The sequence below is a fragment of the Struthio camelus genome, chromosome 18 (assembly GCF_040807025.1).
Source record: "Struthio camelus isolate bStrCam1 chromosome 18, bStrCam1.hap1, whole genome shotgun sequence".
Taxonomy (NCBI): Eukaryota; Metazoa; Chordata; class Aves; order Struthioniformes; family Struthionidae; genus Struthio; species Struthio camelus.
The window spans coordinates 7,894,392-8,000,421 of record NC_090959.1 but is presented as its reverse complement, the minus strand read 5'-3'; the positions used below and the strand labels follow the sequence as shown (position 1 = coordinate 8,000,421).

Below are 106,030 nucleotides of genomic sequence, written 5' to 3'. Positions count from 1 at the left end.
CAATATGGGTAACCACACCTCTCCCATAGCGCTTTCCTACCATCCACTAGGCTCAGCATAAAAAATAGGAGTGGGTTCCTTGTTGCTGCTCGGTTGTAGCAATGTCCCAATACAGGACAGCCTGTCTGGTGGAGAGGATTTGTCTTGGGCAAGAGCTCTGAGAATAAATATTTCAAGGTGGAAAAATGCAAATTGCTTTCAACATCCAACTCCAGGACATACGGACCATGCGAAGGAGCTATTTGAAACCCAGGAGAAAGACACGGGGTCTGTCTGGGCAGATTTGGATCAGCAGGACGAGGCATAGACCTTCCCTCACAGTCGGGGCTAGGACCACGTGCCAGGCTTGGGCCTGCCAGCCTGGCTTTCCAGTCCCCTCTCCTGAGCCCGTGATCCCCAGGGGAGAAGGTCCCTTCTCTTTGCTTTCTGTCTCCATGGATAACACGTTCTCACCTTGAGGGGAGTGGAAATGTCAGCTGGAATGTGGGCTGGAAAAGAAAAAAAAAAGAAAATCTTGAGGCTTGTCCAAACCTACTCATGTTTATATTGGAGCCTGTGAGTGACATCAGAGCAGGGAGAGTATAAACACCAGCAGGACCTACGCGGGGCTTTAAAACCTGCAAACACGCTGCTGCCTCCAAACTGCCTGGGGGGTGATGTGCTGAAGTGTCGGCAGAGAGAGCAGCATGAGACTCCAGCTGGAGAAGCAGCTTCTCTTCTTCTCCCTTCTCTGCACCCTTTCCAAGGTAAGGGAGCTGGGGTCTTGGGGTGCCGTTAGCTCTAGTCAGGGAAGAGTCTGATTCTTGCAAAATGAGGCTCAGGGAGGACTCCAGCATCACAACACGCCAGCTCCGAGCCCTTCGCCCAGTGACTAACGCCTGCTGGCAGAGGGGCTGTATTTATGCAGTCTCACGGAGGCAAAGTAATGCCAGACAGAGACACTTGGATTTAAGCAGCAGGGTCCTAACGTTTGTGGGCCAAATGTGCCTGTTGTGCGCGCCCATGGAGCATGCAGGAATGACAGCAATGTGCTCAGCTTGCCTGGGGCGGTGGTATGCGTCCCCACGAGCGGCAGCTCAGCAGCAAGGGCGTGCGCAGCTCCTTCTGCAGATTCCTTGCTCTGGGCTCGAGTCTCGAGGCAGGGGGCCAAGCAGCTAGCACCAGCGGCAGGATTACTCAGTTCTCCCCCCTGTGATGCTCGTGTAAAGCTGATGCCTCCTACAGGATTTGGGTTGTCCTAGTAACCATTTTCTCTTAGACTCCGCATGAAAGAGTTCCCTGTGCACAGAACAGGAAAGCTGAAAACTTTGGGGTATCTCAGCTGCAAATTCTTTTAATTGCTGCTTGAATCTCCAAGACAGACCTTCTGCAAGCGGAGACATCATGCCAGCTTCATGCCTGTTTGACTCTTTCTAGACAGTTAAGATCTATAACAGGAGACACATTGTCATTTAAAGGCAAGTTAATTACAAGGAGCAGAGGGAAATGGATTAATGGAGTTGGCCTGGCTAATCTTTCTAGAACATCGATCCGTAATAGTAACCTCCCGAAAGATGAAAAAGCAGCTGGCTGCCTGGGTAAGCTGTAACTGAGAAATGATTTCTGCTCCAGGAGCGCTCAGTGCATTTCTAAAGAATCTCCAATGGCCCTTCTAGCTCCAGCCCAATCTCTGTCACCACAGATAGTCCTTCAGTCCCTGCCGTGGCTCTCACGGTGGTTTTTGCCGTGGTAATTAGGCAATTCATTAACAAAACAGGAAGCCACAGACTTTCCAGGCCGTTTTGGATATACTTCATCTTCCATTAGTAGCATTGACATTTCTGTAGGCAGATTAAAAAAAACCATCTAGCCACCTGAACTGCTGCAGATGAGGAAAACAGATGGCACGCCAGTACCCATCTTCTCTGTCCTACTGGTCATATCAGAGTTGATGCTTAAGAAAGAAGGATGGTAGCTAAAACCCGCATGGTCCAGCTGAGTCCATTGATCTCTTGGCAGTCTCAGCAGAGACACCAGTGTCTGGATCAGCATGAGACTGGATTTTTTGGTTGCGCATTTGCTGAATTGCTCTCTAAACTTCACGTGTTGGACCTGCTGCAAGCAAAGTGCGCGTGGCCCCAAGCAGCAGTCCTGCCAGCTGGGAACAGGGGTGCTCAGAGCCAGTCCGCTGCAGTTTGTGTTATACTTACACTGGCTGCCAGTCCAGCACTGGCAAAGAATTCGCTTCCAACACATAGATCCGAAGCATTTGGCTTCGGTCTCTATAGGCAACAGCTCTGTCACTGATCCCTGTCAGATGTGACATGACGAGACCAAAAGTGCTGCCTGCAAAAGCCGTTTGTGCCCAGGGTAATTGGGCATGCAGAATGAGCGGCAGCTATAAATATTTACCTGCCTCGGTGGACTCCTGCAGGGCCCAGCGCTGGCAAAGCAGCCAGCTGAGCAGGCGGGGCACAGACCTGACGAAGTAATTAGTCTAGCTGGGAGGGAAAATTTAGCTCCCAATGTTTGCAAAAGCGCCAGTCAAAACGCTCCTTGCCCAACTGGCCAGACCAGGCAGAGGATGCTGCAGCTGGGGAGAGCCCAGAGGGGGAGGCGTCTGGACCAAAAAGGAAAGCAGTGAGACTTACTTGGCTTTAGTTCTCCCATTGCATGTACCTCACCCTAATTCTTGGCATAAAGACAAGCTATTAAGACCTCTCCTGAGAACAGAGGCGCTGGGCAGGAGCTGTACCCTCACCGTGCACATGCTCCCGTGCGAAGCTGCATCCCGCGGCCGCCGCAGCAGGCTTTCACCCCGCTGCCATCGCCGGGCTGGTTACGGCAGCACGCTCCATCCTTGGGGCTGCTATGACCATTTACCCAGTGCAGGAGCACAACTGCAGCGGCTTTTGCAAGGCTGTGAGGAAGGAAAGAGGAAAATGGACAACGTGAGGAGCTTCTCATCCGTTTGCTAAATGAATGCCAGTACGTGGGATATTCATTTTGCACCTCCATTCTCCTCCTGTTCATTGGGAAGGGCTGTGAATTTAGGTCCTCATCTGCTGGAGGGTTGGGCATCCTGATTCTCCCTGGTTTCTGCAGGGGGCTGAAGGTGCCCATCGTGCTGTGCAGTCAGGCCCTAGGAGGACAGTAGTTTTCCAGGCTGCTTTGCCACATTCCCTTAGACTGAGCCTCTCTCCACCGAAAAACTGCCCCCACCCAGCAACACCTGAGCTTGAGAAAGGAGCTCCTAGAGGTCCCAGCGAAGTAGCAGTGCTTAGCTGGTGGTGACAGAGATGGTTTTGCCTCTGCAGGTGTGTGCCCAGCTGTGCCAGAGGCCCTGCTACTGCCCCTGGGCCCCCCCCCGCTGCCCCCGCGGGTCCCCCCTCGTCCTGGACGGCTGCGGCTGCTGCAAGATCTGCGCACGGCGCCTGGGCGAGCCCTGCGACTTCCTCGCCGTGTGCGACCCGAGCCAGGGCCTCGTCTGCGACTACAGCGCCGCGGGCACGGCGGGAACCTGCAACTGTGAGCACCGCCGCCTCGCCGCCCGCCGAGGCCCCGGGGTGCTCCTGGCGCTCGGCCCGGCCCACATCCCGCTCACGGCCCCGGCTCCAGGCAACCCGAACCGCTGCGGGGCAGCCCTTACGGCCCTGAAAGCAGCTTTATCAGAGCTGATGCGTGTGCAGCCTGGCCTCGGGGCTGCGCTGCCGCTCCGACCAGCTCCCACGCTGCTTGCGTGCTGGGGTTTCGAGGCGGTTTGAGTGGGAAAGGAGGCAGCTGCCAGGGCTGGCAAAGGAAACGTGGGTCCCCAGGGTGCTGCAGGAGCAGCGACGCTGCCCGGGTGCTGCAGTGCGGAGGGTGCGCGTACTGGCTTTGGGGTCGCTGCGGGGGTGGACCCGTGCCAGGCAGTGGTCAGCAAGGGGGATCAGGTGGTGTCCAAGGAAAGGTTCCCTCTGTGAGGACGATGGGACTGAAGGTCTCCTCTCCCACCTCCCGGGGCTCTGGGAGAAGCCTCAGAGAAATTTTTTTTTTTGACCTGAAAGCCCCAAAAGACATGGTCAAAGAGCAGCGGATTTCTCACCAACTGGTGAACTGCTGATTTGGAAAATCATAAAGAGATTAGGAGGGATGCTAAGGAAGGGGAGGAGGGTGGATGATGTGCATGGCTGCACATCAGAAGCAGTAAACTCCAGCCCCTTGGGACCCTTCGCAGCCCATAGGCTGTTGGATGCTGTATCTGAGGCTCCTCTGAGACCGAGAGAGTCGCTATCAGACTCTACCCAGACCGGAGGTGGAGCAAGGCAGGAGGCAACAGTTCCAACAGATGGAGGTGGCAGCTCCCCCTTGGTGCTGGCCACGCGAGTGCCTTCTGGAGTGTCTCCACCCCCTCGGACATCCACACCTCACCAGAACTTTGTCTCTAACTTTGTCCCTGGCTGTTGCTTGCAGTTGAAGACGATGAGGAGGGCTGTGAAGTGAATGGCCGGGTCTATCGAGACGGGGAGGTTTTCCAGCCCAGCTGCAAGCTCCAGTGCCGCTGCCAGGATGGAGGCATCACCTGTGTCCCGCTGTGCCAGGAGGACGTCCGCCTGCCCACCCCGGACTGCCCCTACCCGCGTCGTGTGGAGGTCCCAGGGAAGTGCTGCCAGGAGTGGATCTGCGAGACCCGGGAGCGGCCGCTGCTCCAGGATGCCATGGCAGGTACGGGCAGAGGACGCGGCTGGGGGGGCTCCTGGTGGGCTCTGAGTCCAGGATGCCATGGCAGGTAATGGGCAGAGGACACAGCTGGGGAGCTCCTGGTGGGCTCTGGGTACAGCCGCTTCCCTCTGCACCCCAGATCATGTGCATCAATGGGAGATACTGCATTGCGCAACCAGTGAGGGCTTCCCACCCACCCTCAGATATTTATGACTTGCTTCCCAAACCTGTACCTGGTTAGGCCTGGAGCACCCATCTTGGGCACACGATGCTGGCCTTCAACCACCCTTTCCTCATCTCTTCCCGTACAGCGCCCAGGGCCCCGGGGCTGGCATCCCCAGCCCTACCCTACCCCTGTGAGGAGTGGGGCACAGAGTGGAGTGCTTGCTCGGCCACCTGTGGCATGGGCTTCTCCACTCGTGTGTCCAACCAGAACCGCTACTGCCGGCTGGAGACGCAGAGACGGCTGTGCATGGTCAGGCCCTGCCAGGCTCCGCCAGGAGCATCCCTTGTGGTGAGTGAGGCCTTTGGTGACTGATGCCTCTGGGCAATGGGTTGGACAGAGAAAGGGAAATTCAGGTCAACACAAGAGCCAAGGGACACCCCCAGGTGCCTGTGGAAACCCCGTCACCCTTGTCCCCTCCCCGGCCACAAGCGAACCACATCTCAGGGTCAAAAAAAACATCTCGTGAAACTGCACTCGGGAAACACACCCCAGCTATTGATGGCAGGTGCAGACCTGAATTTTAGGGTCTCTGGATGTCAGAACCCAAGTGCACCGATGGAAACCGCATGGCCCTGAGCCCCACAGATTGGCTTGACATGCCCCTGCGATGGGATGTGTTTATGGCTCCTGAGTGCACCCAACGGGCAGGGCTTTTCTCCCATTTTAATTAGCCTGGTTCAGACCTAGTGTGAACATGGTGCAAAATTGCCTTGCTCCTGTGCCAAGGGAGCTTTCCTGGGCCAGGAGCTTGCAACACCACATGCCCCTGCTCCCACAGACCCAGGGAGCCACCCAGCCAGCCCTTCCACGGTGCCACAGCTCACAGATGCAGCACTCCCATCTCTGTGCCACCATCTGCTCTGCCTTTCCAGAGGGGAAGACGAGGTCGCTTGTAGCCATGCCCACCCCGTTCGCAGCCTGGAGCCAACGCCTCGTCCCAGCAAAGAGTCTGACGCAAGCCCCTGGCACTGTGGTTTCGGTGGAGATGGAGGACATGTCCCCTGGGAAACTAGGGAAGAACTGATGGACCTTGGCTGCAAAGGAGGGTGGAGAATCAAGACCAAGATCCCCGTTTCATCTGGCACCTGCCCCCTCGTGTGCACCCCAGTTTCCCTAGGCAGGGCTACCGGCCAACGAGCAAAGCATCCCTGAGTCTCTTTGTCTGCGCAGCAGCAGCACACCCATATCGCAGCTCGAGACTGTTACTGTAATACGGCCATTGCAGTGATGCTTTGTGGTTAGGGCAATTCCCAAGGCAAGGCTTTGGGAAAGCCCTTTGGTGAAGAGGACAGGGAGGAAGGAATGGGGAGGTGGCTGGGTCAGCTCTCTCCTGCGGTCATGGCCGTGCCGGGAGGGACTCTCTCGAGTGGCCCGTGCCCTTGGGACCAGCCTGCTGGCTCAAGCATGGACAGGGTGGCCACCTGCACGCACACACATGGCTCCCTCAGGTCCCCCTGGCAGCAGATCCAGCCCCACACTGGGCACCATGCCTCGGTTGCTTCCAGGCCTCTCCGGGGGGACATCGAGTGGGCCAGGGACACATCCTGCCCCATTTTCACCCTCTGGACCGTGACTGCTCCTCCTGAGAGGTGGGACGGCAACCTAGGCTCCCCAGGGGACATGCTGCAGAGGGCTGGGGAAACGGGGAAACCCCTGCCTCCGAGCAGGAACCCACTTGAGAAACCAGGAATTGCTCCTTTGCAGGATGGGGGCTGGGATTGGTGGGGTTTTTGGAGAGGGCCAGGTGATGCTGTTCCTCCGCCGCGTGCCACACGCATGGCTCTGCTCTGTGGCTACGCGGGGGCTAAGAGAGAGATCGCCTCAAGCATCAGGTAGACCAGATCCCTCGCGGGACCCGCTCTGCCCGACCCGCAGGTACGGAGCGGGCAGGACGGGCCTCGCACCACAGGTTATCTCCACTTCAGGTTGCACAGCTCCACAGTTTGCATGCACTCAGTTATCCCACAATATTCGCCCAGCAAACAAACAGCCGCGTTTCTGGGCATTGGCAGAGGCGTCCTCCTCATGGCAGCTCCAATTCACCTTCCCTGCATCTCTCCAGAATAAACACAAACCTTCCTGCTCCGCCTGGGCTCCTTCTTTCCAAAGCGCTGGTGGTTTGGCAGGGCATCGGCAAGCCAGGAACTCAGACGCAGGAGACAACGCTCCGCAGCACCAGACATACCACCTAATATCCAAGCACAAACCCTAAAAGCTAAGGCCAAAACAAAGGCAGTAAAAGAGAAAACAAATTGCAAAGATGAGTCGGGGCCGTCTCCCGACAGCCTGGAGCCACTCCGGCTAGGCAAGATCAGCTAAGGAGAGCTACTCTACAGCTCTGCTTTTATTTTCTCACCACGATAATCCTTCAGGGTTATTCAAAAATGAAGTCTAAATGCCCTCTAATGGCCTCTCCTTAAACGTGCAGAGGCTACACGCCTGCCGTGGCTGGATGAGAAGGGCAGCTAGGAGAGAGCAATGTTCTAGGTTGTGCGTCCAGGTGAGAGGTGAACATTTTAGGTTCGTATTCATGGAAAATAAAAATGTGCTCCTCTAGGTGCAGAGCTTGTCTCGGCCTGCCCATGAGGAGGGACCTGCCATCGGGGTCACCATCAGGAGCCCCGCTGCTGGCGGTGAGCATGGCTGCTGGAAGCAAGGCATAAGCTGGGGCTGAACCGCCTGGACGCATCTGCGATTCAGGCAGCTTAAAACGGAATAAGAGAAAAACAGAAGGAATTAAAGTTGAAACACTATTAGAGTATATTATTCTGCATAAATTCGACCCCTTTGCTCTTACCTCGCTGTCACCTCCATCAGTTCTTCTGAAGGGACTGATGAGCCGTAACGGGGCATGTTTCCCCACTTGCTGCCGGGAGGACATGGATCGCAGGGCATGGTGTCATGCAGATGCATCCAGGCTCTTCAGCCTCGGATTGAAAATAAAACCAATCTTGGTGATGGAAAGCCATCACCTTCAGCCATGTCTCTTCAGAAAAAAGGGGGAGACTCGCTGCTCATGCAGGAAGGCACTGTTTACAAAGAGAATTATTTACGGTGATGATCTGGTACTCTGCCCATATGCAAATTATTAATTCAGCTCCATATCAAGGACACTGTGAATCTCTGGCAGCCAGCAAACTGCAGAATGAATGTGGCCCAGTCTGCCACTTTCTTCTTTTTTTTTTTTAACTTCTGTAATGGAAATTCCAAAAAAACAGTGATGTGAGGCTTACGTTAGACTTTAAAACCACAGTGATCATCTGCTGACATGGATAAGCCGTGTTCTGCATACTGAAAATCCTGTTTTGCAGTCAGTTCTCATTTCAGCATGTTGGGACACAGCCACCAGCACCCGGTGATTTCCTGGTAGGGAGAGCACTACGAGGGCTCTCAGCCCCTTATCAAATGCTGCCCAACCGTCTCTGGATGAGGATAAAAATCAGCAGGTCCCGGTTTTTTAAATGGCAACATGAAATTCTTATCTCAGACAGAAATGTCTTAACGTACCTCTTTGCTATAGTTTCCCTTTTGGCTGGAAGATGTCATGTCTCCCTGATTCATTGAACAGGAAACATCTATATAATAAATTAGTGGTTTCAAATAAATGAGAAATATTTTCTCCTAAGAATATAGGCAAGCCATCTCTGGAGATCTGACTGTGAGTCTCACAATATTTGCTGTTCCCTCTAAAGTCCAGCTTCCCTGGAAATGTGGTTATGTGGGAACCATGTTTAACACAGCATCTGATGCAGCAGGTCCTGGTCTTTGCCTGCTGTTTTGGGGCAGTAGGAGATGTCAAACAAATATACCGTTATTTAGAGGATTATGTTTACCTACAAAGCTTAAAAATCAGAAGACAATTCCTGCCTCCCCCCGGAGCATAGCACCGTATCTGCACACATAATGGCATGTGCGTTTGACAGCCCCGGTCCCCAGCCACCGGTGAGCAATAGGTCACTGCTCGTCTCAGAGCAAGCACACGTAATAGCTGTGCCCTGGCTGCTGCGAAAGGTGAAACCGGGAGCTACTACATGCACAAATCCCATATTTCAGGGTTTTCTTTGTGTCAAGCCATTCTCGTGATTGATGATTTTTAAACCCATGGAGTTGGCCTTGCTGAGAAAGGGCTAGCTGAGCCTCTCATTAAGGTCAAGTATTTGCAGGTACCTCCCTGAGCACTAAAGTGTAGCACTGCATAAAATAAAAGCAGATAAAGACACTCGCTTGGTGTCGGTGAGCAGCCTTGAATTGGTTACCTGAAAATCAGTCACCCAGGGGATGTGTTTGACTCCCGTGCAAACTATCCCGGCACCATGGTCTAGCATGGCCCCAAACTCACTGGCAGGGGTACTGCTGCTGCACGAGCCAGGAGCCAGGGCAGAGAGAGCTCCTGGTACAGCCTGGCTCACCGCAGCAGCGCAGCAGAGGGGACGTCCCTGCTGCAGCGCCCTAGGGGACCCCCTGCAGCCCTGGCGAGGGCTCGGCTGCTGGCAGCCAGCTCTGAGCCTGCCGGTGGCCCCCGTTGCGGGAAGAGCTGATCGCCTATGCCGCCGAGCCCAGCTGGCTCTCCTTGGTGAAACAGAGACAAAACCTCCACTGTCACAGACAGAGGGGAAAAAAGGGAAAGAGGAAAGCACCCTTTTGCATCCTCTTCACATCATGCCTGCTGGACGAAGGGGGGTGTTATTTCTTGGTACCAGCGAAACGGGTCCAGGCCAGCAGTGGCAAAACAGCCGTGTCCCTGCTACCAACGGCAAGAGATCCAGAGAGCCAGGCTGGCCAGCGCCCGAGACCTGAAGCCTCACTGCAGCCAGTCCTGCTGCCTCCCTTCCCCTCAGCACATGGAGCAGCCCCCCAGCTCCCTTCCTTCCCATGACAGGAGCGATCTCATCCCAGGCCTTTATTTTTGTGGCAAAGGAAGCGCTGCTTACCCTGCTGAGAAGCTGTGAGCAGTCTGTGATCCTTCCCATGATTACAGCAGTTCTCTTGGCCAGGTGCAATCCCTGCCTCAGTTTCCCCAGTGGCTGATGCTCTGAGGATGAGAGGGACCCATCCCGGTTTGTTCCTCTTGCCTCCACAAAGCAGCTCCACGAGTTCCAGCACAACACCAGGCTGCAGGAGCAACATGCAGCTTGTGGAACCTGCAAGCGTGGAGGTGAAGCAGGGCAGAGCCTGTGCGGGAGGGAGCACTGCTCTCCCGAAGGATGAGTTCCCATTAACCCCTCCTCTGCCTGTGCTACCCTAGGACTGCAGTCCCACCAGAGCCTCTACAAACCTCTAAGGTCAGGAAAACTCTGTACCTCTCCCACCCTATGGAAATAACTTTTAAGCTTCACATCTTAGGGGTAAACTTTTAGCAGCTAGACTTTATCGCATACACCTTTTCCGAGAACTCATCTGCTCTAGCACGTGCTTTTTGGAGGCAACGCACAGATACCCACAATAAGCCACCAAAACCATCCAGTGTCCCAGGCTTTCCTACACTGGCCCCAGCCAGCTGTGCCCTGGCACCCTGGAGCCCCAACACGGTCCAGCAGAGCTGTCTGGCTCTCAGGGCAGCTCTGCAGGACGTGGTGGAGAACCCCACCCTGAGACTGCACACTCTTCCCACGCATAGCTCTAGCTTCACTTCCAGGAAACCACGCGGCCATGCTCCTTCCTGGGCCCAGCCCAGCACCTGAAGTTGTTCTGCTAAGGTCCTTTCCCTTATGACTCATCAGGCTGAACTATCTCTCTGCTGGTTGCTGGCTTTCGTTCTCTTCTTCCCAGAGATAAAGTTATCCCTGGCCTTGTTCACGCTGCAGCACCTTTCACCGATGAAAACGGAGATTCACCTTCCTTAGGGCTGGGAAACTTCGGGTCCTCCTTGAGGTTGCTGGTTTCAGCTCTCGCCCCACCTTTGCAGTATCCGCGCATCTTCTGTGTGATGTCCCCAGCAGCACCGAAGGCAGGAGAGAAAGCCACGCTGTTTCTTGCATTTCCTGCCTCGCAGAGGAGGAAGTGGAAGAGCATTTTTGTCTGTATTTTGGGGCTGTATAAAAGTATGAAGCAATGGCAGGTTGTTGCTCCGTGTCGTAAAGAAGGTGCAGCCGTTGGCACGAGGCATGGTTTACTGCTGTCTGCGCTGAGGCCAAACAGCTGGGCAAACCTGTGCCGGCTGGCACAGCCCTCAGCAAGGGCTGGCTGCTGGAGCGGGGCCAAGGCTTTCGGCAGCAGCTTTTTTGAAGGTTGCTGATCTTTGTCTTCTCCTGCACTCCTTCCTTCAAACGCTCCAGAGAACGCTGGGCATTTCTGGGCTCCGCTGCCTTACAACACAGCAGTTACAGCACAGCACTGGGACAAGGAGAAAAGGTGCAAGGTGCTGGGACTGGAAATAAGAGACCGCTCTGCGGGTGTGATTTTTTCCCAGCTAGTTGCCTCCATTCTCTAAGGACAGAGTGTCTCTCCTCACCTGAAACGGGACAGAGCAAAGCAACAGGGAACAAGCTAAAAAGCTGGTGCTTTGCTCCCCTTCCCGAGACACCTCTCGCCTCTTTAGCCAGCCGGATGCAGAATCACCCTCTTGCATCCTTCCCTGCCCTCTCTCCCGCTCCAGCCAGGCACACTCAGAGTCAGAAACAGCCGGAGCCTGCGCGGCCCCGGCGCCCAGCTCAGAAACACCTGACGCGGGTTGGCAGCAGGCGCCGAGCAGCGGGAGGCATTAGCCATCTAGCCCCTGGGCTCCCGCTCCCTGTCGAGACGGCCCTGGCCAAACATCTCCCCCAAAATACCCGGGAAAACCCGTGCGCCTCTAACCCCCAGGGCAAGCTGGGACCGGGGCCCGGAGCGCCGCGGGCAGCGGCGGCGGCGGCGGGGGGGCCGGAGCCTGGCCCGGGGGTGCGGCGCCCGCCGGGGCCGGCTGTGAGCGCGGCGCTGCCGGCGAGCCCGCCCCCTTCCCCCCGCGCCGTGCCCTGCCCGCCGGGGGCGCGCAGCGCCGAGCACCGCCGCCGCCAGCACCGCCCCGGGCACCGCTCCGCGGCTCCGGGCACCGGGGGCACCGCGCTCCCGGCCACCGCTCCGCGGCTCCGGGCACCGGGGGCACCGCGCTCCCGGCCACTGCTCTGCGGCTCCGGGTACCGCTCCACGGCTCCGGGCACCGGGGGCACCGCGCTCCCGGCCACCGCTCCGCGGCTCCGGGCACCGGGGGCACCGCGCTCCCGGCCACTGCTCCGCGGCTCCGGCCACTGCTCCGCGGCTCCGGGTAACGCTCCACGGCTCCGGGCACCGGGGGCACCGCGCTGCCGGCCACTGCTCCGCGGCTCCGGGTACCGCTCCGCGGCTCCGGGCACCGCTCCGCGGCTCCGGGCACCGGGGGCACCGCGCTCCCGGCCACTGCTCCGCGGCTCCGGGCACCGGGGGCACCGGCGCAGCACCGCCACCCGGCAGCGCGGGGCAGCGCAGGGGCAGCCGAAGCGCGGCGCCGGGAAGAGCCGCCGCTGCCCCCCGGCCCCGGGCTGAGCCCCCATGGCCACGGCTGCGGAGGCTGCCCTGGCCTGGGCTTCGCAGCCGGGCAACGGCAGCGGGGTAGCGTGCCCCGTGAACATGGCCTTCGCCCACCACTTCTTGCCCACCGTCTATCTGGTGGTGATCCCCCTGGGGCTGGTGGGGAACGGGCTGGGCCTGTGGCAGCTGTGGACTGGGCTCCAGCGGAGCCCGCCCAGCACCCTGAGCCTGCTGGTGGGCAACCTGGGCCTGGCCGACCTGCTGTACGTCAGCACGCTGCCCTTCCTGGTGAGCTACTATCTGCAGGGCAGAGTGTGGCTCTTCAGCAAGGCCTGGTGTCGGCTCACCCGGGGACTCTTCCACCTCAACCTCTATGCCAGCATCGGCTTCCTCACCTGCATCAGCGTCCACCGGTACCTGGGCATCGTGCACCCGATGAAGATGCGGGGCAGGTGCCAGTCTCTGACCTCTTCCATGTGGCTCAGCTTGATGGTCTGGGTGTGGGTCATCACGCAGGTAGCTCCTGATTTCGCCTTCAGCAAAATGGACTACACAGGGATGCGGTGCCACGACACAACGGACCACAAGAGCCTGGGCATTTATTTGCCATACACCGCAGCCATCACCGTGACTGGCTTTGTCATCCCCTTCCTCATCATCATCGGATGCTATGGCCATGTGGTTGTGGTGCTCTGCAGGAACGACACTGTGGACTCCAGCCTACGGAGAAGAAGCATCAAACTGGTGATTGTCGTGATGGTCCTCTTCTCGCTCTGCTTCCTGCCCTATCACATATTCAGAAACCTCAACTTGTTGTCTCGAAGCTGGCAACTGCAAGGGTCCTGCACACAGACTTTAAAGAACATTTACATTTCCTACCAGGTGACCCGGGGCCTGGCCAGCTTGAACAGTGCCTTGAACCCCCTGCTCTACATAATGACCAGTGAAGACCGCGTGTCACGCGTGAAGACTCTCCAGCAAAGGGCCAGCCAGTCTCTGCGCTCTCTCTTCAGGAGTGAAGCCAGGCACCGGACAGATGAGAAGAAAATCAACATCATTCTCTCTGAGCGGGAGTTTTCTGACAAGCCCTGAGTTACCCAGCTCAAGATGTGGATTTGAGACAGGACTCTCCCCTTCACCTAAGGAGAAGCAAAGAGAATTAACTGTCTACCTTGCAGGAGTGCTGTAAGGGCAGATTTTGAGGGGAAGTGCTTTGGAAATGGAAATGTTCATAAAAATATCAGATATTAAATATATGACTAAGCTGTGCCAGTTCCTTTGTAAGTTGTTCCTGGGTGACTGAGCTGCTTCAGGATCTGTGTTATCTTCTACAGCCCACCTCCTTTGCAGGAGAAAAAAGTATGTTAGCATTACTCACTCTTTTCTGGAAGAGCATATAGCAGACAACAACAAATTGGCATTTTAAAGTTTCTGGAGGCTGGTGTTCTGTAAGGAGATGACTGCAGAAGTCTGAACGACTGGTGTCAAAAGGCAAATCTCAGGAGACTTTCCAAATCTTCAGGTGGGTGGCTGCACTTTACTCTTGCATCTAGCCTTGCATCATTAGAAACTAGACATGCAAATACACACCTGACGTGTGTGTGTGTGTGTGTGTTAACCTGACCGCAGCTGTCCTAGTAATAGCTGTGGATCAAAGGATTAAATGTGGCCATTAATAATTCAATTTGTGGCCATTAATGATAGCTATCAATAGCAGCTGACACAGTTATTGCGTGAAAAGTTTGACTCTACAGTATCTGAAATTGTGGCAATGATATTTTTTTTAAATAGGCTTGTAGAGAGTACTGATAGGTCCGTGATAGGGCCTTTGTGCATAGTTTTGCTTGTGGCTGTGCGTGCACAAACCTAGATTCATAACAGCTGTGCGTTTGCATATCAGACCTGTGCCTAGTAAGTCTGACTGCACACTAAACTTGGTGGAAATCTCTCCTGATAATTTCATAAAAATGAACAGGCGTTCAGAGTTAGCAGTTTGGCGTGTTTGACCGTGTCCATTAAGCAGTGGGTGGGAAGCCCAGTTTACAAAGTAGCCATGAGTTTCAGCCTTATCCTAGTGAATATTCAGAAATGGGCATCATACACTTCTGCACTTCTGAAATCACTGCTCAAAGGGTAGATGGAGACATCCACTGACCTGAAGACAGTCAGAATGGCAAATGCTTTTTTTTTTTTTTTTAAAGATATGAGTAGATTCTCTGCACACCTTAAACAATACTTGTTTTACGGTCCTCTTCCCAGCCTTGCCCGAAGAGAGGCAATGCTAGTTTGAAGGCTTATGAAGACAAGATTAGAGGGCAAGGGCAGGCTCTGCGCTGTTTCCGGGGCGGGCTATCACCAAGGCCATGGAGGGTCTCTGCCTCTCGGGGAAGCAAAGGCTGCCGAGCTGTGGTTTACTTTTTCCCTCTTGCTATTCTCATCGCTAACAGCTCGAATATTTCATTTCTTGTGAAAAGAGTGATGTAATTTTCAATAATTGTTAAAAGCAGACAATACTGGGAAAGTACCAACACATGAAACCCTGCGCTCTTTGGCACGAAGCCCAGTATTTCTCACCGTCAGCTGCTGCTCGTGGCGCCCCACCTTCGCCGTGCCACAGCGGGAGTCGCAGCTAGCTTACAGACAACGTTAATATGTCTAAAGTGCAAATAAACACTTAATGCTTTCAATCGTGCATCGTCCGGCTTCTTTTAAAGCTTTACAGGAAGACATAAGCCAGCTGGCCTGCAGTCTGGGGCAGGAGGCCTGCCTGCTGCAGCAGGAAGAGACAAGTTGCATAGGGCTCTGCAGAGCAGCAGTTGCAGGGAACGCCGTCCGCCTGTCCGCCTGGCGAGACCGTCCACGGTGAGGCCCCATCCTCCCAGAGAGAAGCAGCGCTGGGCCAGGACGGACCAAGGTAGGTCCTTGAAACGTGCTCGGCGCCTGGCAGGGGTCCAGCAAAGCACTAGGGCATCTCTGAAACTGTCAGCTCTGAACTCATCCAGATGAAATCGAAAGGCAAAGCTTAAATTTACGAATGAGAGGACGTTCTTCTGTCTCTGCAGTAGGGAAGACCTTCAGGACGTCAGGACCTGGTCTGGCCTCTGTTGTTTGCACAGAGTCCCTGGAGCTGGGACCTCCCTGGAGCTTCGCCAGCTCTCTGAACTCTCTCCCTCCTTGCCTGAAGAAATGCTGGTGTTTCTGAAAGCTGCCCAGCTCTCCGTCTTTGTGCGTGGATCTCATCAAAGACACTGCATCTCCCGGCAGATCCGGTGGGCTGGTGGGAGCTGCGGCATCCCATCACTGCTGAGCCCGCACACAGAGGGACTGGCTGGGCACCCCCAGCTCTGCAGGTCTTGGGTTGTTCCCCATGCCTAGACCTGAAGGCAGGCTGGAGGGGGTCTGAGCCAGGAAAGTGGACCCCCCAGTCACCGCTTTGCTTTTTCTGTCCTTGGTCTGCTCAGTGCCTGCTCCTTAGCTGGTGCCACTCACTGTGCCAGGAGCCCCGGTTTCTCCCAGGGGTGGTGAGGGGCAGAGGGGCTGATCCTGACCCAGGTTTCATCCTTAGCTCCAGGCCAGCACAAGCGCAGGCGAAGATTTGGGAAGGCTGTGCCAGGGCCTGGATCGGCACCTATGCTCTCCATGGACTGGCTCTGAGCAAAGTCCTTTCCTCTCGGCCGCAGAGACCTTTTAGTGCTGTCGGGTTTCCTCAGCTGAGTTGCACATCCTCACGGTGCAAAACTGCTCTGCAGGAAAGCGAGCAATTCATTTCACCTCGTGTGGACTCCTGGCTTAGGATGAGACGAATGTTCCTGTCTCCCTCCTTTGTCCATCTGTTATTGGACTTTAAGATATCAAAAACCAGGCGAGGGGAGTCCCACCTGTAACGTCAGCCTTTCAGCGCAGCCCCACAGCCTCTCTGGCGCAGCAAAGTGCAGCAATGGGCTTGTCTGCAAATCAGACCCGAACGGAGAGTTTTAACCACTTTACCCAGATTCAGGTCAACCCCCCAATCAAGCTGGGTAGGAATTCGCCTGTTGACATTGATGGACTGAAGATCAGGCCTGGAAATTTGGCAGCATTTCTTGCTTCATTACATAAAGCCCTCTTCGCTGAAGATTTCTTTCAAATACAGTCGAGACTTGTTACGCTAGCAGAGAACGTCTCAGCTGACAGCCCAGAAAAGCCACCGGGGCAAAATTAACAGGCACGTGTACAGCTGCACACACATGCACCCGCTTTATTTCCCAAAAATGAAAAGCGGTTTTGCTCAGTGTACTAAACACTATGCCAGAAGAAAATATCCCTAATGCCCGACTCTCAGCAGCAGCTAAGTACAGAGGCCTCAACTCTGTTTAATTCTGTGTTTGACTTTGCACAGATCCCCGAAAAGAGACCGAAGCGTAAACGTGCCAGGTTCCTCCGCGCTGCCGCGGCGAGCAGCAATGCGAGGAGGTGAGAGGCTCCGATGGGCAAACGGCGACTCACTGCCATGAGCGGTGCATGCCGCGGGCATGACAGAGGCTCCTTGGCTGGAGCACAGTGGTTGCCAGGCCCCATCCAACAGCTGCTGGCTACGGGGGTAAAACGCTTCAGACCGCTGGAGTAGGAGAATTTGGCTCTGCCAGTATATACAAGTTTCATGGCATGTGACGTACGGCCTCGGGCTTATGTTGGGAGGGAACAACCTAAGAGAGGACAGCACGAAGGTGGGGCTTGGGATGGATGGAGATGAGGGGGAGGAACAGGGCCGGAGCGGGGATTAGCCCGAGCTCGGCGGCAGAGCAGCAGCTTGCTAGCGGGAAGCTCAAGGCTGGATGCTGCGCAGTGTCTCGGTACGGGAACCCCGAGGCCGTCGGTCCCCAGGGCAGCTGGTCTGGCCGTGCCCTTAGAGCAGCCGTAGGAGCTCTCCAGCCCTCGGGGCCAGGGCCTCGTAGGTGGCCGTGTAAAGACCACGCGTAACGCTGGCGAGAGGTGGCGCAACAGAGGGGCTAACCTCCTGATGGCGTTTCCCCCTCTGGCTCCATCCCTGCCGAGGAGGGCTGAAGGTCCTGCGGAGCTCGGACGTCGATACGGCCAGGGGGCAGCGAGCCGTTCCTCTCCGGTTCCGGACCCGCTGGTCCATCGGCCCCGGCTTTCTGCTGCCTCTGCCCTTGCGTCCCTTTGCTTGTTCCCGGCAAAGCCCCTGCCCTCGGCCCTGCGCGCAACGCCTGGTGAAGGACCGTGCGTGGGCTGACGTCCCTCAGGGCTTGTTGGCCTCCACGCAGGGACGGCTGCCCACTCCTGGCGCGCCGGGAGGGAGCGGAGAGGAGGGATTAACCTTTCCTTCCCCACCGCGCGCCTCCAGCCTGGCTCGCCGAGGCTGCGCGTGGCCTCGCGGCAGGTGATTTCGTGCGCTGGGATGGGGAGCGAATGGGCCCCTGCGGGTCGCGGCTCCCTGCTGCGCCGGCGCAGGGGAGCAGGACTTGGTGCCCCTCTTATAGCAGGGTGGGAGACCAAATACGCACCGAAAAGGGATGAGTCACTCAGCAACGAGAGGTCACGGCAGCCTTTAACTCAATGAGCAGCATTTATTTCTCCAGGAAAACAATTTTGCTGTGCAAGTACCTTTGGCTACGGGGAGAACAGACCTGACAGGTTATCACATTTACCGGGGATATCGATTGGGCTGTGAAAGGAATAGCAGATGCAATTATGGCCTGGGGAAATGTGGTGAATGTACCTGGGACTGGGTGCTGCTGGTGAATATCTTACCGAAAGAGAGAATCTGACTCTTCGTTATGTTATGCAGGGTTTTGGCATCTGGGAGACCAGCTGGCTTGCTAAAAAAAGCAAATCACATAAATCGAGTAACATTTAATGCGAACGCGTGAGGCCTTCAGTCTAATATTATTTCTGCAAGCCAAGCAGTTATAAATAGGTGACGGCGCCTAACTTGGGACCTGAGTGGAAGAAGGGCTAAGGAGTTCACCGGCCGCTCGACCGCCACCATGCCGCACCGCTTGCAGCCTAACGCGTGCCTGTATGAGCACAGCGGAGCAACCGTGGCTGCGGCTGCAGACAGGGTTTTGTCCTAGAGCGCGCGGCGGGCCCAGCCTTAATACTGCCGTAGCCAGCGGTGGGGAGAAAGGCCTGGAGGTGCGGAGATGGAGTGGTCCCCAGGGAGATGGGGCTGGGGCAGCTGTTGGAAGGAGGTTCCCGGGGAGGTGGTAACCGCCAGGCAAAGCCCAGGCCCCGGCTGCTGCGTCCGTGGGAGCTGCAGGGCCTCCCCGCGGAGGAGGACACGGCACAGCGCAGGGATGGGCTGGTTCAGGCTGTCCCTCTGGCTCCAGTACCACGCAGAGGACCTCCAAGGACGGGGTATGGATTGACGCCGTCCCGCCCGTCTGCCTTTGCTCTCTGACGCAGCGGTGCCGTTTGGCAGCGGGGAGCGAAGGAGAACGGGATACGACAGCTCCCAGGCATCTTTTTCCAGCGCTGACCACTGTGCAGCCCCCTTGTGCCCCCAGGTCAAGCCCGCTGAGGGTGAGCAGCTCGGCAGCAACGTCTTGCAGCGTCCTATTGCAACCTGAGCCTCATCCGAGCTCGGCCCTTCGCTCGGGCCAGCGAGGCGAAGGGAGCTGCTCCGTCCACGGTGCTGGCCCGGAGCAGAGCTGCGTTGGTGGTGATGCCAGGAGCGAGGCCCTCTCCCTGAACGAAGCATTATTTGGACTTAATTGGTGATAACTGCTGGCTGTGAGTGATACAGGCAGCCTGGTTGTGTGGGAAAATTCCTCTATAAGACAGGGTGCAACTGAGGAAAGCAATGCGCAGAGGGCAACGTGCTGCCCGTGCAGAGAGTCTGGAGGTGACAGGGCGCCCCACAGCAAGCCCCAGGGTTGCACCCCCGGGGGCTGCCGCACAGCTGGGCATGTCTGAAGCCCCGACGGCATGCTCTGTCCCTGGTCGTGTCTGCAATCTGCAGCAGGAGGCTGAAGCCTCCAGGGGATTCCTGGCAGAAAGCCCTTTTCCATGGGCAAAGCAGAAACACGAGTCCCGTCCCGATAGCCACTGCCACAGTGCCCAAAGAGGGGAGGTGGGGTGAACATCTGCCACATTAGCTCCAAAGCCACCTGCCCAGTAGAGAGCCAAATGGCACAAGATGCACAGCGAAGGCCTCCACGGGCTCTGTGGGCTGAACCATTAGGGGGAAGTCTGTGTCAAAACCTGCCTGCTCTTGGGGATGAGCACGACCCAGCTCTAGGCAGCTGGCTTTTGTGGCCACAGCTGGCGGTGGAGGAGACAAATCTCTCAGTAGGTGTGTAGCTATCCCCCCTCCTTGCTATACCTCCAGTTTATAACTCCTCATGCCCAGACTGACCTCGATAGCTTTCTTCAGCCCCAAAGGCAGCAAACTCAGCAGCATGACCATGGGTAGGACTGGAAGGCAAGGGGAGTTTTTATTTTCCTTTCCAGTGCCAGATGGGTGAGAATCACAGGGTGTGCTTCATGGGTGAACCTCAATAACAGACTCAGCCTGGAAATATGGGGCAAAATCCCCTTCCAGAGAGCCGTGGTGGCACATTCAGCAACGGCGGCTGGTGAAGGGCAAGCTTCTGCTCGTGGGGACCTGAGGAAAGGGTTGCGAGAAGTGACACAGCACATGAAATAGTGACGGACTTGCAGTCCCGTCTGTTTAGCACACACTCGCCTCACAAAGCGGTTCAGCCGCCGGGAGAACCTGGACCAAAGGTGCATGGGTATTTGGTGGCTACAAATCACAGACTGTGGGATGGCTGGTAGCTCTCAATCCTCTCATATAAAGGGGACAGCTCAAGTGTGGTTCATAAGCCAGAAATTCAGAAACAGCCAGGCTTTGCCACCTGGGTCTATTTGGAAGGGTCATGCTGGGAATACCCAAATGAGCATCATCTCCTTTTGCTGTTCAGCGCCTCAGCTCCCACCCCAAGAGAGACTTAAATATGAGACTTTAAAGTTAGCTAAACGTTTCTGACCTCAGAGAAGCCTCAAACTCATGTTCCTGTCTAGCTCAGGTGGTTTGCCTGCCTCTAGGCTGCAAAAGCCTAGTTGTAATTTGATTCCCTATAACTGATTCATGGCAGATGTGGAGCCCTGATGCTAGGGACAGCTGTGATTTTTATGCTGCCATTTGCTGTGCTCCAAGGACCCTGCACAGCGACTGAGCATGGCTGGAGAGACAGGGCCAGGGCTGGAACACAGCACAGACAGCTGGGCCAAGCAAAAACAGGAACATCTTTGCATTTGCAATTCAGAGAGGATGTGTCTCATCCCTCCGATTCATCCTTCCAGAGAAAAGACTAGAGAGAAGCAGCTGGAAAATATCTGCACACAAATAAGACTTAGTAGAATTTGCAGTTTTGGAGTAGAGGAAAAAATGTGGCCCCCAACACAGTGCCTCCACTGCAAGATAGAACAGGTATTCCCATTTTATTTTATTCATTCCCCACCAGCAACCTCCTGTGCCCGCAGGTAGGGAGCAGCCTGGGAGAATTTTCACAGGGCAATTCACAACTTCCTCAGCTGGGAAATCGCTTGTGGCCCTGGGACCTGAGCCACTGGGGCTGGCGGTGCTGGCGATGGGGACCAGTCTGTGGAGCACCGCTAGCAGGGAAAGAAAAACTCAACTTGCTGGAATCATACACAGGCAGCATCGAAAGAAGCTGGGACCTGCTGTAATCCAGGCAGGCTGGGAAATGCAGTCAGTTTAGCAGGATGGTGCTTGTTCCCTGGGCTTCAGCTTCAGCTGGCAGAGCAGGAAGAGACAGGCTGATTTTTACTATTGGATGCGCTTTTCCCCAGCTGAGGTTCTGGGGCCTATTTGTTTCCCAGCAACTTATTAGCATCAAAACAAGCCATTTGCTGCCAACTATCTGCTCTGGAAGTGAAGCTCCAGGGGCAGCAGCGGGACTGCTGCGGTCCTGCACCAGGGATTCACCAGCCCTGGCTGAAGGCCTGACTCAAGCCTCAGCCAAAGCCTCTGCTCAGCTCGCCGGCGGGCCTGGGATGCTGCGTCCTTCCTTCAGCCACGCACATGCACACAAACACACGCACGTGTACACACAGGCATGCTGTGCCGGGGCTGGGAGCGGGCTGCGGCTGCGGCCGGGAGGACCGCAGAAATGCTAGCACTGCCTTCCTGCTCCGCTGAGCCCTGTAGGTCCAGGCTGTTCCCTGCCGGCTGCTGGGGGACCTGTTTCTCTGCACTATCAATTCCTGCTCTGCTAGTCCATGCTGTGCATGGGGATCTGGGCATCACGGGGATGAGCTGAGCAGGGTCCTCCCTCCCTGCCCGGGGCTCTGGCCACATGTGGTGCTTCCCAGAGAAAAGAGAAGTTTTTGGAAATTTTTGGTGAAGGAGAACAAGCCCATGTTTCTCCTGGCACCATTGCTAGGTTATTGCACAAGCAGCCACACCAGTGTGAAGCATCTGCATCTCCAGCAGCTCAAATAAGCCTTGCCCAGCACTGCTGGAGCAACCAGTCAGACTGATGCAAAGAGCTGGCAGTACCTTTTGTTTCCTGAATAAACTCGTCATGGCTTTTCTTTCTAGGGCAGAGCAAGCTGAATACTCAGACCGTGCTGCAGACCCATGCTGGGCTGTGCTGGAGCAACGCTGACGGAGCTGATCCCGGCACCAAGGGCTGGGACTCTAAATACAGAAATTGCACGAGGACAGTTGACTCCTGCCCCCTCACCAGCAGATCTGCTGCTCCACGTTAAGGCTGTTCACATCAATGTGGAGTCCGGGGAGACCAACGCGACGTGATGCCTGCAGATCTTCCCTCCTGAGTACAGTCATGAGCTGGAACGCGGTAGCAGGAATGGCAGAGGGTGGTTTACAGCAGCATGGCGGGAGCAAAGCCTTTGGGAAAGGCATCAGCGCACCCCGGGCTCTCGTGCAGCGGTGGGACCGGGGGCTGTACCAGATCAGCTTGTGGAGGCTGCTCCGACGTGTGCAAGCCTCCACGGCCGCAGGGCAGGCTGCACCCAGAGGTGAGCATAACCACCAGGTGACCGTGCAGCAGCCGTGCAGATGAGGCATTCACCTGGGGACACGGGTCTTCAAAGCATAGCCAGAATGACTCCAAATTGGGAATGGTCTAAGGGAGCCCTCCCTTAGGAGCGCTCCCCTCCCTCCGGCCCTTTCGCCTGCGTGGACCCGCAGAGGTGACACTAGCGAGCAGCCCCAGCTCCTGACTCCTGTCGCTCCTGGGCATTCGGCGTCGGTGCTGGCGACACTCGTCCTCAGAGCGAGTGGCCCATGCTGGAAGCCCCAGGAGCTGCTGGCCATGGGGATGTGCAGGGGATTGATAAGAAGGCAGCATGCCACAAGCCCTCAGGAACATTTCTGGGCGGCCCTGAGGCTGTCATCGAGCGGTGAGCGCTGTGTGCCGGCACAAGGGGACAGGGCTCGCCGCCGCATGGGGCACCGCTTTGCATTTGATCTCTTTGCCATCCAGGGGGTTGCAGCCCCATGATGGCACCAAAGCCACTTGGGGCCGCAGCGGAGGCTCCTGGCGGGGGCAGGCGTTCGGGAGCGGATGCCATGTGGGTTATGCTTGTCCCGCTCTGGAATCGTCCGTCATCTCGCAGCGTCCCGTGGAAACCCTCGGCAGCTCAGGGCCTCTCCCGCCTCCCACCGTGCCCGGCAGTCCGGCGGTCCAGGGGAGCAGCTGCCGGTGGGGCGTGCGCCAGGAGAGCCGCACATACTTGCAATTCATTCCCAGAGCCTTTGGCCCCCCACCCTTGACCCTCCTGGCAACCCCGCGGTCTGCGATCCCTCCAGCAGGGAAGTCATTTATAGCACGGCGGCGGAGCGCACCGCGCGGGCGCTCCGGAGCCGCCCCGGCTCTGCATTTGGCCAGGGGCTCGACGTGGCTGTGTTTCTATGGAGAACGGGATGTCCTGGCCGCGACAGCGTGTCTCCAGGCGAACCTTCCAGGGAAGCAAAGGCTTCACAGGCGCTTTCCCAAAGGCTCTGACCTCCGTCCGTCCCCGTCCGGCAGCTCCCAGCAGGGTCAGCTCTCCTCGGCGCCGGCGGCAGCGCCACCGAGCCTCTCGCCCCCAATCTGAATTGAAAAATGCTCAGTCTGAATTTGCTTGTTAGCTCTGATCTAACAGGTTCTCAGCAAATATTCCCACAAGTTATTAAGCAAGGGTTGTTTTTTATTATTATTTTATTTTATTCGATATATGAAAGCCAGAATCCTCAAAACAAATAGATGAACCAATTAAAGCGACTGAGATCGAAAACTTGCTAAAGCAGAGCAGCACCTTTGGTTGCAATCCAGGCAGTTTATGGCAGGTACTTTGTGTCTGGCTGACATTCAGCTGACAGCTTTCCAAGCATATAAAAACCTTATTAGGCTGAAAATAGAGTTTGTGATCATAAAATGTCAAGAGCGCTGCCACTGCTGTCAGCATTTCCAGCCCTGGTGCGCTCCAGGTAGGACGCCCGTCAGCTCGGGCTGCCGGGGGTGCAGAGCTCGGGAGGACGGGGCTGCGTGGCCCCTTGCAGAGGGACCACTTGGCTGGTGGCACCTTCCAGGGGTGGGTGGCCGAGGAGCAGGTCTGCCCGCGTGAGCGCCCTGCCCTGCTCCCTGGGATGGGCTGTGCTGTGCTGCTGCAGCGTCTGTGAGATGCCAAGGCGTCAGGAGGGGGCACAGCCGACGTTTAGCATGGGTGGCCAGGCAAGGTGGGGGGCGACGGTCCTCCAGCGCAAATGCCCTGGGGTTTGATCTCTGCAAGCCTTATCCATGTTGATCGCTCAGAGGCAACCTGCATTTGCAAAGAGTTGATATCCAGCGCTTTATTAATTCACTCGCTGAGTTTCCAGATTGTGGCACAGAGAAAAGTGCCTGCAGCCTCCGAAGACTTGGGGAGAGACACAGCAGGGGAAAGCTGTGAGCTTGCGGGTGAAACTCAGGCAGCTGGCGGGGCATCCTGGGGCACCAGAAATCCCTGCCCTGAGCTAACCCCAGAGCAAATCTCTGCCAGAGCTAGAAGCAAAGAGGGTGGGAGCTGCTGGTAGCCCAGAGCATGGCCTGCAGGACAGAGGCAGGTTAGGCCTGGCTAGCGGCAGGTGGGATATAAGATATTTTACAGGAAGATTAATGCAATCATGGGGCAGAAGCAAATGTTAAGTCTGGGTTCAGCCAGGGACACTGTCTTCAGACAAGGGCATCCCCCGGCCCCTCGAGCGGAGCAGAGGGATCGCTTCCATCCGTCAGCCCCCGAGCAGCTTCACGGCCGGCGCGTGGCGGGGGACACTGGCCCGCAGCGCTTGGAGTTGCAGCCTCCTCTGGGCAGCTGCACTTTTACGATTATTCCTATCTCCGTATCTAATCCCTTTTAGAAATAAACCAATCTTCTGCTTTAATAATATCCTGTGGCATTGTGAGGCTATAATCTTGGTATTAAATGGCATTAAAGCCAGAATAGCTAAAGAAAAACATCTATTTGTTCTTTAAAAATAACCGAAAGAAGCAGAGCATGCCACAATGGGTCTGTGAGCCATTGGGTCGGAGAGCTGCAACACCTCCCTGACAAAATCAGCGCCAGGGACGGCACCTGATGGAGCCAGATCCCAGCCCCGGTTCGAGGGTGCAGTGCAGTCGGCAGCCGGGACGGCCGTGTCGGCGGTGCAGAGCGAGGGTCCCAGCTACGCCGTGCCAGCCCGGCTCGGGGCCACCCCGGCTGCGCTGAGCCCGGGCGCCCGGAGCCACCGCCGCAGCCCACGAGCTGCCGCCGGCCCCCGTGGGCATCCTTGAGTCGGGGACGGCAGATGCCGCCAGGGCAGGGCAGATGCTTCTTTCAGTTCATTAAAACCAGAAAAGCCTTTTAATAGTTTTCCCACCAGCCTAGAATTATTAGATGTGGGCCAGTTAGACACATTAATTGGACACTGCTTTAAACATAGGTGAGGTCTGACTTTGTTTACCAGCCTCCAGGAAGTAGGATGTTTCTCAAAGTTCACCCTAAAATGTCCGAATAAACAAGGAACATTTGTTCCCAGTCACAAGCACCTTGCAACAAAAATACATCACTTAGACTTCTATTTTATTTTCGGAGCTCTTGCTTTCTTTCTGCCTCCCCATGCAATAAAAATGAGACATTTAATCTCATAATGCAACTCCTTGCTGGAAATCAATGATAATGTACATTATCTTGCTGGGTCTGATCCTGCAGATCCTGCATGACCTTATTCAAGAGCAGGAAAGTCAGTGGAAAGCCAAAGGTTGAACTGAGTGAGCCTCACGGTGGGTTCAGTGTGAAATTTCCATCAGAATCCAAAGGGATCGCACTGCACAAAACCTGCTGGACACCATTTCATCCAGATAATGCCCTCGTGCTCACTGCACGCAGAAAAAAGAAATGCATGATCACAGAGGCTGCACAGCATGCTGGTTTCACTATTTTTTTTAATAAAGCCTATGACGCCATCCAAAAGCCGCTGCTGGGTACGTTACTGCCTGCACATTCCTGGGTTTGTTATGATTGGCTTCGTTATTGCAGGGTTTCTCATTGTGAGATTGATCCTGCCACCCTTGTTCCTTCTGAGAAGTACTTACTCCGCAGGGACCTGGGACCTGCATGTGGGGTGGCCCAATGCAAACCCCAAGAGAAGAAACCAGCGAGGTGCCAAGCTCATGTCGGAGTGATCAGCAGCAGTTTCACTATGCCCATTGCTGAATGAGACCCTCTTCTAACACTACGGTGTTGCGGCCTTCCCCTTCTCCAGGAAAACATGTGCCCGAGACTCTTTAACTCCCTGTGCAACCAGAAAAGGTCACAACAAGGGAAAAGCTGAGGGCAGACTATCACAAGACACTGCAAGGTGAAGATTTCTTTTGGGGGGTCAGGAGATGACCAAACCAGGTCAGAACTAGCAGAAACCAAGGCGAGGAAGGGCTGAGAGCCAACTGCACCGAGCGGGTGGAGATGCCCCCGGTCTCCAAACAGCCAAAGGCCCCAAACTTATACCTATCTTCCTCTTTTGTGTCTGGAGAGGATCTGCCCAGGTTTTGCACACCTGAACCTGCACTGGCACGTTAGCCCAAGTGCATGCAGCAGCTGGCTTTAGATAACACACTTGGCCTTAACAATCCAAATACCACCTGGGTTTTCAGGCTTTGACCTGTAGGGCACTGGGGACCCCAGAACCACTCCTAAAAGATGCGTAAAAGGCAACGAGTGGGTGTTTCAAATTGCTCCATGTGGACTCACACATCCACTGGAAAGTTTCCAGGTGACCACCAGCAGGCAAAAGGTTGAAAACCACTGGCCGAAAACGATAGTAGGTAGCCTTTTCAAACAAAAATCAGGAGCATCTCTCACATCCAATTGGAGGGAACAGCCAGGAATAGTTAAGCAAGGGGCCGGAGTAACATGTAGCAGATCATTGTGAAATCTGCTTTCTCTTTAGTAGAACCAATAGGATTTTAATCAGCAGCCCTGTGTCCTCTCTTCAAGGTAGGATTTCATTGCTGACCAGTGGAAAAAATCACCTGCAGTCGACCACCGGCATGTGACATGTATCTTCTCTAGCAGGCGGTCCCGATGCTGCTCTGGGGTCTGAGGTGTGACGAGATCCCAGCACACGTTAGCAGAGCTGCAAATGAGACCAGGGGAACATAAACCAGATACATCCCTCCAGCAGAGGCCTTGCCGCATGATTTAGGAGGCTGCAATCGCTACGGTGTCAAACAGCCTTCCACCGACAGCATTTACTGGCAGTAATGAATGTTGGAGCCCGTATTTTTTCTTCAATAACAACTCTCACTAATGGTGCTGGCACCGAGGCTTCGCAAGGAGGAGGGAAGTGGCAGGTGTCCAGGGCGAAAAAGAGGTCCCACTTATAGCAGGAAAGGACACTGGATCTTTAGCACTGGCCATGGAAACGCAGAAGCCAGGGCTGGCGGAGGCTTCGGGGGGTCAGTGAGCGATCCCCTGCTCCGGGAGGGCATCAGCTGTACCCCGAGCGCTTCTGGCAGACCTCTGCTTATCTTCTTTATAAACCCTCCCAGCAACGGGGCTGCCGCTATCTCCCCAAGCAATCTGTTCCAGTGTTTAACTCCCTGCACGCTTAGAAAGTTTTTGTTATGTCCAACCTAAGTCTCCTTTGCTGCAATTAAAGCCTGAAGTGCCCTGTCCTCTCCACAGGGAGAGCTAAGATGTCGTGAAGAGGGATTAAAGCCTGCTCTTCAGCTGGTTGGTTTGTTTTTTCTCTACCAAAGGAAGGAGAGTTTATTTCTTGAAGGAGATATTATCTCCTGCCACATACAACTCAGAGAATTATATTTCTATTTTTAAAAGTGAAACATATGGGTTACAGGAAAGCTCAGGAAACCAGAAATGAGAAACAGGGCCTTCTGCTCCGTGGGCTTCATCTCCTGTCACGGCTAACTTGACGTGAATAAAACCCACTGCATCTCACAGGTGACCTGAGCCCAGCGGGCCGGGGCAACCAGGCGGTCCCGGGCGGGTGCCACACAGCGCGTCGGCGCAGGGAAAGCCTCCGCTTGCGCGCGCACCGCGACACGTCCCTCGCCGCTGGCGGTGCGAAGCGGCACCTCCCCGCTCGGAGCGGGACGGAGCAGCAGGGGCGAGCGCCTGGGCTGCGGGCGCAGTCGTGGCCTGCGCCAAGCCAAAGGTGCCGCGGGGCGGGCAGCGGAGAGGCGGGCAGGCGACAGCGCCCACGGCACTCCTGCAGCCTGGGAGCCAACGGCCAGAAAGACGCGACGTGGGGCAAAGGGGCTGTTAGTAACGTCACTAGCACGGGACGAAGCGCAGCCCGGCTAGAACGGGCAGCTAAATGAGCGCGGCCACACGCAGAAAGGCCCTTGCGAGAGGCCCTCTTCTCCGCGGCTGCCGAGGTTGCGGGCAGGGGGCTGCCTTTCCTCGCGGTCCTCCCGGAGCTCCAGGATGAGCGGGATGCAGTGGGTCGCCCCAGGCCTGCCTCCCAGCCCCCTCGCCGGGGCCACCCCCTGTGAAGGACGGTGCTGCTGGAGCAGGGCCAGGCTCTTCGCTCCCTCCCGCTCCCCGGGCCCCTGCGAGGAGCGAGCGGAGGCCAGAGCTGCCTGCGCAGCGCCGTGCGCCTCCCCGCCGCTGCCGGCACTGCAGGGCAGTCCGGCCGGGCCCCCCCTGCCCCTGGGAGGCCTGCGGGAAGGGAGCACCGGGCGGCCCGAGCCCTCCTCCCGCCGCCCCGGCTCCCTGCTGCCTGCGGCGGGCTGGGGCCCGCAGCGCCGGGGCCGGGGGCAGGCAGGAGCCGCTGCCCGGTGCCCTGGGGAGCCGGAGCTCGGTGCGCGGCACCCGGCGCAGGCAGGAGCCGGTCTCGCTGCAAGCAGGAGCCGCTGCGCGGTGCGCGGCACCCGGCGCAGGCAGGAGCCGGTCTCGCTGCAAGCAGGAGCCGCTGCGCGGTGCGCGGCACCCGGCGCAGGCAGGAGCCGGTCTCGGTGCAAACAGGAGCCGCTGCCCGGTGCCCTGGGGAGCCGCTGCGCGGTGCGCGGCACCCGGCGCAGGCAGGAGCCGGTCTCGCTGCAAGCAGGACGGGTGCGCGGAGCCGGGGCCGGTGCGCGGTGCGCGCGGGAGGCGGCGCCCGGCGCAAGGGGGAATGGGCGCCCGGTGCGCGCAGGCGGCGGCGCGCGCGGGCGGCGGCGGCGGCGGGCGGCGGCGGCGGCGCGGGGCGATGCGCGGCGGCGGCGGCGGCGGCAGCGCGGCGGGGCCCGCGGGGGGCGGCGGGCGCGGGGCCATGCGGAGCCCGGGCTGAGGCGCCGCGGCCGCCCCTCGCCATGAAGCGGCAGAACCTGCGCACGGCCGCGCTCATCCTCTGCATCTTCTCCTACCTGCTGGTGGGCGCCGCCGTCTTCGATGCGCTGGAGTCGGAGGCGGAGAGCGGCCGCAAGCGGCTGCTGGAGCAGAAGCGCGGCGAGCTGCGGAGGAAGTACCGCTTCTCGGCCGACGACTACCGAGAGCTGGAGCGGCTGGTGCTGCAGGCCGAGCCGCACCGCGCCGGGCGGCAGTGGAAGTTCGCCGGCTCCTTCTACTTCGCCATCACCGTCATCACCACCATCGGTGAGTGCGGGCACCCCGCTGTGCCGCCCTGAAAGCAGCCTCCCCGCATCCCTGCCCCTGCAAATCCCTGCACCCCCAAATCCCCATATCCCCACATCTCTGCACTCCCAATTCCTTGCACCCCTGCATTCCCAAATCCCTGTATCACCACATCTCTATACCCCCAATTCCCTGCACCCCTGCATCCCCAAATCCCTGTATCCCCACATCGCTGCACCCCACACTCCTGAAGCCCCGAAATCCCCCATCCCTGCACCCTCCTTGCCTCCAGGTGCCCCAGGACAGCCCAGAGGGCTTGGCTGCGTGGGAAAGGCAGATCTCGCCCATACAAGGCTGGGGTGTCGCTTCATGCCAGCCCCTGGGCTGACCTGGCAGGACCCCAGGGCTTGGCAGCCTGCGCTGAGAGAGACAATTCGTGGGCAGGCTGGGGGCCACCCCGTTCTGGGGGATTCAGAGGTGCTGCAACGGCTGGACGTGCACGCTGTCCCAGCAAGGCGGCAGCACGCAGAACTTCTGCGAGCGCCTTCATGGCAGGGAGCTGCAGAAGTTGGCTGGGGTGCAAGAGAGCTGAGGTGGGAGCCACGCTCGTGCTCTGCATGGCGTTGTGCCGATGCGTGCACTGCTGTGCAGAGTTCTCCGAGCGGAGCCAGCAAGCTTGGCTGAAGAGCTGGCCAAGAAGCGTTGGCCTCACTGACAGCGCAAAACTCCGGATGTTTTTCTGCACCAGACCTGCTTCAGGGAGCCAGGACAGCCACCACGACACTGAACCTTGCTCTGTCCGCACGGGAACCCTCAGAGAAATGGCTGTGAATTAACCTTGGAAGGGAATGATTGAATTGCATTAAGTTCCCATGTAGGTGCACTTACCCAGACCAAGGCCCAGCCTTGATTTGATTTGCCCTCTTCTATTTTGGAAGAGAATGAAACTAAATTGAATAAGGATTGTTTTAATTCTAGAAGAGATTAGCCACATGGGTGTTTAACATGGTTTAATTAAACCACTTTTATTAATCCATGCGCCTCGAGTGTCCCGTGTGGGCAGGCAGCCCTTGGGAGCCCATGCTTGTGGCAGTCCTTGTACCGTGATTTCAGCGAGCAGATGTGTTTTGGAGGCAGGAACCCTGAGGCCAAATCCTGGCCTTTTCCAGCTAGCGGCTGACTGGCTGCCTCCTTGTCTGTAGGACAGGGATTAGCCCTAAGGAGGGGCTTGGAACGGATAGAATATATCTAGTAGCTGAAAGCACCGTATTTCAGGGCATGGGCAACCAAGGACTGGTGGGATCAACTGCATGGTGTTGTCTGGGGATAAGAGGTGGCACTTGGGCAGCTCCCTGCAGTTGCCTGCAGGTGCAACCCCGGGAAAGCGGTTTGTATGCCCACACTCAAAGTGGTGTGGGGTTTGTGCTGTTGCTAACGCGTGCAGCCAGGAAACGGGGATGGAGTCAGGGCACGTTTAATGCAATACCCCAGCAGTAAGGTAAGACGAATGACTTCAGCAAAAATCCCCATCATCTCATGACAGGTTATGGCTTCATTTACATTATTTTTCAGTTGACTGTGACAAATATGATTGTTAAGCATATCACACACACCGTGCAATAAATATTTCAGCCCAGATGCCATATTTCTTAGACACTGGCACATCAGCTCTCTTTAAATGGGGCTGTGCTCTGTATCTCAGGTTTACCATTAACGTAGCTGTGTTTACTCTTTCTAATTCCCTTTGTCATTCTGAAAGCATCAGTCATACGCTCTTTCAGGAGTCTCTCAGGATAAAACAGCTATTTTTCCACTTACCGCTCTTCTGGATCATTATTTACCTCCTTATTGCTCTCGTATTTTCCCATGTCTTAGGACCTGATAACTGTGATCAGTTATTAGGCTAAGGATCTGATTGGGGATTTTTTTGCCACTGCAGTCTTATTTCTGCTCTGTGTTCTGTGAAATGTGGCATGCAGGAATTAAGTTTATCATTTTTGATTGCCAGGCTTTATAAACACGCACAGCAATTAGAAACTGTTTCCCCCTTGCATTTGCAGTTGTGAGCGTAGCGTATTTGAGGGTAACGCTGTGCTCTGCCTCTTGGCTCTGTCCAATTGAAAGAATTTCCTGGAGTGGGAGGTGTGCTTGAGAGCGCGGGACAACGCATTAATCATCCTCTGCTCTTTCCATCGCTGCATGCTAACAGTTTCCCTAAAAGTCCTGGAAATCCACTGTCAGCAGAGGCAGAGGTGTAGCCAAGTCATAACTTTGAATGAAACCAAGAAATAAAAAGAATGCGTTTTTTCCATGTTCTTCATGCAAAAATCACATGAACACAAGGAAGACGTGAAATGTAAAATAGCCGCTTGCAAAAGGCCACACAGCAGTGCGGGAAAGAGCCTGCTTCACGCCCTGCTGGGTGAGCTGGTGGTGCCTGCGGACACGTTCAGAAAGGAAGTTTCCATCCCTGTAGTTTCTCATATAAAGAAAGGATCGGCTGCCTCCTCCGCTACCCCCACGCAGCGCGATGCTGCATGACTCCCTTGCACTGAGTTAGTTACTCATCCGTTTAGGTCAGAAGCCACCAATTTCACTTAAGCTTATATAATTAAGACAGGTGGGTGCAGAATCACCAAAGTCCGGAAGATTGCAGTGAATACTTCATTACGACTCAGGGTAATTGTGTGAGTCCTTGAGTCACAGCTCTGAAACTCAGAACAAGATGGGGAAATTAAAACTCAGAAAGGGATTTGAGGAGAATGGGAGATGTTCTCTCCTTTTCTCTGGTCTCTAGGACAAGGCTGCTGACAGAGCTGCAGTGGAGTAAATACTTCATTGTGTTTAAAACAGTACAACCTCCCCTCCCCCACAATGAAGATGTTCAGCAGTACTTTATGTCTGTCTCTTCTTGCACTGATGCTGGAAAAGATCAGAAGTTGCTCTGCACAACCTGCTTCTGCAGGGACTGGCCCTGTAGCTCCTGTCCAACAGGCCACGTAACAAACTATCACACAGCTAAGAGTTGAAGATGCATGCTACACGGGAGGGCCAAGGGGGCAAGGGAGGTGACCATGATTCTGCAAGGGCACCTGTGGGAGGGATTGGGTTGGATGGGTGCCTTTGCCACAGGATGACCTATGCTGAAGGTCTCCACATCTTACGCTGCCCTTTTCCTCCCCCCAGGCTGGGAAGTCAGATTACCCTGCAGATCCTGTGCCAGCATGGCCTCGTTGCCCCTGCATTGCTTGTGAGCTGCAGACGGCTTGCAGACCCCAAGTCCAGCTCTAATTTCCATGACCCCATACAGGCTCAAAGACTATTAGGACAGTAACTTTGCTCTCTAGAGACCAAAAGAGGTTCTATCCATATGACACTAAGATCTGCTGTCATCCAAAATGATGTGGCTTCCCGTGGCCCCATTAGCATCAGCTGGAGGACTGCAAATCTGTTCATGATTTATTTTCTTCTATTTTCCCCTCTTCTTCGTCTGCTCCTCTCAGCAGAGGTGGTTACCCGATCCGGGGTAGCATTTCTACATGCAGATATGGGGTTGATGCCTGCCTTTCCTCTTTGCTTTGCAGGCTATGGACATGCTGCCCCGGGCACCGATGCTGGCAAGGTTTTCTGCATGTTCTACGCGATCCTTGGCATCCCCCTCACGCTGGTTATGTTCCAGAGCCTGGGGGAGCGCATGAACACCGTAGTCCGGTTACTGCTCAAGAAGATAAAGAAATGTCTAGGCATGAGGACAACCAACGTCTCCATGGAAAATATGGTCTTAGTCGGCTTTCTCTCTTGCATGGGGACCCTGTGCATCGGCGCAGCAGCTTTCTCTTATTTCGAGGGCTGGACGTTCTTTCACGCCTATTATTACTGCTTCATCACCTTGACCACTATCGGCTTTGGAGACTTTGTGGCTCTGCAGAAGAATGAAGCTTTGCAAAAAAAGCCCCCGTATGTGGCCTTCAGCTTCATGTACATCCTGGTGGGCCTGACTGTCATAGGCGCCTTCCTTAACTTGGTGGTGCTGAGGTTTCTGACGATGAACTCAGAGGATGAGCGGCGGGATGCTGAAGAGAGAGCATCCCTGCGGAGAGCCAGGAACAACATCCACCTGAAACCGAAGGAGGACAACCAGAGCAACAACGCTATTTTTCTCCCTGTTGAGGACAGGACAAGCCAGATGAACCTCATCCCGCTGATCCAGGAAGATGTGGAGAGACAGCGGCGCCAGTCCGCCAACTCGACCACCAAGGTCCCCTCCTTCTGCACATGCCTGTGCTACAGACCTCAGCTGTGCGGCAGTCCTGTGCCCTCCCACCCCGAGACCCTGAGCTGCCACACCAACCCCATCTATTACAACTCAATTTCCTACAAAATCGATGAGGTCTCCCTGAGTACGAGGGGGCAGACCGGCTCTTCCCCGGGGAGCACTTTATCATCCAACAGCCCTCACTGCCGGCAGCACCCCCGCCCGCGCAGGAAATCCATCTAGGAACGCATGCTCCAGGCGGGGTGCGTGCTGAGCCGTATTCAGCTACTCAAGTCATATTTTGATGATAAATTATTAACTGAGAAGTCGGGTCACTCTTACTGCTCTCATTTCTTCTCTTCCACTCCCTTTTCAGCTGGCTTCAGCTCCTGTGGCAGCCCAGCTAGGCACAGGGGCCGGCAGGATCCCTCAAACCCTGTTGATAAATAATCATTCCTTTTTGCAGAGGACTAAGTGAACTGAATTACAACACATTGTTAGTTTTCTTTGCTTTTTTACCCCGAATTGATCCAAGCATTTGGCTCTGGCAAGAGGCCCCCACCCGATGTGGGATCCAGGACAGTTGTGGGTTTGCTTTCAAACCTCCCCACTCCCGAAACCGCAGCATTGCTGCCCCACTCCATGCCTGCCCTTTGCACTAACCTTAACCCTGGGTCACTACCAGCATAGGACTCTAGCAACACAGGCTGAACTACACTTGCTGAGAGTGCTTGCAAACGAAGCCAGTATTAGCGAGCCCTCCAGGGACAAAGATGCTCCAGCAAATTGTCCACCCTGCGTTGGGTGCAGGTAAGGCAGGGCCATGTTTGCAGCCGGGCAGCGAGGAGGGGAATGGGGCAGCCGAATGGCCGTGGGGTGGGCAGTGTGTGGGGCAGATAGGGCAAGGACGGGCCATGGGGCCTGGCACAGCCTGTGGGGGCAGTTTTATAGCACTATATCTCCTGTGACCTGTCTCTCCCCAGATCTAAGTTCAGGGCCTGTGTTTGGCTTAATGCATTTGAAACCACTTGCACTGGGCTCCATATGCTCACTTGCTTATCTCTCCAGCTCCTCTTACTCCTGCTTTTGGCAGGTCTCCCAATCAGGCTGCAGTGCCCCATTCACCGGAGAGCCCTGCATCCCACTTCAGGGTAGGGGTGGCTGAACTCCTGCAGCCAAGCCAAGCCATAGCCCTCCTCTGTAATGAGCCCAGGCTGTGCCAGGGACACAGCACCAGGGAGGTGTCCCTGAGCTATATAAAGCCACCTGCAAAAGGTTTGGCCCCGATTAGATCGTTAGCTAGAATCACCATCTCCTTCACCACCTGCATCTGACCCCCTCCCTGCCTCTGCTACCCCTGGTCGCGCGGGGGCTTGCTGGAGATGGGATGACCCCTCCTCTGTGCGGTGGACCAGGCAGGGGACTGGGCTCTGGGGCGTCCCGAGAGCCTCCTGGCCAAACTGTCCTTCACGGGGCTCCTCCTGCAGGGAGCCCTGGCACGGCACAGCCCTTTCTGGGTGACAACCACAGCCGGGAGCCATCGACGCCGCAGGACCCCTGTAACCGGGACCTCCTCTCGCCCCTCCTGCCCGTTCCTGCAAGCTGCCCCTTCCCCTGCCGAGCTAGAGAGGCTGCTGGCTCCCTGCCTGCCCCGCCGGCAGCCTCCGTCCAGCTCCTCGCTGCTCGGCCTCCCTACAGAGGTGAAGGGGGGAAAACTTTGCAAAAGGTGCAGGTGCCCGAAACCCAGAGGCCTTCGCCCTCCGGTCTGGGCCAGCAGCAGGGGCTCAGGTGGCTCGGGCGCATCCCAGGCAGTTCAGCAGAGGTCCTGCTGTCACCTCTTCTGGGCTCTCCTTCCCCAAATACCTCTCCTCCCTCCTAGAGCTCTTTTTTTGCCCTCTGTTTAGGAGGAGTCTGGCTGGGACGGGCAGGTCTGGCGCGTGGGAGCCGGAGGGGGAGCGTGCCCCGGCCGTGAGTCCCTGTTTCCCGTGGCCCCTTCACCTCCCATGTGGCACGTGCTCATCCTGGACTCTGGCAGCAGGAGAAACTCCCTTTCACTTTTTTCCCTGATAGAGGGATGTTTTCACTCTTAGTTCCACCTAAAGGACCCCCAGATGTTTTTTTTTTCTGGGAGGAAAATCCCCTTTGCCCAGCGGGGAGGGTGTCCAGAGCGCCAGCATTGCGAAGGCCTCACAGCAGGCTTTACCTTTTGCTCTCTATCTTCTTTTTGTTCTGGGAAATTTAATAAAAGGTGAAACTAGCTGGTGGCGGTTGATTGTTTGTGGAGCGATGCGTCTGGGTCCCAAATCCCAGCCCCTGCCCCGGCGGCTCTCCTGCTGCCTGGCCCCCGTTGGACCCCTGCCGGGAGGTGACGACCATGACCCTGTGCGGGAGGTGTTTAAAAATCTCAGTCCTGGCTATTTCCAGGGATGTTTGGGCACCCCAGAGCTGGGAACAGGCTATTTCCCGTCGGGGGTCACGTCTTTGCATCCTCTGCGGAGACCCTGGGCTCGCTTTGTGGTGCTTTGGGCCCCCCCCCCCCCCCCCGAGGCAGCTGTGGGCTTTGATTGCACCCTAAATCTGTGCAGGCTCGTTACAGCTGGGCCTTTCTTGTTCCACTCTAGGAAATGGTGGGGAGAGGGTGCTTTGGGCTTCACAACGGCGATGTCCGAGCAGGTGAATAAAGGGATGGGCAGCAGCTCTGGTCACCGAGACGGCTGGCAGGAAAGGAGAGCAGCGGCGGAGGCGCAGACCCCGGCTGGGGCTGCTGCGTGGCCGGGGCCAGTGAAGGGGGTCCTTCCTAGCGCCACTATTTGGGGAGCCGCTCCCCGGTGCGGCCGCCTCGGCCCTGCCTGCCTCTCCTCGCGCTGGGGGCCAGGCAGGACTGTCACCCGCTCTTGGGGGGCGACGTGGCCGCGGCAGACGGGTCCTTCCCGCCGCCAGGCAGCAGGGGTCTTGCATCAGATGCTTGGTCCTTCCTGGCCTGCACCCGTCCCCTCCTCTGGGGCCAGCGGACGGCTGGCGCAGGGTGGCGAAGGGGCAGAGACGAAGCCCCAGGCTGCTGGTCCCGCGGTTATGGGAGCTGATTGCTGGTGTTGGCGCTGGGGTGGGGGGAGCCGAGGTGGCCCGCGGCGGATTTGCTGAGCGTGGCTCCGTGCACCCCCGAGCGTGCGGAGGGGGAGGACGGCTCCCGGCAGGACACGCAGCGCAGCTGGGCCCACGGGATGCTCCTGGCGCTCAGCGTCACCGGGGCTGCGCGGGCCGAGAGCCCCCTTGCAATGAGGGCAGGAGGACGGGGGGGCACGTCCTGGTGACACCATTGTCCAAGGGAAACGTCCCCTAGAAACTCAAAGCATGACTGTGCTTATTTGCAAGCATCCCCAAAAGAAGGGGAAGCAGTGATACGTACTGTTATTTTGCATTTCTAGTGAACATCTTACACGGAAAGGAAGGGGCAGAGGGCAGGAGCTCCCTGTGACCGATCTCAGGGGAATGGCCTCTCCTTGCCTGGTGTTGTTTTAATGCCCCTGTTATCAGCAGGTCCAGTTGCTTTTGCAGCTTCCTGAGACTATTTAAGCTTCCCTAAAGCAGCATCAGCCAGCAGTGCTGGTCTGTGAGACCTGGGACTTCCCCAGGGCCAGGAGCAGCCAGGAGGGACGGAGATCTCCCCACAGCCATGCTGCGCTCTCTGCAGATGCTCCCAGGTGCTCAGCACCCACATCTCTTTAGGCCAGTGGCCACAGATGCACACCACCTGTGTGAGCCTGGGCTTAAATATATGCAGAAAGTGGGTGGAGAAAGCAAACGTGTAAAACAAAGGTGTAACAATCAGCCCTTTATTGGCTTCTCAGCTCCTCTGCGGTTGGTGTGATTCAGTGCTGACCTCCACCAGGGCAGCTCCAGCTCCCTCCTTCATCGGTGCCTGGCCCGTTCTCCCCAAGCCTTCGAGCCCAAGGTGTGGGTGGGCTTTTGTGCCATTGCACTCAGGTTTGTGTATCGGAGAGGTGTCTCTTCGCTTTCCATATTGAGGCTGATGACTTCTGAGGCCACCTGAACCTGGGGACATCTTCTGAGCAGCCAGGAGAGAGCTGGCACCCTCCTGCCGCTGTGCCGCTTTTGGGGCAGGAAGCAGCTTTTAATTTCCTGCACGAAGGCAAAGCCCCTGAGGCATCACCTGTGGAAAGCTTAAGTCAAGTCCCCGCTTTGGGACCGGAAGCCGGAGCACAAGCACAAGGCAGGGGCTGAGACATCCTTTACCTCCCCCTCGGGCTTTAATGCAGAGCTGTGACGGCAAGCGGCAGGAGCCACTGAACAGAGACGCACGTGAAAGGGCCAGCAGCCTCGCTTGAAGCCGCTCCGGGAGCCGACAGGCGTGACGTCTGCGCCGCCGATGGGGCGGCTGAGGAGCTGACAGCGCAGGAAGGCAAGGCACCTGCTCCGCTCGTATTGCTGCTTTTCCCCAGCCGGAGTTGCTAGGCAGTATTGCCGGGACGGCCACCGTTGCTTAGTGACTGCCTAAGCCTGAGCTTGCTTTCTGCCGAGGGTTTGACAGCGAGAGATGCCGTTCATCTCCCGGTGCCGTGCCGGGCTGCGACCTCCCAGCCGTCCGCGCCGCTGGAGACGGCGTTCCCCACCTCCTCCCTCCCTGCTCCTCGCCGTCTCCCCGCGGAGGCCGGGACCCACGGCAGGGCCTTGCCGGGGCCGCAACCGCGAGGGGAGCAAAGGGCTGGTGGGAAACCAGCGCCTCCGGCGCTGCCCTGGCCCTCCGGCGCGCAAGCTCGGGGCGCGAGAAACTCTTTGAGAAGCCCCCGGGGAGCGTGGATGGGGCCGTCCCCCGCGCGTGCCGCGGGAGAAGGGCTGGTGGCGGCTCCCGAGGGAGCCCCGAGCGTCCCCAGCCCGCAGGTTGGCAGCTCAAGGCCTCCCTGAGCTGACGGTTTCTGCAAGCCGAGCACCCCTCGAAGGGTGGCCTGTCCCGAGCGTCCCCCCAAACCCACGCCAACTTTGAGAGTTCCCCACGTCCCACGCCACGGCTGGCTCTTTGGGCCAGCAGCACGTTCGTCTCCCAGGCTTTCTGTAGCCCAAAGAGTGCCCACGTCAACCTCTGACTGCCAACGTCACCCGCCAAGGACCTGAGGAAGACATCGGCAGGAGACGGCTTCTGGTCTGGGTCCTGAGCTGAGCTCAAGCAAGGAGCAAGTTCAGCTCGGGGTCTGGAGATGCCCACAGCCAAATTATGTCTGGAAATGGCACTGGAAAATGCCGGCTTGAAAGTGGGGTTGATTTTGAGAAGACCCTCGCACAGAGCCCACCGGGAAGGAGTCTGTGCCACCGCGTGGGGCGTGCCAGGCTGACGTCCCAGCGTTCCCTTTAGGGGCGAGGAGAGGTGGATGGGCCAGGCGAAATTTTAGGTTAAGGAGATCCCGGTGGCAGCCCAGAGGCCTAGCAACTCTGCATGAAAAACCCACCACAACTGTAGGAAAAAAAAAAAGGAGTTTTTATTATCACCATTATCAACGTTTTCGTTAGCTTAACACTGAATTGTAAATCACTCGATCATTACATATCGCCTGAATAAAACCTACAGACAGGGGGGAAAAAAAAGCACAGCACGCTCCTCTCCGAACCAGAGCCGCGCAGGTGGCCGGCGGTGGCACGCGCCGCGGCCAAAGCTTCCCCCCAAGGGAGCCGGGGCACCTCGCGGCGCCGGCAGCCCCGGGCCAGCAGGCTGCCTGTCTCCGTTGCCCGTGTTCCCTCGCGCTCCGCAGCAGGAGAGCCCATCGAGCGGCCTCAAAGCCCACCCAAGGTTGCCCAGAAGGTTGCAGAGGCCCAAATTGAGCAAACCGGGGCGCCCGCTCCGACGGAAAGGCAAGAGGAGAGGTAGGAACCCTGCAAAGCCTTACGTTTTCGTGGAGCAGCTGGCGAAGTAAAAAGGCGGCTTAACCCCAGGGGAGCAGATCTCCCTACGGCGTAGGGCCGGCGCGCGTGGGGACGGCGGCTCAGTCCCAGCGCAGAGGCCGGCTCTGCGGCGCGGCGCGGCCCGGGGCGCCCGCGGGCAGCGGGGGACGGAGGTGCGGTGAGCACCTCGGGCGCCTCAGTTTGGAATAAGGCCTCGTATCAAGAGAGGAGGGAAAATGCGTTTGGGAAACGGCGGGCGTAGAGGGAAGCAAAGGGAATCTGGCGCAAAGCTCGCTGAGGGCTCGCGCTCCTGCCTGGCCAGCGCTGAGGTGGCTTCTCCAGCCCCAGCTCCATCTCCTGACCACCTGGATGGGATTCGAGCCTGTGCAGGCTGCCCAGTCCTCGCAAGAAGACTCCTCGGTCCTAGCGGTGACAGGCGTGGACAGACAGACCCTCCCAGTACTCTGAATTCAGGACTGCCACGAAACGTGGCCAGGCCACGTGCATCCTAAGCGCATGGCAGACCATGGCAGCGCTGTGCTAGGGGGCCTGCAGAGCGAGGCGCCGCATCCCCAGGATGGTCTCTCTGCTCAAAATAGGGACCTGACCGCTGCTCTCGCCGTGGTGGTGGGGTGTCCAAGCTCTCCATCCTGCCTGGGGAGGAGGGCAACCCTACGGGGTGCAGCGGCAAGACTGCGTGGTCCCTGGGGCTTCCTCTCTGACACAGGAAGCAAAAAGTGGCTCCATGGGACATCTGCACCTGCTGTGGACAGATGTGTCCACGCTCCCAGACTTTTATTCACCCTCCAAAACTCGCTCTTCTTCCTTCCTCTAAACATAGCCAAAAAAGGACTGCAGGTGCAGGAGATGGAGTCATCACAACAGAGAACAGTGAGCAGCACTGGGTAGAGAATACCAGCCCCAAAGGGGGACTGCTGCAGGATTTTGAAGAGCTAGGCTGGTGTTCAGAGGGATCTGGAGCCCCCACTGGGCAGCTCTCTGATTCTGCGGTGCCTAAGCGGCCCGAAAACCCTAGCCCCTGGGAAGCCCACGGGCTTGCCTTCAGCAGAAGGGGTGCCTTGATTCCTGCCTCGGGTTGTGTTGGCCTCAACCACTGCCCAGCGAGCAGAGCTGGGCAAGCAACCACATCTCAAGCCCACACGAAATGCCCAGCATGCAGCGTAACAGCAAAGGCTGCCTACGGACCCAGCGGAGCAGCGGTCAGCAGCTTCAGTTGCCGTTTTAGTTACTGGAAAGCCAGGAAGGGATACCGGTTGGGCCTTCGCCTCCCTTTGCTGGTGCTTTATAAAGGGCTGGTGCTGGCTCCTCCTCAGCTGCAGCTGCTAAAGTGCAAAGAACCAGGTGCTACAAGAAACTCTCCTCCGGGTGCCTCCTCTGCCAGGCAGAGAGCAGCGACCGCAGGGGAGGGAGGGCAGGAGGGCGCCTGCGCTATGGAAATCCCTCGAGGTTCCCTGGGAAAGAGGCCGATGCCGCTGCTGCGGCGAGCGGCTGGGGCTGGGAAGGAATCGCGGCTGGTTCTGACGTCGGTCACTGAGCGGAGACGAGTCTGACCGGTGCGAGTCTAAGACTCGTTAGCCCCATTTTGAGAGTACCTGCAACCTCCCATGGGAATTATCACACTGGCAGCCCCACGGCTACAGGCCAGCAGCGACGTGCGGTGCTGGAAAGCGTTCAGCAGCCAGGCAGACTGTCGGAGGCATGCCGGGATACCGGCACCGTGCCAGCCTGGCGTCGTGGGACCGGTGCACCTAGGGCAGCGCAGGGTCTCTTTGCCCTGCCACGGTTCAAAAGCGTCCCATCGGCAGTCCTGGCCGGCTGGATCTTCAGTGGACAAAGTGCTCGTACAAGGGAATGAGACGCTGCCGGACAACCAACCGACCCCTTCAGAGGGATTTCACCTCCCTAAGGAAACCTGGCGTTTTCCAGAGCAGTATTTTGTGTTGGGTGCCCCTATATATTCATACAGGCACACACATGTGGGCACCCACAAAAATGCACACATTGGCAGGTGTGCGCAGGGGTAAGCATGGAAAGATTTTCAGTAATTTTCCCCTTCTAAATATTTGGCTCAAATTGAGTAGCTGCAATTCCATTTTAGATGCTCACTCCAGATCTAAATATGTCCCTTTGCATTATTAAAAATTCTATAATGTGTTTTCCTGGAATTATATACCAACAGCACTTTGCATTTACATAGCTCTTTTTATTCTCAAAGCATTTCACAAACAACTGTGGGTTATTGTTTCACTGTTCATCTGGGCTTCTGGCCTGGCTTGGCCAGTGACTCCACTGTCTGCATGGCCAGCAGACCGGCAATCTTGAGAGCCAACCATGGGAAAGAGCATGAGAAATCCACAGGCAATGGACTGGGATGCTGTTTTGAAGCTGTTTTGTTTTTACGCACTGCATTGTATGATAGAGCTGACTTAAAATCCGATATCTTGCTCCTGCCGTTTTGGAAAAGTCTTTAGATGAGGCCAGCATCATCTAACTTTCTGAAGAATGGCCCAGAACAGCCTGCTTTACACATCAGGCCCACGTTATGCTTTGCGAAGGTGCGTTCTCTCTCTACCTTGGGTGGAATTTTCTAATGAAATGCATAAATACCATCTATGAAGTGGACAAAATAACCCACAAAGCCTTGAAACGAGCAGCTCAACCTGCTGGCTCTGAAAAAATGCCCTTTAGCTCGCCCCTGGTCTCCCGAGGAACATAGGCAGCTGTCGGGCTGAACTCGTGCGGCCCCACAACGCAAAGGCTTTTTTGCTTTATCAGGGCTACAGTGGCAGTGGGAAACATTCGCATTGAGTTACAAATACTAAATAGCCTAAGAAAAACAGGGAGATTGAAACAGTCATGAAGTTTATATTGAAACTATTTTAACTCTGCAGTATGAAGTCACCTACAGCTGCTTCATTCTTCACCTAAGAGACGTTTCATGTCAATGGGCATAAATGCTCACAGAGAAGTTTATATGGTGAATATTTCTTACAGGGCAACAGCCCAATCTTCTTTTTTACAATGATTTCCACGTTAACATGGATCTGTTTCAAAAGTGATGTCATTGAGATTGAAGACAATTATAAACCGTATCAACAATATGTACTACAGCCTGCAAGTCACAATCTGTGCACACCAAATGGAGTATATTATTGCTTGTTAGCCTATTAGACTTTCTTTATAAAAAGATTTTTATACAGAGTACAGGATTATGACAAAACTAGCTAAGTAGTTTTCATCTTGAAAATACAACATCAATTTTTTTCAACAAAGGCTTGATTAGTAGCTGAGATTCAATCAACAATAACAAATATTTATTAATAGTTTTACGGTCAGTTTGAATAGAGCTTCCTATAGGACTCTTTTCCGGTGTTTATTTACATATGCCTCTTTTCTTTTGGAAAAAAGTTGATAAAATATAACAAGGAACATATAAATCAAAAGAATGAGTAAACTTCATACCAAGAACATTAAACATTTTTGAAAACACTAAATTATGTTATCTGTTAAAAAACATACATCATTTTGTCTTTAAAGAAAAATATTTTTCCTGTTTTAAAATATTACTAACAGCATGTAATAAACTAACTTAAAATGAGTTTCATAAAAAAGTTGTCTTGCTGTCTAAACATTACTAAACATGCTTAGGTTGAGATTCTGTTAACTGCCTCAACACCTTAAAAATAGCTCCTGTAGAGGAACTTGTGATATTCTGACTCCAGAAGACCTGCAAATTTAGAACAGTACATTGATAAAGGATCCAGTAGCTAGAAACATCAAATATATATCGCTATTCAAATAACTCTGCAATATTCTTTGAAACAATCCATGGCCAAGAAGCGGGGATGCGCTTGGCTAAACAACAAAGACGCGCGGCCCTTGCCCTGCCAGGGGACTCGCGGAGACCCGCGCGCGGGGCCAAGGGGTGCCCGGGGCTGCCCGCCCGGCTCAGCTGCAGGACGCGGCTCCACGACGCGGTCGCCGGACGAGCACCTTGCGCTGTCTCTACGGCAGCCCGGCTGTGACGGGGCAAAGAGAAAGCAACACCGGGAGACTGGGGAAGCAGCACGTTTTTGCCCGAACGTTTTCTGCCCTCCTCGTGTGCCAGGAAACCCCGCCGGGGAGGGACCATTCTGCTCGCAGTGCAGCTGCAGCAGCATTTCCTCACTTTCCACAATATAGCAATGACCGTGTAAGGCCCAGCTCACCACTTCTTCTGCGAGCGCTCCTCCCTCTACTACTAAAGTGTAGTATTTCATGCACAGAGTACAGGGAATCAACCTCGAGCTGGGCAGATGTTCATCTGCCCTCAGTCTCATCCCTCATCATCACTCACAGACCAACAATATTACAATTTTTTTTTTTTTTTTAAGTCCCCCGCTCTTCCTCTCTCTCCCCTTCCCTGACTATAAATAACAGTTAGATTCAGACACAAGAAAAAACTCAGGGCTTGTAAAGGGGACCAAAGTTTAGTTTTCAGCTGCTCGTCGCTTAGCAAACTGCTACTTTTTACTCGATCACACTGCCAATCGAAATAAGCATCAGATCACCTTAGACAGAAACTAAAAAAGGGTAGGTTTTACAAATACAAACTTTTCCAAGCCTGAGACCTGCCTGGGATGCTACACTGGGAGTCTTTAAACTTAGGGACAGCTAGAAGACTTCCTTTTTTTTTATTCTTTTCTTTTTTTAAACTGTAATTTGCCGTGGCGGGTGCAGGAATCACGGGAATGAATGAAGTAAGAATTGAGAGCGGACGCTGCCGTGAAACTTCACTGGCCTCAAACTCCGCGCCCCGCGTGCGCTCCCCGAAGCGTTTCTGCGAGCCTGCCTGCTCGGCCAGCGAGGACCAGCCCGGCTTGCCAGGGCGAGCGGCTTTGCCCCGCGCGGTGCCCAGAGGCTCCAACATTCACTTACTGCAGGAAAACGCCACATGGAGATGACTAGAAGCAAAGCGCGAATCACTGGGCTGCAATCACCAGGCAAAAAAGGCAGAAGAAAACAGCACAGAAGCAGACCGTTAAAACTGCCTCCAAATTCCAGAACTTGGGAACAACGCAAGTAGAAGTGTAACCTTTTTTTAACCTGACAATGACCTTTGAGCGTGATTAAAAACATAGAGAAGATGGTCCTCAATGTTAAATAGTCTTATTTCAACTAAACTGATCATGTTCAAGCTTGCAGAGTTGTTGGAGGGGTAGGACACAAAAAGATATATTATGCTTATTAGGCATAGAGGAATTCAGCTTTTCAATAGACAGTCATTAAAGGAAGTTTTCTGAGGGAATTTTTTTGGCATGTATAGTCTCCTACTCCCCCCGTTAAAGACTATAAAAATGCTGCACTCGTACTTTTGGACATAGGAAAAACATGATTAACTAGATATTACATGTAGATAACGTCCAAGCAAAATACTAATTAAAGTTTTTAACATAAGACAGAACCCCTGTTACTCAGTTACTAGGTTTGGAATGTATCTGTAGTTCTCCACAGTCCTTTTAAAGACAGAGTTATTAAAAGATCCAGTGCTACAAACCACTAAATCTACCTAATCTATTCTAGTTCATACACATATTGTACAATATTGCCTAGTACTCACTACATACCAAGAGGAAAAAATGCTGACTGGAATTACAGTAAATGTGCTTTTCTTTTTAAATAAGAAAAAAAAGAGAGAGCGCCACAACATAGTTTGACCAGCATGCAATAAACTTTCTTCAGTTAATATATAGAAACTGCCTAATACGATTAGAAAAAATAATTAGTGAGAGGCCAGAGACATATTTGATCAAGGAAATTAAGAGCTTTAACTGAAATGTTGAAGCTTTTGCCACTTAAAAAAAATCTTCACTCTATGTCCCTTCTCCTCCTTTCCTCCCCTTTATATTATACCATTTTGTTTTACAGAGACTATTATAAGGCCTATTCTATTTGCACCTATCCTGTAATTTATCTCAAAATAATTTAAAACGCCATAGACAAGCTAGGACCAAAAAGCAACTTTTACCATCCACTCAACACTTACGCTTTTATTCTAACAAAGCTGAGGTCCACACGCAGAAACGAGTGGTCAGTATGCCTCGATGTCAGGTGGTCAAGGTTCTGCTAACTCCTACATGTGACATGGGACCTTGACTTTTAAATCACCAAGTAAAACATCCCCAAAAGCTTATTTTGAGACAGCAGTCATCGAATCCTCATTAAAAATTATGATAAAATTAGCAGAAAAGGCCTATCAACAGGGAATCTCTGAAGATTCTCCATTCTTTTGGATAATAAGTGTTTTCAACCAAAAGGTTTTAACTGTTTAGCACGTGATTTAGCACGTGACTCTGTTGACAACAGCTGCCACAGCTCGGCAGCTCAGAGAACGTGCTTTACTGGGTTACCAGACACGACTTGCTTACAGTTAGCGTTGCATTTAAATTAACAAAATATACATGCTGTGACCATCGTGTCTTCCGATTCCTCAACCACTACCGCTCCATACTTGGGGGATAGCTTCTCCTCTTTCAGGACACTTGACAATGCTTGTACTACTGAGAACTAAAGCAACCTCCCTTGCTTCCTGCAAGGAGGGTTATATGCTCTCCAGCACCCTCTTTGTCAGGTGATAACCTGAGGTTTCTCTCTTCTCCACCCCCAGAAATCTCAATCTCCTTTCCTGTAGCAGAATACATCAGTCCCGCTTCAGTCCATAGCACAACAGGAAAGGCAGCATCTCCAGAAGATATGTACCGGTACAAAGGAGATGGATGAAAAGCAGGAGATAGAAGACATCGCGACTCAAGGATGCACAGCGACAAGTAAGGGAGTCAGTAAATCGCAGAACGTTGTATCTGACAGTATAATCTGCATCTCAAGCTGCAAGTCTGATGTTCAACTCCCACTTCTGGTATTTTTTTCTCAGCAAAATTGCAGCTAATGAGCCTGCTAAACTCGAACTCCGCTCAAATTGCCTGGTCTAAGTAGGCTCTACTTATTCTCCCACCTAGTATGCTTCATCAGCAGTGTTAGACAAGTAACGCAGAAAAGACACTTGCTGGTAATTTGGCACAGTTTGAAAACATAGCAACAACAGTTTTACAGTTAACATGATTCAGCGGTGTGGAATTTTATAATAGAGAAAGAGTTGCAGTTTTCTTTCTTTCTTTCTTTCAAGAACAAAGATCTTATAAAAAACATTATGCTTCCTCTTAAACTTTCTGCTCCTGCTCTTTTTAGGTCAGGTACTGGCTTCTGAATTTTTCAGGTGCTACCAGAAGGAATCCGTATTAGAAATGTGTAAGATACAAAGCTAAGAAAAAATGCCTTCCTTGCTCCCCCCACATTCTTTAAAATGCTGCAACTTTCCAGAGTTAATACTGATCTGAAACAAGGGTCCAAGAATGACAGCGAGAGAAGTGAAACAAGAGGTGTACGTCTAATTTGACAACTAGGACTCATGCCCCATGGCACCTCCTCCTTGGATGGAGAGGGTACAGCACCCTCCCCCTCGTCTTCTGTCTAAGGTCACTGGTTTATCCTCCTCTTCCAGCTCCACAAGAACTGATTGAACATGCATTGCGCTTGAGGTCAGAGTTCCAGCAAACAAAACCTTGACAGCATGTTTAAAAAACAAAAGCAGTTCCCCCTTCCTTACTCACTAAGACCTGTCACAGCAGGGTCCCACCGTGCTCTCCAAGGAAAGCTGTGAGGACTGACGCAGGAGCGGGCCTGTAGTGGGATCCACCATCGAGGAGGTTGGGAAGAGCTTGTACCAGCCAATTGCTAAAGTTGACAAATCCAGTTCTTCCAGGAGCACCCTGGCGACTCCCATGAAGTGCTTGCGCTCCATGCGTCCGTAGTTTCCCCAGACTATCACCTTCGAAACAAGACGGGGGAGCGCGGTTAATTCTCCAACTTGCACACTTGCTTTGGAAGCACAGGTCTGATCAATCCTTCTATTCTTTCTACTCCTCCTTTTCCTTCTATGCTTTCTGTTTATCCAACTTCCCTGACTTTTAAAAGGCCGTCCATGTTCTACATAGTGCAAGACACCAACCTACTCGATTTTAGAGACAGCCAGTTAAATATACTAAGTTAAATTAGCCATCATGTTTCCGAATAATAGAGCCTGAGATGAGCAGAAAGATTTACACCACAATAGGTATATATATTGGGCTGTCAGTGACCTGAAGCTTTGGCTAATGGTTTTGCCTTTTTTTTTTTCTCTAATCAGTTTTACATATCCTAATATTATTAGATGTTTTTCCCCATAAAAAAGAGCTGGATGCATGTGTGGATGCAAACGCTGTTCCGCTGCTCTACAGCAAACTGCTGCGCAGGGCCAGCGTACACACAAAGTATCTGTGTCTGTTCTAGCTTTAGACTTAATCAGTCCTTCTTCCACTGCATTTGCAAAAGACTCACTCGTGTTGCACAAAACCAGACATAAAACTTCTCATTTCCCCATCTGTAAAATGACAGCAATGACAATTTCCATCTGCTACCCTTGTGTCTTCAGACCCAGATCCCACAGGTTGGTTAATATAAAGTGACCCCTGTGCTTGAACAGAGGTATGCAGACTGGGAAAAGGCCACCATGTGAGGCCACCATGCAGACCATTTTGTAATCTTCTCATCTCTGAATCTCACATTCGATTTTGCAGTGTATCTCCATATAGCTTCAGAGGGGTCTCTGGGCTCTCATACACAACATGCATGCGCAACAACAAATGGGGATCAACATGGGAAGCGGTCATTTCAAAACAGTTCTGCCCAAATCAAAACATTTTATTTTGTTAAACAGAATCTAACGTATTCCTCTGAGTCCGTTCAACACAAAATTCATCCATGTGCAGAAACTCACAGCAGGGCCCTCTAATGAAACACACAGTGCATCAGGAGAGCAATGCAACCACAACGGTTTCCAGAGCTTTATCATCTGATTTGGTGTGAAAAGAATTGTCAAAGTACTGCAATTTCCTGTATGACAAACACCAATTTTTCGCTTAGTTCTAGTAGCTGCTCTTTATAGGCAATGTGATGGGACAGGCCATTTCAGATATGAAATTCTTGAGTTTTATTTCTTCCTGAAATTTATTTTATTCCTGAAATTTTAACAAAATCTCCAAGTTAAAGATTTTAATGCATCTGTTTCACTCCATCTCGGAACAAGACTCTTTGCTGGACACTAAATTACTGACTGTGTCAGAAGAGACACGTGGTCTGCGATTCAAGCATGTATTTAGGAGCACAGGCAGGTTCCTGGCCAATATTCCCTTTTTTTCTTTTAATTCAGCATAAGTTTGTATTTCAGAACTGCAAATGCTGGGTTCAGAGGCGAGCCTCCTTCAACTTGTTATTTTTTTAGCCCTTTGACATTAAAAAATTTCAACCCTTCTAAATTTTAATTTTAAGCCCTTTTGAGAGGTGGAAGTCAGTCAATTTTTTCCCCGTAACATCTGCTGAAGTAAGAGCAAACTGTGCTATGAACCCTTCTGTGGGAAGGACTCAGGGCTATTCCTGCTGGGGGCACTGAAGTGAGGCACTCTACAACCTAACTGTGATACAGGAAAGGATAATATAACAACCTTTAAAACCCACATTCCCTAGAGATAACCAACGAGCATCCCTCACACTAATACCCACAAAACTTCACCGTGTTGTCAACTGAGGCCAGAGCACTCTTAGGGACATTTTAAGTGATCAAAGGGGGTGGGTAGCATGACAAACAAGGATCATGGCTCAAAAACCAATCAGGGACCTGCTAGTTGGGTCAATCGCCAGTGCCCACTCCCACCATCCACAGACATCCCCAGAGCTGCAGCTCCAACACCCTCAAGTAACTCTTGGCCCTGGCATGACCATGGGCCTCAAACACAACAACAGGCAAAAAAGTGGCCTTTGGGAACAGGACAGGAAGGGCCCCGATCCGGTAAAATAAACCAGCAAAAAAAGGGGTCAAGAGCCAACAGTCTGAGGAAAAGAGTATGTCTTAACTCCTGCGTTCAGACCGCGTGACACACGGCAGATGGCAACGAGGCACGGTTACTCACCTGGAGAAAGGGCAGGAGCTGAGCACTGGCAAGCGGGACTGGTGATGTAAGGGGCACACATGGAGTAGCATGCAGGGAGGAGCAGAACAGACTGCGGAGAAAGGCTTGAAGACACAGAGGAAGGTCTAATGAAAGAGAGCTGGCACAGACGGCCGGGAAAACTGAGTAACACTTACGACATGATGGAGACCAGTGGGTGGAACAACAGATGCAGTGAGGGTCATGGGCTTAAACATGCTGGAGATCTGCACGTGACCAAAGGGTCCTATGCGGTTCAAGACAAAGGTGACGACTGACTCCAGAGCAAGTCCATGTTCTGAAGAGGAGAAGATGAGTATGATGGGTTATGACAGTGACTACTGATCTTTGGCTAATCCTGACAGCTTCTTTCCCTAGGCTCTGAATAACCACAACATTACAGTTTTCCATATAATGAGGTAGCAGAGACAATGAATGTCAATTCAAAGCCAAAAATTAGCACTCTAGGAGTTGGCATGCGATGGAGCAAGATTGCAGAAAGTTGGTTTGGTGGCATGTCAACAGGCAGAGAGCCATTCTCCCAATTTCTTTTTATCTTTGAATAAGTTCCAATTAGAACTGATCTTTAAGACAAACTGAAGATGCAGATAAATGGAGTGGGGCACGGGAAGGCAGAATTGCAGAGAGGCAGGCACAGGTCCAACCCTCTTTGCAAGAGGACTGCCCTTCTTTGCCAGGACTGCTGTGAAGGCAAAGACATGGTTAAGAGATCGTGTGGGAGGCCTCACAAGGGACAGCATTTTGACATTTATTTTGATGGCCTGCTTCTCAGTTCCTGCTGTACTGCTCAGGAGAACCTAGTAGCGTTTCTTACCGAGGACAAGGCTAGGTGGGGGCACTTCTCATTGTCCCACTACCCAGGTCTGGTGATAAAAGAAAGACCAAGGCAAAGACTCACAGCCACCCTCTCAGCTAAGGTGGGTGCCAGAAGCTGAAATGCCCGACAGGCAACGCTGGATACGCCCAGGAGACCTTTTTCAGGAGCATGGACTCTCCCAGCTCATGCTGCCCGGAGCTGAACACGGACACTCCTTGGAGACCGCACCTGAGAGACCCAGCTGCTCACCTCTCTGAAACAGAGACCAGTGCTGTGCTTCACACTCAGCTTCCCTTCAAACGCTGTTGACTGCTTGCCTTGTTGAGGATAAAATTGATAGTTCTTACCATCTTCAACAACACCCTTCACAAGCTAACCTCACTCCCTCCTTCCCTGTGTCAGGGACGTTGCTGTGCTCCACAGAGGAGAAGTCAGGAAGAAGGTCTGCTTGGCAGCAGGGCTGCAGGTAAGGAAACCCACACAAGGCAAGAACAGGCCAAGCCAGGCCCTACCACGTTTCAATCAAAAACATGCACTTTGGCTGCAACAGGGGAAACAGCTTCAAAGAATCCATTCATGAGAAGAATCCAGCAGATTATCTGGCAATTCATACGCCAGTGGAGGTAAGCAATAGAAACTTGCAGATTAGTTACACCAGGATGGATATCAGCCAGGGTTTACTGGATGCAAATGATTCAGGTATGAATTAACAACGCGAATCACTCTTTGCTCTGGAAGCATAGGTGCAGAATTGAAAATGTGAGCCGTATGGCAGAAAATATATGGCAGTAAAAGAACAAAGGTAGAAACAGGTAAGATGACCGTGTGATGATGAAGCAGAGTGCTCTGAATACATACAAATATAAAAGACATCCTAGGCTGTGAGACCGTTTAGCTGCTACAGACACTACCTATCTCCTAATGGGGAAAAAAAATTCAACCTTTTCCTGGTGGGCCCTCTTGTTACCTGGCAGGGTGTCAAATAGGAATCAGTTTGAGTATGAAAAAAGTTCTTCTTTTCCACTTGTTACGTTGAGATTGAGTGCAGTTGGTTCAAGGAAAGCATTACGTTTTCTCATCAGTGTTAATTCTCCAGATCCTTTGCCAGACTTAATATATTCCAGCAGAGGAAGACAGATAGGAGGACCTAGGACTTGCTCATCTTACCTGCAATACTTTGCCCTGGGGGCTCTCAGCAAAGAGTAACACCTGATTGTACAAAGGGTCTAATGATTTGCGAGCCACTTTTGTCTTCTTTTTCGCAATGCACACGCCATTCTCTAGCAGGTAAGCTTTGATGTAAGCAGCTGGAAAAAACAAGTAATGGTCAAATATGAAAAAATCTTCATGCTCACTTTAGAAAAGACAGTGTTCTTTCTAAAGACAGCATTTATAGCAATGGAAAGATTTGCTCCATCAGCCTTATTTTCAACATCATGTACAGACACAGATGCTTATTCCCACAGAAGCCAAGCAGAATCAAAATTTTACCTATTCACAAGCATCGCAGGAGGCTGGAGCTCAGTGAATTATTTTAGGAGGTCAAAGCATACTACCTGGCAGTGTTTTGGAGCCGGGTTTTGGCGTCAGTCCTCGGGCCTGAATGATATCCACCTCTAGCTGCCCATTTCGCTCTTGTAAGCCAATCTCCACATCCCCTAAACCAAAATGTCAAAATAGACAGAAGACTTTCAAAACAATACATCTGTGGGCTAATAAAATGTTAAAAAAAAAACCAACCAACCAACCAACCAAACAATCCTCATGTCAGGCCTGCTATGAGCTGTAATAAACTGTAGGCCCTAACTGCCTGGTCTCCTGCTGCGTTACTCTGGAGCAGCTTTGCAGTGGTTCAAGTCTACGTTTTCAAGAGCAATCTCTAATTTCAGCCCTCTGACATGACTCTGGTGACTCAGTCTCATATTTTTCAGTGACAGCTAGCCTCTAATCCCTCCCAAAATGGAGCACCTAGAATTGTAGGCTGCTTTGGAAAATGCAGTTATGGTGCACCATAAGAAAATCTTTACAGAGGCTGGTGGATCTTAAGAGAGCAAGAAAAACATGAAGACGCAGAGAATGCATTTTCAGGATTTTAGCTGCATTTTACATAGTCTACGCTTTTCAGATCTGACAGAAGAAAGCATAAAGCTGGTGTGCTCCTGCTAATGCCATATTAGCCGAAATCAGCAAAACCTTTCAGCCAAGCTTATTTAATTTAACTGAGAAAATGAGCTGGGGAATAGTAGAGCAGCAGATGCTCAACACGTTATTAGGCGGCTCATAGGAGTGGTTCATTCAAGATGAAATTACAGCTACCCAACATCATTGTGTTCCTTACCCATCGAGGTGGTGGCCAAGGTCTGACGCCCAACAAATTGTGCAGGGCCCATGCTCCCCAGGAAATCGCTAAACTGCCCAGCAGATGCCAGATGGACGCCACTGAAATTCAAGCTGTAAAAGAAATTGAATTTGTCAAGTGGCTAGTTTGCATTTTAAAACAACCTAATAATTAAAGAGCCTGATTTAATGCATCTTTGAAACGAATGGCATCTACAGAAGCCTCTTCCCATACAAAACTCACAGATTCCCAGGCAGTTACACAGGATCCATTTAAAGACCCTCTTGTTGTACAAAAAAAAAAAAAAGGTTGCAGTCACGAATTAGTTAATACTTGTATTAACTAATACTTGCCCTTTTCCAATCCTCATTTTTTGGAAAGGAACAACAAATCTAGAGTAGGAGTCAAAAGCGAGATTAGGAAGGCTGACATCGGCCCCCCTTGGGACTGAATTTTCTATTTACTTCTCTCACGCGCACAGAGCAACGCATCCTGCTACTGCACAGAGGGCCCCACGCTCCACCACTCGATGCTAGAAGCACCATCACACCCACCAGCTGCGTTTCACACCTGTGTCCTCCGCTGGGTCTGAAACAATCATAAAGAGGCTCCTTAACATCTGTGCACGGCTAAAGGGACGATACCCTCAAACGCCAGCTATGCTGGTAATACCCCCCACAGCAGCGAAACCTAAGCTGTTGAGGGACCCGTGCGCTGAACCTCTTCACCGGGCACCTGAGGCTCGTCTGCAGCACGGCTACGGACTGCCGGTTGCTGCACCGCACACTGATGAAGCAATGCAAAAGGGTCAAAGCCAATTTAAAGCATAGTGATACAAATCAAGATTTACATGAGAGCACGGCAGGGGCAGACACTGCCTTGCTCTCATATGCAGGGTTACACAGCTATGACTGTATCATGGGTTGTGGAAAAATTTGCTGTCCCAATAGGTGCTAATGGCCTGAAGCCATCATTAGACACCTGTATCTGTACCGCAGGTGCCTGCCAAACCGTGACACAGCTGCTCAAATACACGTCAAGAGTTTTGTGCCAGGGATATCGACGCTGTTGTGCTGGGTCTTGCACTCTTCCTCCCAGGGAAGCTGCTGCACATGGATGTTAGGCAAAATTACAAGCCTCCCACACTTCTCCAAACGTTCCTGGAGAGGGGCAATTACCAATGTAATGATACAGCTCTCTGTTTCCCAAAATTCATTTCTTAGAAACAAACCCCTGAGGAGGACCAAATGCGCTGCACAGCTTACCCTCAAAATGGTACAAATGAACTCAGAGAAACCCTGCATTTGGGGAGGGCCGGGGACTTCAAGCTCACACTCACGCAACTGAGTCAGCCACAAAGATTCATTGACTCCCCCCTGCAAGACATTTACATTTAAAGAACATTTAAAATATTTTTTTTATAATCCCATTCAGCCAGAATGGTGTTAATTCCAGGTTGAGATTTCAGCTCTCATTAGCTATTCGCAGAGCCCGTCTCAGCCTGCTGGGAATATTTCTTTATTCATACAAGCAACGAGGAAGCTGGCGTACAGAGCTCAGCATCACGCTACGCATGTGGCTGAAGGGACATGTCACAAACGCAGGTGCAAATGGCAGGTTTCTAGGACAGCTCCATTCATTGTGACGTGGGCAATGAATTAAATGACCATTTTTTCCAAAGAGCATTGCACCTTCATTCTGTACTGACCTGTGCTCTTCGGAAAATCTGTTTATCGCTGTTAGGCAGGGCACTGCTGAGTGCTTAGCGTGCAAAACCTGCCCTTAAGCTCTTCACAAAAGTCACCTTTGTGCAGAAGGGACAAGACAGGACCACGTCTTGACATCATGGAAGGCAAAGGCTTGGGAAGCATCCTTTGCATGGGCGGGGGGGAGGGGGAATTTTCCCCAAAGCCTCTCTGGATTCAGTGTTTTTCTACTGTTTGCACAAACCTTCTTGGTGATGTTTTCAGATACAACAGAAACAGCAGGACCTGTACCTGGCACTAATTGCAGAGAAAGCATAAGTAGTTTTGGCTGACGCCCCAGCTCCACGAGGCTCATCCCCAGCGCCACTGCCTGCCTGCGAGGGCAGAGCCGGCAAGGGGCTGCCGCCTGCTCCATCGGCACGTGGCTCCCACCTCGCGCCTCGGTGCGACAGGAGCCTGCCTGCCTGTCCAGAGCGCTGCCACGGCACAAGGAGCAGGACGGAGGTGCTCAGTCTGTGGCAGGGCCCTTGAGGACACACTGTGCACACACAGAGACATCCCCAGGGCTCTTCAAACCTGCAGGGACAGGAAAGGCAAAGGAAGTGGGGGCAAGGAGGGAACAAGGGAGCTCTATTGCACTTGGCCTGTGGAGACCAGAGGGACTCCTTGAGTCTGCTGGCTCAGGCGTTTTGAGCTGCCTGTAGAAAGTCAAAAAAAAGGATGAAAACTAGTACTTAGAGAATCCAAGATAATTCAAGAAGAAGATGACCTGGCAGAGAAAGGCATGAGATTCAGCAGGAGATCTGAACAGACTACCAACCAGAAGGTAAATGCTGTTTTTCATTCTCTTCAACTTGTGGAAGATAAACGGGTAAAACTTAGGTCTTATTCCTGCCCCAGGGAGTACATGACCTGCACAAGCATGTAAATAACAAGCTGACAAGACAGAACATGGAACAGTTCAGGAGAAATATCCATTGCTAAGTTGAAAGCAGATAGTTGGTCTCATCAAGAAGGGGTCTGGGATAAGAATAATGGAAGAAAATACCAGGGACTGAGCAAAGACTAGAGCTGGTGCAGCCTGAAATATACCCAGAGTCAGGTCTCAGAAAGCTCTCCCCCAAAGGCAGAGAGTGGTGGGGTTTGACTGAGTTACTGCCGTGCAAAGCAGGGAGAAGACTGTCCAGAGAAACTCTACTTGCTGCTCACTGCAGGAGAGCACAGAAGAGAGACCTTTCTGCCTACCTGCAGACTCAAAATAGCTCAATAACTATGCCACAGGGGACTGTTTCCCAGTACCTACCAGGGAGCGAGTTCTGGTGAAGGCTAACGTCAAATATTTGTCTGTACTTGACGTATGTTTGGAGAGAAACTGCACATGCTTTCCTGCACACCACATCACCACCTCCTTTGGGTGGCACTGCTCCCCAAGGCTCTGCCTAGCAGCTGAGGCAGCTCCCTAGGAAATAAAAGCACCTGTTAATGGAGCAGCAGACGCTGCAGCCTACATCAACGATATTCCAGCATGGGAGCAGTACGCAATAGCATTACAAAGGGCTGTCAGGCTAAAGGGGAGCCAGCAGAAACTGGAAGCGTTTGCAAAGCTAATGTTGCTATTAACTCAGCCCAGGCAGACTCCGACACGGTGATTGCCACCATGGCTGCCTCAAAAGCAGGAGGGCTCAGGACTATGCAGAAACAGCGAACGTTTGTCAGCACAAATTAGAGAGTGAGACCAGAATGAAGGAAATGGCTACGAGGACACCAGAGCTGTGCCTGTGAGCACATGACGTGGTGATCCAGACACCTGCAAGGAGAGTAATTGAGTAGCTGGAACACATGAAGCTGCTACTGCTTTGCAACACTGAGGCTGACTTTTTTTTTTTTCTTTTTAGTTTTAGAGAAAAGGCAGAAGTCTATCCAAAAACACATGCCAAGGTCAAGACTCAGGCAGTTCTGGTAACAGCTTCCGTTTATAGGTTTATTAGCACTATGTGAAACTTAGTATTACGTTAGTCATTTAGTGCTCCCCGTTGTTGTTATACTTGGCTGGGAGAGGAGGACGTAGGGAATTAATACTATTATAGACTATGACATTAGCTGGTGGAACTGGCCGTTACATTGCACAGAGACTGATCTTTTACAGTGTCGCTTTATCAGATAGCAGAAGCAGCAGAAGCTCTGAATTAGGCTCCTTGGCTTTGAGTGATTCCTGACCATATATTTGGACATTGTCAATAACCCTGGAACGGAAACAATTTCTGTCTGGGAAAAAGCGTAAGTCACCTCCACAAAAGCTACTGCTTCTCCCCGGAGAGGGGAGAGAAGGGGAAAAGAGAACTGCAGAAATCTAATACACACGCAAACAAAAAAACAGCGGGAATCATTTAGCTGCATTGGCCAAATGTAGGATGCTCAAATGTTGCTCACAGGGCTGCTTGGGCTATCGAGGCGAGAGGGCTGCTCCTGGCGTGATGCTGAGGCCTGCAGGACAGACCTGCCCGGGTCGCTCATTTGCTCTTCCCGTAACTGAAGTGGGTGGGGAGAGAGCTCAGTCAACAGATAGGTTTTCATACGCATTGGCATGGACCAGGAATGGCTTTTTTGTTTTTCACCATCTAGAAGTGAGACTACGGGATTGTTTTCAGTTTCAGTCATTCAAAGCCCCCTTTTTCCCTCCAGAAACATTCCACCTTAAGGGAAGAAAATGCTACAACCTGATTATCACCAAAATGGTACTTTCTTGTATTTCAGTCCAAAAAGCAGTGCTAAAAATAACTGCAGGAATAAAGAGGGAGCATTTCACAGCTGACTTGCAAATAGCAACTGTCATAACTAGCAAGGCCCTGGGGACCAGGGCTGTTGCTGTGGTACCATCTCACACTGACAAACAGCAGCAAGCGGAGAAGATTAACAGGCGACACTTGTCAGCCTTTTGTCTAAAGGGCACAAATTCGCCACCGAGCGAGCGCAGCACAGCCTTTTCAACGGGCAAGAGAAATTAATTATCTCTTCTCTGGTCCTGTGCTTTCACTAATCGTGATTCATGGGCTCTGTTTCACCACAGCTGAATCAGAATGATTTTAATGAAGTTAAAGCCTTTGGGTTTTGCTGTGTTTTCAGTGGTGGTTGACTGTGTTATTGACCTAGAGGCTCAGACAGAGCCCAGGGGGTCAGCGGCACCTGCGGGGTGAAGGAGACAAGGGTGAGCGAAGGGCAGCTTTGCTTGAGGACCTGCTGAACGTGCCCTTTGGCTTTAGGTAAGGAGACAAACGCAGCCGGGGCATCAACGTCAGGACACCCTGGATGCTACTGACCCCGGGGTCTCTGACACTGCCAACGCAAGTCCAGACAGAGCAGCACCAGGAAACCTGCGGTAGCATCAGCTGTATCAGTTCAGCAACACCCCAAGGCTCAGACCAGGCTGCAAAGTCTGCTTGAGACACAAAGGTAAAACAGCCACGCCAAGCTGTTTCTGGTACACAAGCCAGTTTACAGCTAGCCTGGATGCATCCATGCCATGCTGAAGGCGTTACCGCATCGCAGTGTGGACGCACCTTGAGACGGCGGACGATAATTGCTATCGCTGCAGTCATTTAGACACCCACGAGAGGGAGACAAGATCACGCAGACGCTAGCTTGCAAGGCTACCGCTGTAATGCAGAGCCGCAGGCCCAAGCTCATGGGCTCCAGGCAGACCTGCAAGGCACGCCCGTATGCACCACGCGTGCAAAACTCGTCCGCCTTTATCATTCCTGACTTCGCAAAGAAGGTGACAAGATTACGGCTCCAACAATCTCATGAACTGTGTGAAAGCTGGGGCTGAGATTGCCTAGCTGTTGGCTGAGGGTTTTTTGTTGGTGGTGGTTTCTTTTCAAGCCGACATTTGTAATCTTGACTATTTAGGAAATCTGCGCAGCACTCTCTGAAGACCATACACCTGGGTTGTAGATGCTGTAGGTCAGGGCATATGAAGTCTGCCCTTTTTGGTATAATTTACAAGTGGCCCTTTGCCAGCTGCTTGCTTCTCTGTTCTTTTACGGTAATGGCACTTCCCGGTCCATACATTGCAAAATTTGTGCCCTTCCTTTCAGCATCCAAATCATTGAGCAGTTCGTTTCTTCACCTCTGAGATCAATTTTCTTTCAATGTACTCATATTGAGAGCTAGTGTTTCAAAGTTTGTTTGAAAACCAATCAGCATTTGAATACGCTGATGGAAAATGCCAATTTCAATATAAAATGGTGTAAGAATTCAGAGTACCTGTTAGATCCCTCTTGTACTGCGTATGTGGCTCTACTCAGCCGCTTCCTCATCCCCAGCTGTTGTTCATGGTGTATTAGCATGCAGAGCGTGTAACAGCACAGACACGTTTAGGGAAAGTGTATCATTAATTTCTTTCCTCATCCATGTGGTGTTCATGTGACCTCTTTACAGATCTATTTTTAAATTGCTTCTAGGCTGCCGTATGCCAGGTACTAGCATTATGCTGCTGCAAGCGTCTGCAGATTCAACTTGCCAGGGTATTGTCAAACTCGTACAAAATAGGGCAGGAAGGGATCTCTACAGGTCATCTAGTTCACACCCTGGTCCCAAGGCCAGACCACTCTTGCCTACATCATTCATGACAGATGTTTGCCAAACCTGTTCTTAATAGCCCTCCAGGGATGGAGGTACCAAACCTTCCTTAGAGGATCTGCCCCTGCGCTTTACTACGCTGGCTTTGTTCTTCCAAATCTTCTTTTTCCAGTCCTTTCCCTTTGCACATCGTTCCTCACCACCGTCTGTGAGTTGTCTATTCAAAGCACAGGCCAGAGTATTTCCTTTCACAGAATCACAGAATCGTTTAGGTTGGAAGGGACCTCTGGAGATCATCTAGTCCAACCTCCCTGCTCGAGGAGGGTCCTCTAGAGCAGATTGCCCAGGATCACATCCAGACGGGTTTTGAATATCTCCAGCGAAGGAGACTCCACTACCTCCCTGGGCAACCTGTTCCAATGCTCTGTCACCCTCACAGTGAAGAAGTTTTTTCTCAAAAAAAGAATTTTTTTCTCTTTCACTTGCCTTTGATCCAGTACTTCTTAATTCCATCTTACAAGACCTTGGGACTGCTCTCAAATATATCAGCTTGTAACAGCCAAATATTTGCCACTAGGTTGGTGCAGAAGGACTCCAGAGCGAGGTACTCCTGCTCCCCGCGCAGGCGGGGGGCGCAACACCCTATTGTCAAGGAGCTCCAGCAAGAACAGGGTTATTTTGAGAGGACTTTGTGTCCTCCTTGGACCAAACCCCCATCAGCCTCTCTGTTACACTAGTGCGTCGCGGTGGTTCACTGCTCCGGTGATGTGGGTTCAGCGAGGTGGGGTGGTGGTGAAGACAGCCAGCTGGAATGCAACCACCCCCTGGTATAGCCAGCAATCAGCTATTTTCAGAAGGCAACGTTTTGTTTAGTGCTTTTCATGGGTTTATTCATGCTATCCACACAACCACCCATTTGCTACTAGCGCAAACCTTTAGAAGTGACACGCTATTGAAGAGGAGCTCTGCAGTGGTTAGTATGTACATGGCATTTGTTTGGGCTGGGGCACTTCTGGGGTTCAGGAACCATTATTGTTGTAAATATTTCCCAAAAGACTTTCTGCCCCCCGCCTCTTTAGTGCACAAACTGACGGTTAATAAGCAAGTTGCCTAAGCACAGCTATGCAACAGAATACACAGCAGTTAGACTTCCAGAGCTGAACTAACAAATCTGCTGTACATTTACATCTACTGCACAGGGAAGTTCTCTCCCTTTAAAAACAAGGGACAGCAACACATGCTTCCTTCAACCAGAAGGAGGGAAAAAAAAGTCTCTTCCCAGACTGCTAACATTTGATAGCCATTTTATCTGAGCATTAAAAAAACAAAAAAAAAACCCAAGCAACAACCCCCCCCCCCAATTTCTGGGAGCAGTAATGTACTTTAGAATAATCACACTCATCCATAATGCATGTTAAGCTCTTTTAAGTTGGATCTAACTAATATAGAAGCCAAGTAGATATCTATCAGCTAAGGAGGAAGGTAGAACTGGTTAGTTTAATGTCCAGTGCTTCTTCCTTTAAAATATTTATCGTGCACATCAAGAACTATTAATGCAATGCATATCCAACTACAGTGTCATGGTGCCTTGGGACCAGGTACAGGAGCACAGCACGATGGCCTGTCAAAGTCAATGCGAATGCTGCAGGAACCTCCACTTTGCTGCAAAAGGTTTTCTGTAAACGTCTATTCCTGCAGTATCTAAAAATCAACATAACAGCACTAATGGCTCACCTCTTTTCACAGGCAGGCCATAGCCAGTCTCTGCCCTCCAACAAGCTCAACTTCTTTCCTGGCCACTCCACTTTCTACAACATTTTTAGCACTGTGACATACTGTCTTATGTGCTGTAACACACTGTACTCCATTTGTACCTCAGGTTCCTTCTGCTGTATGAATTCTGCCACCTAAACTGAGCTATAAAAACTGTGCAGTAAGTTACGTACAAAGACCTCCCCCATTCCCTTCCCCACCTTGTCAGGCAAGCTCCATTTTCAGCGATCACAAGTTGTCTCAGACATACTGGGTACAAGTAAGGTGGCTACCTGCCTTCCGAGTAATTCTGCCCCTTCCCAAGAGGTTTCTCTGTGCAAACTTGCTGCATGTGGTGCTATAACTACAGCATTCGCAAGGCTGCATCCTCTCTGAGCCATGCTGGTCAAGCCTAGCAACATGGAAAGATCTGTTGTTGCTGAACAGGCTGTTTTCTTGGCATATTACAGAAATAATCCTCCTTGCCTCCCCTGGTTACCTTTTCTTGAGACCTCTAGCCCTTGATTTCTTACAGGCTGAACTGTATTAACACTGCATTTCATTATTTTTAAAAGACCTGCATAACAGGAGAGCCCTGAAGATAACTTGCTATAAAAGAGTCTAGAAGTCTCCTGACTTTGGATACTGGAGGGGGGGGAAAAAGAATAAAAGGCACTGGATATCTATGATATAAATCTTCTGGATGGTGAAGATTTGTTCACCAGTGCTTTCTAGGATGCAGTCTTCCGGCAACTCTTGAATGAAGATGGGCATTGTGGCCCTTCTGGTGAAGAAGGGTGAATTTTAACATGGCCATATTGTCACAAGCCAGACCAGTACTTTCTGCAGCTTCCTTTTACTTACTGTTTCCCAGGGAAGCAGGCAAAGGCAGGTACTTATCCCAGTCTTAAGTCCTGACGTTGGTTCAAATTAGCCTTATGAGCACTGCTCAGTAGTTAGTATTTATTGTGGCTCCTTCCTTGCATGCACAGATGGGAGAACTGGTACAAGCTGTAATTTGCAGGAACAGTAAGGGACAGAACAAATCCCACAGCCACGAGATGCCCATGCCCAGCGGGGCCGTCACACTCAGCGTGGAGGCTGGGGCTCGGCAGGAACAAGCCCAGCTCCCATCGTGACGGCAGCTTCGAGCAGGGCCCGGGCGGATACTGCCCTCACGATGGGAAAAAGAGAGATATGATAGACAAGATGCTTCCTTGCTGGACAAGGAAGGCTAATCTCCTCAGCTATTACAAGACTGATCCTCTAAGTCTTTGCTAGTCATCACCTGCTGTGCTTTTTTAAGGTGAGAAAAATTGCCTTAGCTCTCTGTAAGTTAATCATCTCAGCAGTAGTCCATAAGAACAAAAAAGCCTACGAGTACTATGTAGTAGGGACTACAGCAGCTAGCAGTCTTTTGTTCCAGGTCCATTTTTGTCTTTCTGCTTCATTTTCAAAAAGAAAGTGGCTGGCAGGAATAAGTTACACACCAGTCCAGAATCTGTTGCTTTCTGAATGTTGCAACATGGTCCTGTGCAGCTGCGGCAAAACCCAGCTAAAACAAAATGTCAGCTGTCCAAGAGCCATAATGGAGCTGGAGCTCCCCCTTGAATCCTCACGGCTTCTCTGGGAGTTACTCCTATCTGCCGAATTTTATCCTTGCAATAATCTTGGTGTTGTCCCGACACAGCCTGGTAGGCATTTGCTACAGTGGGTTACTGTCCTGTCACGCAGATTTTTCAGTACGCACCTAGAAGAAAACACTACTGTAGAGATTTGTAACCAATATTACGATTGATGGATGAATTATGAATGGAAACTTCTGTGTGCCTGAAAGCAGAAACAACTTGGCAGCAGAAGACCTGTGCTCTGATGACAGGAGGAAGACAACAAGGTCAGAGAGCACACCATAGGAAGACAGACTATAGCCATAAAGATCCTCAAAACATGAAAACAAAGAGGTACCAGCATTACTTAAGATCTATGGAGGCTGAAGTAACCAAGGCTCTGAGGTGAAAGATCACCCCATAATAATGGGTAAGTCCTAGAAGGTATAAAAGACCGGTCTAAGCGTCAGTTTTTTCAAGAAGAAATCAGAAGACAGAGAGGACTTGGCAGATGGCGTCCCTTGTCCTCTCTGTAGCACACAAGAAAGCCTGGCCAGACCACCTGGATACTCGTACCTTGGCACTTGCATGTGGGGGTGGGAACGCGCGTGAGTGTGAATGACTGAAAACAGTTTTGCTTAAAATAAATATAACGTTTCCCTTCTGTAATGTCTCACATTGAGTTTTATTATATTGATTTCTTACACTAGTGCACAACGACTGTGCAGTATAAAAGCCAGTAATGGCTGGGGGACTTTTTGTATAACAGAAATTAAAGCCATGGCGCAGTGTGTTGATGCTGCCATGCCCTTTGCTGGCGTTCTGTATGATCTTAAATTCCAGGAGATACATCCTTTAGACCAGTTAATCTTCAGTGTATTTCAGTTATCAGGTAAAACCCCAGAGTGTCTTCTTGAAGGAGGGCCTAGCATATTTGAAGAGAAGTGTATTCCTATATAATGCAAGCCTCTCCATAAAATCATCTGTGTTTTATGCACTCTGGTATTCGCATTATAAACAATACTGCTCAAAATCATACAGCCTAGAAAATTCTTCTGTTGTGACTCTTTGCACTTGAAGCTGAGCACTTTCAGCTAATTGTAGCCAGCTAGTTGCAATAGATACAAAGTGAGTCAAACAGCATCGTTTTTTAAAAGCATGCTTGTCTATGGCTGAGAAGAGGTATTTAAGGCCTTCTGCAGCAAAGTTCAACTGCAATCCTTGATCGCTTCAGTGTGTCACCTATGGAAGGTGTCCTCTTAGTCCTTATCTTGCAAAGCATTAAGAAAACACGGTGAACTCTGGAAGATGAAGTTTGACTCCACTGTTTTCCCTGCGTGAACTTACCAAAGAGATGCATGGGCTGGAAAAACTGGGGCAACCTCATCTTTCTGAAAACTGGGTTTTGATAGTCACTGGTAAGAACTGTCTCAGACCTAAGAGCATCTGCATCAGTAAGAAACTCAGCACGAGAAAGAAAACAAACTTGCCACAGCCAGCACAGTCATATCAATCTTCACTTTGCTTCCCTGAGAACATTCAGCCACAGCACGTGAGAGAGGCTGACAGAAACCTGATCTAGCAGAATAAATTTCTGCCCCTCAAAGCTATTCCCCAAACACTGTTTTGCTTTGCTTTGGAGGAAGAAAGGAGAAACTCCCCTCCCATCATGTTCCTGGAGAATAGAGCCCTCTTACCTCTTTGTACTCTCAAGCCTGTTTGCTTATCGCTTGTGGTTCTGACAGATAACTGCAATTCCCAAGGGCTTTCCAGAGGAGATCAATTATCCTGCCTAGGAACAAATCATTCAAGAGCTATTTACCACAATTTCCAGAGAAGTAAGAGGAGAAACTGTCCCATCCTTTGCAGAGGGGCTGATGAGGATGTTTTGGCACTGTTTTAGATTCCAATATCCCTTTAGACTTGTTCTAACAAATATATTTAGATTGCAAGACAGGATTTTTCTTTGCTGAGCTGATAGCTACACGCTCCTTGCCTCAAGGGTAAAATAGCACTTGCATGGGTGTAATATTTTGTTGAAAGATCCAATCAAAGCACCCAGTATATGTAATGATAGGCCACAGGCCTTTGGGAGAATTACACCTCCTTCCCAGGAGGGTAAGCTATATAAATATAAAAAGGAAAGCATTCTCCTCTGCATGGAAAGCAGATTCTTGCCCTGCACTGCCAAGGGACTGAACTTAATCACTAATCCTCTGATTCTTGTAGTGGAGGCAGCGCTCCAAGCCACAGGATTGTGGTGGTATAGTAGGAGCATTTCTCCAGAGATAACAGCTCACAAGAAAGAGAAGATACATCCCAGCTCTGGAGTGACAAGATTTCTATCGCAAACTGCTCCTCATTACTATTCCCAACCTTCAGCGCAGATCTATGATGCTTTTCTAGGGCTAGCCTACTTCTAAAGCTAAAGGAAGCCCTTTTAATTTACAGCCTGTTACTTATTTAGCACCAGAGCGGCATTAATTATTTGAGAGAGCCTTTACACTATTCTAGCATTGTAATGGCACACCACACGTGGAATACCGCAAAGGACTGGAGAGATGTACAGAGAGAAGCCAAGTATGGTACTTGACTTAAGCAGTACATGACTTAAGCATACAAATATTTTGGCCTCACACCTAGAAGGATGGAATCTGCTGATATATATTCCTCTCCCTCCCCCTTTTAAATATGTTTTTTCCCCCCTCAAGAGATTCCCACAAATGGTCATCTTAATAAACGGGTGATAATCTCCATATACTACTTCAAATAATGGGAATACAAAAAACAGAATTTGAGCCAAGCCAGATCCTGAAATTCTGGACTAAGATTCCGTGTAAAACCTACATGCAACAAAGTGTGATATAACTGTTCTTAAGGTCAAAAAACATTTCTAAAATATATTCGTTTAGAACACTAACTCAGACGAAACGGAAAAAGAAATTGTTACCAAAATATACAGAGGTTTCTAAATATGTATTTTGATATCAATATGATCATTTTGCTACTTATATCCTTTTCATCATCTCAGCACTCCTTGGCACAACCTTTTGCCCAAAAGGTTATTCTGGAAGACAGGAGACAGGCAACTATTTTACAACATGCTAAAAGCTCCTGGCTTATCATTTATTGCCAGTAATGATCCTCAGCTGTTCATCCTGAACTATTCTTCTAAAGGCAAAGCTGTTAAAAGTAACGGGTACCTGCTTCAGCTCAGAATAATGAGGACACTAGAAAAAAAAGTACATAAACAGCTAAAGTATGTGCCAGCTACGCAGGGAGAGAGATCTACTCTGCTCTAATTGAATGGGCAGTACACCTGCAGCATAGACAAGTCAAAAAAACCACATCATCTGTCTTGCTGGAGGAAAATTAATAGGTATAACAAGAACAAAGCATCCCACAAGTGATTATCCAGCTCACTTTCAATGACTTACTTTCCCTCTGATCCATAGCTGTTCATACTGTCCTCAATGGATTCATGGCTGGCTTGACGGACGGTCCGGCTAGGCATTTCAACAGCTAGTCCAGTTTCTGTGCTCCTTTGGATGGCTCCTTTGAGTCTCCGACCATCCCCATCTACAAACAAAAGTGGAGAAAAGGCAGTCAGCCATCATTCTCTTCTGGAATAACAGAGTCAAGGAGAAGCAAGGAAGGCCTTTCAGAAGATCAGCCTGGCAACCTGGCAGTCACGTTGCTGAAGCAGGGCTGAGTAATGAAACACAACAGCTCCATCATCTTTGGAACAAACCTGGTATTCCAGCAAGCCAGGCCCAGCAGACACTCAAAATATACTTACTACCCTAGTTACTTTAAGCATTTGTATCAATTAATTATGCATTGAGCACAGGTGCATACAGATACACAAGCTGCCCCCATGTGCGGAGCTACCCAACTCGCGAACGCAGCAGCAGCAACTATGGGCAGAGCGGAGCTGTAAGAGTCAACTGCGCCTCTAACGTTTCCTAAATTCTGCACTGTGTCTCAGATCAGGAGGAACAGCAATAAACCATAGCTCCTGGTCAGCTTCAGAGGATCAGAAGGGAAGGAAAAGGCCAGATGGCATTAGAAGCAGCATAGATAGAGGAAACCTCCCCAACAGGCAATAGGGGAATACTGAGGCACAGCCAAAATATTCCCCGATGCAGGCCACCCTGGAAGAGCATCAGTACTGGAAAACCCCCAAGAAAGGACTAGTCCTTTCACGCACACCCTCAGCCAGTGCCTAAAAGGGAATTAAGTGGGTTCTCTCTCCTCCTGGGTTCAGTCTTCAAAGGCTCTGAGGTTAGCAGCTGCTATTTTAATCCTTCTTTTCTAGCAGTCTGTGTTTCTTAGAACAACCATTTTATATAATGAATATGTAATGTATACCATTACCATTGATTGCCTTTACTGGTGTCAGGAAGCTCCAAATTTCATCCTACATACAGCACGCATCTGGAAATACATCAGCTACAAGTCGTCTTCTGCACAAGCCAGAATATCTAAATCCCTTCAAAGGTGCCTACCCAGAAACCTGAAAAGGATGATGCCGTTCATCAGGTCTCAAGCAACAGACCTTCGATCCAAACTTCCTATATTTCTACTGATTATTTTACTTTTTGTTATTACTGTGGCAGACAGCAGCACAGATAGAGAATGCCACACTGCTAAGTAAGAGCGCTCTTGGAAACCCACCAGCTTTTTGAAGAGTACCCCTAGGGAAGTCTAGGGAAGCTATGCAAGTCTCCAGTACTCAGGACCCCCAAATACCAAAGAGCTTAAGTCTCTCCCAGCTGCTTTAGAAAGAAGGGGATATCTGTAGGAACCTGTTCAAAACATGCAGAACATTGTTACTTGTGGAGAAAGCTGCTTGACCTGAAACTACTTTTCTTCGGTTCTTGGTGTGAAAGAATAAAAATAAAAAAAATCACTAGGATATGAGAAATGCTTCCTTTCCTACTTCTCAAATAACACCTAAAATGTTCTGCAAGGGCAAGAACTCTTATACGAACTCAGCCACTAAGTTCCCTTTTTCTCTAGGACCATGATGTTTCCAACTGGGTAAACACGTTGGCCCCAGGGCTCTGTACCAGCTGCTGTCCCCACATACGGTGCAGTGTGTGTATGTATGTCCCTATGGGCTAACAGAATAGAATACGCATGTTCCGGGTTACCATTAACTACAAATTGTACTGTTTATGTGCCTAGAGCAACATATGAAGCACACAGTATAAATTAGGAAGTTACACTAACATAAAACAGATATTTTTAAAGTGCTTCCTGAACCCAAACCTTGAGGCAAGAATATTAACATAGGCATCAGTAAAAGCAAAGCCTCATGAAACGGCCCCATTTCCCCAGCCACTGCAGAGAAGTTCCCATTGATGCACCTTCTACAAGCCTTGTACAGCTCGCTCCGGATCCTCTGATGGGTTCCTGTCAGAGAGCATCCCACACCCTGTAGACTGACTTGATGGTCCATTTAATTTCTCTGTCTCGTTGACCTCTACATACAATCTTTTACTCAGCTACATCCATCAATTCCCATCCCTCCTCAATGTGTATGCTCTCAGAATACTCATCCTTCTGCATCTTTTAGGTTAGTTGTTATGAGAGCCTTAGTATACAACTAGAGTCAAAGTAACAAATCGACATATATGTTAAAAAAAAAAAAAAAACAGAAAACGCTCAATTGTCCAACTAAGCAACATCTGCCTTAAGTCTCTTGTTCTAATTAGGGATGCCAGGAGAAATTCATACTTAGAAAACTATGCATCTCCATCTGGCAACAAAATAAGAGGCTTGAGGCAGAGTGAGGCGTTAGAGCAACCCAAGGTGCTTGTTGCTTTTTATCATCCATCTTCTGGTTCACAGCTAACGTCATACAGCAGAAGGGCCCAAACACCAGGAAAGACAGCACTGTGGAAGATGGGCAACATGAGAGTACTGTACCAGAAACGATTTGGCTGGCCTGGGGCAAGTGCAGCTGCAGCACCACACGTCATCTTTGCAGTGCTGGCACTGCAGCACATCAACAGCAGACCAAGAGGACTGCCAGATGCCTTTGACTATCCTGCTCCACACGCAAAGGGAAATCATGGAGAGGAAAACACACAGTTTGCAGAGTATTTCATGACATCCTCACACCTCTCAGCCCATTCAAGTCAAACAAGGGTGCTGGTGACAGGTGACCAGACACACATTCAAACTGTGACTAGGTTGCAGCCCCGTTCTTACCCATTGCCCTTGGCACTTTCTTGGCTTAGGGTGCAGAGGGGGAAATGAGTGTTGGCATTTTCCAGGTATCTGCAGTACCAGAAAGAGACACCAGTTGCTATAAGCCCGCAACTCAATGACGTGTTCTCCATTCCTGAATAAGGAACGGCCTTGTTAACAGTCGACAACCCCATACGACAGCTGAACTACCTCTTTTCTGAGGTAAATGGACAAGTCCAAACTTCTCTCAGTTCTTCTTCCAAGCTTTCTGCAAGTGAGTCGTTTTCCAGTATTCCTAATTGCTTTCACAGCTATGAGGCATGGATATTCTCATATAAAATAAAAAAAAAAGTGATGATAACGGAGACGCTCCGGAAAACAAGAAAGGAGGTGACAGACGAGGGCAGGTCAGCTGCCCGGGATGAGCTGCGACAGCAGTGACGGGAATCCTTCGTTCCTCCCTGCCAGGAACACGTAGCAACTGCTGCATCTAACAAACCGAACGAAGCACCTCCACAGTCACTTGAGAAAAACGTCTCTGGCCTTTTTCCTCTCCGTTCTCTTTTTGTTGTAAGTTTCCCTTGAACAAAAGGCGATGAACCCATTTCGCCAGAAAGGCAGGCTCCCAGCTCAAGGCAGCGTGCAAGTTAAGACCGAAACAGGATGAGAGACCGGCGTAAGCACCAGCGACACTGTGGGAAATGGGATGTAGGCTCCTAACCCACTTAAACCCTTCAGTCAAACATTACCCATGGTCAGCACATAACAAAAATAGAGTGTTTTAACTCCCTCAGCTGGAAGAGAAGCGCAGGACCATAGAAACAGCACACCTGGAAAAGGACAGGATGCAGAAAGGAAATAAATGCATACAAAGCGGCATTGCTTCTCTGCGGACGGAAAACATTTCACAAGCAACAGTCACCTATTCGCAGCCTTCTCCAGCCAATATGGAAGAGTCTTGTGCTTCGACTCCTCTGTAAATCAAGGAGGTAAAGTGTATGCCTCTATGAGGGTGTTGCCTGCAAAACCTATTTGTCTTAATTTGTTAGTGGTATCTGGAACAAGTAAAAGTAGTATTGACATTTTCTGCAGTGTCACCAGATTTATTCCCTGCACCTTTTCCAATTAAGCAGCCAGTCAAGTCTGCAGTGCAACATGCAACTAAAGAGCAGGTTCTGGTTGAGAACGACCCTGGGAAGAAGAAATTTTTGGCCCAAGCACAGTCTCCTTGATGATCAGACTCCAAGAACCAGACGGGACCAGGAGACACTTTGCCAAGTTTTCCACATTGACAAGCCGTGAGATTTTGCTAATTCGTGCTCTGTTCAGCAAAACAATTTATGTTTAGCTAAAGAATACCTTTTAAAAAGGCATCCAGTCTGGATTTGAAGGCATTGAGAGATGAAGAATCTGCCATTTGCCTGTGCAGTTTCTTCACTCCCTGACATTTGAAGATGTAACTTAAGTTTGTCTGGCTTCAGCTTTCAGCCACCAGGTTTTTTTTTAAATGTTCTTCTCCACAGTGCACGCTGCTTTGTGTTCTCGCTACGAAGGCTCTTCTGCAGTGTAATCAAGTCATCTTTCAATCTTCTTTCTTGACAAGTTAAACAGACTAAGCTGTTTGTGTTTCTCAGGCATTTTTTTTCGCCTGCCCTTGAATCATTTTAATGACCTCCCCAAGTTTTAAGCACCCTTTTGAAAACATGCACGCCAGAATCGGAGAGCGTTTTAGTACAAAAACAAGTACAGAGGTAAAATCCATCTGGTACTCTCATCTTCACTGCCTCTGCTTGCACCTCCCAAGACCACAGTGAGCTGTTCTTGGCACAGTGTCACTGTTCAGTCCCTGTCTATTCTGCTGGTATGGCTTCGCAGAATTTTAGATTAAAGGGTAAGAAAATATTTTGTTTCAAGGGAGACAGCTTAGCAAACAGTCCAGACCGCTCCGTACAACTCTCCCATCCTCAGTACTATTTACTATCCTGCCAACGTGCATATCACCTCCAAATCTGGTAAGAATTAAATTCAAGTTTGCCCCAAATCCAATGAAAATGTTGAATACCACCAGGCTCTCAAAACAGTTCTCTTGTCTTCAACAACTGCTTTTTGAGATGTGAAGCCAGTTCTTAATCCATTTATCACTATTATAAAGCATTACTTCTTGAGGGTCATGTTGTTCTAGGTCAAAACCCTTACCTACTTGCCACTTTTACCCAGATACCTGCTTCTACCGAAGTGCAGAAAAAAAAAAAAAGCATTTGACAAGACCTATTTTCCCTAGTCTTCTTGGCTAGTATTAATTATATTCCCATCCTTTCATTCTTTATTAATTGAATCTCATTACCATTCTTCCCCTAATTCTCTCTAGGACTGACGTCAGATCAACTGGACTGACGTCAGATCAACTAACCAAAAGTTCCCAAAAGTTCAAGTGACCACAAAGGTGCACCGTGTAGGGCACAGCGCTCTTCGCAGCGTTCTCTTCCTTAAAAGATCTTTTCAGGTGTCAGCTGCAATGAAAGGCAGTTCTTAAGGATGATGCAGCTTCTGTGGCAGAGCTGACTGTCATGAGGAACAATATTTGTCTTAATCCTAGGGAAAAATAACAAAAAATAACAAGAGCAAAAAAAAAAAAAAGACTGGCATTGTCTCCTTTTCTCCCCTAAGGAAACGCAGTCCCTGCCTTTCATGCCATCTTCTGCGCCAGTCTAAAGCACAGATCTCTAAAGCCCTTTCCCTCTGCTCCTGACAGGTCTCTCTGCGCTCCAAGGACATCAGGTCTTGAAAATCCATGTTAGTTCTGCAACAACTCACTGCAAGGTCACGATTATATAATTACCACCATCACACAGAGTTACCCTACAATAGACGCTCATTGAGCTGATCTTCCTGAGGGATGGAGTACGCCCCTTTCTCTGTTATCCTTACGCTACCTCCTCTCCTGTCGCTTCCTTTTCTCCCACCTGGGTGCTCAGTATCTTCCTTTTCTTTTCCAGTTTCCTGCTTTTAATTTTCTCCTGTGCGTGTGTTCAGTTTGCTGAATGCTACCAACGCAGGAAAAAAAAAAAATCCAAGTGTCATGCATGTGCTAGAGCCCTTGCATACTTTAGAATTAATTGATATTGATTTAACCCTGAGATTAGAAATTGACTGAATTTCAACTTGATCAGCTTTGCTTCTAAATTAACCAACTGCTCCCCGAGCACAGAATACGTCGGTATCCAAAGCACGTGACCAGGCAGCACCAGCGCAGGCTGCCCGGCGCGCTCCAGAGCCCTGCCGGCACAACGCACGGGTTAGCTTTTCTCCTTCCAAAACTTCACCTTGGGGTGCAAGGGTGAGGTGGGGTGGAGAAAAACACCTGGATGCTTGCTTTCACGTTCCATTTGTTCCTATCGCAAAGCCTTGGCCAAAATAACATTTTCTGTTTTCCACAAAAGATTAGTCCAAAGCTGAGCGAAGAGACTACATTTCTATTGCTTTTCTCATCCGAGCCAAGCAGTGTGGATCGATTTGCATCCATGCATCCTGCAGGATATCGACTTGGGCACACTCTACTCTCCAGCTTCACACCCGCCTTCCTCAGCAAGTGATTTATCTGCTTCACTGCAGAACGAGGCCCAGGTACAAACCAGCACTTATGCCGCACGCAGAACCGACAACCCCAGCGGGGAGCACAGAACAAACCGATCTGATAGAGCAGACGCACGCTTCGGAGCCTGTTGCAGATCACCTAGAAGCTATCAGCAGAGATGGCGGGGGAAGAGCGAAGCGGATGGTGGCGTACGACTAAGTCAGCCTCCTGGGCTATCAGGAGCGCGTGGCTGGGAGAGGACAGGATTTGACAGCCTGCAAAGGCGATATGCTCTGAGCTACGCTGTAGCATGCTTGGCTCAAGTAAGATCTTGTGAAACCTTCCACTTTCCACAGCCACCAACTTCACTCTTAAGGCCAAGAACAGAGTTGATTTTTGCTTTCTTCCCCATGAAGGCCTGCCCCAGGGTGGAGATGATGCAAGTCAGTTTTTGTCTGAAAATGAACAATATAAAACACCGATTTCCCTCCGCTCAGGGATATGTCACCTTCGGAGGTTGCAAAGGAAGGTCCCCGAGCCCAACAGCTGGTCTTTAGCACGGCTCTGGGCATAAAGCAAACGAAGCAGAGGGAGTCTCAGCTCTGGATCCGGAGATCCTGCTGAAGCACTGGCCCCTTTATCCACTTCCATTCATTTTCAAATGCTCTACTGAGGAAAGAACCAAAACGTTAGCTTCTCCGCTTCAAGCTTTGTCACAGCATTGTGTTTCTAACGGGCTTAAAATAAAAGATTTTTGGTTTTCCTGTTTTATCAGATGCCGAATGCCTACAGACACGTGCTAAGATTCACATGCCACAAATCCGTTCCGAGCTCACCGAAGGATCCCTCTGTTCACATTCAAAAGAAAAAACAAAAGCCTTCCGCGAACGCCCGCGACGCCCGACGCGCGCGCCCCGAGCGAAGGGCCGCTGCGCCGGCCCGGGCGACCTCGCGGCGGCCTCTTTGCACCGAGCGCCCGCGCCGGCAGCAAGCCAGGCTCTCCTCCTGCGGGGACGCTGCTGCTGAGGAAAAAATAAACACGTACGGGATTGTCATTTCAGGAGGCAGTTTAACAAGATGAGCTCAGTCTCCTCACGCCTGGGAAGCTCTGACGCCACGCCGAGCGCTCCCTCCGCCGACATCCTGATGGAGCGTGAATTACGAGCACCTAAGGACGGGCAGCTTGCGCTGCGCTCCAGCGCGAGCCGGCCCATCACCACAGCCCGAATAATCCACCAGAAGCGACAGAAAATGACTGGGGATAAACAGACTAATCAGTCTGCTTGCTTTACTCCTCTTGTCCTAGATTCAGACCCAAACAAGATTGCATCCTTTCTTTCCGAATTAAACACAAAATCTTCTGTGGGACAGAAGGAATATTTTAACATGTTAATTCTTAATCCACGTAGATTAAGCGCAACCGCAAGGTTGGAAAAAGACCGCTAACTCTTCTTGGAAGAGCCAGAAAGCAGTTAAACCAGCAGTTACTCGTACTGCTTGGGCAGCTGCAAAACGGAGCGGGCGCACCGCGGTGCCTCCCGGACAGCCCCCCCTCGCCCCGGGGCCGGGGACGCCTGCTCCTAACGTCCAGCCTTACCGTATTCCCGCGTGCATCCCGCCAGCGCTATATTCTGGTGCAGATGGTGCAGTGAGGCCCACAGCAGTGGGCCTCACTGCACCGCTGGGCCGGGCACAGGAGGTCTGCAAGCCTTGGCAGAGCCACAGCTCTGTCTTTGAAGCCTCACAGTAGCTTAATTTAGGTAAGACAGAGCTAACCTTTTTTCCACTTCCTTCCTATAAAGGCAAAAAATAAAACGCAGCTCTAACGTGCACAGCCTGTCCTTTCCTCCCACCCAGTCCTTCCTCGCCCACCCCCAGCGAGAAAACCCCAGGAGAGGAGCCCGCAGCCTTTCTGCCTCTCTCCCGCCGCAGCTGTGGGCAGGAGAAGCATTAAAAACCACACCTCTCTTTCTAGCCTCGCCCGTAGTTTCCAGCGACCCTGCAATCCAGCCCAGGCTCCCCAGTTCCTCAGCCACTACTAGAGCAGCAAGCGCGTCCTAGTCCAAGTTGGTCTGAGCTGAAGTTTGTTTTAAATCCAACTGTGCTGGGATTTAAGCCAGTCTCCATCGCCGGCAAGACACCATCACCTAACGTAGATTAGGCAGAGCACTGCTAAATCATCAGCTTTGCATCTGATCTTCTTGAAATATATTTTCATATTTTAAAATATGATATTTTTCTGCTCCTTTGGAGGTTTAAACGAATAGTTCTCATGATACTATTTTTAACATGCTTCATAATTTGTCCATTTAAGAACATTTTAATGGTCAGAATTTTCACTTAAAAAAATCTAACAAAAAAAGTTCTGTGATTTTCAACAAATAACTTGTGGCTAGGAAAGTTACTCTGAGGGTTTTTTTTTCTTTCACCGACAAAGCACAGAGAAAGCTAAGAAATCAAAGGGTAAACATATATATTCCACTGTCAATGGCTTTTTAAGAGAGTTCTGACAACTATAAAAAAAAAAATTTAAACCATTTCAGTCTTTTCACCATAAAAAGAAATTTACAGCACCGTAACCCTACAGAAACGTTCATTTCTTTCAAAGTAGTTCGTGGGAACTGCTTAGCTTGGTCTGACTCTTTAGCATTCTCTCCATGTGTCTCTATCTTGTTTGCGACAGCAGGATGCAAATAGCTTAGTCTGATGGCTGGTTCTGCATTTTTATTTTTACAAGAAAATGGAACACGCTGCCCCCTTCTCTTCCTCCAATCTGCCAGGCTTTGCAGGAAAGAGTCTGCGGTTAAATGAAATGTCCATATGCACACAGAAACGCACTGTTAAAAAAATTATTCAGCAGTCTACTAGTAAAATCACTTCCCAGCCTGCAACCCAGGGCCTCAAGGGACAGGCAAGCGTGTGACTCCTGACACTGCGCCAGCAGGCCCTCGCGGAGCCCCGTCTCTCGGACGGGCACGTCCCAGCCCTTTGGAAGCAACAACTGAAATTAGTGCTTTTCAGTCCATAGGCAATTAATTAAATAATCTGGGTCATTCATTGTTAACTACTGCGTTGTGATATTTATTCCCCAGGAAGCTGGGGAAACGCCAAACTTAATACTAATAACCAGCAATGCTTTAAGGCAAACCTTTCACCTTTCTCAGTTCAAAACTCCACAACTTTGCAAACTATGACGAGCCAGGCATTGGGAAAACCCGAGAAGCAGAGGCGAGCGGCGAGTTTGCTTGCCGGGGCCGTCCCAGGGCTCTCCCGTCACTTCACAAGGAGGACGGAGTTGGTCCGTGTCCCTGCTGCCGGGAACCCTCGAGCAGACCAACGTTAAGTTATAACGGCTAGGTCAGGATAACTACTTAACTACAAGAGAGCTGAAGAACCAGAGCGCTCTGCCCTAATTCTGCCATCCATCTTATACTATTAATAACGCTGAGGACATCATCTCAGTCTAGCATCTGAAATATGAATGAGTCCAAGCCACAGAAAACGTCTCGATTTAGAAGAGGATCAGGAAAACGAGGTGACTTCACAAAAGTAAAGTAGGCAGAAAGCGTCATTCTAAGAGGACGATGGCATCAGACAAAAGAGCTGCCCTGCTTACGCTTCGCTGGCCAGGAGGCATCGCAAGAGCCTGGCTGTCCTTCCCGAGCCCTTTCAACCCGCCTGGCTGCTAATTCTGCCTCCTCAAAGAGCCTCCAATTCTGCTCTTGCGCCCAGTCACTCTTTGGAAGAAAAAAAACAGGCCACAAATCTAAAGCCCACTTGCAAGCTGTTGTTTTCCATCTGCAGAAGAGGATCCTGAGGTCACAAGCCTCATGAAACAGCAAAAGCTCCTCAGAAACCAAGCAGCAGCTCATCTGCAGGGCCGTCTGCGAAGCTCAGCTTCCAGCATTGTGTTGTGATCTCAGCTTAAAACTAAACTCCCAAGTGACATCTCAGCCCGTTTTTTCTGGGGGCACTAATTCGGGTCTCTTTCTTCCCCCATCCCCCAGAGAGATCTTTTCACAGGACGTGCAGGGACTGCACATCTTTAGGACTTGCACTTCTCCATTAAGCTGGGCCGAAACAGGAAAGCATGGGCTATGGTTATATGAGGGATGGAGTGAGGGCAGAGGGCCAGGACACGGCTCTTGCATAAGCACTGAAGAAATAATTGCCTCCCTCAAATTCACAGCTAAGACAATTTAAGCTTAGTTTTGGTAAAGACAAAGTCCAGAGGAAAACAGCTGACAAGCCCAAATTATAACAAGTTTTTCTTTCCTTCTCTTTTGTCCCACTGAAGCACAAAAGCCTCTTTGAGGAGCAAGCCACTTTGTCGAGACCACGTGTGTGTAAACACAAAGAGCAATGGTCTTGAGGCAAAGAATGAGTCACACAACCTTTGATCATCTGTTATAAACACATTCAAAAAAAAAAAAAAACACAGCCACATTTTCTTCAGCAGGCACGAAGCCATTCAACCCTACAGTCATTCATAAACTAGAATCACTGGGCAAAACCTCACTTCGGCTATCATCTGGTTTATGTTGTGCTCAGACTGTAACGACTTCAACATATTTTCCTTAAGGAAATGAACAATCAAATTCACAAGGAGCTGTCTGGAATGATACACACTATTTAATAACGTGTGGCCATTTGGAAGCAATTATTTGATCCACTGTGCAAGCGGGGAGGGGGGATGATGGCCTGATCGCCAGAAAAGTCAAACAATTTCAGGCATTCAGCTTCTGATTTCAGGCAATTTCACCAGATCCTATAACCATCTACGTTAGGCTTCGCAAGAGGGGCTTTCATGTAACATCTGTAGCAAATGCTAAGCAAAGGATGAAGGCGAACACTTTTTCCCCTCTAATTCTATACATTGCTTCAAGTCGCAGAAAGGCTTCCTTGACGGTCCCACAGCCGGGAAGCGCCTGCTCTGCCGTGCAACTGCCACGTCCCACCACAGACACACCAAAGGGAACATTTTCCTTCCGAGCGGTGCGAAGGACGAGGGAAGGGCCTTCCCCGCAGCCTGCCCGCGACGCACAACCAGCAAGCGTGGCGCGAGGAGGACGGCTGCGTTTCGCCAGAGCCTGGGGAATAGCCTGACGCTTGCTGGCAGGCGGCTGGAGGTTTTGGCACAGTGGCAGCCAGACTAATTGGCTCTTCTGACTTGCAAATGAGAACTCTGCTCTTGCAAATGAGCCCACTGTGCTCATAAAGGCGCTCTCATCTGGATCCCTTTTCAGGGTGAAGGATTATTTTTAACGCAGCTGAAACACCTGGTGCTGTTTGGGTGGAGCGGAAGGAGAGCACCTTGCCCTTCGCGACCATGACAGTAATTTGGCTGCAGGCATCTCCGGACAGCTGGAAGACAGGGTTAGGTTTCCTGTGCTGAGAAGCAAGGCAGGACCACCCCTCATGTTGCAACGCCAGCCTAATATAAAAGTGATTCATGGTTACTTTGAAATCAAAAGGGCCAAAACACTGGGATCGCATCATGTAGTGAACAGTCCCGTCAATCACACTACTTTGTTCTGGACAGGTATTCTCAACTGGTGACAAGTCAAGCCATTAAACACAGAGGAAACACCATCCAGTACCCAAAACGCAGAGGCACTGGAATTTAATTAGCAAGCTCCTAACTAAAATCATTCAAGCAAAATTTTCACAGCCCAAACCCTAAAGACATGCACTCAAACTCTCATCCAAGTGATGAGCTCACCCACAGACAAACATGGCAGACGTTAATGCCTCCTACTTCTGTCTTCTGCGTGCTCCTTTTGCACATACGGATATTAAAAAATAAAACAAAACAACCACTGATGATTTCAAGTGGCTTTGGAAATTCAGTCCACTGTTTGTTTAAGCAGGGTATTGAGCTTCCAGTAGAGGAAGAAATCCTTTGGCCAGAGCTGGAAAATAGACATAATGTCTTCATCGCTGATGAAAGATGTTGCAGGATGTGGGAACCCAACCAAAATATCATGCTTGTTTAAAGATTACTTTGGATTAGAGAATAAAAGCCATCAATGTAGCGGCTTCATGTGTTTGAGGAACAATACTAAGAGCTAGTTTTAAACAGTTCTCAATTACCAACCATTAGACAAAGGAAGAATCGGTTCTTTTGTCAGGAGACATGCTACAGTGTTTGATATCGTATCCAATGGAATTTGTGTTAATTAATCACTCCTATTGTAAAATAGCTGCACACCAGCCCATCTGGTTGCTGGTCATCGTTTATGAAAGCCGGACAGCTGTTTGTAGCATGGCTATCGCATGACTGACACATACACGGCAGCTAGCTCATCAAAACCCCATGTTTTATGCCAAATATTTCTAAATATGTTTTGTTAAAGGAGCAGGGATGAATAAAATGCTTTAGAGCATCTTGTCGATTTCTGCATCTTTCTACCCGGGTAGCAGAAAAAAGGATAGGACAGATGAAAAATAAACAAGTACATATTTTTGATATAGCCAATATAGATACAGCTTTGCAGACTGCACTGCCAACTCCGCAAGATCCAATATGCATTACAGAGCAGCATGTATCTCTGTTTAGGGGGAAAATAATTCTACCATAACTAACAAGAAAACGTTTGATGATAACCTCTTTATAAAAGGTGCAGGCAACAGTTTACCAGCAGCAGTGGTTAAGCGAGGTCAGAACAGGGCACTGTACGTTAAATTTGCTTGTAAAGTACCTGGGTCTGCATAACTTGGCCTGCTTTTTCTACCTGCAGTTCTAAAATTTCACGTTCGTATTCGCATAGGTCAAGAATGGGCTGCCATAAGAATTTCCATAAGAATGGAAATAAGAATGCCATAAGAATGGGCTGCCTTGGAATTTCTCAAGATGACTACTGGCAAGGTCAGAGAAGTTAATTTAAGATACAGTACAATTCCTTCCCATTTCTAGCTGCCTTCAGAGCCCTGGTTCATGCCGGCATACACAACGGTTGTGCTGGCAGCCCGCGTGCACCTGGTCACACCCCAGAAGTTATTGTACCAGAATGAAGCTGCGGGAGCAGGCGCCAACCTTCACGTTTACTCCGATTAACTTGGAAACAAGTGCAACGAGGTACAAATAGCCTGACCTGCACAATTTTAAAGCTGAACTTCACAGATGGACCCTAGAGGTCCCAAACCATTCAGAGTCTCGGATCAAAAATTACAAGGCACGCTCAGGAGTAAAATAACGTCTTTTCCTCCTTCCCTTGCCTGCAAAGCCATGAGTTCAGGGGTCAGTGTTTCCTTGGCAACAAAAAAGAAAAAAGAAGAGCATCATAACAGCCTCCTCACTAGCAAATAGCATGCAAAAACATGTCATTTGTTTTCTCCAGTGGCTTTTATTGCTAGAGAGTAAGGCTGAACTCATAACTCACCACTCAAAGATGAAAATAGATACCCATTCTTTCTATTCAAAATTTAAGTATCTTTGCAGTGTGCAAGCTTGTCCAGAGACAGGTGGTAAGGAATTTCAATTTATTAGATTAAAAGATCCACCTTATTGAAGTTCACCTTTAAAGATAAATTATAGAACTTGAGTTTGGGGGGAAAAATACAGCTCATAAATTTAAAATCCACATTTTAGATACTGTTAATATTCACTTTTGAAAAGCATTAGAAAAGAAGATTACAAATTTAATAATGCAACACAGGGGAGGAATTCTCCTCCTCCCTATACAGAAAGGCAATTTGTTCTTGCCTATAAATTGACTTTCTATTACTGTCATTAAACCAGAATAACGTGCTAAATTTGGCTTTGCCCCACCACAGCTCTGTAGCAGCCTACAGTGAAGAGCTCATCAACCCAACCGTTTACCCGACAACCTAACAAGGGAAGTGGGACAGTGGACGTTCACCCCAGGGCAGGGAGCTGCAACTCCTGCCCACAGGAAACTGTGGCTGCTGGACACAGACAAGGGTTCAAAAAGCAAGTGGGTAAAATTAAGGGAAAAAAATAGTAATAATAATCAGGAGGAGAGGAACGCTAAGCCACGAGCCACTGGCCACTGGGCCAGTGCCCTGGAGAAGCACCCCAATAAACCTGGGCAGCTGCTGCCAGCTGGGCTACAGGGTTGGGGGGACATTTATAAAATAGGCCAAACTCAGGGCTGCAGGTGTGGAGTTTTCTAGGGAAGGCACCAAGCTCTGACTTTAGGTTTTGCAGTCTGCCATTTAGCTGGGTGTCACGCAAGGCTGGAGATACCCATAGTGCTGGTGCCCAGGGATGAAGGAAGTCAGGCTGATGCCTCTTTCTATCACTCATTTCCTTCACAGGTTTCCTCTTGCAGGGTGAGACTTTTGCATCTCCCTGACTCTCTCCAGATACCTTTGCAGATGAAAAACCTGTTACTTCTTCCATTTTGCCACAACACAGAGAAGTGAGATCACAGTCCTCATCTGACAGCACTCCTCTCTCGTTCGTTCTATAAGCCACTTTAACTTTCCCTCCTCTTTAGCTCCCTCGATAGGTTTAATTGAAGTCCTCTCTCCATTTGTGCCCAGCTCACCGGTGTCCCAGTGTAGAGCATCTGCTCCTCACCTCACATGCCAACGCCCACGTCCCTAACTCTGCATGCACCTGGGCCACCAGTGCTGGCATGCCATGCCCACAGGAGGATTTAGCTAGCAGCACCAAGATTAAAACCTACATTCAGTGAAACAGCTCCATTAGAAGAACGTTCCAGACCTACTGTCAAATCTTTACTGTCCCATATCCCACAGCTCTTCTCCTTCACTTTAAATTACTGAAGGGTTATGATACATTTTAATAATAAAAAAAGGCTCTTTGCCTCTCAACAGCCTTTCAAGAGTAACATACCTGCTGCAAATGAATTCCTCCATCATTTGCTCTTTTTCATTTGTTTTAACCTGTTTCAACCATACTTTATTTAGCAGGCAGCTGGAAGACTTTTACATCTTAGTTATTTCTGAAAGAAATAAGAGCAACTAGCACTGGGAAATGAGTTTACAGCAAATAATTTGTTGATAGTTCTTATCTTTTCTTTGTTCATGGATTGTCCAGAGTTTTAAAAAAAAAAAGAAGCTGGTATTTGTTGCGGTATTACCGAAGAGTAACGCTGGTCAGCACACTCGGAAGGTGCTCTGCTCCTGAGCAAGCAGTTTCGCGCACCAGTTCAACGCAGGAAATTCAAGCACTAACGAGGGGCTTTGACAAGATGTGTCCTTTGCTCCATGACAGGACAGCTCTTAAGAGTGCCAGATGACTCACTTCATGCAGACATCAGCATTTGCTTAAAAACTCCCCATTTTCCCAAACGTTCAAAGCAGCTCAATGGCTGGGATAATGGCAGAAAACAAACACAACGGGACTTGCGACAACCAAAGAGAATCTGTCTGCAAGTTTGACACATGCACAGAAAGCATTTGGCAGTCATCACCAAACCCTGGCTTTAGTCTCCCTGCTGAGACAATTTCTAGGCCATAACATGTGCAGATGTTCAGAGATCTGTGCCTTGTCCTCGGCCCACTTCAGAGAAGGAGCTAGCATTCAGCTTCTGCTCTGGCTGCCCATCAATTAGAGTAAACAAGGGTTATAACTGAAGACACTACTACATTTTAGTCCTCTGGATCCATGGATGACTAATGCATCCTTCTGGTATCCTGTACGCCATATTCCACCTCAAAGTCTCTTTCTGTTGTAGCGCTTCTCTTTAGGGATTTCACTTTACCAAGCATGACTTGGCCCTTCTGAATGTCATATATTTGTGATTTTCATATATTTTCTATTATAGACCATGTGCTCCCCCCTGCCGTTTCACCGTTGCATAAAAGAACTTTTGCTCCCAACATCCCCCCCTCTTTTGCACAGCTGCTTAAGAGATCTGAAGTGTGGCATTTTCTCCTCCACAGCAAGGTACGTGAGAACCGGTAAGTCACCACGGTGAGATGAACCAGGAAACTCAGAGGCAGCAAGCCCTTCCCACCAACAAGCCCCAAAGTCTCAGCAGCAGCCCCTGCACATTGCAAGACTTCATTTGTACTGAACTAATCAGCAAACATCACTAAACAGAGCTAGCATTAACGGCCAGGCAAATACAACAGCTTATTAGTGGTGAGGTTGGCAGATCCTCTGTGTCTTTCGATGTGTGGTAGCACGTAACTACCACTGAGAGGAGAGCTTTTAAAGATTTATCAAAATATCAACTTTATAAAATATATATAAACTCCTGTAAACAGCATATAAACTTTACAAAGCCCAAAGAGATGCTCTCCTTACTTTTGATTCCTGCTTTGCTATCTGTACCTAGCTATTTGAATGCTTTGGCCATACGATAGCTCCATGATCTAAGTGGATGCAAATCCTAAAGACTTTCAAGAGAGCTGCACAAACTCCTCTGATGTCACCCACACAGGAGGCTATGAATTGGCACCAGTATTTGTCAACATTTTTGTTTTGATCTTTTGGCAAACAAAACCACCCTCGGAAATGCTTGCAGGCAGCAAAGATAAAAAGCAGTAATGAATAAAGACCAAAAAAGTTTGAAGGGTTTATTTTTACCAAGTAATCAATTCCTTCTGGCTGTCTCCCTCCGGCTCTAATAATATCAGTGAGGACAGTAACCCTTGGCATTTTTTGTACACTGCTTTACAAACATTATCTAATTAAGCATCACAATCCACTTCTGAAAAAAGAAAACACGATTTCAAGCTCTTCTACAGAGAGAGAGGATGAGCCTTGGGAAGAGATACTGACAAAACAAGGTTAGAATTTAGGAGCTGCACTTTTTGCATGCCCAATCCAACCACATTGTCCCTCTGGGACCAGCCACGGGGAAATGGTATATTGTTTCCACAATATGCGTTCACATTTGCAATCTGTGCTTAGCACAACCCTTGGTTTTACTTTGCTGTGATGCAGCATTAGGACAGCTGTTCAAGTCAACTCATTAATAAATCAAAATGACAATAAAGCAGTTGGAGGGAGATGAATTATTGAACTCCAAGCAATTTAGTGCTCAGAGAGAAAAAAAACAAACTGTACAACCTAGGAGCTACTAAACATGGAGTCTGATTTGCCTCAGGACAGTTTTATTGATAAGCTGTAGACTGTCAGTCCATTGAAAACCTGAAAGAGGAAACTCTGCATCTCATCTCTTCATTAAAAGATGGCAAGTCAATTCTAGCTATGAAATTATACCCCTTTGTAACGACACTGCGTATTTTATACTGTTGTCTCCCTTCTTCGCTCCACTGAAACCAAGAGGCAGCTCTATCACTGAAGCACTAGACACCACGGGCCATGTCATCAAGTAGAAGTCAAGTCCCTGGAGCTGTACTGCTCTAAGCTGGCAAAGGCAGCACAGTCCTTGCTCTAGCACCTAGCCACAGCAGTGCATCTGCAGTATTTCTGCATTTTTCAAGTGTAGCCCAACACTCGGTTGCAACTCCTTAACCAAGAGTTTGGCACTCCTTCTTTTGATGCGGCAGATCTGTGGTCCTACCACGGCTTCTTCCTCATCTCTTACGAAATTAGCATAACCAGCTGTTCATGCTGTCCACTTCCTAGAACCTCCCAAACCAGCTGTTAAAGTTCTCAAAATGAGAAACAAAAGCAAACTAAGAATCCCATGCAGACAGAGCTCCTCTGTAGGTCGTGTGAAGGTAAAACTAGCATTAATCCGCAAGTCTCACTGGATAACCTTCAGTGGTCTTTTTGACAGCGCCTGCCACAAACGATGGGCAGATGACAGCAACTCATTTACTGATCTCTCTATTCCACCTGAATTCAGTTTATATCACTAGCCCTGCAAAAGGGTCAGCTGAGGTTTCTGAGATACACTGTCATCCTTGAGATCCATTCTTCTCCTTTCACAGATGGCTATTCCCATTAACTCCCCTTGCAATGCAGCTTGGGCACATGCATCTAGGAGAGAAGAGAACTCTTCTAAACCCTACCTGCTAAAATCAAAAGGATCCTGCACAGACTGTTTTATTACAATGGAAAGATTTTCCTATAAAGCATTATAAATAGAAGAGCAGTTGCATTAAATAAAGTCTTTTTTCCACATTTGTGCTTAACAAACACAAAATTGTAATGAACGTTCCCAATTATAAAGCATTGTGTAATATAAATCTACTTCTCATACAGAGTGATTTCTCCCACAGTGTCAGAGTATGTTTCATACTGACACATTTTATACAGACGGTTTGATCTTTGAGGATTAACATATCCCTCATATGCACCTCTAATAATGACTTTCCTGACGAGATGAAAGTCGCTGCAGACATTTTGTTGAGAGCTAATTATTTACTGCAGTTTCAAATTACTTACAGTTGACACTCCAGGTCTGACTTTAAGGTACGCAGCTGTCTCAAGCCTACAAATCCAGGAGATTAAACAGGATTCTTGACTAGGATGAATGAAGAAGGCTCACAGGAATCTCCCTAGAATTTCTCATACCATTCCGGAGGGTTTATACTGGCTGCCTGCCCTTGAAACAACACCCTTGGTTCATTTTGGTTCATAAGGCCTCTATCCGTAATGCCGGGTGAAGTCTAACAATTAAATACATAAATGATAAATGATATCTACATCTCAAAATAAAGAGGCAGATCACAGTAAACTTAATCAAACAGGCTTCAACCGTTTCTAACATGGAAGAATTTTCCCCTGAGCTCAAAAATATTTCTTATAAGCCCACTTTCTTGGCTGTCTTTTTCTTACTTTTAGTATACCCAGTTATTCTGCATGCCACACATTTTAAGAAAGAGTGTCCCCAAAGAACACAACATCCAGAAACACCAGCAAATTCTATTGATATTAATTCAACTTTTAGATATATCATTATTATATGTGGTATATTTGGGGGACAACCCCTAAACACTTATTTAAAGGCCAAATTTATTAAAGACATTTAGGCTTCTGATAACGTAGACAGACTGATTCAGTGGGAACTGGCTCCAGAGGGATATGACTTCCTCTTCATGCATCTAAATAGCTTTGCAAATCTGGCCATTAGTCTAAGTACACAACCCATGAGCAGCGTTTCCTCTTCCAACAGAGCAAAAACGTAGCTTTTTAATGTAGCTGCCTACGGAAACAAGACTTGTCCCTCTCTCCCTCCTCTCTTTTCCATCCTCGGTACCTTCTGAACCTTTTAACCAGCCAGGGCAGGAAGGTCAGGTTTCAAAGATAACATATTCCCAAAGTTTCATGAAAACTAGCACCCACGAACATTTTAGTACTCGCACTTTAAAAGGAAATGCCAATTCTAGTGCAGCCTCCTATCCATCACAAGTAGCAGTAGTCAGGTGACGGGTTAGGATAGATTTAACTCCAGATATGCCCAAATTGTAGCTTGCCCATCCAAATAGGCTGCAGATGATGGAAGGAGCTGGCAGTGCCTCACAGGGGATGTTCAGGAATAACAGATGTAATTAGTTCAGCCGTGCCTGGAACAGTCTTTAAAAGGTGGCGGGGGGGGGGGGGGGGGGGAACAAATTGAAATGTAGACTTCCAAAAATGAGTCAAAGACAGTTTAAACTGAGTTCTAAATCTGTTCTCTTCCCACTTGCACACTATTCCAATTTCTGTGTTTTTACAATCAGATTCACCTATTTGAAAAGAGTTTATTCTTCTCTCCCTAAGAGCATCAAAGACCCAAAGAAGCTGGGCGGGAATTGCTCGCTGTGCAGGGAAATGGAGAAATTGAGTACAGTCCTGCTAAGGAAGCACAAACAGAGAGACTTAAAACATTAGTTCGTTTTCGTTTCACTAGTTATGTCCAACTCTGTTGTCATAAGGAGGCAGTAACAAGAAAATATTACTTTCAACAGTAATGAGTTTTTAAGAAAAAATAGAGAAACTGCTTCCTCCAAAGTTAGCCATGCTCTTCCCAATGAGGAAGAGAGGACAGATGCCCTCCATAGCTCCCTATCTTCAAGGAAACGCATACACAACTCAGAGGTTCAGGAGTTATTTCATATAGAATACACAATGCAAAATTAACAGCAAATTCTCTTGATAGCTGAAACCATGCACTCAACTCACTCAGCTGCATTCAAATTTCCCTTCCCTGCAGCTCAGCTTCAATGTTCCTAACGGAGAAATTATGTCAACTGTAAACTTGGTCAAAAACCATCAAGATTAGGGTGGCGCTTTTACTCTTACTTCCGTTGTCTTGCACGAGTTTTGAGAGAGATCTTGACCTTTAAAATACAGTAAGATACAGTCTTCTTTCCTCCAGGACACAAAAGGACAGATCCGAGAATGGCTGTAGGCCCACTCCGGATGGAAAGCACAGCTAGGAACACCTTGAGCACTGATCCTAAAACCCCAGAGATGTGAGAGACTACCCTTGCCAGATACTACAGCTAAGAGAAAATTCAGAGCTTGCTCACACTCTTCAGCAGTATATTTATTAAATACACGCAGGAACTGAATCTCCTTGAAGATTAAAATTAAGAAATAACGACAAGACAGCAGAGAGAAAATCCAGTGCCACATCAAGCACTATATAAAAGACATGACAAAGTCAGTATTAAGACAAAAGAGGGAATCCTAGGTCCTCCTCTAAGCAATATACAAGCTGTATCTTGTGCTCTTTCATACACAACTACTATCATTGAGAAATAGTTTCTAGTCACTAAGAAAAACAGTTCCGATGCAAATTTAACTTCCTTGATCACAGGAAAAAGAGCCACGAATTAGCTATTCAGTTCAAGGCAATTTTGATACTACCACCTGTAACAAGGCTCAAAATAGGAATAAACTATCTCAAAGTATTTAAATGGACTGCTTAAGAGCTGATATTTTGATGGCAATCATTAACATTAAAGATGAAAAATGAATCTTGGATCATCAAGTCAACTAGGAAAGTGTCTTGGTGGATGCTCACCTAGACCTAAGCCAAAGTCTAAGAAGAAATACGACTAACCCAAGAGCCAACAAATTTGTTGATATAAGCCCACTTCTAGAGTCTCTGAACAAAACGTTTTCTCTTGCTTTGGGGCAGCCATTACAGAGTCACAACATTTAGTCAACCTTTTACTTCTACAGTCGTTAATCATGCACCATTTAACTACTGGTTTGTCATTTACTCTCCGCTAATCCTTTTCAAATCCTTCTGCTTATTTTTGCATCTTTTTTCAATCCCATTCTGTGTCTTGCTAATTACACTCCTTCACTGTCATGGGCTGTTTCAACACAGACAAATCGAGCCAGAGGTGGTTTGATCACTTGCTGTGTTATGTGTCCAATGAATCATTTGCTATTACAAAATTTAAAATATATAAACCATCTTACCGGAAGATGATTGAATATACTTAATTATCCAGACAGGTACTTGGCACCCTAAACGAGCAAGGGCGAATGACCATTTGGTGTTGCACTTGAATATAATGTTTCTAAGCCTATAAAAAAAGAACCAGAAAGGGGAAAAATTGCCTGCGGTTTCCCTTGCTGATAGGTCAGATTTTAGAGGACTGTCATTTGCAAGTTTACTGTGTCCTGAACCAACCACTCCTGCTGGTCAAAGGAAATTCAGTCTCTAAAAGTCAGCACATGAGATCAGTAGAGAGGAGTTGCAGGTCACTAAACAGGAAAGTCGTATCAAAGTGACAGATGCCAAAAATGGGGGATAGATGAATGAGACAGAAGCAGACATCACCTGGAAATTTAAACAACTGAATCATTCATGGTCAAAAGGAAGAGAAGAGGCAATGAGAAGTATATGAGGGAGAGAGAAGGAACAGAAGAGGCGAGGAGAAGCATATGAGGGAGAGAGAAAGAGAGAAGGAAAAAGAAGGAACTGAGGGATATAGATGACTGATTGCTGTGAGCAGCAGTGGACTAGTTTCCAGAGGTACCCAGAACATTAGAAACCCCAGGCAAAATTTACAAGGTCCATAGATTTACTTCCAGTAACCATTTCAGAGGTAAGGCTGCAGATCCCAGCAAGAATCACACTAAGCAACACAACTCTGAGCCAGCTCCATTCTGAATACTTGCTCTCTCAAATCTCAGTCTTCATTTGATTTTTATAGCAAGTCTTGACCTATTACGTTGGTGATGCAAACCTTAACACCGCATGCACCTAATGCAGAAGTGAGGCTACTGAGAGCCTGGAAAAGCACCTGCCTCAGGCCACTGAGGATCAATTCGATGGACAACTGTTAGCTACTGATTCATCATCTTCAAAAGAGGTGGTTGGAAGCAAACAGCACTGTCACCTCCTCTGCTCCAATCTAGGAGGTGGCTAGTAGCCCACACCAAGGAAAACACTCACAGCTCAAGGGGGAACTGAGCTGAAAGAACCTAGTAGAACTTGCAAAGCCCAGTCAATGCAGTTTGTGAAAACATCACTTCCAGGGGAGGCTGCGACTCAGGAGAAGATCATCCATTATTCTCCGTTTGACTCATTCTGGTCTCAGGGGAGAAAAATTCACACCACCCAACTTCAGGCATCTAGCTCAGGCAACTGGACAGCAGAGCTCCCTATTGAGCCATCTGAAGGAAACAAGCTCCCAATCTGCAAACTCTGAAACAACCTTCAGAGGTCCTAGTGACCGGATGTCATCGGCAAGCTCATAGGTTGCGGTTGTCACCTGAAGTGTTCAACAAGTAAAGGGCAAGTAAAGTACTCAGGAAGTTGTTGCACAGCTTCCACTTGCCCCTAGAAATACGTGCAGAACCCCCTGACCACAACAGCTCCCCGGTTCGCTCTCGTCATGTAACACATTAGATCAGCGGCTCCTTGTTAATTGAAAGTGTGGACCAGGCTTCAAACACCTTTTGCCATCAAGACGACCTACCTAAAGCGATAAAGAGGAATTATTATGCATAACAACTGCAAGAACTTGCTGTAAACACAACATTTGGCAGCACAGGGAGGTTCCTTTATAGCATAATCTGTTTTTATGTACACCTAATATTTTCAGGTTTTTCAAACGATTGCCACTGCGTTTGTAGAGGCTGTTAATGAAACTCATTGCTAAATGCAGTTACAATTATGTAGCTATAAATACAACCTGACATCAGTTATGTTAGCTTCCGAGTGAATCACAGTTGCAAACTTGTAGGTGTTCGATAGCTGGTTGTCAAGCTGAAATAGAACAGTGTTAAATATAATCCAAATCTGTCCTAGTTTTCCAATTCTTCTTTTCCCCTCTTTGCACAGCAGCCTTAGCGGACTGAACACCTGCTGGTCTGAGGAGATAAGCGCTGGAATATCAAGGGGGGAAACAGTGTGACTGTTAGACCACTTAGATCATCATCAGTGAACATTGGAACGTGTTCACTTTTGCCTGCAATTTCACTTATGTCTGAAGACTGTAAGAGCTTAAGAGAGCAGGTCAATAAATCTTTCATAATGTCTAAACCTTACAAAATGTACTTATGTCAAGATGTCATGCTTCCCCTCCCCCCTTACAAAAGACTCCGTACGTGGCCGTTCAGCATTAGAGTGGGCAAAATCCTGTTGACAAACCATTTACGGAATACCAGAGGCCAGATGCTGCTTGAATCTGCATAACCGACGCTTGCAGAACACTTTTGTATTGGTCAACCTGTAAATAAAAGCACATTCTTAACAAAATTGACAGAAGCTTGGGAAATGATTAATGAACGCTTTGATGAATGAAACATTTCAGTCCATCATGCCGTCACCTCTTCAAGATTCGCTTTTCTCCCATCTCTCATGGATACAAATTTAGTATCCTGTACAGCCGGACTGTGGAAACCTCAGTGTCTTAGGGCTCTAGGGAAAAGGTGTTTAGGGAAACAGGGAATTTTATAGATTTTAGGAAATTAAACAAAATTAAATTCCTGATTTTCACAGTCAATCTGCCCCACGAGCTTGCTGTCTCTTTGCAGCAGATGGCTGCAGTGAACAGACTGTAAAAACAGAGAGTCAAATTCATCACCTAAAACGGACTGCAAATAATTTGCCTGGTTTTATTCCTAAAAGAACAAGCCAAACGTTACCTTAACCAACCATACAAAATTACTTGGAGCTCTCTAATGGGTAAGCCAGACGGTATTTAGTCAGCCAGTAGAAAAAGAGTGAAATAGGGCTGACACTGTGCCACATTAAGACCCATGTCTAGACTCGCATTAGAGGTGCTTGGGTTTGCGTTGGGTCTGGGGAATAACTGAGTTCAGTTTAAAAAAAAAAACCAAAAAAAAAAACCTAAGAAGAACAAAAAAAGAGCGACTCCTGTCCAGGAGGGGTAGGAGGGTTTCTGCAGACATGGAGCAGACAGGTCAGAGGAACAGGCTTGCTCCTGTCACTAGGCAGGAGCTAAGAATTCAGTGGAAACAGAGGAAAACTAGGAAGCTAACTTGGTATGCTGGGACAGCTCCAAGTGGAGCACTGGGCCAACTGGACAGCCAAGAATTGTTCTGAAAGAGTCCAGAAGTGGGTCCTAAAGAATAGATATGGCCAAAAGTTAAGTTCTTCTCCTCTTATTTTCAACCTGTACTTTCTCTAACCTTCCATTTAATTGTCTGCCACACTCCCTTCAAGTGAAATATTCGTCACCAGATGTTAAAGTCATAAGTCTGAGTTTTATCACGACTCCTTTATGCTACAGCAACAGTGTGAGAAACAGTCTTGCTGTTATGCCCTAACATACATAGCGTGCACCTGATCTTAGGTAGGCAAATTGCTAATTAGGTGACTAAGTGTCTCTTTGCCCCTACAATTTTCAGAAACTATGCATGCACAGTAACTAAACAACTGGTTACATACAGGTTGAAAACCGTTATTCCTTCGTTATTCCTGTTTACAGCACCACCTGTCTCCTTCCTTGCAACCAAGATCACCTTACTGTACTTACAAGCAGAAGTGAAAAGCGTGAGTGCTGGAATGGCCATGGACTATGACACAGAAAATATCTTTACCTTTATTATGCTTTTTTTTTTTTTTCCTCCAAAACCTCAGTGGTTTAATCAGCAAATGGAGGAAACAGCTTTCCCTAAGTCAAGAAAAAGGAGCCAAAAATCAATTTTTGCACAGAAAAAAAACAAACAAAAAACAACAACAAAAACCACCATGATGCTAATACTGGAAAATATCACCTGGCAGAAATAAATTAATACAGAAAGAAAAGGGGAAAAAATGGTGATGAGGGGAATGATGAGAATCCCAAAGGCACATTGTTATTGCAGAGGCAGCAGCAGGAATTGAATTATTTATAAGCAGGCTAAAAACATGGATTGAGACATAACAAATTCAGGAGATAGCCTTGCATGAGACTGCACCCAAAGACCTTGGGCTTCTGCCCAAGGGCCGCCGCACGGTCAGCAGCGTCAGGAGCAGCTGAAACACCTTGCAAAGGAACCGGAGCCGAGAGCAGACCCAGCAGGGTGCCTACAGAAATCAGCACTCTGCTTCTTCCAGACTAAAAGATTATATCAGAAACACAACCGGAACGTTTCCATGAAGTGAGTGATTGTGGAGCTGCCTGACAAATACTTGCGAGGTAAAAGTCTAGGTGCCTGAGATGCCACCTACAAAGCAGATATTCCAGTGAACTGTCTGGTGGCAGAGAGAAAGTTGCTTTTTTGCTGCAGCAGCAAAGAAAAAGAGCTGCTTTTAATCTGAATGATGCGAGAGGAAAGCAGGAATACCTGCCTTATTTAAAACATTCATAGTCTCGTCTCTTCTCTGTGCTCAGCCCCCCCCACCGCCCCCCAAGTACTAGCAGTCACTCACACCATCCGTATGATTTGTACCATGGCATCCTTAACGGCCCCAGATGGGGAAAGGAAGTACAACCGTGACAGCATGCACCGCCGCCACAGTACAAGAACGGGTGTCACGGGATGCTAACGTTACCATGGCGATGTCCTCGTACTGTGCCACATTTTGACACTGTGTTTTAGAAGCAGCAGCACCCATGTGGCTGTCTGCAAAGCCTGCAGAAAGCGGCTCTTGGCGTTTCGCTGTGGTCATGGCTGCTGGCTGCAGCCGGTGCAAACTGTCGGGATATCGGATTTTGACCAGTTTGGCAGCTCGGTTTTCTAAAGTGCACGAGGAAGCTTTTAACAGAAACAGTTCCATAAATCACGCTTTGATTTAACACGGGTTGTCCGTCAGGCTGAACCCTGGACCGCACGCCTACTTCCAGCGTTTCTTGTCTCGATTTCCAGACCGGCCCTTTGACTGTTTCTTCGCCGACTTATTTGAATTGCAGGATCTAAATAAGAGGCTGCTCCTGGGCTTCAATTGCCTTTGCATGACCAAAGTGGCAAAGTCTCAGCCTCTCGTTTGCTGGGCCGGAGGATGATTTTTTCAAGACTGCGGAAGGCAGGACAAATCCCACTTGCTTTCAGCAACAGCTGGAGACCCAAACCCTCACAGGCGTTTCTGAAAATGCCCAACTTTGGATATTTCACATTTAAAACAAGCATAGATTTTTGATGTCAAAACTATGATCATAACAGAAAGCTTGTTTTATCTCAAGATACAAGTAACATTACCTAGCTTTTTCTGTTTAACTACATTGAAATAAAAATCTCGAATCAGGAGGGGGATGCACCTGTGGAATTCCCAAAGGGAACAGCCAGCTCGGGTAAATAAATTTAAGGCGTGCTTTTTGGCAACAATATCCCAAAATACCATCAACCAAATGGGAAATTTAACACTGGGCTGTGACAGCAAATCCTGCATTTGCTTTGCTGTGTTCAAGGGGGGAGAGGGGACGTTGTAACACTGGGCGACTGTCAGACCTCAGAATTTAGTCCGGGCCACTATCTACCGTTTATCATCAGAGTTTAATTAAAACACTATAAAGGTGAAAGGGGTCTGCAGAAGAGCTGCAGAGCGATTGCCCTCATCTCACGGGCCACCAGTGAGATCTCATGCTAACTAACAGGGCTTCTGCCAGAGGCACAGCAGCATGTACCAAACGTGAGACAGGAAGACAGCTACCGTATCGTGTTTGTCATGATACTGCTATCCAGAAGCGAGCTGATCAGAACGGCTGGAACTCCAGCAGGCATTAAAAAAAGGAAGAGCCTTCTCCGTTTTATTTTCCTGACAATCTGATTAAAACCCATTAAAAAAACACACCACATAAACCAGTCACCTTTAAATCTTGAATCAAAGCTTCATAACTTTTTGCTGCTGCTGTGATGTCTCACCATGTACCAAATACACGAGGAAAGGTAAACAGTGAAAATAAAAGTAAGAAAACCCACCCACCCATCCAATCCTTGCAAGATGCTGAGAAGCGCTAAACTAGGAGCTGGATTTGCGACAAAAAGTTATCTTAATCCTCACAGGCATCTTGGCTGCAACACAATTGACATGTTTTCCACCCATGCGGTAGGATATATTCCCAGCTACCTGCAAATAAGCGTACTATTGGTGGGCAGCTGGCAGAAGAGTCCCATGCCACCAGGGAACACAGCGCAGCAGCACCACCAGCCTCGCTCGCCGCGCCTGCGGAGCCGAGCGAGGGGCAGCAGCGCCCGCGCGCTCCTGCCTGCCGACGCCGCTGGCGTTGCCTTCCCAAAGCAGGCTCTTCCGCAGATCCGGCCCCACGGACCGCTGAGCTCTCACCACTGCAAGAACGGTCAGCTCCGGAAAGGGGCACGAGCCTTCGAGCCATGGGGAGGGAGACTATAACCACTCAAATCAGATCTGCCACCAGTGCCATAGTAAAGCAGCGCTTAGCACAGTTGTTTAACTCTATTCTAGCTGCCAACCGCGAACGACACCTCTGCGGCCCTTCGAACCAAACGCTGCAAGATGAGGCAGAGAGAACGTGCCTCATCCAGGCCTGAAGACCACGCCGCTTCGGATGCACCGAAAGCAAGAGGTTTTCAGGGAGGCTGCAGCTCATCTGTTGGTAGTGACCCCCTAGTTGGGGACATCTCCTCTTCTGGCTGCCAAAACCATTCATAAAATGGTGCAGAGTTCCTGGAGCCCCGAGGACAAAGCACCATCTCATAGGCATTTACTCACCTTCGAACCCCACCAACACCCCAGCAGCATGGTCTTGCTAACTAACGGAGCTAGAATTCAGATTGACGCTAATTGGATAAAACAGTTTACCCCTCCAAATCAGTAAGAGGAAATTCAGTAAAGATAAGTAAAAAGGAACAACTTCAGAAGGTGTGCATGTGTGTGTAGGGGGGAAATTAAAAGCAAAAAAAAAAAAAATCTGGCAAGAACGATCTGGAAAGTGGCACGGATCACATCCTGAATTTGAGGCAGGAATGGGGACATCCTTGCAAAACACTATGTATTTATAGGAACGTCGTCCACGAAGCGTGGGAGAAGATCATTCATTTCTACTAGGTGCTAGCGAGGCCTCAATAGAGAGCACTGTCCACAGGACTCTGCTCTATGTGCAAGACAGTCCAGAGCACAGCAACAAGGTCAACACAAGGCCTGGAAAATTGTGGTCCCTGCAGAAAAGAAAAAGTTTATTTAGTGTAGGCAAAACACTGAAAAAGGAAAGAAGGGATGACAGACACAGCAACGGTCACAATCAGAATCATTTCCTGACTTGACACTATTTGCACAGGCAAGAACAGTCTTGTAACATGAAGAGCTGCTCTAAAGACAGCAGTGATCAATCGCTTCCCATGTTCCGGGGCACAAGGCAACAGTAATTCACTTAATTGCCACAAAGATTTAGGTTAAATACTAGGGAAAACTGTCCTTCTAGTTAGAAAATCAAGCACTGGAAGAAGCGAGTTACCTGGGGAGCTGAAACAAGTGACATCAAGACCCCTTCCACCCCACCGTTTCTAAGAATGAGGACATGCAGGCATTAGCATGAGTTCCTCTTAGTCATAAAACAGTTTTGATCCAAAAAAAAAAAAAAAAAAAAGTGAAATTCACCTCTGTACATGCTGTACTCTCCAAATTGTTGGGCACTTGAACATTGTAGACAGTTGGCTTCTGCAAGGCTGTACGAGCTCTTTGTGTATTGGAAGGTGATGCTATAACAGGCTAACGGTGCGAAGCTGAAGTAGTATTATCTGGCATTATCTGCTATAGTGATTTAACTGTGGCTGGATCCGGTTAAAAGGTAGGGCTGCTGAGCTTTGCATTATTCCCATGTGAAGTCAGGCTGAATCAAGGTTCCACAGTCTTTACAGGCATGCTGCTTTATAAAAGCAAAGCCAACAATGTAACTTGAACACAGAACCGAAGGCAAGCATAGCTTGACAGCGAAAGCAAAGCGTGCCTTATTTGTGCATACGTTCAGCACAGGCTACTTAAGCAACGGCACCTAATGAGGCATCATCTGCATTGCATGATCCCATCTTGACAGATATTCCCACATAGTATAGCATGGTTTTCACACCTTCTTTCAGCAAAGAAAGTCAAACCTCAAAGGAACATTGTTGGGATAGATGGATACGCACATTCTGTTACAGTTCTGCAGAAGACTGGAAGTCCTTATTCAAATATACTAACGGTGCACAGCGCTTCACGACAGATGCCTGGGGGAAAGACGACAAGACTGCAGGGCTGAGAAGCCTGTGGAAGCGCGTCAGACGCCAGGTCTCATTGCCCTACTAAAATGCATTAGCAACTTGCAGACCGTTCCCTGAATCAAAGCGTTCACATTTTTAATCTAGCTGAAGGCACTCAAATACGAGCAGATAGTGCTTCAGAAAATAATTGTACGGATAAATTATTCCTCAAAACAACTGGCCCAATTAAGCCTAATTTCTCCCTACACAAAGCAGATACATATATTCTGTCAAATGGAAATGTTGAAGCGAAGTAGTTACAGCATTTCACAACTTGTCCTGATGTAGGAACCTGGCAGAGAAAAGATTTTTCTTTAGCTTGGAGAACGTTGCTTTTGAATTATTAAATGTTGCACTAGAATTAACTTTACATGAAATACAAGCAATATAGGAACAGTCTCTCCCAGATGGAAAGCTTTCCAGGGACAGACTCTTCTATTTGGAGTAAACAGACACTGAAATAAGAGAAAGGGACATTCTTCCTTTGTGGTTGGCAGCCATCACATATAACCAGCTTTCTACAATGCCTGCACCCATGGCTGGAGCTTATCAATGCCCTTTAAACATTTGTAACATATATCAGGCCAGATGAAGTCACCTCTGAGGGAAGGAGACGATACTGTGCTTTCCCATCACTTAGGGCATGGGCTGCCACAAACAGTGCGAAGGTGCAGGATGGTGCCACCATCAGGAGCCCATGGCCTCATCCCTGTCCTCTCTCCCCTTTATTTCCACGCCTGGATGAGCGCTAAGGAAGGGTCCACGCAGCATAACACAGCACAGCGCTCGAGACCCCAGCGCTAGCTCCTGCCTCTCTACAAAGCTTTGCTGGACACAGGTGCTAGCTCTGGTCCCAAACGCAGTGCGCTTACACCAATGTCACACCGTCCCCAAGCTAGAGCTATCCAGGTAGCTCCTGTGCTTTTGAGGCTTGACCTAGCTGGTTGCACACCCCTACGGGAGAGCTCTGCTTGGCAGGGCGTAGACATGCCCTGGAGCACCCAACAGGCTCCACAGGAGCAGATTTGCACACAGAGACTAGGAAAAAAACCCATTAGTCAAAGCCATTGGGGTCTTGAGTGGGGTACGTGAAATGACTGGATACACACCCGAGGAGCCGGGAGCGCACGCCAGCAGCTGGTGCCCTGGGAACGCTGCCCGCCCCACCGCGCGCTGACCGCCATCGCGCCACTCTTCCCTTGTGCTCTCCCAGCTGCCCGACCGTAGCCGTCTGCTGGATTTTGGCTCAGATTGTAAGCTCTTTGGGACAGAGACCGCCGCTGTGCTTTGCACTTGTAGAGGGTCTGGCACAGCGTGAACCTGGCTAAGGACAGAGACTCCCACGCGCGGCCACAAGACAGAGCGACAAAAACGAGGAACAGGTTTCAGTTCACTCATTCCTAGCGCTTGCTCCTTCATACGGCTCTTGTTCCCTTCTGGCTTCAGGTGGCCACAGGTGGAGAAAAAGAAAAACCCTCTCTTTGGAGTTGAAGCCTGCCAGAAAGCAGAAAGTTGCAGAAGTTTAGTGCACAGGACACGTACAGAGCTGCACAACACATTCAGCTCCACCAGAGCTAGATCCACATGCTGTCTAAGAATCACTCATGCCATTTATGGCCTGGATTAAGTCACAATTGGGCACAAGACCACCAGCCTCTGCATGTATTACCCATGGCCTCTTCTGCGCTGGTAGGTAGTTTTATATCTTTTCCTCCGATAAAAGATTGATTTGAAAGCAGCTCTTAAAGCTGATCCCATTGTTTTATACAATTCTTTCAATCCATCTGCAACACAAACACCTGCGAGCCTCAAGCTGGAATGCAACCAGCAGGGAGAGGCGCACATCTTAAAATCACCAGGATAACCTTAACGCTCAAGGAGGGGGAAAAGCCACGGCTTTTACTGCCTCTTGCACCAGCCAAGAGAGCTGGTGAGGTTCACAGCAAGGATGAAGCCACAGGCAGGCTCTCTATGTACTTGCATGTTCCAGACAGATCCAGATTTGTCCTGCAGCATCCCTAGGGTAATGCACTGCCAGACGAGCCCGAGTTTGTATCTTCACAGGTTTACAGGGATGAACTATAATTTCAATTGTAACACACTAAGAAAAATACTTAACATTCCAGCTGTGCAAATAATTTCCCCTGTCCCCTGTATGTTCTCTGGGTGAACATGGTGATCTACCTAACAGACAACTAACAGAACCGGTTAGAGGTCTGCAGGATAACCCAATGTTGCTAAGGTCATTTATGAAGGAAAAAAGGACCAAAAGGACTCAACACCCTGAAACATACATTTTTTCAAGTGCATAGTACAGTTAAAGAGATTCGAATAATCATTTTCTTGAAAAATCATGTGTACTCCAATCCAATACAGAACTACAATTGAGAAATATCCATGGCAACTTGAAAACATACATAGAGGCTCTCTTTATTTAATCACCTGATGTTGCTTTACTGTTTAAATTATAGAGAAGTTCAATAGATGCAACCCTGACAAAAGAAGTATTCTAAACTACCCCACAAGTCCACAGCTAGCCCATTATTCCACCCCGACATGTTTTAAATACGCTTTTATCAATCCATTAAATTAACATTTCACATAGCTTCTCTTCAAAGCAATTGATGGTAACAGTACATCTGCCAGTACTCGATCGCGTGAAAAAAAGCAGCCTAGGTTGGATTTTGTTATCTCCAACTCCGCAGTTTCCTGAACAAGCAGCTGACACAGAGGGCTTACTGTCGATCTAGGAGACATTTTGACTTTGGAAACCATTTTCTCTCTGCCAAACACTCAGTTCCAGCTAGCTGAGACATAATTTTATTCTGCCTTCTCACAGCCATAGCAGAGGTCCACCAAGCTGGACAGTCGTCTGGCTGCCGTGCTGGGCCCTGATCCGCTGGACTCCTACTCATCCGTTGCAGCTTTACTGTAACTTCACGTGGTTCCTGGCCAGAGCCTCTCTGCTGTCTGTGCTTTCACAGGTATAAGAGCCCTACAACTCTCACGAGGTTCCCTTTTGCAGATGCTAAAGTCAAAGCTGGACTTCGGGATATCTGCATGCTGCAGTACGAGCTATGGCTATGGTCTAAATAAACATCCAAACTCACGTCCCCGTCAGGGCATGCCTCAGATCCCCTCAGCCAGTGCAACTGGGTTTCCTTTCCAAGGGAATGAGGACACAGAACGAAGGAGCAAGGAGTTGATGCGTGCCCATGTCACATCCCATTTAAGTCAGAGCACAGCTGGAGTAGATACCCAGGCCTGAGGAGTGCTCCTGGATCCCACACATTTAGACACAGCCACTTAAGGAAATCCAATCCTCTAGCTATAACCTTGCTGGCACTCAGGATTGACAACGACGGCACTCTTTGTGGACACGACAGACAGCACAGAATTTGCAGAGTCCACACAGACTTTAGAGCAGGTCACCTCCCACTTGCTTTTAACTATTTTGTGCATTTCTTCACCTTTGTTTCTTTGGGTGCAGTCTGTGTCCTCTGTGGTACACAGAATCCTCCTCTGGATGTTTGCACCTCTCAGAACTGAAAACTGTTTCTGGCTTCCTGACCTGCAGCAAGTCCCCATTAAACTGAATATCCCTACTACTAAAACCACGTCCTCTTTCCTGCCCAGAGCTTGCTGGGTTTTGTGTGCACAGCTCCGAGACAGTTTCCGTTGCTCTCTACCAAAAATCTCACATTTTGTTCTGCTGTAGTGAACTTTCCAAACTCCACCCTGCACACAGAGGAAGCTAGATCTCCTCCATATCAGCAAACACAGGGTTAAGGAGATCATCATCATTAACCTTAAGGACCCTCCTCGGTCCTGGATTCAGCAAGGCTAAGGCCTCTTTCATGCACTACTCCATGACACTGCTGCTTAAGTTGCAAACTGCACCCAGAATTCATAAGCTGTCTACAGGCAGATTCCCATAGTCATAAATCCTCAACACATTATTTTTAACCCACGTGTACTTGCCGTTGGGCAGTTCAGGACACGCTGCCACATGAATGCCAGCCCAGTGAACGGCTAAATCCAGCCACAATCATGACAAAGTATGGCAGACCCTTAGTAAAACTGTGTTCAAACTGCTAGAAATATGCGTTAGTTTAAGGTTCCCATTTCTAAACATGGGCACACAAAAAGTGCAGTCACACTGATATGATCAACGTGCTCGTGATAGCCAGCAGTCACTGCAGTTAGGGATGGGAGACAAGGCCTGAGAGGGCAGGCAGCCTCCAGTGACTCCACCAAACCCCAGCAGGGCAGAGGAAGAATCCGTAAGCTCACAAGTGTCACCAAGGCAGGAAAGTATGCTTTATACCAACATGCATGCATCCATTTCAGTACGCACGCTTCATTTTTTAAATTTCTCTTTTTGGTCCATTTTGTCCATAACTGAAAAAAAACCAGAGTCAGGTCAGATATTTGCATAAGTTACACCAACAATTATGATAACTTCAGATTCAAATCCTTAACTTTCACTGCCGTTGATGGGGAACTTGATGGAGCGAAGACAGTGACCCTCAGCCAACAGGAAGCATAGCAACGTTATCATTCTGAGATCAAAGGAGTTATTAGTCTGCACTCAATAACGTAAGGACTCCAGGCAGTAATTTATGTTATTTCAAAGCCCCACTGCACCTTATTGGTGAGCAGGGCTCCGTGTTTACTCAGAGCATCCTCTTCATATAAGCAGCTGAGGAATGAACCAGCTATTACAAGGCAGGAGAGCAAATTTCAGTGCCACTTCACATCCAGCTCTTTGGAAAGACAAGCACACGATCATGTTTGCCACAGGACACATCTGAAGCTCAATCACACCAGCATTACAGGATGATTCATTCTAGGAGCATTCAAAAGAGAGGTCAGTTTTCTTGCTCCAATTCCTGCATTCACTGACATTTCTATTTTCACATGCTATGATATAAGCAGGCACCATCTGCATCCACTTCATTTCTGAGAAATCATTTTAGACATCCCTGGTTTTGTGGGAGGCAGAAGAAATGAGGAAGATGAGAACAGTCTTCTCATCTACTATCCAGAAGATGGACAGTAAAGTACAAGAGGGCCAAGGCAGGAATGGAAATATTCGGTAAGTAAAAGCATTTCTCAAAAGCAGGTCCATTTTTTCAAGATATAAAGTGGGAAATGCTAGAACCCATTGGTATTTTTAGTCTTGATCAAATATAGATGTTTCCACATCTGCATAGCTCTCAGCATTGGTGCTCTTGCAAACATCCTTCTACACCCTTTTAATGTGACCCACCTGCAGTAACAGAAATACTACAACTGAAGAATCTTTCCCATTTAGATTTGAGCTAGCTCCCATTAGGCCGTTTTCCCTTTTCAGAGGGACATGTCAAGTTTCCTTAAGGCTGGCCGTTTATAAGCTCTTCTTTCTCCGTAGGATGACTGCTGTCTTAAAGATATGGTTCTCAGCTTCACACAAAATGGATGATGTGTCTGTTTGAAATGGGATTGTTTACTTTGTCAATGCTCATGGGATCAATCTGTTCTTTGCTGCCATCTCCTATGGAGAACCTCTTGCCAAATGCAGTATTCTTCTCTCTGAACTAGCTCTCAAGATCTGTTTTTTGACAGAAATCACACTGCAATCGAAACTGGTCAGAATCTCACTCCATTTCAGGAGCATGCATCAGCATGACTATCAGAATCTGGTCTGCCACAACTGTAGCTTCATTTTTTTTTAAATCATTTCTCTTCCACAACACTTATTTTCCTAAAAAAGTTATATGCTTGTAAGTTTAATGCAAAAAAAAAAAAAAAAAAAAAACACACACACAGGTAAGAAAAGCTGCACACATTCTTTCTTTCTGTTTGCTCGTACAGGTCTGAATACATATTCATGGTTATAAAATAAAGGAGCAACACTGCAATGGCCCTGATGTATTCAATGTTACCCCAAGTAGCTCTTCTAATGAGACCAACTCAGGCAAGCAAGCTCCACTAATAACTTTTTGGAAAATGGGGTCTTAATTGTTAGATTTATTTAATTCAGAGACAAGGATTTGTGTTGTATTAAGAACAGCCTATTAACATTCATGTGTGAGCATTCAGTAAGTGAGAATAAATAATTTCTGTGCAAAACCATTTTTCTAAGCGCTGGAACAGGACGTATTCGCTTAAACTGTCAACTTGCTCAGAGCAAAAGAGGTCAGGCACCCAGGAGTGAAATACTGTTTAAGTCACTGTGTCGGGTTCTTGTACTCTAACGTGTCTCACCATACATCATTTCCAAAGCACCGAGACTTCCCAAAGCTCCCATTGCTGCTTTGTATGCTCCCCCAGCATTCAAACTGGGTATGATGAGCAAATAACTCATTAGCAAGTTTTTGAAAAAAAAAATTAAAAAAACACATAACAGTTGGAAGACAATCTTCTCCCCGCTTCCTGGCATCCTTGCATGATGCTGATGACAATCATACATTAATCATGTAGATGAGGTAGTGATTCTTACGTCAATCCATTTAAGAACAACAATGTTACAGGTGCAGCATTTAACGTGCTGATTTGCCCATGTACTCCTGTGGGAATCGGCACATCTTGGGATGAGCATACTAGACAAAGGAGCATGCCGGCATGTCGAGAGATGCCCCTATGATAGTCAGCATTAAAATACGGCTTAGTTACCAAGTTTCATTTTTTGCTGTTCAAAAGATTACAGTATAGGTTTAGTCTCCAGTTCAACGTGTTCAACCATGAAAAACATTTTAAAATAAGCCACTGGGACTGGAGAGCGTGCTTATACACTGCTCTCCATCCACTGCCCTGTACGCCCTCCCTATCCGCCCACCCTCGCTCCCTACAGCTGCTGTGCTGCCCCCTACTCCCAGCAGCTTCGCTTCTCCCAGCGTCCTTCCTCTCCTCTTCAACCCAGTTTCTTTCCTACTTGGTCTTACTAATAGCCCTCTTTTTGAAGCTTGGTCTTGTTTTATTAACACTGCCAACTCTTTGAGGCCAAAGATGTCTTCACAAAGCAGACGGGAAAAAAAAAAAAATCACTGCATCTGTTCTCAAAAGATGACGTAAACAATACTTCACCCCGGTTTCGATGGAATCCCCTTTTTCTTCCCAAAAGCGTCACGGCATATTGTGCTAATGACCCCTCAAAACAATTCACTTGAGATTTCACTGCTTATAAATCAGCAGGAGGCTGGGCACAACATCCAGCAGAAGATACGCTTTCTCCCCAAGAGCTGTCCTTCACCACACTGAATAGGAGGCAGCTCAGCACAAGAGGAGAGCTGAAGCTTAAGCCGCTCACTTGTAAATACCCTCGATTTTGATATCGGTTAAAACAGAGACAGTGCATTTCATCATCGTGATAAAATCTCCCCTTTTAATCTCCACACACACATACTTTCTCGTGCATGCAATTCAGCTGAACGCAAAACGTGGGTTGAGACGCCAGAAAGCCACCGGGCAGCTGTGCCACGTAGAGGGAAATCAGAAGGGGACCGATTACACACCAGAGCCTCCGCTGAGTCAGGGCGAGCGCTAGCACACCACAAACCCACACTCTCCTGCTAAAAGCAGCCACCTCACCCAGATCTGCTCCCGCTGCCGCCCCCGCGCTGCGACTCCTGCTTCCTCGGCTTCGGAGGATGCACGGACGGACACAAAGCTTACTGGAAACCTGCTACCCTTCCCCGGAGCCCTCGGCCCAGCCCGTGCGACAGCGCCAGCTCCCGCATCCCCTCTCCCACCAACTCATCCGCTGTCGACCCCATCTGCACTCCAGCTTCCTCCCTGCTCCTCATCGTCCTCCCCTTAGGGCTGCCCCTGCGGTCCCCACACGGATGCTCCCCGGGGCATGCAAACCTCCTGCCCCGTGCCCTTCCCCGCCCCGTTCACACCCTTCCTTCCCACGCACCACCGGCCCCTGCCGTGGGGACACCTTCCTCCTTCTCTTCCCCCAGCACCCCACCGCCCTCCCTGATACCCTTACACCCCCAGCGCCTGAGCGCCCCGCTTCCCTGTCACACCCGCAACCGGCACCCCGAACGCTGCCCATCGCCCCCGGCCCTGCAACCATCACCCCTCCGTCTCATCACATCCCCTAATGCTCCACCTCGCCCCACTTATACCTGCGACCATCGCCCATCAGCCTTAACACACCCTCATCCCTCAACCCCCAGCCCCGTCTACACCCCTAACCCCCTGCATCACCCCAACCCCATGTACTCCTCTAACCTCATGCCTCGCTCCCCAGCCTCCCTTACACCATTCGTTAAACCTATGCCTTGCTCCCCAGCTCGTTTACATCCCCACCCAGGCATCACCCCCAGCTGCATTCGCGCCCCCAACCTCTCGCCTGACCCCCACGTTTACACCCCTGAGCCCCATCTAATTCCCTCTCCCCATTTGTGTACAGACTCCCTCTTGCACCCACCTCACTTCCCCTCCAGCTCCCTGCCCGACCACCACCTCATTTACACCCCTACTGCCCTGCCTCACCTCTCGCCCCGCTCACAGCCCAACCCGCTCTGTCACCCCCAGCTCCATTGCCACACCAAACCCCTATCTCATCCCCATCCAATTTACACCCCTGACAGCCTGCCTGGCCACCACCCCATTCACACCCCTAATGCCTTGCTTGCATTATTCACACCCCAACCCCCTGCCTGACCACCACCCCATCCACACCCCAACCCCCATCCTTACCTCTGATTCATACCCCAAGCCCATGCCTGACCCCCCCTTCACACCCCTAACCTCCCTCCTCACCCCGATTCACACCCTACCCCCTAACCACCACCCCAACCCTCTCCTCATCCCTCCATTCACACCCCAACCCCTGTCTGACCACCACCCCATCCACACCCCAACCCTCTCCTCACCCTCATTCACTCCCTGACCAACCCCCATTCACACGCCTAGCCCCCCTCCTCATCCCTCCATTCACATCCCTAGCCCCCGCTCCTCACCCCCCATCCACACCCCAACCCTTTCCTCACCCCCATTCACACCCCGACCCCTTGCCTGACCAACCCCCACTCACACCCCCAGCCCCCCTCCTCGCTCCCCACTCGCACCCCCAGCCCCCCTCCTCATCCCCCCACTCGCACCCCCAGCCCTCCCTCCTCGCCCCCCACTCGCACCCCCAGCCCCCCTCCTCATCCCCCCACTCGCACCCCCAGCCCCCCTCCTCATCCCCCCACTCGCACCCCCAGCCCCCCTCCTCATCCCCCCACTCGCACCCCCAGCCCTCCCTCCTCATCCCCCCACTCGCACCCCCAGCCCTCCCTCCTCGCCCCCCACTCGCACCCCCAGCCCCCCTCCTCATCCCCCCACTCGCACCCCCAGCCCCCCTCCTCATCCCCCCACTCGCACCCCCAGCCCCCCTCCTCATCCCCCCACTCGCACCCCCAGCCCCCCTCCTCATCCCCCCACTCGCACCCCCAGCCCCCCTCCTCGCCCCCCACTCGCACCCCCAGCCCCCCTCCTCGCCCCCCACTCACACCCTCCCCCCGCCGCCCCCCCCGCCGTACCGGCGTCCTCCTCGTCGAAGCTGTTCATGCAGGGGAAGTAGATGGCCAGGGCCTCGAAGGAGGCGGAGAGGCTGAGGCGGCTCTGCGAGCGCTCCATGAAGAGCCCGGGCCCGGGGGCGCTGCCGGGGGCCTCCGCCGCCGCCGCCGGCGGCTTGGCCAGCTTCGCCGCCCCATTCTTCACTCGGAGCACGGCCCGCGGCGTCTTGGCTGCGGCGGGGGCCTCGGCGAGGCGGTGCGGGGCGGTGCGGGCCGGGAGCGCGGTGCCCGTGCGGAGCCGCCTGCGCGCAGCCACCTGCTGCCGCCGCCGCCGCCTCCGCGCCGCTCCGCCGCGGCCCGGGCCCGCCCACCAACGGCGCCGCCAATCAGCGGCGGCGGCAGCGCCCAGGGGGCGGGGCCTCCCGCCTCGCCCCGCCCCGCGGCTCCGGCCGCGGGAGTCGGCGCGCTAGTTCGGGCGCCTCACCGGGGCCTCGGGGCGGCTCCGCTGCACCCGCTCCGGAGCGGCCGGAGGATTGCTCCGAGGTTGGGTGGCTCCAACTCCCGGCCCCTCCTAGAGCCTGAGAAGTACCTTCGTTTTTCTCCGGCCGCCCGATAGGTATTTGGCGGTTGGCACCTGGCTACGCGAGGCTCCGTACTGGGCTGCAGATGAAGTACGTTTGTATTTTCTCAGTGCTTTGGGTCATAGCAGGACTCGTCTCGTTCCCTGGTTACACGCAGTAAACACACTCGTTCTGGTGAATGACTATTTCCATCCACTTAACGCTGTGGAAGGACGT

General features: G+C 50.1%; 4 protein-coding genes and 3 long non-coding RNA genes across 11 annotated transcripts; 3 read left to right on the top strand and 4 right to left on the bottom strand.

The window, feature by feature from the left end:
- Positions 1-490: 490 nt before the first annotated feature.
- On the top strand, positions 491-6,991 carry CCN5 (cellular communication network factor 5). Of its 2 annotated transcripts, none has more exons than XM_068912419.1 (5): positions 491-746; positions 3,297-3,507; positions 4,432-4,683; positions 4,992-5,194; positions 5,779-6,991. In XM_068912419.1, exons 1-5 carry the CDS (start codon positions 687-689, stop codon positions 5,800-5,802), a joined length of 750 nt encoding a protein of 249 aa, XP_068768520.1. In that variant the 5' UTR covers positions 491-686; the 3' UTR covers positions 5,803-6,991. The 2 variants fall into 2 exon arrangements, with proteins under 2 accessions (XP_068768520.1, XP_068768519.1); XM_068912418.1 differs by having other exon boundaries at positions 581-746; positions 5,685-6,991.
- Positions 6,230-12,905, bottom strand: LOC138061506 (uncharacterized). 4 transcript variants are annotated; one of them, XR_011135308.1, is made up of 4 exons: positions 12,784-12,905; positions 9,838-11,357; positions 7,704-8,481; positions 6,230-7,610 (listed from the first exon to the last, which is right to left on the bottom strand). It is a non-coding gene; the product is annotated as an uncharacterized lncRNA (long non-coding RNA). The 4 variants fall into 4 exon arrangements; XR_011135309.1 differs by having other exon boundaries at positions 6,230-8,481; positions 9,838-10,047; positions 10,741-11,357; XR_011135310.1 differs by having other exon boundaries at positions 6,230-8,481; positions 9,838-10,018; positions 10,741-11,357.
- LOC104141692 (P2Y purinoceptor 1) lies at positions 12,338-15,188 on the top strand. The gene is made up of 2 exons (XM_068912417.1): positions 12,338-13,910; positions 15,103-15,188. Exon 1 carries the CDS (start codon positions 12,410-12,412, stop codon positions 13,478-13,480), a length of 1,071 nt encoding a protein of 356 aa, XP_068768518.1. The 5' UTR covers positions 12,338-12,409; the 3' UTR covers positions 13,481-13,910; positions 15,103-15,188.
- Positions 15,189-21,960: 6,772 nt separating this feature from the next.
- Positions 21,961-29,320, bottom strand: LOC138061507 (uncharacterized). The gene is made up of 3 exons (XR_011135311.1): positions 29,251-29,320; positions 26,914-27,017; positions 21,961-24,184 (listed from the first exon to the last, which is right to left on the bottom strand). It is a non-coding gene; the product is annotated as an uncharacterized lncRNA (long non-coding RNA).
- KCNK15 (potassium two pore domain channel subfamily K member 15) lies at positions 29,137-35,971 on the top strand. The gene is made up of 2 exons (XM_009671173.2): positions 29,137-29,479; positions 33,043-35,971. The coding sequence occupies exons 1-2, from the start codon at positions 29,197-29,199 to the stop codon at positions 33,954-33,956; spliced, it is 1,197 nt and encodes a 398-aa protein (XP_009669468.2). The 5' UTR covers positions 29,137-29,196; the 3' UTR covers positions 33,957-35,971.
- Positions 35,972-39,183: 3,212 nt separating this feature from the next.
- Positions 39,184-105,560, bottom strand: RIMS4 (regulating synaptic membrane exocytosis 4). The gene is made up of 6 exons (XM_068912218.1): positions 105,258-105,560; positions 65,941-66,082; positions 52,861-52,973; positions 52,079-52,180; positions 51,690-51,829; positions 39,184-47,490 (listed from the first exon to the last, which is right to left on the bottom strand). Exons 1-6 carry the CDS (start codon positions 105,352-105,354, stop codon positions 47,272-47,274), a joined length of 813 nt encoding a protein of 270 aa, XP_068768319.1. The 5' UTR covers positions 105,355-105,560; the 3' UTR covers positions 39,184-47,271.
- On the bottom strand, positions 85,759-103,551 carry LOC138061475 (uncharacterized). Its single transcript, XR_011135265.1, has 3 exons — positions 95,629-103,551; positions 95,099-95,363; positions 85,759-94,659 (listed from the first exon to the last, which is right to left on the bottom strand). It is a non-coding gene; the product is annotated as an uncharacterized lncRNA (long non-coding RNA).
- Positions 105,561-106,030: the final 470 nt, after the last annotated feature.

Coding starts and splice junctions, on each gene's coding strand:
- CCN5 (XM_068912418.1), top strand. CDS start 687: ATGAGACTCCAGCTGGAGAAGCAGCTTCTCTTCTTCTCCCTTCTCTGC. Junction 3,508..4,431: donor CACGGCGGGAACCTGCAACT/GTGAGCACCGCC, acceptor TGTTGCTTGCAG/TTGAAGACGATGAGGAGGGC. Junction 4,684..4,991: donor GCTCCAGGATGCCATGGCAG/GTACGGGCAGAG, acceptor CTTCCCGTACAG/CGCCCAGGGCCCCGGGGCTG.
- LOC104141692 (XM_068912417.1), top strand. CDS start 12,410: ATGGCCACGGCTGCGGAGGCTGCCCTGGCCTGGGCTTCGCAGCCGGGC.
- KCNK15 (XM_009671173.2), top strand. CDS start 29,197: ATGAAGCGGCAGAACCTGCGCACGGCCGCGCTCATCCTCTGCATCTTC. Junction 29,480..33,042: donor CACCGTCATCACCACCATCG/GTGAGTGCGGGC, acceptor TTTGCTTTGCAG/GCTATGGACATGCTGCCCCG.
- RIMS4 (XM_068912218.1), bottom strand. CDS start 105,354: ATGGAGCGCTCGCAGAGCCGCCTCAGCCTCTCCGCCTCCTTCGAGGCC. Junction 66,083..105,257: donor CTTCGACGAGGAGGACGCCG/GTACGGCGGGGG, acceptor TTTTGTTTGTAG/ATGGGGATGGTCGGAGACTC. Junction 52,181..52,860: donor CTTGGCCACCACCTCGATGG/GTAAGGAACACA, acceptor ATTTTGGTTTAG/GGGATGTGGAGATTGGCTTA.